The sequence below is a fragment of the Pristiophorus japonicus genome, chromosome 11 (genome assembly GCF_044704955.1).
Source record: "Pristiophorus japonicus isolate sPriJap1 chromosome 11, sPriJap1.hap1, whole genome shotgun sequence".
In the NCBI taxonomy this organism is placed as follows: Eukaryota; Metazoa; Chordata; class Chondrichthyes; family Pristiophoridae; genus Pristiophorus; species Pristiophorus japonicus.
In genome coordinates, this window is record NC_091987.1 from 5,811,028 (window position 1) to 5,955,206 (window position 144,179).

General features: G+C 48.3%; 1 protein-coding gene across 1 annotated transcript; it reads left to right on the forward strand.

The window, feature by feature from the left end:
* The first annotated feature begins 4,588 nt into the window (after positions 1–4,588).
* cyyr1 (cysteine/tyrosine-rich 1) lies at positions 4,589–93,125 on the forward strand. Its single transcript, XM_070892859.1, has 4 exons — positions 4,589–4,652; positions 6,057–6,159; positions 90,809–90,966; positions 92,980–93,125. Exons 1-4 carry the CDS (start codon positions 4,589–4,591, stop codon positions 93,123–93,125), a joined length of 471 nt encoding a protein of 156 aa, XP_070748960.1.
* The last annotated feature ends 51,054 nt before the right edge of the window (positions 93,126–144,179 follow it).

The following is a 144,179-nucleotide window of genomic DNA, read 5'->3' on the forward strand; positions in this document are numbered from 1 at the left end:
GGGCACTTGTATAATTTGTGGTTTTAGTGCCCAAAAAAAACACCAAAGAAAATTTTTAAAAAACAAAAAAATATATATTTTTTAAAAAGGGTACTTGAAAACTATTGGAGTGACCCACCCCCCCCCCTCTCCCCAACCCCCACCACCTTTAATCAGGGGGCACTTGATTTAATTGATTTTGTTTTTGCAACAAAAGAGTTGTAATGTCATTGTCATTGTCATGGCCAAGGGGGCCATCAGCCAGTTCAGGCAATGGGCGGTCGAGGGGGTCGTTCAGCCCGACTGCCTGCCTCTATTCAGCGGTTACATCCGAGCCAGGGTGTCCCTGGAGATGGAGCACGCGGTGTCCACCGGTACGCTCGCGGCCTTCCGCGAGAGGTGGGCGCCGGAGGGACTGGAGTGCACCATCACCCCTCGGCAACCAAATTTTAATTTGATCCGTTTATCATTTTAAAATTTTTATTGGGTAATTTGTCTGTTCTAGTGCCCCTTTAATAAGGGGGCACTTGATTTATTGTTTTGCACTAAAATAGTTGCAATGTTATTGTAAATGAAAATGATACAGAATTATTCTGAATCTTCTTGGTTTCCAGGCAACAAAAAAAATTGTCACATATTTTTGCATGAAGGTATTGCACCTTTAAAGCCTGTACTGGTGAAGTTGCAACTGGAAATTTTTAGGCAGCTGCTGTGCAGTCATTTTGTGGGAAAGATAAACTGTGATCAATGGATAGTCGTTATGGGAGCAAGCTTTGAATTTCTGCCAATTGATATTGTCTAGGTCCCACTTATTACACAAAAAAATATTTATAATTATCAATTATAAGTTAAAAAGCATGAAGGATGTCATCTAATAATTCATGAGGATAGTTGATGTAATTGTTTCTTGCACCATGTAATCTTGGTAAGCCTCACACTGTTTCTAGCAGGAAGGAAAGGCTGCAGCCTTGCTCCCAGACCTCTGCTAATGCCTGCCACAGTCAACTATTCAATACAACAGCAATCCCAGGAGTGACTGCCTAAGGTTTTCCTTCCCTCTGTACATTGAAGTCCCAGTGCACTGGCCTATAAAAACCAAGTATACTGGGACACTTGTATTTCTAGTTGCTAGTTTCAGAGAAGCACTGGCCAGATAACGACCAAACCAAAGGGAAAAAAAAACAACTGAGTATAGAGCGTTATCCAAACAGTGGTGATGTTTTACACGGGCCAGGCTGAAGCTTGGTCAGAGATAAGTTTTAAGGAGGAAAGTGAGGTGAATAATCCCTCCACCGCCTCAGCGTTGTCAGACTGCTTTTCGACATTCAGTGCTGGATGAGCCACAATTTCCTTCAATTAAACATTGGGAAGACCAATGCCATTGTCTTTGGCACAATCTCCATTCTTCCATCCGGCACTAATTCCATCCTTCCCGCAGCCACTGTCTCAGGCTGAACCATTCTGTTCACAACCTCGCTCCTCTCCGCACCTGCCTCAGCTTATATAGCACTCATACATGCTTTTGTTACCTCCAGAATCTCCTGGTTGGCCTCCCATCCTCAACACCAGCAAGAACTAGCATTTATATAGCGCCTTCAACATAATACAACACCCCAAGGCACTTCACAGGAGCAATTATTAAACAATATTTGACACCGAGTCACATCGGGGGAATATTAGGGCAGATGACCAAAGCCTGGTCAAACAGGTAGGTTTTAAGGAGCATCTTAAAGGAGGAAAGAAAGGTAGAGAGGTTTAGGGAGGGAATTCCAGAGTTTAGGGCCTAGGCAGCTAATCGCACGGCCACCAATGGCGGTGCGATTAATATTGGGGATGCGCAAGAAGCTAGAATTGGAGGAGTGCAGATATCTCTGGAGGGTTGTAGGGCTGGAAGAGGTTACGGATAGGGAGGGGCGAGTCTATGGGGGGATTTGAAAACATAATGAGAATTTTTAAATCGAGGCGATGCTTAACCGGGAGCCAATGTAGGTCAGCACCACGGGGTGATGGGTGAACTGGACTTGGTGCGAGTTAGGACACGGGCAGCAGAGGTTTGGATGAGCTTGGAAAATGGGAGGCCGGCCAGGAGTGCGTTAGAATAGTCAAGTTTAGAGGTAACAAAAGTAGCGGATGAGCTGAGGTAGGGGCAGAGTTGGGCGATGTTACGGAGGTGGAAATAGGCAGTCTTAGTGATGGCATGGATATGTGGTTGGAAGCTCATCTCGGGGTCAAATATGACAGCAAGGTTGCGAACAGTCTGGTTCAGCCTCAAGACAGTTGCCAGGGAGAGGGCTGGAGTCGGTGGTTGGGGAATGGAGTTTGTGGGGGGGATCTAAGACAAAGGGCTAGATATTTACTGTATAATATCATAGAAGCATAGAAATGTATGGCACAGAAGGAGGCCATTTGGCCCATCGTATCTGAGCCAGTCGAAAAAGAGTATCCAGCCTAATCCCACTTTCCAGCTCTTGGTCTGTAGCCCTGTACGTTACGGCATTTCAGGTGCACATCCAAGTACTTTATAAATGTGATGAGGGCTTCTGAGTTGACCACCCTTTCGGGCAGTGAGTTCCAGACCCCCATCGCCCTCTGGATAAAAAAACTTCTCCTCAACTCCCATCTAATCTTTTTACCAATTACTTTAAATCTACGGCCCTTGTTTATTGACCCCTCTGCTAAGGGAAATAGGTCCTTCATATCCACTCTATCTAGGCCCCTCATAATTTTACACACCTCAATTAAATCTCCCCTCAGCCTCCTCTGTTCCAAGCAAAACAACCCCAACCTATCCAATCTTTCTTCATAGCTAAAATTCTCCAGTCCAGGCAACATCCTCATAAATCTCCTCTGTACCCTCTCTATGGCAATCACACCTTTCCTGTAATGTGGTGACCAGAACTGCACGCAGTACTCTAGCTGTGGCCTAACCAGTGTTTTATACAGTTCAAACATAACCTCCCTGCTTTTAAAAATCTGTGCCTCAGCTAATAAAGGCAAGCGTTCCGTATGCCTTCTTAACCTCCTTATCTACCTGGTTTGCTACCTTCAGGGATCTGTGAACCTGTACTCCAAAGTCCCTCTGTTCCTCTACATTTCTCACTATCCTACTATTAACTGTATTCCCTTGCCTTGTTAGTCCTCCCCAATTGCATTACCTCACACTTCTCCGGATTTTTGAATTCCATTTGCCACTTTTCTGTCCACCTGACCTGTCCATTGATATCTTCCTGCCATTGACAGCAATCTTCCTATCGGCCATACAGCTAATTTTTGTATCATCTGCAAAATTCTTAATCATGCCCCCTACAGTTATGTCTAAACTTTTAATATATACCACAAAAAGCAGGGAATCTCGTATTGAGCTCTGTGTAACCCCAGTGGAAACAGCCTTCCAGTCACAAAAACACCTGACAACTTTACCCTTGCTTCCTGCCACTGAGCCAATTTTGGATCCAACTTTCCCGTGGATTCCACGGCTTTTACTTTTTTGACAAATTGCCAAGTGAGAGTTTGTCAACGGCCCGTGGTGGGTTGGGGGCAGAGTTTTGGACGCTGGGTTTCCCCACATGCTGTGGAGTTTTGTGGCCCTGACAGGTTCCCTGGCTGGACTCCAGCCTGATTGACAGGCTTGGCTTCCAGTCGGGCATGGAGCACTCTGGAGGGGGGCCAAAGGACCAAGTAGGTCCGACCCCGACTCCTGGGGGGAGGGGGGGGGGAATGCGATCCCAAAGTGGGGTCCGATCCCCAAACTGGAGGCGCTCCTTGACCCCAGTGAGGTGTCCGATTCAGGTGGTCCCTCCATCTCCCTCTCCTGCATTGAGACCCTCCTTAAAACTGACCATTTTGGGCAAGCTTTTGATCTTCGATCTTAATATCACCTGAATTGGCTTGGCGTCAATTTTTGTGATATTACGTTCTTGCGAAGCGCTTTGGGATGTTTTAAAGGCGCGTTATAACTGCAAATTATTGTTGTTGCAGTACCTTGAAAGGTTTAACTACAGGCGCTATGTAAATTGTTGAAACTTGCATAAAGATTGTAACGATTGGGGCGGTGGGGAGAAATGTATGAATAACTTTCTGCACAGCATACATTATAGCTTTTTTCTCTCCTTTACCAGTAATTTGGTTTAAATAAGGGGTTATTGAGCGCCGGCTACACCACCCAGTTTCCTTCTCGCCACCCACAGCGCTGTAATCTGAGAATACAGCGCAGCGTGGAGTTAGCCCAGGACACAGCAACCGCAGGGCTGACAAAGAGTAAAAGCTTTGAGAATTTAGTTTACGGAAATTCGAGCTCAGTACCAGAACTAAGAACAATAAATAAAAGTAACACTTTATTTTTTTTAAAAGTAAGATTCGCAAGCTACCAAGCTCGGAAGGGCGGTCATGGAAGATGGCCACGGAACAGGGATGCTCAAGAGTTAGATCTTGGAAAGGGAAGTCTTTCGATCTGTCTTTCCCTTTCTTTTATCGTGTTGGATCTGAGATCTGATCGCCGGTGAAAACATCTGCTGGGAACGTGCGCCAGGGAGTTACGGCTTGGCTAGCCGGCTCGATAACTTTTCAAACCTGGAATATTAAAAGAGCAGCAGTTTCGAATTGACCGTGGATGGACGTCTTGAGGAATTACAGAATCAGTTACTTACTTGCGTACCTTCTCAGTGTATTTTCAGGTGGGAAACACACAGCAGTTTGAGGAGCTGTGTTGCTTCATTTAGTTACATTTAAGAAATTATGTTGGCCTGAAACTGACAAAAATAGATGGGAAAAGCTGTGAGGAAAGATTGGAGCTTAAATATTTTCAGTGCAGAAAGAGCATTTTTAAAGACTCACAATATTAAATGCTATATGAATAGACCCTGAATAATGCTTTACATTCAGGCAGGAAAGTAGAACTAGCGGTGCTACATTTAAATGACTGAGGGATAGCTGAAAGAACTTTTCTCAGAGGGTGATGTTGCACTCTGCCAGATGAGGTAGAAACAGTAAATATATTTAGCTCAGCTCGATGCTGTAATGTAACTATTTCCACTGGAGCAGAGGAAGCTAAGAGGAGTTTTAATGGACGTTTTTAAAATGATAAAGGGCTTTGATAAGGTTATAGGGAAAGACTATTTTCTCGAGTTGGAGATCCAGTGGTGACGGGTCATTAAGTCCCGCCGCTGGGAAGGTGGGATCCGATCCTAGGTGAAGGTCCTATACCCGACCCCGGGGGAGGGAGGGAGAGGGGCGCGTTGCATGGGGGCTGATGGTGGGGGGACTTGGTGGGGACCAGCTCACAAGGATTGTTCCCGAGGCTCTCCTCGCATCATTGCCGCTGTCGGGAATCCCGAGGCCCGGGATCCCTGGCCGACCAAAGTTAAATCGGCACAGCAAGTTAAATCAGAGCCTCAGTGTAATATCTAATGTGCCAACCCGCCTCCTGGGAGCTGGGTCTCTGCCCAACCCCCCCCGCCCCCCCCCTGGCCCGTCTCTATTAAACCCGGAAGTGGGTGGGTTGAGGTCGGGATTCAAATTTTGAATATTTTAACCTCCCACCCGTTTTTGGCGTTTAAAACTCCTCCCAATGGGCTGAATGGTCTCCTGCTATAATGTTAACCTCTATGGTTCCAATGGGATAGTTGGAGTCACCATAGGCAGTCCCTCGGAATCGAGGAAGACTAGCTTCCACTCTTAAAATGAGTCCTTAGGTGGCTGAACAGTCCAATACGAGAACCACAGTCCCTGTCACAGGTGGGACAGACACTGGTTGAGAGAAAGGGGTGGGTGAGACTGGTTTGCCACACGCTCCTTCCGCTGCCTGAACTTGTTTTCTGCATGCTCTCGGCGATGGGACTCGAGGTGCTCAGCGCCCTCCCGGATGCACTTCCTCCACTTAGGGTGGACTGGTCTTTGGCCAGGGACTCCCAGGTGTCGGTGGGGATGTTGCACTAATGGGATAGTTGGAGTGTGAGACAAATGAACTATGTGCGGCTGAATGGCCTTCTGTGTCCTTTTCTAATGTTCTGAGATGGTAGGAAGCATTAATTTCGATAGCTTCATGTGTTTTACTGAGAAAGTGTTTTTGAATGATTCAGGGTGTCACACTGCACAATGTGAAGACTGCATCGCTTCCTACTGCTGCAGAGGTTCCCGTCCGTACTGCTGCTCTTACTACGCCTACATCGGAAGCGTCTTATCGTAAGTTATGTCCAACCAAATTATTTTGAAAACAGAATGCAGGCTCAAAGGATACCACAGTGATTCTTCCTGTTTTTGTGGGAATGCCCTGCTTAAAGCTAGCTGCAAAGAATGACTAAGAAAGCAATAAAGAAAGGAAAGATAGATGACGAAAGTAAACTTGCGCAAAACATAAAAAAAGATAGTAAAAGCTTTTACCGATATATAAAACGCAAGAGAGTGACTAAAGTAAATGTTGGTCCCTTAGAAGATGAGAAGGGGGATTTAATAATGGGAAATGTGGAAATGGCTAAGACCTTAAACAATTATTTTGCTTCGGTCTTCACAGTGGAAGACACAAAAACCATGCCAAAAATTGCTGGTCACGGGAATGTGGGAAGGGAGGACCTGGAGACAATCACTATCACTAGGGGGGTAGTGCTGGACAGACTAATGGGACTCAAGGTAGACAAGTCTCCTGGTCCTGATGAAATGCATCCCAGGGTATTAAAAGAGATGGCGGAAGTTAAAGCAGATGCATTCGTTATAATCTACCAAAATTCTCTGGACTCTGGGGAGGTACCAGCGGATTGGAAAGCAGCTAATGTAACGCCTCTGTTTTAAAAATGGGATAGACAAAAGGCAGGTAACTATAGGCCGGTTAGTTTAACATCTGTAGTGGGGAAAATGCTTGAAGCTATCATTAAGGAAGAAATAGCGGGACATATAGATAGGAATAGTGCAATCAAGCAGACGCAACATGGATTCATGAAGGGGAAATCATGTTTAACTAATTTACTGGAATTCTTTGAGGATATAACGAGCATGGTGGATAGAGGTGTACCGATGGATGTATTTAGATTTCCAAAAGGCATTCGATAAGGTGCCACACAAAAGGTTACCACAGAAGATAAAGGTTACCGCAGCGGAGTCAGAGGAAATGTATTAGCATGGATAGAGAATTGGCTGGCGAACAGAAAGCAGAGAGTCGGGATAAATGGGTCCTTTTCGGGTTGGAAATTGGTGGTTAATGGTGTGCCACATGGATCGGTGCTGGGACCACAACTGTTTACAATATACATAGATGACCTGGAAGAGGGGACAGAGTGTAGTGTAACAAAATTTGCAGATGACACAAAGATTAGTGGGAAAGCGGGTTGTGTAGAGGACACAGAGAGGCTGCAAAGAGATTTAGATCGGTTAAGCGAATGGGCTAAGGTTTGGCAGATGGAATACAATGTCAGAAAATGTGAGGTCATCCACCTTGGGAAAAAAAACAGTAAAAGGGAATATTATTTGAATGGGGAGAAATTACAACATGCTGCGGTGCAGAGGGACCTGGGGGTCCTTGAATCCCAAAAAGTTAGTTTGCAGGTGCAGCAGGTAATCAGGAAGGCGAATGGAATGTTGGCCTTCATTGCGAGAGTACAAAAGCAGGGAGATCCTGCTGCAACTGTACAGGGTATTGGTGAGGCCGCACCTGGAGTACTGCGTGCAGTTTTGGTCACCTTACTTAAGGAAGGATATACTAGCCTTGGAGGGGGTACAGAGACGATTCACTAGGCTGATTCCGGAGATGAGGGGGCTACCTTATGATGATAGATTGAATAGACTGGGTCTTTACTCGTTGGAGTTCAGAAGGATGAGGGGTGATCTTATAGAAACATTTAAAATCATGAAAGGGATAGACAAGATAGAGGCAGCGAGGTTGTTTCCACTGGTCGGGGAAACTAGAACTAGGGGGCACAGCCTCAAAATTCGGGGGAGCCAATTTAAAACCGAGTTGAGAAGGAATTTCTTCTCGCAGAGGGTTGTGAATCTGTGGAATTCTCTGCCCAAGGAAGCAGTTGAGGCTAGCTCATTGAATGTATTCAAATCACAGGTAGATAGATTTTTAACCAATAAGGGAATTAAGGGTTACGGGGAGCGGGCGGGTAAGTGGAGCTGAGTCCACGACCAGATCAGCCATGATCTTGTTGAATGGCAGAGCAGGCTCGAGGGGCTAGATGGCCTACTCCTGTTCCTAATTCTTATGTACTTATGTTCTTATGCAATAAACCACACTGATACATTGAAGAGGGTTTGGGGAAGATGGGCAAATAATTCCAGGGTTTAGGGCTTTGTTATGAGGTGAGATATGCAGAGCTGATTTCGCTGGGAAATAGAAGATTATGGGGAAATAATCAGGGTCTTTAAAAAGCCAATGTAACTATTTGTACTGCACATTTTTGACTGACAGGCGACAAGCCCCACCCCCTGTGAAGCTCTGCCCCCTCCCGGCCGAATCATTCCATGTGTGTTTGGTGCCGAGAAGCAGGACCTGAGGCTCTGACTCTCCCCCCGCTCCCCACCCCCCCCCCCCCCCCCACCCCCGGCTGCCTGGGCCCAATGGCGAGAGAGAGGCTGGGGTGGGGGAGAGAGAGAGAGGCTGGAGGGGGGAGAGAGAGAGAGGCTGGGGTGGGGGGGGAGAGGTTGTGGGAGAGAGAGAGGTTGGGGGTGAAGAGAGAGGCTGAGGGGGGGCTAGGGGGAGAGAGAGAGGCTGGGGGGGAAGAGAGAGGCTGGGGGGGTGGAAGAGAGAGGCTGGGGGGCGAGAGAGAGAGGCTGGGGGGAGAGAGAGAGAGAGAGAGAGGTTGGGGGAGAGAGAGAGAGAGAGAGAGGCTGGGGGGGTTGAGAGAGAGAGGCTGGGGGGGAGAGAGAGAGGCTGGGGGGGAGAAAGAGAGAGAGAGATAGAGAGGCTGGGGGGGAGAGAGAGAAAGGCTGGGGGGGAGAGAGAGAGAGAGAGACTGAGAGGGGCTGGGGGGGAGAGAAAGAAGTTGGGGGAGAGAGATTGAGAGAGGCTAGGGGGGAGAGGGAGAGAGAGGATGGGGGAAGAGAGAGGTTGGAGGGAGAGAGAAAGAGCGAGAGAGGCGGTGGGCGAGAGAGAGGTGGGGAGAGAGAGAGAGAGAGAGAGGCTGAGGGTCGAGAGAGAGAGAGAGAGACTGGGGGGGCGAGAGAGAGAGGCTGGGGGAGAGAGAGGGGCTGGGGAGAGAGAGAGAGAGGCTGGGGGAGAGAGAGGGGCTGGGGGGAGAGAGAGAGAGAGAGAGAGGCTGAGGGTGGAGAAAGAGAGAGAGAGACTGGGGGGGAGAGAGAGAGAGGCTGGGGGAGAGTGAGGGGCTGGGGAGAGAGAGAGAGAGGCTGGTGGAGAGAGAGGGGCTGGGGGGAGAGAGAGAGAGGCTGGTGGGAGAGGGAGAGGCTAGGGGGGAGAGAGAGAGGTGGGGGGGGGTGGTTGGAGGGGAGAGAGGGAACTCAGCGAAGACGGGTCACATTCTTCCAACCCCATACAAGGGACATCTTTGGAACGGATGATATCCAGAAATCACGACACTGTCACTATTCACTTCATACCCAATAAACCTGTTAACAATCCATACACAATGTCTGCCCCATCTATGGTGTGGCGGGGAGGGATGCACTTGGACTGGGGTAAGGCACTTCGGCTGGGGAAGGCATACACTTGGACTGGGGTAAGGCACTTCGGCTGGGGAAGGCATACACTTGGACTGGGGTAAGGCACTTCGGCTGGGGGAGGCATACACTTGGACTGGGGTAAGGCACTTCGGCTGGGGGAGGCATACACTTGGACTGGGGTAAGGCACTTCGGCTGGGGAAGGCATACACTTGGACTGGGGTAAGGCACTTCGGCTGGGGGAGGCATACACTTGGACTGGGGTAAGGCACTTCGGCTGGGGGAGGATGTACTTGGACTGGGGTAAGGCACTTCGGCTGGGGAAGGCATACACTTGGACTGGGGTAAGGCTCTTTGGCTGGGGGAGGCATACACTTGGACTGGGGTAAGGCACTTCGGCTGGGGAAGGCATACACTTGGACTGGGGTAAGGCACTTCGGCTGGGGGAGGCATACACTTGGACTGGGGTAAGGCACTTCGGCCGGGGGAGGATGTACTGGGACTGGGCTAAGGCACTTCGGCTGGCCCTTGCTGTCTTCTGGGGAGCTCTGTTCTCTGTCGCTTCAGGAAGTCAAAGTGGATCAAGTTACAATTTGCAAAGTCAGTGAGACCTTGGGATGGATGGTTCCAGTTAGACATTCCTGTGAAACTTCAGGGTGTGGCTTATCCTCTAAAAGGACCAATCAGAAACAAAGGGTAGAGCATGGCAGCTCTTTTGGCAATACAAAACGTGTCCTTAAAAAGCTGGGACTTGTAGATGATTTAGATGTAAGTAGGTTACTTGATTTAGACTGAGTTAGTGCCTATTAATTTGATTTACAGTGACAAAAACAAGTTGAGTTCTGCATGTCCCTCCCCATAACTGGAATCTTTCTTTTTCCTCTTCTGTGAAATTGCAGTGTCCAGTTGGCTTAGTTGGTAACACTCTTACATCTAAGTCTGACGTTTGTGAATTCAAGCCCCACGATGGACTTGAGTTTACAATCTAGGCTGGATAGTCAGTGAGTATCAGTATTGAAGCATTGTTTTATTGTTGGAGCTGCTGTGCTGTAGATGAAATGTTCGATGTTAAATATGCTATGGTACTATTTGAAGAAGATTGGGAGGAAATGCTTTGGGATATCTAAATGCAAGTCCTTTCTTTCTCTGAATCCTGTCCAACTTCATTTAAAGATAGTAGGCTGCCCAATTAAATCTCATCAACAATTTTTATACAAAATTAGAATAGCTTGTTTTGATTAAAAGTCAAAATCTCTTCACAAAGTTTCTTGTGTCTGGTATATGTACAAGGGCAAGAACTATCATGGTAAATGTACCAGTCGTTATTATTGAGATATGTAGGACAGGACTCACTGTCAAGGTTTATATAATGTTGATCAACGTTGAGACTTGTTTAACAGGTCAAATTTCAGGATACATATACCATAAATACAGTACTCTCATATCAGAGTCAGCAAATATCTTCAACGCTGCCTTTTCATATATTTATTTTGCTGTTTTATCCTATTAATCTTTTTTTTTTAAGTTCGTTGATGTGGGCAATACTGGTAAGAGCTCATTTATTGCCCATCCCAAAGTCTTCTCTTTGATTAACAATTGCTTTACAGTGGAATGCCTTACTAGGCCACAACAGTGAGGAGGATAGGAGCACGCTTCAGGAGGACATAGACAGACTGGTGAAATGGGCAGACACATGACAAATAAAATTTAATGCAGAGAAATGTGAAGTGATGCATTTTTGGAGGAGGAATAAGGAGAGGCAATATCAACTAAATGGCATAATTTTAAAAGGGTGCAGGAAGAGAGAGTCCTGGGGGTTCACATACACAAGTTGATAAGGCTGCTAAAAAGCTATCCAATCAGTTCTAGTCACCTCCTTTTCCCCCCATAGCTGTGCCAATATTTCCTTTGCAAGTACATATCCATACGGGATGCTTGGCTTTATAAATTAAAGCATAGAATACAAAAGCAAGGAAGTTATCCTAAACGTTTATAAATCACTGGTTAGGCATCAGCTGGAGTAGTGTATCCAAACCTGGGCACCACACGTTAGGAAGGATGTCAAGGCCTGGTGGGCTCGGGGCGGGGTGGCGGATGTGCAGAGGAGATTTACCAGAATTCTGCCCTTAATTATGTGGAGAGACCAGAAAAGCTGGGGATGTTGTCCTTGGAGCAGAGAAGGTAAAGGGGAGATTTAATTATGAGGAATTTTGATCGAGCAAATAAGGAGAAACTATTTTCACAGGTAGGAGGGTCATTAATCAAAAGACACAGATTTAAGATAATTGGCAAAAGAACCAGAAGAGAGATGAGCAGAATTGTTTTTTTTGCACAGGGTGTTATGATCTGGAATGCACTGCCTGATAAAGGTGGTGCAAGCAAAATCAGTAGTAACTTTCAAACGAGAACTGGATATATACTTGCAAAGGAAATACTGGCATGGCTATGGGGGGCGGGGGGGGAGTAGAACTGATTGGAGTGCTCTTTCAAAGAGCTGACACAGGCATGATGAGCTGAATGGCCTCCTTCTGTGCTGTATGATTCTTTTGATTCATACTTCTGTCACCTCAATACTCAATTTCTTCAATGTCCTCCTCACTGGCCTCCCATCTTCCAGCCTCCATAAACTCCAACTTGTTCAAAACTCAGGAGTATTAACTCCCACATTGGCTCCTGTTCACCAATCGACACTGCCCATGCTGGCAGTCTTTAGGTTCTTGTCCTCCAGTACATCAAATTCAAAATCCTCCCACTCAAATTGTCATTCTTCATGTATGTGCATAAACAATAAATATTAACAGGCCAGGGGGGGGCATCACATCCAAGCCCAATTCTGTTCTTCCCCAATGTGTATAGTGTCAACCATGAGCTAGAAGGTTGGGTTCAAGTCCAACTCTCGAGACTCAAGCACGAAATCTAGGCTGACACTCCAGTGCAGCACTGAGGGAGCGCTGCACTGTCGGAGGTGCATCTTTCAGATGGAACATTAAACAGAGGCCCTGTCAGCTCTCTCAGGTGAATGTAAAATATCCCATGGCACTATCATATCTCTGCAACCTCTTCCAAGTTGTTTTTGTTTTGGTGTTTTTGTTTGCTCTCCATCATAATTTTTATTGGATCTTTCTCTTTGCTGTTTCTGTGATTCAGTTTGCTTCTTATTTCTCTACATTGCCTCTGTGTCTTTATCTTTTCCTTCCTTGTCTCAGCTGTCTGTTCAACATTGCTGCCTCTCATTCCTTTGAATGTCCCATCCCATGTCTTGTTTACCCATTGTCTGTATGATTCTTGCAGCTGTCTCTGCCTTATTTGCTGAATTCCTCACCTTAAATCCTGCTTCTCGTTCGCTCTTTGCTTTTCTGTTTCTTTCACTCTTTGATTCTCTGTAATGTTTAGCATGTGCACTGCAGTGAAATGGCAAATGGGCAGCTTAATGTCAATTTGTGTATTTCCCGACTCCTGGAAACCCTGCAAGGTGGGAGTTTCAGAGAAATTCCACCTGCATCCTTGTTTCTTCATCAAGCCTGTCATCCTGATGAAATGTTAGAAATGGCTATTAAGATAACGTACGAAAGATAGAAGTCACAGAATTGCTGGTTCGCCTGTTGGTTCAGTTGTAAATGGCTGGTGTGGTCCTGAGCCATACAAACCAGGTTTGATTCCTCTTTTTTAAGTTAGCTCGTTTCCGCTGTGGTGATATTATAGACATCATAATTGGCCACAATCTCTGTAGGCTGGAAGGGGGGGACATTCAGTCCGGGTTTCCATTCCTGATCTGGTGATTCCTGCCAGAAAGTACATGTGTGTGAAAGAAAGACTTGAATTTATATAGCACCTTTCACCACCTCAGAACATCCCACAGTGCTTTACAGCCAATGAAGTACATTTGAAGTGCAGTCACATAGAAAACATGGCGCACAATTTGCACACAGCATAATCTCACAAACAGCAATGTGATAATGATCAGATAATCAGTTTTTAATGATAATTGAGGGATAAATATTGGCCAGGGCACTGGAGAGAACACCCCTGCTCTTCTTCAAAATAGTGCCATGGGATCTTTTACATTCACCTGAGAGAGCTGACAGGGCCTCTGTTTAATGTTCCATCTGAAAGATGCACCTCCGACAGTGCAGCGCTCCCTCAGTGCTGCACTGGAGTGTCAGCCTAGATTTTGTGCTTGCGTCTCTAGAGTTGGACTTGAACCCAACCTTCTAGCTCAGAGCTGACCCATGGTTGACACTATACACATTGGGGAAGAACAGAATTGGGCTTGGATGTGATGCCCCCCCTGGCCTGTTAATATTTATTGTTTATGCACATACATGAAAAATGACAATTTGAGTGAAATACTGGAGAGCTGCTAGCACCTGTGGAAATGTACCCAGCACAAATCAGCACCTTCAGGTGAGTAAAGGAGAGAAAATAGGAGGAGCAAAGTGTTCAGAAGGACAGGTGTGGAGCTGGGCTTCAGAACGTGTAAGAGTAAATTTGCGAGGGCCTGTGCAGGGTCTCATGTGCAGCCAGCACATTAAGAAAAATTCTGGATCAGTAAAGTGCAGGCTCATAAAACTTACCCTATGCGATAAAGCTAGTTTGTAAATCTGTGTGTTAAGTCTAGTTTTAATTCTGACTGCAGGTTATAGTTATCACATTATTAGTATAAAAGCAGGGAAGTTTTGCTACAGTTATACAGGGTTTTAGTGAGGCCCACACCTGGAATACTGTGTGCAGTTTTGGTTTCCATTTTACGAAAGGATATACTTGCTTTGGAGGCAGTTCAGAGAAGGTTCAAAGGTTGATTCTGGAGATAAGGGGGTTGACTTATGAGAAAAGGTTGAGTAGGTTGGGCCTCTACTCATTGGAATTCAGAAGAATGAGAGGTGATCTTATTGAAATGGGGCTTGACAAGGTGGATGCAGAGAGGATGTTTCCACTGATGGGGGAGACGAGAACTAGAGGGCATGATCTTAGAATAAGGGGCCGTCCATTTAATACTGAGATGAGGAGACATTTCTTCTGTCAGAGGGTTGTAAATCTGGAATTCGCTGCCTCAGAGAGCTGCGGGAGCTGGGACATGAATAAATCTAAGACAGAAATAGACAGTTTCTTAACCGATAAGGGAATAAGGGGTTATGGGGAGCGGGCAGGGAAGTGGACCTGAGTCCATGATCGGATCAGCCATAATCGTATTAAATGGTGGAGCAGGCTCGAGGGGCCATATGGACTATTCCTGCTCCTATTTCTTATGTTCTTATGTTCTTATTATTACACACAAATCACCTTTTAAAGTCAAAATCAGCTTTTGAATTTGATTTTTTTTAAATGTGAGAAAAAAAATCAAATGTAACAGGAAAGGTACCAATCATAGTGCTTCCCATCTATTGAAAATGCAAAAATCTATTTAAATCTTTTGGTCAATCCCACACTCATATTTTTTGAGAATGAACGGGTATTACAACGGACGTTACAGATTAACAAGCACCAGCAGCAATTCACGACCAAATATCCCTGTTGTTGGTTAAGAGGAATTTCAACCAGAGTCTTCTAATCAGTTGCATGGAAATTTTACTGTGTTTCCATGGTGGCTGTCTTGCCTAGCAACCAGAAGTTGACAACCTTGTTCTTTACCTCTTCATGCAATCAAACTGTCAAATGGATGGAGTCGTGTTTCCTTTAGTAGTGCTATCATGTCATGCCATGCTAAACGAGCTTTGATTGCATACAAGTTATACACAGCTCTGTCTTTGTGATTTCAAATCATTGTTTGTCTGAGATAAAAACAGAAAATTCTGGAAACACTGAGCAGGTCAGGCAGCAAATGTGGAGCGAGAAACAGAGTTAACGTTTCAGGTCGATGACATCACGTTAACTGTGTTTCTCTCTCTCCACAGATGCTGCCTGACCTGCTGAGTATTTCCAGCATTTTCTGTCTTTATTTCAGATTTCCAGCACCCGCAGTATTTTGCTTTTGCATTATTGTTTGTTTGAGTGTAGCTGTCTGTATGCATGTGGTTGTGTATGTTGAGCAATTGTGTAATCATGTGGTTAAATGTTAGAAAACTGCATGGTAATTTGACTGAGTGATTTGGTGTGTGTATGTTTGATTTTTGTGTTTGAGTGATTGTATATTTGATGAATCTTCTTCTTAGGCAGTCCCGCGTATCGAGGATGACTTGCTTCCACACCAAAAAGGGATGAGTTCACAGGTGTTTCGATGAAGGACCTGATATTCCGGATCCCGAACTACATGTTGAAGGGTGGAAGATGCCTGTGCGTGGATTTTTTTAACGTGGGGTGGCCGTTACACACCAGCCACCACACGGGCTTGACAGAGCTAGGTCTTGATCCAGTGGCAAGGATTAACCAAGACGACTGGACACCAGCTCTGCTGCACGGACCTAGTGTGCACACATATCGCAGTGTGGGCTGGTCCGTGCTGCCCCTGGGCCTTAGTTTGCAGGTGCAGCAGGTAATCAGGAAGGCGAATGGAATGTTGGCCTTCATTGCGAGAGGGATGGAGTACAAAAGCAGGGAGGTCCTGCTGCAACTGTATAGGGTATTGGTGAGGCCGCACCTGGAGCACTGCGTGCAGTTTTGGTCACCTTACTTAAGGAAGGATATACTAGCTTTGGAGGGGGTACAGAGACGATTCACTAGGCTGATTCCGGAGATGAGGGGGTTACCTTATGATGATAGATTGAGTAGACTGGGTCTTTACTCGTTGGAGTTCAGAAGGATGAGGGGGGATCTTATAGAAACATTTAAAATAATGACAGGGATCGACAAGATAGAGGCAGAGAGGTTGTTTCCACTGGTCGGGGAGACTAGAACTAGGGGGCACAGCCTCAAAATACGGGGGAGCCGATTTAAAACCGAGTTGAGAAGGAATTTCTTCTCCCAGAGGGTTGTGAATCTGTGGAATTCTCTGCCCAAGGAAGCAGTTGAGGCTAGCTCATTGAATGTATTCAAATCACAAATAGATAGATTTTTAACAATAAGGGAATTAAGGGTTACGGGGAGCGGGCGGGTAAGTGGAGCTGAGTCCACGACCAAATCAGCCATGATCTTGTTGAATGGCGGAGCAGGCTCGAGGGGCTAGATGGCCTACTCCTGTTCCTAATTCTTATGTTCTTGTGTTCTTATGTTCTTATGCCTCTTCTAGGCCCTGAACTGTCGCCTCTTCTGGGCCCCGATCATGTCGCTCCTGGGCCCTGATTTCTCCCCGCTCCTCTGCCCTGGTCATTCACCGCACCTCCGCCCTGATCTCTCGCTGCACCTCTGCTGTATCTGGACCCCGCCAAAGTTCCTGCCCACACTCCAATCGGCGACCTGGGTTTTAGTGACGTCACCCAGTCACCCTCCTCGAAGCCATTGCCCTCCTGGAACGGCTCGCACTGTATCTTAACGTGGCATTTGATGAATAGTATGCAATTGAATGGCGGTGTGCTTAAGTGGTTATGTGTTTGAATGTTTCAGATTTGGTTTTGCATTTGTGTGACTAGTGGTTATGCAATTATGCAATTGAGAAGTCTTTATGTGATTAAATGGCAATCTGTTTGTATGATTCAGCTGTGTGTTTCACTGACTGATTTTGGGTTGATTGAGTATTTAGTGGCGGTATGTTTGGCTGAGTTTGGCTTGAGTGTCTGTGTGTTTGAGTGACTTTGGGTAGAATTTTCCACGGGGTTAGCGGGTGGATCGCTGGAGGGTTGGACGGGATAATGTTTTTTTATGACCACTGTCAACCCGCTGCCACGCATCTGTTCCAAATGTCGGGTCTGTCAGCGCTGAGCAGACCTGACACACAGCGGCGACCGAGGCAATTCAGGTCATTATGACCTTGTTAACAGAGGATAAAGAACTATTGACAGCTCACCTTCAGAGTTTACCAGGTCACCCATGCTGCTCGGGGATCACGTCAGGGAAGCAGGGCGGGAGTTGATTGGCCGTGGAATCATCACATTTCTTGACAGCTGCCAATGTGCTATAAAAGCTTCCGTCTCACAGCTGTTCACTTTCCAAGCTCAGAAGCTGTTGATGACAGCATTTGGAAGCTTTATGCAGGTTGCAAATGTTTGGAGCAAACTCTCTATCCAGTGTCACTTCATTGGAGCAACCTCTCTCACCAGTGACAGATCGCTTCTGTCATCTCATGTTCAACTGCCATCTATTACATCAGAATGGGTATGGTTTGTACTCTCACCTTGGTCCTCAGAATCCCACCACGATCAGCTTCAACACCAGCAGCACCAACAACAACACCAGTCTTCTCCGCAATCAACTGATGCTGCACAGGACACAGGGCATCAGCACCCGGCCACATTGCTGCCAGGGATGGCTTCACCATGGCCACATTTACTTCACTTGACCCTGTACACCCTGGCTGCCACATGATGCACCAGGTTGGCACCACCCCACGCCAACAACATAAAACATCTCTACAATGCCCAAGCCTTATCAGCAGGGTTACCTTTATGTCTCACCGTTCACTGCAACTCACCGAGCCACCTCCAAAGGTTCACACAAATCTGTGAAAAAAACAGTGTTGAAAATAAAGATTTCAATGTTTGACAGCACATTAACAGAAACTTCACATGAACATTGGCTAAAACATACAAGTGCCGACTATTGTGTGTTGTTGGTTGGTATGATTACACTAGGATGAGGGTGAGTGTGAGGGATGGCTAGTGAGATGCGGATGTGATAATGTAGATAGAGAGGGATGGGTGGAGGTGCAAGGTAAGTTGGTGTGAGTAAGGATGTGCAGGAGTAGGGTAGGGAAGACAGAGTGATGGGGATGTGATGAGTGGCACAGCAGGATGAGGCTGAGTGTGGCTTTGCAGTAACGTTTCATGATCTACTGAGATCATTGAAAGGTTTGTACCACTGCAGCCTGGTCCTCCTGGCCACATCCCGGCTTGTGTCCTCCTGTGCAATGTGCAACCAGGCTGTGTTGGTGTCCTGGGGAAATCTCTTCTGTCCATTGGAAGAGAAAAGGACCTCCCTGCATGCTGTAAGCCTATGGAGGAGTCATGGGAGAGCCTAAGTGCAGCCATGCACCTCTGTGCAGTGCTTGTCAGTGTTTGCAACACCTCAGTGCTGTAGAACACTGACAGCACAAATGTCAATTAATTTGCGCATGGTCTCTTTAAGGAAACTGGCTGATGATGCGTCATCAAACCCGCTTCCTTCAACCGGCCAGGAAATGCGCTGAGTGGGCATAAGAGGCCCAATCAGAGAAAATTATTTGGGACAGGGGACTGGAGCCAGCAGCATGGCCAAGTCCTGCCACCGACGTCACCCGCCACAGACCCGCCGAGGTTGGTAAAATCCAGTCCTGTGTGCGTGAGTGTCTATGTGTGTGAGTGTGTGTCCGTGAGTGTCTCTGTGTGCGTGAGTGTCTGTGTGTGTGAGTGTGTCTGTGCATGAATGTCTGTGTGCATGAGTGTCTATGTGCATGAGTGTGTGTGTGTGTGTATGTGAATGGCTGTGTGCGTGAGTGGCTGTGTGTGAATGTGTATGTGCGTGAGTGTCTGTGTGCGTGTCTGTGTGCGTGAGTGTGTGCGTGCATGAGTGTGTGCGTGAGTGTGTATGTGCTTGAGTGTGTGTGTATCAGTGTGTGTGTGCGTGAGTGTCTGTGTGTGTGAGTGTGTGTGTGCGTGAGTGTGTTTGAGTGAGTGTGTGTGTCTGTGTGCGTGAGTGTCTGTGTGCGTGAGTGCGTGCGTGCGTGAGTGTGTGCGTACGTGAGTGTGTGCGTGCGTGAGTGTGTGTGTCTGTGTGCTTGAGTGTGTGTGTGCGTGAGAGTGTATGTGTGTGAGTGTATGCGTGAGTGTCTGTGTGCGTGCGTGCGTGAGTGTGTGCGTGCGTGAGTGTGTGGGTGCGTGAGTGTCTGTGTATATCTGTGTGCATGAGTGAGTGTGTGTGAGTGTCTGTGTGCATGAGTTGTGTGTGCGTGAGTTGTGTGTGCGTGAATGTGTGTGCGTGAGTGTGTGTGTGCGTGAGTGTGTGAGTGAGTGTGTGCATGCGTGAGTGTGTGCGTGCGTGAGTGTGTGAGTGTCTGTGTGCGTGAGTGTGTGTGTGCGTCAGAGTGTGTGTGTGTGAGTGTGTGCGTGAGTGTCTGTGTGCGTGCATGTGTGTATTGTGTTCCTAACACAGATGAGTCTGCACACAGGCAGGTTAAAGTAACAGTGACCTCAGTCTTTATTAAGACACTCCAGAGTGAGTAACAGGCCTTAGGGGCCGGCTTATGTATGGTGCTCCCAAGGGATGCTGGGATTGCTTGGGACTTCAGGGGATAGAAACATAGAAAACATAGAAAATAGGTGCAGGAGTAGGCCATTCGGCACTTCGAGCCTGCATCGCCATTCAATAAGATCATGGCTGATCATTCCCTCAGTACCCCTTTCCTGCTTTCTTTCCATACCCCTTGATCCCTTTAGCTGTAAGGGCCATATCTAACTCCCTCTTGAATATATCCAATGAACTGGCATCAACAACTCTCTGCGGTAGGAATTCCACAGGTTCACAATTCTCTGAGTGAAGAAGTTTCTCCTCATCTCAGACCTAAATGGCCTACCTCTTATCCTAAGACTATCCCCTGGTTCTGGACTTCCCCAACATCGGGAACATTCTTCCTGCATCTAACCTGTCCAGTCCCGTCAAAATCTTATACGTTTCTATGAGATCCCCTCTCATCCTTCTAAACTCTAGTTGATCCAGTCTCTCCTCATTTGACAGTCCAGCCATCCCTGGAATCAGTCTGGTGAACCTTCGCTACACTCCCTCAATAGCAAGAACGTCCTTCCTCAGATTAGGAGACCAAAACTGAACACAATATTCCAGGGGAGGCCTCACTAAGGCCCTGTACAACTGCAGTAAGATCTCCCTGCTCCTTTACTCAAATCCCCCAGCTATGAAGGCCAACATACCATTTGCCTTCTTCACTGCCTGCTGTACCTGCATGCCAACTTTCAATGATTGATGAACCATGACATCCAGGTCTCGTTGCACCTCCCCTTTTCCTAATCTGCAGCCATTCAGATAATATTCTGCCTTTGTGTTTTTGCCCCCAAAGTGGATAACCTCACATTTATCCACATTATACTGCATCTGCCATGCATTTGCCCGCTCAATTAACCTGTCCAAGTCACCCTGCAGCCTCTTAGCGTCCTCCTCACAGCTCACACCGCCACCCAGTTTAGTGTCATCTGCAAACTTGGAGATATTACACTCAATTCCTTCTTCTAAATCGTTAATGTATATTGTAAAAAGCTGGGGTCCCAGCACTGAACCCTGCGGCACTTCACTAGTCACTGCCTGCCATTCTGAAAAGGACCCGTTTATCCCAACTCTCTGCTTCCTGTCTGCCAACCAGTTCTCTATCCACATCAGTACATTACCTCCAATACCATGTGCTTTGATTTTGCACATCAATCTCTTTTGTGCGACCTTGTCAAAAGCCTTTTGAAAGTCCAAATACACCACATCCACTGGTTCTCCCTTGTCCACTCTGCTAGTTAAATCCTCAAAAAATTCCAGAAGATTCGTCAAGCATGATTTCCCTTTCATAAATCCATGCTGACTTGGACCGATCCTGTCACTGCTTTCCAAATGCGCTGCTATTTCATCCTTAATGATTGATTCCAACATTTTCCCCACTACTGATGTCAGGCTAGCCTGTCTATAATTACCCATTTTCTCTCCCTCCCTTTTTAAAAAGTGGTGTTACATTCGCTACCCTCCAGTCCAGAGGAACTGATCCCAAGTCGATAGACTGTTGGAAAATGATCACCAATGCATCCACTATTTCTAGGGCCACTTCCTTAAGTATTCTGGGATGCAGACTATCAGGCCCTGGGGATTTATCGGCCTTTAATCCCATCAATTTCCCAAATACAATTTCCCGCCTAATAAGGATATCCTTCAGTTCCTCCTTCTCACTAGACCCACTGTCCCCTAGTACATTCAGAAGGTTATTTGTATCTTCCTTCATGAAGACAGAACCGAAGTATTTGTTCAATTGGTCTGCCATTTCTTTGTTCCCCATTATAAATTCACCTGAATCCGACTGCAAGGGACCTACGTTTGTCTTCACTAATCTTTTTCTCTTCACATATTTATGGAAGCTTTTGCAATCAGTTTTTATGTTCCCTGCAAGCTTCCTCTCATACTCTATTTTCCCCCTCTTAGTCCTCCTCTGTTGAATTCTAAATTTTTCCCAGTCCTCAGGTTTGTTGCTTTTTCTGGCCAATTTATATGCCTCTTCCTTGGTTTTAACACTATCCATAATTTCCTTGTTAGCTACAGTTGAGCCACCTTCCCCGTTTTATTTTTACTCCAGACAGGGATGTACAATTGTTGAAGTTCATCCATGTGATCATTAAATGTTTGCTATTGCTTATCCACAGTCAACCCTTTAAGTATCCTTTGCCAGTCTATTCTAGCCAATTCACGCCTCATACCATCGAAGTTACCTTTCCTTAAATTCAGGACCCTAGTTTCCGAATTATCTGTCACTCTCCATCTTAATAAAGAATTCTACCATATTATGGTCACTCTTCCCCAAGGGGCCTCGCACAACAAGATTGCTAATTAGTCCCTTATCATTACACATCACCCAGTCTAGGATGGCCAGCTCTCTAGTTGGTTCCTCGACATATTGGTCTAGAAAACCATCTCTAATACACTCCAGGAAATCCTCCTCCACCGCATTGCTACTAGTTTGGTTAGTCCAATCAATATGTAGATTAAAGTCGCCCATGATAATTGCTGTACCTTTATTGCACACATCCCTTATTTCTTGTTTGATGCTGTCCAACCTCACGACTACTGTTTGGTGGTCTGTACACAACTCCCACTAGCGTTTTCTGCACTTTGGTATTCCGTAGCTCCACCCATACCGATTCTACATCATCCAAGCTAATGTCCCTCCTTACTGTTGCATTAATTTCCTCTTTAACCAGCAATGCCACCCCGCCTCCTTTTCCTCTCTGCCTATCCTTCCTAAATGTTGAATACCCCTGGAAGTTGATTTCCCAGCCTTGGTCACCCTGGAGCCATGTCTCCGTGATGCCAATTACATAATACCCGTTAACTGCTGTCTGCGCAGTTAATTCGTCCACCTTATTCCGAATACTCCTCGCATTGAGGCACAGAGCCTTCAGTCTTGTCTTTTTAAAATTTTGCTGTAGTGTGGCCCTTTTTGTTTTTTGCCTTGGGTTTCTCTGCCCTCCACTTTTACTTTTCTCCTTTCTATCTTTTGCTTCTGCCTCCATTTTATTTCCCTCTGTCTCCCTGCATAGGTTCCCATCCCTCTGTCATGTTAGTTTAACTCCTCCCTAACTGCACCAGCAAACACTCCCCCTAAGACATTGGTTCCGGTCCTGCCCAGGTGCAGACCGTCCAGTTTGTACTAGTTCCATCTCCCCCAGAACCGGTTCCAATATACCAGGAATTTGAATCCCTCCCTTTTGCACCACTCCTCAAGCCACGTATTCATCTGAGCTATCCTGCGATTCCTACTCTGACTAGCACGTGGCACTGGTAGCAATCCTGAGATTACTACTTTTGAGGTCCTAGTTTTTAATTTAACTCCTAGCTCCCTAAATTCGTCTCGTAACACCTCATCCCGTTTTTTATCTATATCGTTGGTACCTATATGCACCACGACAACTGGCTATTCACCCTCCCTTTTCAGAATGTCCTGCACCCGCTCCGAGACCCTTGCATCAGGGAGGCAACATACCATCCTGGAGTCTCGGTTGCGGCCGCAGAAATGCCTATCTATTCTCCTTACAATCGAATCCCCTATCACTATCGCTCTCCCACTCTTTTTCTGCCCTCCTGTGCAGCAGAGCCACCCACGGTGCCATGAACTTGGCTGCTGCTGCCCTCCCCTGATGAGTCATCCCCCTCAACAGTACCCAAAGCGATGTATCTGTTTTGCAGGGGGATGACCGCAGGGGACTCCTGCACTACCTTCCTTGCACTGCTCTTCCTGTCGGTCACCCATTTACTATCTGGCTGTGTACTCTTTACCCGCGGTGAAACCAACTCGCTAAACGTGCTATTCACGTCATTCTCAGCATCGTGGATGCTCCAGAGTGAATCCACCCGCAGCTCCAGTGCCACAATGCGGTCCGTCAGGAGCTGGAGGTGGACACACTTCCTGCACACGTAGTCGTCGGGGACACCGGAAGCGTCCCTGACTTCCCACATAGTACAGGAGGAACATAACACGTGTTCGAGCTCTCTTGCCAGGTCCTAACCCCGAGATAAACTTAATTTGGCAACAACAGTGCTAAATATTACTTACTGATGAAGAAAAGTAAAAAGAAAAGCTACTTACCAATCACCAGCCAATCACTTACCCCCTTGGCTGTGACGTCACCTTTCAATTTCTTTCTACTTTTTTGCCTTCTCTCCCCGCTGCAGCTGCACCACCTGGGCCTTTATAGGCCTCTTCAACGCCCCAAACTCCCGCCTCTCCGGATGCGCTCCCTGGTGGCGGAACATGGGAGTGCATGCTTCAGATACTCAACATCACTCCCCCCCCCCAAAGTCAAAGTGAAAACTATTTACAAGGTGAGGCGGTCAGGAGCCTTTCTTTCCCTGGTGGACCGCCTCGGTACAAATATCTGTTCTGGTGTGTTGGCTCTGCCCTCGCTGGGCTGGCGTGTTGTTGGCCCTGCAGGGCTTCTGGGTGAGCCTGGCCTTGCTGGGCTGTTGGGCATGATAGGTTCGATTTCCTGGTCCGGGGTGGTGTCGTTGATCCTTTGGGTGTGTGTTGTGGGCTCGAAAAAGGTGGTGTCTGCTGTGGGTTGTTCAGGGCAGTCTGTGAACCGCAGCCTCGTTTGATCCAGGTGCTTTCTGCAAATTTGTCCATTGTCTAGTTTGACTACAAACACCCTACTCCTTTCTTTAGCTATCACTGCGCCCGCGATCCACTTGGGATCCATAGTTTAGCACATACACAGGGTCATTCAGATCAATTTCCCGTGACACAGTGGCGCGACCATCGTTTACATTTTGTTGCTGCCGCCTGCTCTCTACCTGATCATGCAGGTTGGTGTGAACCAGCGAGAGTCTGGTTTTAAGTGTCCTTTTCATGAATAGCTCAGCCGGGGGCACCCCTGTGAGCGAGTGGGGTCTCGTGCGGTAGCTGAGCAGTACTCGGGACAGGCGGGTTTGGAGTGAGCCTTCTGCGACTCGTTTGAGGCTCTGTTTGATTGTTTGTACTGCCCGCTCTGCCTGCCCATTGGAGGCTGGTTTAAACGGGGCCAAGGTGACATGTTTGATCCCATTGTGGGTCATGAATTCTTTAAATTCGGCACTGGTAAAACATGGCCCGTTGTCACTGACCAGTATGTCAGGCAGGCCGTGGGTGGCAAACATGGCCCTCAGGCTTTCAATGGTGGCGGTGGCAGTGCTTCCCAACATTATTTCACATTCAATCCATTTTGAAAAAGCATCCACCATCACCAGGAACATTTTACCGAGAAATGGGCCCACATAGTCGACATGGATCCTCGACCATGGTCTGGAGAGCCAGGACCACAAACTTAGTGGTGCCTCTCTGGGCGCGTTGCTCAACTGAGCACATACGCTGCATTGCCGTACTCAGGACTCGAAGTCAGAGTCGATACCGGGCCACCACACGTGGGATCTGGCTATCGCTTTCATCATTACTATACCCGGGTGTGTGCTGTGGAGATCCGAGATGAACGTCTCCCTGCCGTTTTTTGGATAGCACTACACAGTTATCCCACAACAGGCAGTCTGCCTGAATGGACAGTGTCATGTATCTTACATTATTATATATAACTGTATCCTAACATGCTATACATGGCTGTAATAAGATATGACCTGTAACCACCAGCATACCTTACCACCAGGGGTGCACTTGCAAGAGACAGGTATATAAGGACAGGTCTCAGGCAAGTGCAGCATTCCAGAGCTGTGAAATAAAGGTGCAGGTCCAGAGTGACCTTGACTTCACTCCATGCCTCGTGTGAGTCTGTACTGAGGGGACAGGACTTTACAGTGGCGACGAGTTACGGGATTACAGAATCCACAGAATGGCAAACAACGGATCAGATGAAAAGTACAATGCGGGAGACAATTGGGAGGACTTTATAGAAAGGCTCCAGCAAAGCTTTGTAACCAAAGACTGGTTAGGCGATGATAAGGCAGACAAGAGAAGAGGCCATTTCTTGACCAGCTGTGGCTCGAAAACATACGCTTTAATGAAGGATCTGATGGCACCCGAGAAACCAGCAAGCAAGTCGTTTGAAGAATTGAGCACACTGGTAAGAGACCACCTGAAGCCAGCGAGCAGCCTACACATGGCCAGACACAGGTTCTACAACTACAGACGCTGTGTGGGCCAGAGCATACCCAACTTCGTGGCGGAACTTCTGAGGTTGGCTAGTTTATGTGAGTTGTCCGATGAACTGAGGAGAGAAATGCTGAGAGACTTTTTCATTGAAGGAATAGGCCACGCAGGCATATTCCGAAAGCTCATAGAGACCAAGAACCTGACCTTAGAGGCAGCAGCACTGGTTGCACAGACATTCTTGATCAGGGAAGAAGAAACGAGGTTGATTTACAATGCAGGTATGACAACTAACGAAATATCGGAACAAGAAGTTCACAGCACTAAACAAGCTGCTACCCCCACACACAGACAAAATCGGGAGAACAGGTTCTCAACAGCAGGCAGAAGCCATCAAGGGCCACAGGAACGGCCGTTCACACCTCATCAACCCACAATGCGAGCAATCACTACAAACTGAGAGAGATCAGCCAGACACAGCTCATTCTTTGGGAACACTTTGAACAATGGAACAGGTCTGTGCTGGAGGTGTGGGGGTGGGCACTCGGCAAGGGGATGTCGATTTCAGCAGGCTGTTTGCTGAAATTGTGAAAATACAGGGCATTTGGCCCGCATGTGCAAAAAAATGGCAGCTCAGCTGGTATACGAATCGGATGGGTCGGAAAGCGGACCAGAAGATGGTGGGGACAGTACCCGGGACACCGCTGTACAACGGGTCAACACGATCAATGGCCGCTGCTCCTACAACAGGACGCCTCCTATAATGATGAGGGTCCTACTCAACGGGATAGCTGTCAACATGGAGCTGGATACGGGAGCGAGTCAATCTCTCATGGGCGCTCAACAATTTGAACAACTGTGGCCGCATAAAAGAGACAGACCAAAACTCACAAGGGTCGAAACCAAACTAAGGACCTATACCAAATAAATCCTACCAGTCCCCATCAGCGCCATGCTCTCTGTCACACACAAAGGAACAGTGAACCGACTTCCCCTATGATTGTCCCCGGAGACCCCCCAGCACTGCTGGGGAGAAGCTGGCTGGCAAAACTAAACTGGAAATGGGATGATGTCCATGCCATGTCATTAGAGGTACGGACCTCCTGCTCAACAGTTATAAAGCGATTTGAACATCTCTTTCAGCCAGATGTGGGCACTTTCAAAGGGGCCAAAGTCAAAATCTACATCACACAGGATGCTAGACCGGTCCATCACAAGGCCAGAGCTGTACCCTATGTGATGAGGGAAAAGATTGAACACAAACTAGACAAGCTTCTGCGGGAAGGCATTATATCACCTGTGGAATTTAGCGACTGGGCAAGTCCCATCGTCCCAGTCATGAAGCCTGATGGATCCGTACGAATCTGTGGGGACTACAAATCTACCATAAACAGAGTCTCCCTACAGCACCGGTACCCACTGCCCAGAGCGGAGGACTTATTTGCCACATTGGCTGGAGGTAAACTTTTCTCAAAACTAGACCTCACATCTGCGTATATGACGCAAGAATTGACCGAGGAATCCAAGCTACTCACCACCATCAACACACATCGAGGCCTTTTCATGTACAATCGATGCCCATTCGGCATCAGGTCAGCAGCTGCCATATTCCAGCGCAACATGGAGAGTCTGCTCAAGTCCATTTCATGGACGGTTGTATTTCAAGACGACATACTTATCACGGGCAGGGACACCGACTCCCATCTCCGTAATTTGGAGGAAGTACTAAAGCGGTTGGATCGGGTAAGCCTACGAGTCAAGAAATCCAAATGCCTGTTTCTCGGACCCGAGGTTCAATTTTTGGGCAGAAGGATTGCCGCTGATGGAATCCGCCCAACAGAGTCCAAAACAGAAGCAATTCACCTGGCACCCAGGCCCCGGAATGTCTCAGAACTGCGCGCCTTTCTCGGGCTACTCAATTACTTTGGGAACTTTATGCAGAACTTAAGCACGCTGCTGGAGCCTCTCCACGTGCTACTCAGGAAGGGGTGCGATTGGTTCTGGGGGGACGCCCAGGAATATGCGCCTTCAATAAGGCACGCAACCTTCTGTGCTCCAACAGTGTTTTGACTTTCTTTGATCCAGGTAAAAAGCTAGTTCTCACATGCGATGCGTCAGCGTATGGGGTCGGGTGCGTTTTGCAACATGTCAATAGTGCGGGCAAATTACAACCCATAGCTTATGCCTCCAGGTCACTTTTGCGGGCGGAGCGCGGGTACGGAATGGTAGAGAAGGAGGCGCTCGCGTGCGTGTACGGTGTCAAAAAGATGCACCAATACCTTTTCGGGGCCAAGTTCGCGTTAGAAACCGACCACAAGCCCCTCATGTCCCTTCTATCTGAGAGCAAGGCAATAAACGCCAACGCCTCGGCGCGAATTTAACGGTGGGCACTCATGCTGGCGTCCTACGACTATACCATAAGGTACAGACCATGCCGACGCGCTCAGCAGGCTACCCCTGGCGACCACGGAAGGATCTGACGAACAGGACTGTGAGATAGTCATGGCAATCAATGCCTTTGAGTCCACAGATTCACCCATGACGGCTCGCCAAATCAGAGCCTGGACGGCCAGCGACCCCACGTTACCCTTAGTAAAAAGATGTGTCTTAACCGGTGACTGGGCAGAGGCTCGCGATGCCTGCCCCGAGGAATTAAAACCCTTTCACAGGCGCATGTATGAGCTATCACTACAAGCAGACTGCCTGATGTGGGGCAGCCGAGCAGTCATGCCTCTGCGAGGCAGAGAAGCATTTGTCCGGGAGCTCCACCGCGAGCACCCGGGGATCGTTCTCATGAAGGCCATAGCCAGATCCCACGTCTGGTGGCCTGGTATTGATGCGGACTTGGAGCTCTGCGTCCGAAGGTGCACCATTTGTGCCCAACTCAGCAATGCCCCCAGGGAGGCTCCACTGAGCCCCTGGCCCTGGCCTACCAAACCGTGGTCGCGGGTGCACGTAGACTATGTGGGCCCATTCATGGGCAAAATGTTCCTCGTAGTTGTAGATGCATTTTCAAAGTGGATCGAATGCACCATTTTAAACTCGAGCACAACCTCCACCACTGTGGAGAGCTTCGCACCCATGTTTGCAACGCACGGAATCCCTGACATATTGGTCAGTGACAATGGTCCGTGCTTCACCAGCGCAGAATTCCAAGACTAAATTACGTCAAGACGGCACCGTTCAAGCCAGCCTCCAACGGCCAGGCGGAGAGAGCAGTGCAAATCATTAAACAAGGCATGCTTAAAATCCTGCAGGGTCGCCTGTCGCGACTGCTGCTGGCATACAGATCTCGTCCGCACTCATTGACTGGGATCCCTCCCGCGCAACTGTTGATGAAAAGCACTTTAAAAACAAGGCTCTCATTAATCATCCCAGACATGCACGAAATCGTTGAGGCAAAGCGCCGTAAGCTGACTGAGTACCATGACAGAAATTCGAGGGGGAGATGGAATGAGATAGGGGACAAAGTGTTTGTACTAAGCTCTGGCAGAGGTCTCAAATGGCTTGCAGGGACAGTAATGGGCAAGGAAGGAAACAGGCTACTGGTAGTACAAATGGACAATGGCAAAACCAGCCGGAGGCATGTAGACCAAGTCAAAAGCAGATTTACCAACAACACTGCGGAACCAGAGGCAGACTACAATGTGGAACTCGCACCACACCTGGTGGACAGACAGAGGGAACAACCTGAGGAAAGGGCAATCCCAACAGACAGCCCAGGCGAGTCAACAACAATCACACCAATCGAAACAGGCAGCGCAGGCGAGATACCAGCAACCACACCCAAATAAAACAGACACCAAGGCAAACAACTGAACCACAACTCAGACGCTCCACGCGAGAGGGTAGACCACCTGAGAGACTGAACCTATAAAGACAATAAGACCTTGGGGGAGGGTGATGTCATGTATCTTACATTATTATATATAACTGTATCCTAACATGCTATACATGACTGTAATAAGATATGACCTGTAACCACCAGCATACCTTACCACCAGGGGTGCACTTGCAAGAGACAGGTATATAAGGGCAGGTCTCAGGCAAGTGCAGCATTCCAGAGCTGTGAAATAAAGGAGCAGGTCCAGAGTGACCTTGACTTCACTATATGCCTCGTGTGAGTCTGTACTGAGGGGACAGAACTTTACAGACAGCTCGTCCTTTCGCTGCTGGAACGGCTTGATTAGCTCTTGCATTTCAACGGGGATGCTGGCCTAGCTCCTATGCAGTACACAGTTTTTACTAGGGACAGCAGAGGATCTTGGCTGGTCCATGTCCTAATCTGGCGGGCTGTGACAGGTGATTTATCATTTTCAAACACTTCCATGGCCATCAACAAGTTTGCAGGCTGCACCATTTCCACCCCCGTGGTAGGCAATGGTAGCCGACTGAGAGCATCCACACAGTTCTCGGTGCCTGGCCTTTGGCGGATGGTATAGTTATACATTGATAGCGCGAGTGCCCACCTTTGTATGCGGGCTGAAGCATTAGTATTTATCCCCCGGTTTTCAGGGAACAGGGATGTGAGGAGCTTGTGATCGGTTTCCAGCTCAAATTTGAGGCCAAACAGGTACTGAAGCATTTTCTTTACCCCGAACACACATGCTAATGCCTCTTTCTCAATCATGCTGTAGGCCCTCTCGGCCTTAGACAAGCTCCTGGAAGCATAGGTGACAGGTTGTAACTTCCCCGCAACATTAGTTTGTTGCAATACACACCCGACTCCGTACGACGATGCATCACATGCTAGCACAAGTCTTTTTACACGGGTTATACAATACAAGCAACTTGTTGGAGCATAAAATGTTTCTGGCTTTCTCAAAAGCAATTACTTGTTTTTTTTTCCCATACCCAGTTCTCACCTTTACGCAATAACACCTGTAGGGGCTCTAAGAGGGTACTTAACCCCGGTAAGAAGTTACCAAAATAGTTGAGGAGTCCCAGGAGCGACCGCAGCTCCGTGACGTTCTGTGGCCTGGGCACATTCCTGATAGCCTCTGTCTTGGCGTCTGTGGGCCGAATGCCATCTGCCGCGATCTTTCTCCCCAAAAACTCCACTTCTGTTGCCATGAAGATGCATTTCGACCTCTTCAGCCACAGCCCTACCCGATCCAGTCGCTGGAGGACCTCCTCCAGGTTTTGTAGGTGCTCGACGGTGTCCCGACCCGTGACCAATATGTCGTCCTGAAAACCACCGTGCGTGGTACCGACTTGAGTAGGCTCTCCACGTTTCTCTGGAAGATCGCTGCAGCCGACCGAATTCCAAACGGGCATCTGTTGTAGATGAACAGTCCCTTGTGCGTGTTGATGCAGGTGAGGCCCTTCGAAGACTCCTCCAGCTCCTGCGTCATGTAGGCCGAAGTCAGGTCGAGCTTGGTGAACATCTTGCCTCCTGCCAGCATCGCAAATAGGTCGTCTGCCTTAGGTAGCGGGTATTGGTCCTGTAGCGAGAAACGATTAATAGTTACTTTATAATCGCTGCAAATCCTGACCGTGCCATCACTTTTGAGTACAGGAACAATTGGGCTAGCCCACTCGCTGAATTCCACTGGGGAGATGATGCCCTCGCGTTGCAGCCTGTCCAGCTCAATTTCCACTCTCCCTCATCATGTGAGGTACCGCTCGTGCCTTGTGGTGAATGGGTCATGCCTCTGGGACCAAGTGGATCCGCACCTTCACCCCGGAAAATTTTCCAATGCCTGGCTCAAAAAGGGAAAGAAATTTGTTAAGAACCTGGGTACATGAGGCCTCACCGACATGTGATAGCGCTCGGATGTCATCCCAGTTCCAGCGGATTTTGCCGAGCCAGCTCCTTCCAAGCAGTGTGGGGCCATCGCCCGGGACAATCCAGAGTGGCAGTTCGTGCACTGTGCCCTCTTAGGTGACCTTGACCATGGCGCTGCCCAGGACAGTGATAAGCTCTTTGTTGTACGTTCTCAGTTTCGTGTGGATGGGGCTTAGGGCTGGTCTGAATGCCTTGTTGCACCACAGTCTCTCAAACATCTTTTTACTCATGATTAATTGGCTAGCGCCAGTGTCCAGTTCCATAGCTACGGGTAAGCCATTCAATTTTACGTTTAGCATTATAGGTGGACATTTCATCGAAAATGTGTGCACCCCATGTACTTCAGCATCTGCCTCCTCTCTCTAAGGCTCGAAATTGCTTTGGTCCACCATGGACCGATCTTCCTCTGCCACGTGGTGGTTAGCAGGTTTTGCAGAGCTTGCAGCTCGTCTGCAAGCTCGTTGGAGGTGCCCCATTGCAAACATACCCTTTGAAGCAGCATGAATATGCTGAATGGAAGCCTCCACAACACCACCAAGGTGTGAATTGCCTTGCATTCATCCTTTGTTGGGGACTCTGAGTCATCTGGGTCACCTGAGGCCTGCTGGCAGTTGCAGACTCGTGGTTTCTGCCCTGTACATTTCTGCTCGCAAACACAGTTCCAGTTAATTTATGAACATTGCTAGCACTTGTGTGCTGAAAGATTTGTTTGGTGTTATCACTGGTGGACATAAACGCCTGTGCTATCGCAATGGCCTTACTGAGGGTCGGTGTCTCTACAGTCAAAAGTTTTCGTAGGGTGGTCTCGTGGCCAATGCCCAGTACAAAAAAGTCTCTGGGCATTTGCTCCAGGTAGCCATCAAACTCACATTGTCCTGCAAGTCGCCTTAGCTCGGCGACGTAGCTCGCCACTTCCTGACCTTCAGGTCGCTGGTACGTATAGAACCGATACCTCGCCATCAGCACGCTCCCCCTCAGGTTAAGGTGCTCCAGAATCAGTGTGCATAGCTCCTCATACGACTTATCTGTGGGTTTCACCAGAGCCAGAAGATTCTTCATGAGGCTGTAGGTCGGTGCCCCGCAGACCGTGAGGAGGACCACTCTCCTTTTTGCAGCGCTTCCTTCTCCATCCAGCTCGTTGGCTACAAAGTACTGGTCTAGCCGTTCGACATAGGCTTCCCAGTCCTCACCCTCCGAGAACTTCTCCAGGATGCCCACAGTTTGCTGCATCTTTGCGTTGAATTCATGTACTCGTCGCCAGTTATTGTGTTGCTAACACAGATGAGACTGCACATAGGGAGGTTAAAGTACCAGTGACCTCAGTCTTTATAAAGACACTCCAGAGTGAGTAACAGGCCTTAGGGTCCGGCTTATGTACAGTGCTCCCAAGGGATGCTGGGATCCCTTGGGACTTCAAGGGATGCGCTCCCTGGTGGCGGAACATGGAAGTGCATGCTTTACAGATACACAACAGTGTGTGTGTGTGTGTCTATGTGCGTGAGTGTGTGTGCGTGAGTGTGTGCGTGCATGAGTGTGTGTGTGCATGAGTGTGTGTGTGTGCATGAGAGTGTATGTGCGTGAGTGTGTGTGCATGAGTGTGTGTACGTAAGTGTGTGTGCGTGAGTGTGTGTGCGTGAGTGTGTGAGTGCATGAGTGTGTGTGCATGAGTGTGTGTGTGCATGAGTGTGTGTGTGTGCGTGAGTGTGTGTGCGTGAGTGTGTGTGCATGTGTGTGTGTGTGCGTGAGTGTGTGTGTGCGTGAGTGTGTGTGCATGAGTGTGTGTACGTAAGTTTTGTGTGCGTGAGTGTGTGCATGAGTGTGTGTGTGAGTGTGTGCGTGAGTGTGTGTGCATGACTGTCTGTGTGCGTGAGTGTCTGTGCGTGAGTGTGTGTGCGTGTGTGAGTGTGTGTGTGTGTGTGTGCGTGAGTGTGTCTGTGCGTGAGTGTCTGTGCATGAGTGTGTGTGCGTGAGTGTGTGTGCATGAGTGTGTGTGCGTGAGTGTGTGTGCGTGAGTGTCTGTGCATGAGTGTGTGTACGTAAGTTTTGTGTGCGTGAGTGTGTGCATGAGTGTGTGTGTGGGTGTGTGCATGAGTGTGTGTGTGCATGAGTGTGTGTGCGTGTGTGTGTGTGCGTGAGTGTGTGTATGCATGATTATCTGTGTATGTGCATGAGTGTGTGTGCGTGAGTGTGCGTGCGTGAGTGTCTGTGTAGGTGCGTGAGTGTGTGTGCGTGTGTGTGTGTGTGCGTGAGTGTGTGTATGCATGATTATCTGTGTATGTGCGTGAGTGTGTGTGCATGAGTGTGTGTGTGTGCGTGAGTGTGTGTATGCATGATTATCTGTGTATGTGCGTGAGTGTGCGTGCATGAGTGTGTGTGTGTGCGTGAGTGTGTGTATGCATGATTATCTGTGTATGTGCGTGAGTGTGTGTGCATGAGTGTGTGTGTGTGCGTGAGTGTCTGTGGCTGTGTTTTAGGACAACATCACTGGGCAGCATCAGACAATTCTTTATTGGCTCATCCAACTCCAACTATTTACAATACTTCACGTTCGAGCAAGGTGACCCTTTCTGGCCACGAGCACACACATCCTTACCGGCTCTTTCTCCGTGCTTTCACACCCCTTCCCTGCTCCCACATCTCAGGCCTACTGCTTCTCCTCAAAGTGGTCTTCGTGCCTGCAGCAAGGCTGGTAGAAGAATGTGTTGTCACCGCTGCCACAGCTGATGGCCTCGCAGTACGTCCCGCACCACCTCAGTCCCTGGAAAGCCTGGTTTGAGACTGCCTCACCTCAGTATGGGCGGCAGCACTCTGTGGTGGATGGGTTGCAGAGAGCGGCAGGGGCAAAGGCAGAATGATGTCGCCCTGAGAGAGGACATCACGTTCCAACAGGCCCAGCATGCTGCTACTCCCCCGGGGCAGAGCCTCAGCATCTGAGCACGGATTGCTGCCGTGCTTCACCAACGTTAGTTCCCCGTGCAACTGATGGAGCCCCAGACACGATGGCAGCGGTCAGTGCCCGCGTGGATTCAAGTTGGCTCTGCATCAGGGCAGACTGCGACTGCAGCACACCACGGAGCTGACTGATGCCACCACACATTGACGACATGACAGTCTGCCGGCTTACCATAGCGTCGGCCTGATGCTCAATGGCTACTGCCACGTCAGCCATAGCCTGTGCCACCATGTCTGGGACCCCATGGTCACTTGATGCTTCCAACATCCGTTAGTGTCGTTCAAGAATCGGCTCGACGGGCTGCTGAGACACAAATACAATCGTTGAGACGGCCTCCACCACACACAAAACAAGGGCATGGACACTCTCGGGCACCCTTGATAAAACACCCAGTAGATCGCCGTGCATCCGAAATGACATCTGGTGAGATCCTCGAAGTCGGCCTGATCATCAGAGTGCTGCTGAGCATTACTCAGGCATGCACTCACCCTCTGGGGAACTGGCCCCCGATCTCTCCCTCCCCATGGCGTTGCTGCAGTGGGTCCCGGACCATCACCCACGTCCATCTCCCCGATCACGCCTTCTGACAAAAAGCTGCTGGCCCCGCTCTGTGAGGACGCTGGATCCTTGGTCACGTCCAGAGAGATGTCCCCCGCCTCCTCATCCACTCCACTATCACCCACAGTGGAAGGCTGACGTGCAGGCTCCTGGCCGTCCGAGTCATCACCTGAAAGCACAAACCCAGGGAAGAATGGTTAGCTGCAGGAGCGGGAAAGGCATTGGAGAATGCCAGTCTCATGGAAAGAGCTGAAGGATTGTGGTGTCAGGCCGAAGTGTCCTGGCAGATGCTGCAAAGGAACTCAACATACCGTCACTGTCCCCAGGGGGCATCGGCCTCACCCAGAGCCATGCCACCAACTTTTACGCCCATCAGGGCTGAGACGCGTTCCTCGACCGGAGTCAGGACCTGCAGGTCAGAGTCCCCTTCTCCAGTCCTCAAATACCCCTTGGAATCCAGGTGATGCCACTATGTCTGTGGTGCAGCTCCAAGAGCTGCATAATTCCCGGATGGAGAGCCCGTGCTTAACGGCCCAGTTAGCGCAACATAGCGCATCCAGGTAAGTGTGCAACACCCTGAGCTCAATGTTCCTCAATTATCTGCGCCGTGTTTTTGCCGTCCACCATTTTTTTGAGGAGTAAAGTCAAATCTCCAAGTTTCCGCAAAGTTTCTGTGCTAGCGTAATTCACTTAGGTAGGATATTTTTAGGCTATTTTTTTTACCTCATTGGGGGAGTAACGTGCCACCTGCGCCAATTCTGGCTGGTTAAGCAAGTTTGGCCAGCTCCAATTTACTCCAATTTTTCTTAGGACGGGCGTATATGACCACTCAGAAAAAACCTTCTGGGCTGTGAACAAAATCGCTGCATGTAAGAGAATCAGTGCAGCAGATGCAGTTCCACGGCCTGGACTGCAGCAGCAGCAGAGAGGGGGGGAGAGAGGGGGCGGGGGGTGGGGGGGAAGGCCCTTTGGCCAGGGCTAGCAGTGGTACCGGGGGAATCGGTTTGGGATAGACTTTTGGCATAAACCCTTTCATAATTTAATGCTGCTGCAATGTGCACGGTGCTTGTGCCGGTTGCTGTGAGCTGGCCAGAACGTGTTGTACGTTTCACTTTCCAGCCTCAGCCCGCAGTGTGTCCCTCGTTACCCTGGCAACCCCATCTTTTTGGCGCAGATCTTAGGTTCTAACCCCAAAGCTAAAGGACGAGCTAGGCGGCAGCAAAATCAACAATTCAAAAGGGGAAATTTGCTTGATTTTTTTTTGGCGTAGTTGGGCCCCAAAAAAAACGGCCATAACTCTTCGAGTCGGCCAAAAAATGGCTTTGGGGAAAATTGAGCCCATGATTTTATGCTGCTTTCAATTCTTTAGGCATCAACAGTGAATTTCGCGTTTGGGGAGCGCGCATGAAACGCAGCGTTAAAAATTTCTCTCGTGCAGTGACAATGCCTCAAAAATGACGGCACCAAATTTCAACCCCTATATGTTTGATGCGTTTCTGAGCGCTATGTCTTTGTCTGTGTGTTTATGTAATTGTGCATTTAAATGGTTATGCATTTCAGAAACTGTGTGTGATTGAGTGATTATGTGGGTGTGTGTTTAAGTGATTTGGTATATGTGTGGTTGAATGGTTCACTGGAGGTAGATGATTATCTCTCCTTTAAATCAATAGTCTGTACACTACTTCCAGTGGTATGTGGACGTTAAGTATCCCATGACGCATTTCAAAAAAGAACAGGGAGTTTTGGCCAACATTGCTCCCTGAACCTTTTCTACCAAAAGCAGATTGATTGATCATTTGTCTCATATTTGTGTATGGGATATAACTGTGTCCAAAATGTGGCATTTGTTTAAATATCAATAGTCATTGCACTTCAAAGGTATTAATTGCATGCAAATTGATTTGAAACATTTCTGGGGAAATGAATGAGGCACTGTATAAATGCACGCCTTTTTATTTAATTTTCAAAGGCATTTTATGTATGTGTTATGAACTGGGATTATAGTTTGTTTCAGATGCCTTGTATAATATTTTATTTAGAATTGAAGGTGGCTTATTGACATTTTAAATACAAAAAACTGTCCATTTAATTTGCAGACGCTCAGATCATCTGCAGCTTTCCACAATCTAAACACCCTATGATGTACACAGTAGCTTTGAAGGCACCTTGGCTCATAATGATAAACTGCTGTTCCAATTTGGATTTTACTCTTGGGAGGTTTCTGAGAGAATAAAACATGATAAACACTTTTGCGGTCCACAATATGTAAAGGACAAAGTCAAAGACAGGTCTTGCTCCTGCACATAAATCAGCATCAATCATGCTCATGTTAGTCATGATTCTTCCAATGCATAGTCTCACCAAGCCTGACTGCCTGCATTCTATGGCACAATGCACAATGTTCACTGTAATAAATAATGCAGCACACAAAAGGTCACTGGTCCTTCTGCCTTCACATCATTTATACCCTGGTAATGTCACCTTCTTAAGAACATCGCGGTAGTAACAGAGGCGATGTTATTCAATACGATTGGATAATGGGAATTTGCATATTCTTCCAACACCTTTCTTATACGCCTGCAAAGGATCCAAGAATAATCTTGTTGTCCAACAGACAAATCTTCGCTCACTTCTAGCTTTTAACAATGATTTTTCTCTTTTCAATCTTTGCTTTATGTATATGAGGTCATTACACACCATAAGTTTTTTTTATCTTGTTCCTCCAAATTTCTAAATATCAAATCTATATGGGTAGAGCTGCAGAACACCAAAGGGCAAAAAACGTTAGTGGGAGTTGTGTACAGACCTCCAAACAGTAGTAGTGATGTTGGGGAGGGCATCAAACATGAAATTAGGGGTGCATGCAATAAAGGTGCAGCAGTTATAATGGGTGACTTTAATATGCATATAGATTGGGCTAATCAAACTGGAAGCAATACGGTGGAGGAGGATTTCCTGGAGTGCATAAGGGATGGTTTTCTAGACCAATATGTCGAGGAACCAACTAGGGGGGAGGCCATCTTAGACTGGGTGTTGTGTAATGAGAGAGGATTAATTAGCAATCTCGTTGTGCGAGGCCCCTTGGGGAAGAGTGACCATAATATGGTGGAATTCTACATTAGGATGGAGAATGAAACAGTTAATTCAGAGACCATGGTCCAAAACTTAAAGAAGGGTAACTTTGAAGGTATGAGGCGTGAATTGGCTAGGATAGATTGGCGAATGATACTTAAGGGGTTGACTTTGGATGGGCAATGGCAGACATTTAGAGACCGCATGGATGAACTACAACAATTGTACATCCCTGTCTGGCGTAAAAATAAAAAAGGGAAGGTGGCTCAACCGTGGCTATCAAGGGAAATCAGGGATAGTATTAAAGCCAAGGAAGTGGCATATAAATTGGCCAGAAATAGCAGCGAACCCGGGGACAGGGAGAAATTTAGAACTCAGCAGAGGAGGACAAAGGGTTTGATTAGGGAAGTGAAAATAGAGTACGAGAGGAAGCTTGCAGGGAACATTAAGACAGACTGCCTATGGAGTGGAGGGTAGCCAATGTAACCCCACTTTTTAAAAAAGGAGAGAGAGAGAAAACAGAGAATTATAGACCGGTCAGCCTGACATCGGTAGTGGGTAAAATGTTGGAATCAATTATTAAGGATGTCATAGCAGCGCATTTGGAAAGAGGTGACATGATAGGTCCAAGTCAACATGGATTTGTGAAAGAGAAATCATGCTTGACAACTCTTCTGGAATTTTTTGAGGATGTTTCCAGTAGAGTGGACAAGGAATAACCAGTTGATGTGATATATTTGGACTTTCAGAAGGCTTTCGAAAAGGTCCCACACAAGAGATTAATGTGCAAAGTTAAAGCACATGAGATTGGGGATAGTGTGCTGACGTGGATTGAGAACTGGTTGGCAGACAAGAAGCAAAGAGTAGGAGTAAATGGGTACTTTTCAGAATGACAGGCAGTGACTAGTGGGGTACCGCAAGGTTCTGTGCTGGGGCCCCAGCTGTTTACATTGTACATTAATGATTTAGACGAGGGGATTAAATGTAGTATCTCCAAATTTGCGGCTGACACTAAGTTGGGTGGCAGTGTGAGCTGCGAGGCGGATGCTATGAGGCTGCAGAGTGACTTGGATAGGTTAGGTGAGTGGGCAAATGCATGGCAGATGAAGTATAATGTGGATAAATGTGAGGTTATCCACTTTGGTGGTAAAAACAGAGAGACAGACTATTATTTGAATGGTGATAGATTAGGAAAAGGGGAGGTGCAACGAGACCTGGGTGTCATGGTACATCAGTCATTGAAGGTTGGCATGCAGGTGCAGCAGGCGGTTAAGAAAGCAAATGGCATGTTGGCCTTCATAGCGAGGGGATTTGAGTACATGGGCAGGGAGGTGTTACTACAGTTGTACAGGGCCTTGGTGAGGCCACACCTGGAGTATTGTGTACAGTTCTGGTCTCCTAACTTGAGGAAGGACATTCTTGCTATTGAGGGAGTGCAGCGAAGGTTCACCAGACTGATTCCCGGGATGGCCAGACTGACATATCAAGAAAGACTGGATCAACTGGGCTTGTAGTGACTGGAGTTCAGAAGAATGAGAGGGGATCTCATAGAAACGTTTAAAATTCTGACGGGTTTAGACAGGTTAGATGCAGGAAGAATGTTCCCAATGTTGGGGAAGTCCAGAATCAGGGGTCATAATCTAAGGATAAGGGGTAAGCCATTTAGGACCGAGATGAGGAGAAACTTCTTCACCCAGAGAGTGGTGAACCTGTGGAATTCTCTGAGGCCAATTCACTAAATATATTCAAAAAGGAGTTAGATGTAGTTAGATGTAGTCCTTACTACTCGGGGGGGTCAAGTGGTATGGCAAGAAAGCAGGAAGGGGGTACTGAAGTTGCATGTTCAGCCATGAACTCATTGAATGGCGGTGCAGGCTAGAAGGGCTGAATGGCCTACTTTCTATGTTTCTATGCTATTCCTTCTCTCCAAATCCTCATTATGTAGAAATTAAGATTCAATAACATAAGATAAGTATATGACATAAGAATTAGGAGCAGGAGTAGGCCTTTTTGCCCCTCATGGCTGATCTTTACATTGGAGATGGCAGGACAGGCGGTGTGTTTCTGCTACAACATGTGCGAGCTGGTTGACCCCATTGAGGTCCACGATGACCACATCTTCAGCAAGTGTCTGCAGCTCGAGGAACTTCGGCTCCGAGTTGATGAGCTGGAATTCGAGCTGCAGACACTGCAACACATCAGGGAGGGGGAAAGTTACCTGGACACTGCGATCCAGGAGCTAGTCACACCAGTTAGAGTAATTAATTCAAATTTGGTCCGTGGTCAGGGACAGGATCAGTGACTACAAGCGAGGCAGGTATGGGGAGTCAGGATGGAGTGATGGAGGAGCCTCGGCCCTTGCATTTGTCCAACAGGTTTGAAGCTCTTACTCCCTGTGTGGATGAGAGCAGAGACTGCAGGGAGGATGAACAAACTGACCACAGCACTGTGGTACAGGGTGGAGGGAGTAAAAAGAAAGTGGTAGCAGAAAGAATCACTACGTGGATAGATACGATTCTCTGCAGCCGAGAGCGCGAGTCCTGAAGGCTGCCTGGTCGTTGCCAGGGTTAAGGACATCTCCTCAGGGCTGCAGAGGAACTTGGAGCGGGAGGGGGAAGATCCAGTTGTCGTGGTCCGCGTGGGTACCAACGACATAGATTGGACAAAGAAAGAGGATCTGCTAAGGGAGTATGAGAAGCTAGGGGCCAAATTAAAAAGCAGAACCACAAAGGTAATAATCTCTGGATTACTACCCGAGCCACGAGCAAATTTGTAAATAAGATCAGAGAGTTAAACACGTGGCTCAAAGACTGGTGTGGGAGAAATGAGTTTTGTTTCGTGGGACACTGGCCCCAGTACTGGGGTAAGAGGAAGCTGTTCCGTTGGGACGGGCTCCACTGAGACCATGCTGGGACGAGTGTCCTGGCGAATCAAATAACTAGGATTGTAGAGAGGGCTTTAAACTAATTAGTGGGCGGGAGGAGGATTCAGGTGAATGAAAATGTAAAAAGTCAAAGAACAAGGAGAAGGCAATACAGCAGGGTAGCACTGGGGGAAATGAAAACCAGAGCATGCCAGGAAGATGTATAAACATAAAGGTGAATCAGAAAGTGGGGTCAAAACAGATGGTAAAAAAACAAATTTAAAAGCTCTTTATCTGAATGCACGTAGCATTCGTAACAAAATAGATGAGTTGACGGCACAAATAGATACAAATGGGTATGATCTGATAGCCATTACAGAGACATGGTTGCAAGATGAACAGGACTGGGAACTAAATATTCAGGAGTATTTGACAATTCAGAAATACAGATAGAAAGGAAAAGGAGGTGGGGTAGCACTGTTAATAAAGGATGAGTTCAGTGCGTTAGTGAGAAACGATATTGGCTCAGGATCAAGATGTTGAATCAGTTTGGGTGGAGATAAGGAATAATAAGGAGAAAAAGTCATTGGTGAATGTGGTCTATAGGCCCCCTAACAGTAGCTACACTGTTGGACGGAGTATAAATCAAGAAATAATGCAGGCTTGCAATAAAGGAACGGCAATAATCATGGGCGATTTAAACTTTCCTATTGATTGGACAAAGCAAATTGGCCAGAGTAGCCTTGAGGAAGAGTTCATAGAGTGTATCTGGGACAGTTTCTTTGAACAGTACGTTGCGGAACCAACCAGGGTGCAGGCTATCTTAGATCTAGTACTGTGTAATGAGACAGGATTAATAAATGATCTCCTACTAAAGGATCCTCTAGGAATGAGTGAGCATAACATGGTTGAACTTCAAATTCAGTTGGAGGGTGAGAAAGTTGGTTCTCAAACCAATGTTCTAAGCTTCAATAAAGGGGACTACAAAGGTGGCTAAAGTGGACTGGGAAAATAGACTAAAGTATGGGACAGTTGATGAGCAGTGGCAGACATTTGAGGAGACATTTCATAACTCGTAACAAAACTATATCCCATTGAGAAGGAAAGACTGTAAGAGAAGGGATAACCATCTGTGGCTAACTAGCAAAATAAGGGATAGTATCAAATTGAAAACAAAGGCATACAATGTGGCCAAGACCAGTGGGAGACCAGAGGATTGGGAAACTTTTAAAAGCCAGCAAAGAACAAGTAAAAAAAATGAAAAAGAGAGGGAAGATAGATTATGGGCTCAATTTTGGCCACTAGAGATTTCTGGCGCACTTACCGGAGGTGCAGCAGTTTTCCATGCACGGAAGTGCGCCAAAAATCTACAGGCCGATTTTGGCCGCTGTCCCGGATCTTCTAGCTGCTGGCATGGCGTGGCAACTGGGTCTATGGGTGGAGCCAGCTGGAAACCGTGCCGGGACGCTGGACATGCGCAGTAGGATGGGGATTGCCGTGATCGCGCATGCGCAGTGGAAAACATAGAAACATAGAAACATAGAAAATAGGTGCAGGAGCAGGCCATTCAGCCCTTCTAGCCTGCACCGCCATTCAATGAGTTCATGGCTGAACATGAAACTTCAGTACCCCCTTCCTGCTTTCTCGCCATAACCCTTGATCCCCCGAGTAGTAAGGACTTCATCTAACTCCCTTTTGAATATATTTAGTGAATTGGCCTCAACTACTTTCTGTGGTAGAGAATTCCACAGGTTCACCACTCTCTGGGTGAAGAAGTTTCTCCTCATCTCGGTCCTAAATGGCTTACCCCTTATCCTCAGACTGTGACCCCTGGTTCTGGACTTCCCCAACATTGGGAACATTCTTTCTGCATCTAACCTGTCTAAACCCGTCAGAATTTTAAACGTTTCTATGAGGTCCCCTCTCATTCTTCTGAACTCCAGTGAATACAAGCCCAATTGATCCAATCTTTCTTGATAGGTCAGTCGGGTGAGTGAGAGAGCATCAGTTCCAACTGACCACGCATGCGCAGTAGAATTGGCTGTCGCTAAATGGAGAAGTTAGGAAAATCAATAAAGCACAACAACAATTGCTGCCCACAGACCCCCCCCCCCGCCTCTCGCCCGCAGTCAGAATCAAAAAGCAACATTGCAGCTTATTGTTTATCAGATCCAGCGGATCTTCTATTTTGTATTAGAGAATTGAGTCGTTCCCCCTTCAGCCTCCCGATACTTTGACACGTTTCTGCCAAGCCCAGCCAGCCCAGCCCAGTCTCTCCTCCCCCCTCCCCCACCCCCCCATCCCTTCAGCCTCCCGATGCGTTTTTGCTGGCCGTCCCTTTCCCAGGCCGAATGGCCTCCCTTACAGGCCGGCCCGCTGCATTCCCTGGCCGAGTTCAATTCAATGTAGGATTTACTGAATTGTTTATCTGAGTTCTTTATTTTTATTGAGTAATTTCAACTTTCATTTGCAATGTTTAGTGCTGGGTGCAGGTCCTTACTTACTTGCCTGCGCCGATTTCTTAACTGCCCACAAGGTTTTTCAGAGCTGACCACATACGCTGACCTAAGTGGATTTGGAGTAACTTTTAGCTGGCCAGAATTGCCTAAATGGCCAAAACTGGCGTAAGTGGTTGGGAACGCCCCCTTTTGAAAAAAAAACCTGAACTAAAAAAAATCGTACCGAACTGAGTTACTCTGGAAATGGCGTTTTTTAACTTATGCCAGAAAAACTAACTTACTGCAAAAAAATTAGAGCAAGTCATGGCCAAAATTGAGCCCAATGAAAGTAAACTAACATGAAATATAAAAACAGATAGTACGAGTTTCTACAGGTACATAAAAAGGAAAAGAATGGCTAAAGTAAATGTTGGTTCCCTGGAGGATGAGACTGGTGAATTAATAATGGAGAACAGGGAAATAGCAGAGACATTGAACAAATATTTTGTATCGATCTTCACGTTAGAAGACACTAAAATCTTCCCAATAGTGGATAATCAGGGGGCTATAGGGAGGGAGGAACTTAATACAATCATTATCATTAATGAAGTAGTATTCAGCAAAATAATGGAACTAAAGGCAGACAAGTCCCCTGGACCTGATTGCTTACACATCCTAGAGTCTTGAGAGAGGTGGCTGTAGAGATAGTGGCTGCATTGGTGTAATCTACCAAAATTCCATGGATTCTGGGGCAGTTCCAGCAGATTGGAAAATCGCAAATGTAACGGCCTTATTTAAAAAAGGAGGCAGACAAAAAGCAGGAAACTATAGACCAGTTAGCCTAACATCCGTCATTGGGAAAATGCTGGAATCCATTATTAAGGAAGCAGTTGCGGGACATTTGGAAAAGCATAATTCAATGAAGCAGAGTCAGCATGGTTTTATGAAAGGGAACTCATGTTTGACAAATTTGCTGGAGTTCTTTGAGGATGTAACAAGCAGGGTGGACAAGGAGGAACCAGTGGATGTGGTGTATTTGGATTTCCAGAAGGCATTCGATAAGGTGCCAGATAAAAGGTTACTGCACAAGTTCACGGGGTTGGGGGTAATATTTTAGCATGGATAGTGGATTGGCTATCTAACAAAAAACAGAGTCGGGATAAATGGGTCATTTTCCGGTTGGCAAACACTGACAAGGGATCGGTGCTGGGGACTCAACTATTTACAATCTATATTAATGACTTGGATGAAGGGACCGAGTGTCATGTAGCCAAGTTTGCTGATGATATAAAGATGAGTGGGAAAGTAAATTGAGAGGAGGACACACAAAATCTGCAAAGGGTTATAGACAGGTCATGTGAGTGGGCAAAAAATTGGCAGATGGAGAATAATGTGGCAAAATGTGAGGTTATCTATTTTGGCAGAAAAAATAAAAAAGCAAATTATAATTTAAATGGAGAAAAATTGCAAAGTGCTGCAATGCAGAGGGACCTGGGGGTCCTTGTGCATGAAACACAAAAAGTTAGTATGCAGGAAGGCAAATGGAATGTTGGCCTTTATTGCAAGGGGGATAGAGTTTAAAAGCAGAGAAGTCCGGCTACAACTGTACAGGGTTTGGTGAGGCCACACCTCGAGATCTCCGTATTTAAGGAAGGATATACTTGCATTGGAGGCTGTTCAGAGAAGGTTCACTAGGTTGATTCTGGCGATGAGGGGGTTGACTTATCAAGATAGGTTGAGTAGGTTGGGCCTCTACTCATTGGAGTTCAGGAGAGGTGATCGTATCGAAACATATAAGATAATGAGGGGGCTCAACAAGGTGGATGCAGAGAGGATATTTCCACTCATAAGGGAAATTAAAACTATGGACATAGTCTCAGAATAAAGGGCCACCCATTTAAAACTGAGACGAGGAAGAATTTCTTCTCTGAGAGGGTTAAATCTATGGAATTCTCTGCCCCATAGAGCTGTGGAGGCTGGGTCATTGAATATATTTAAGGTGGAGAAAGACAGATTTTTTAGCGATAAGGGAATAACGGGGTTATGGGGAGTGGGCTGGGAAGTGGAGCTGAGTCCATGATCAGATCAGCCATGATCTTATTGAATGGCAGAGCAGGTTCAAGGGGCCAGGTGGCCTATTTCTTATGGTCTAGCTCAACTCCACTTTCCTGCACTATTCCCATATGCCTTGATTCCCTTAATATTCAAAAATCTGTCGATCTCTGACTTGACTATACTCAACGACTGAGCCTCCACAGCTCTCTGGGGTAGAGAATTCCAAAGATTCCCAAACCGTTGAGTGAAGAAATTTCTCCTCATCTCAATCCTAAATGGCCAACCCCTTATCCTGAGACTGTGTGACCCCTGGTTCTAGACTCCCCAGCCCGGGGGAAACATCCTCCCTGCATCTACTCTGTCAACCCTGTAAGAATTTTGTATGTTTCAATGAGATCACCTCTCATTCTTCTAAACTCTACAGAATATAGGCCTAGTCTACTCAATCTCTCCTCATAGGACAATCCCCCCATCCCAGGAATCAGTCTGGTGAACCTCTGTTGTACTCCCTCAATGGAAAGTATATCCTTCCTTAGGTAAGGAGACCAAAACTGTACACAATACTCCAGGTGCGGTCTCACCAGGGCCCGATATAATTGCAGTAAGATCCTCTTGTAATAAAGGCCAACATTCCATTTGCTTTCTTAATTGCTTGCTGCACCTACATGTTAACTTTCAGTGATTGGTGTACAAGGACACCCAGGTCCCTCTGAACACCAACATTTCCCAATCTCTCACCATTTAAAAAATACTCTGCTTTCTATTTTTCCTACCAAAGTGGATACTTCACATTTCTCCACATTATATTCCATTTGCCATATTCTTGCCCACTCACTTAAGCTGTCTATCTCGAAACATAGGAAATAGGTGCAGAGCAGACCATTCGGCCTTTCGAGCCTGCACCACCATTCAATAAGATCATGGCTGATCATTGCTTCAGTACCCCTTTCCTGCTTTCTCTCCATACCCCTTGATCCCTTTAGCCGTAAGGGCCATATCTAACTCCTTCTTCAATATATCCAATGAATTGGCATCAACAACTCTCTGCGGCAGGGAATTCCACAGGTTAACAACTCTCTGTGTGAAGAAGTTTCTCCTCATCTCAGTCCTAAATGGCCTACCCCTTATCCTAAGACTGTGTGCCCTGGTTCTGGATATCCCCAACTTTGGGAACAATCTACCCGCATATAACCTGTCCCGTCCCATCAGAATCTTGTACGTTTCTATGAGATCTTCTCTCATCCTTCTAAACTCCAATGTATAAAGACCCAGTTGATCCAGTCTCTCGTCATATGTCAGTCGGCCATCCCGGGAATCTGTCTGGTGAACCTTCGCTGCACTCCCTCAATAGCAAGAACATACTTCCTCAGATTAGGAGATCAAAATTGAACACAATATTTCAGGTGAGGCCTCACCAAGACCCTGTAAACTGCAGTAAGACCTCCCTGCTCCTATACTCAAATCCCCTAGCTATGGCCAACATACCATTTGCCTTCTTCACCGCCTGCTGCACCTGCATGCCAACTTTCAATGACTGATGAACCATGACACTCAGGTCTCGTTGCACCTCCCTTTTCCTAATCTGTCACCATTCAGATAATATTCTGTCTTCGTGTTTTTGCCCCCAAAGTGGATAACCTCACATTTATCCACATTATACTGAATCTGCCATGCATTTGCCCACTCACCTAATCTGTCTAAGTCACCCTGCAGCCTCTTAGCATCCTCCTCACAGCTCACACCGCCACCCAGTTTAGTGTCATCTGCAAACTTGGAGATATTACACTCAATTCCTTCATCCAAATCATTGATGTATATTGTAAATAGCTGGGGTCCCAGCACTGAGCCCTGCGGCACTCCACTGGTCACTGCCTGCCATTCTGAAAAGGACCCGTTTATCCCAACTCTCTGCTTCCTGTCTGCCAACCAGTTCTCTATCCACGTCAGTATATTACCCCCAATACCATGTGCTTTGATTTTGCACACCAATCTCTTGTGTGGGACCTTGTCAAAAGCCTTTTGAAAGTCCAAATACACCACATCCACTGGTTCTCCCTTGTCCACTCTACTAGTTACATCCTCAAAAAATTCCAGAAGATTTGTCAAGCATCATTTTCCCTTCATAAATCCATGCTGACTTGGACCGATCCTGTCACTGCTTTCCAAATGCGCTGCTATTTCATCCTTAATAATTGATTCCAACATTTTCCCCACTACTGATGTCAGGCTAACCAGTCTATAATTACCCGTTTTCTCTCCCTCCTTTTTAAAAAAGTGGTGTTACATTAGCTACCCTCCAGTCCATAGGAACTGATCCAGAGCCGATAGACTGTTGGAAAATGATCACCAATGCATCCACTATTTCCAGGGCCACTTCCTTAAGTACTCTGGGATGCAGACTATCAGGCCCAGGGGATTTATCGGCCTTCAATCCCATCAATTTCCCGAACACAATTTCCCGCCTAATAAGGATATCCTTCAGTTCCTCCTTCTCACTCGACCCTCGGTCCCCTAGTACTTTCGGAAGGTTATTTGTGTCTTCCTTTGTGAATACAGAACCAAAGTATTTGTTCAATTGGTCTGCCATTTCTTTGTTCCCCATTATAAATTCACCTGAATCCAACTGCAAGGGACCTACGTTTGTCTTCAGTAATCTTTTTCTTTTCACATATCTACAGAAGCTTTTGCAGTCAGTTTTTATGTTCCCGGCAAGCTTCCTCTCATACTCTAATTTCCCCCTCCGAATTAAACCCTTTGTCCTCTTCTGCTGAATTCTAAATTTCTCCCAATCCTCAGGTTTGCTGCTTTTTCCGGCCAATTTATATGCCTCTTCTTTGGATTTAACACTATCCTTAATTTCCCTTGTTAGCCACGGTTGAGCCACCTTCCCCGTTTTGTTTTTACTCCAGACAGGGATGTACAATTGTTGAAGTTCATCCATGTGATCGTTAAATGTTTGCCATTGCCTATCCACCGTCAACCCTTTAAGTATCATTTGCCAGTCTACTCTAGCCAATTCATGCCTCAAACCATCAAAGTTTTAAGTTCAGGACCCTAGTTTCTGAATTAACTGTGTCACTCTCCATCCTAATAAAGAATTCTACCATGTTCTGGTCACTCTTCCCCAAGGGGTCTCGCACAACAAGATTGCTAATTAGTCCTTTCTCATTACACATCACCCAGTGTAGGATGGCCAGCTCCCTGGTTGGCTCCTCGACATATTGGTCTAGAAAACCATCCCTAATACACTCCAGGAAATCCTCCTCCACTGCATTGCTACCAGTTTGGTTAGCCCAATCAATATGTAGATTAAAATCACCCATGATAACTGCTGTACTTTTATTGCATGCATCCCTTATTTCTTGTTTGATGCTGTCCCCAACCTCACTACTACTGTTTGGTGGTCTGTACACAACACCCACTAGCATTTTCTGCCCCTTGGTATTCCGCAGCTCCACCCATACCGATTCCACATCATCCAAGCTAATGTCCTTTCTTACCATTGCATTAATTTCCTCTTTAACCAGCAATGCCACCCCGCCTCCTTTTCCTTGCTGTCTATCCTTCCTAAGTGTTGAATACCCCTAGATGTTGAGTTCCCAGCCTTGGTCACCTTGGAGCCATGTCTCCGTGATACCAATTACATCATACCCGTTAACTGCTATCTGCGCAGTTAATTCGTCCACCTTATTCCGAATACTCCTCGCATTGAGGCACAGAGCCTTCAGGCTTGTCTTTGTAACACACTTTGCCCCTTTAGCATTTCGCTGTAATGTGGCCCTTTTTTCATTTTGCCTTAGGTTTCTCTGCCCTCCACTTTTACTTTTCTTCTTTCTATCTTTTGCTTCTCCCGCCATTCTACTTCCCTCTGTCTTCCTGCATAGGTTCCCATCCCCCTGCCATGTTAGTTTAACCCTTTCCCAACAGCACTAGCAAACACTCCCCCTTGGACATTGGTTCCGGTCCTGCCCAGGTGCAGACCGTCCGGTTTGTACTGGTCCCACCTCCCCCAGAACCGGTTCCAATGCCCCAGGAATTTGAATCCCTCCCTGCTGCACCACTGCTCAAGCCACGTATTCATCTGCGCTATCCTGCGATTCCTACTCTGACTATCACGTGGCACTGGTAGCAATCCCGAGATTACTACTTTTGAGGTCCTACTTTTTAATTTAGCTCCTAGCTCCCTTAATTCATCTTGTAGGACCTCATCCCTTTTTTTACCTATATCGTTGGTACCTATATGCACCACGACAACTGGCTGTTCACCCTCCCTTTTCAGAATGCCCTGTACCCGCTCCGAGACATACTTGACCCTTGCACCAGGGAGGCAACTACCATTCTGGAGTCTCAGTTGCAGCCGCAGAAACGCCTATCTGTTGCCCTTACAATTGAATCCCCTATCACTAAAGCTCTCCTACTCTTTTTCCTGCCCTCCTGTGCAACAGAGCCACCCACAGTGCCATGAACTTGGCTGCTGCTGCCCTCCCCTGGTGAGTCATCCCCCTCAACAGCACTCAAAGCAGTGTATCTGTTTTTCAGGGGGTTGACCGCAGGGGATCCCTGCACTACCTTCCTTGCACTGCTCTTCCTGTTGGTCTCCCATCCCCTATCTGGCTCTGTACTATTTTCCTGCGGTAAGACCAACTCAACTAAACGTGCTATTCACGTCGTTCTCAGCATTGTACATGCTCCAGAGTGAATCCACCCGCAGTTCCAGCGCCTCAATGCGGTCCATCTCTCTCTTTGCATCCTCCTCACAACTTACATTCCCACCTAGCTTTATATCATCAGCAAACTTGGATATATTACATTTGGTCTCCTCATCCAAATCATTGATATAGATTGTGAATAGCTGGGGCCCAAGCACTGATCCTTGTGGTACCCCCACTAATTACAATCTGCCAATCCGAAAAGGACCCGTGTATTTCTCCTCTCTGTTTTCTGTCCTTTAACCAATACTCAATCCAATCGCGTATATTACCCCCAATCCCATGAGCCCTAATTTTGTTTAATATCCTCTTGTGTGGCACCTTATCGAAAGCCTTCTGAAAATCTAAATATACCACATCCACTGGTTCCCCCTTATCTAGTCTGCTAGTTATAATCTCAAAAAACTCTCACAGATTTAACATCTAACAATGCAGCATTTCCTCCTAATTCTGTCCCTTTGCCTTGATAGCGCCGAATGACTACTTCGAGATTTACTCTGTTTCCTCTTCAACCTATCTGGCCCTGGACTATAGGTGTTGGACCATTACCCAGATTTTTCAGGGGGGAAATAACACTGACTCTCAAACTGCATATCGGAGTCAATTAGAGACCCTCAGTACTATCCCAGAGATGATGTGGGTTGACCAGAGCCTGGGACACTTGGAATGGAGGTGGATCTGGTTAATTGGCTATTGGTTTCAGGATTGCCTGGACTGACCACAGTGAAGGGTGGTGAAAGGTCTGGATGTCTGTGAAGCAATGGGTGGCCTCAGCATGGGAAACAGGAGCAATATGGAGAGCAGTCAATACTAATGATTCCAGTCCTATACAAAACAACTGAGATTGCCCTATAAGCTCTTGTCAATCAGTATTCTGGAGCTTCCCATGCTCTGTCTGCATTGTGCCATCACTACCACCACCATGGAGGCACCTATTTTATTAGTGACAAATAGGCAGGTTTGTTATTCGTTACTATAGAAACTATACACAAAGCACCTAATTGGTACCCACTGAAAAGGGACAAGCCACATGGGATGAATGGCTTTTTTTCTTGTCTCTGCTCTCATGTTCTGCTAATTAAATATGACCTTTATTCCATTGTTCGTCCTATAAGGACTATTACTCATTATGTGAAAGGTCTAAAAATATTGCCCACTGGGAGGGGTATAATTGGGATAATAGTGTGTTATTTTCAGTCAGTGCTCAGTTTACTACCTTTCACTGAACTTAGCAGCAAGCACTCCTGCGTCACTTAAGTTATCCTGAGCTGCATTCTGGAAGTTTACTGATTTAAAAGCTAAAGTAGAAGATGCCTTTCAACTCTAATATCTGGCCTTAGAGATTGCTGTGTGCCAAGGTAAAGTGACAGTCGGACTTTTGGGAGCCTGCCTTCGAAGTCTTTCTTTCGGTGGAGTCCTGGTTCTGAGTTTGGATAACGTTCTTGTCAGTTTTCTGTCATTGGAATAGAACGCAGGTGAATGAACCAAACTGATTGAAACACTCTTAAAGAAGAGGGCCATTTAGGGGAAGAGTGTCACTGAATTAATGCCATCTTTGATAGGTGCTTACACACCTATCTCAAATGAATTTTTTTAGTTTTTGCTTCTAATTATCTTCATTTGCAAGTTCCTGACAGTGATAATTTCTATTTGGATTTAACTCTAAAAAAAGGAAGAGTTGGACTTGTATAGTGTCATGTTGTCTCTCAGAATGTGTGTCACTTACAATTAATTACTTTCAAATGAAATTACTATTATTATGTGATGACTGGTGAGTATGAATTGGTTAACTAATTAACCAGATCCACTCCATTCCAAGTATCCCAGTCTCTGGTCAAACCACGTCTTCTCTGGGATTGTACTGAGGGTCTCTAATTGGCTCCTATATGCAGTTTGAGAGTCAGTGTTATTACCCTCCTGAAAAATCTGGGTAATGGTCCAACACCTATAGTCCAAGGCCAGATAGGTTGAAGAGGAAACAGAGTAAATCTAGAAGTAGTCATTAGGTGATACCAAAGCAAAGGGACAGATGAATTAGGAGGAAATGGTGCACTGAATCTTAATTTCTTCATAATGGGGATTTGGAGAGAAGGAATAGCATGCTTGATATTTAGAAATTTGGAGGAGCAAGATAAGAAAATCCAGGTGTGTAATAGCCTCATGTATACGTACAGCAAAGATTGAAAAGAGAGAAATCATTGTTGTAGATAAAGGTTGGAGGCTCTCCCCTTCCCCCTCCCCCTTCGCAAACCGATTGATCTGTAAATGCAGTTTACTGGAGCTATGTTGCTAATTATGTACTGCACAGTTTAGCCACCAGAGGGTGGTGCAGAGTACAAATTGAATCAAGTCAATTCTCCCAATAAGTATTAGTGATAACAGAACACTTTTCAGAACATGAATATAATCAGATCATTTTAATCAAATAAATTCAGGACAAAGGGGTATGACAGTGTGCAGAGGAAATGATACGGATGAGATATAGAAGATATATGGGAAGGGAAATGAGAGTGCTAGAAGAATAGAGGGAAGGAGCAGAGATATGGAAAGGGAGAAAATATTGTTGTGGACATGGGAGAGTGCAAGGGAGTACTGCAAACAATTGGAGAAGGAGTTTGGAAAAGAGAGATGGAGAAGGGGGAAGAGGAAGAGCTGAGCAGAAAGGTGGAGTGGGGAAGAGGAGGATATCCATCGCTGCTTGTCCCTAAGATCCCTGAGATAAACTCTTTAACTGCTATTAAAAAGTTCTGGTCTGGTCTAAGAAACAATAGAGGTGTCATTACACTACAAAGTGTATGCTATAGGCCGCCAACTAGTGGGAAGAGTATAGAGGAGCATATTTTCAGGGAAATTACAGAGAGGTGCAAGAACTATGGACGTGCTTACTTGTACTGCAAAAATGGCCACCCTTTGTCTATGATTGGTCCCCTTGGAGGATAAGTCACACCCTGAAGTTTCACAGGAATGTGTAACTGGAACTGCCCAGCCCAAGGTCTCACTGCAAATTATAACTCGATCCACTTTGACATCCTGAAGTCACAGAGGATAGAGCTCCCCAGAAGACAGCAAGGGCCAGCCGAAGTGCCTTACCCTAGTGCGAGTGCATGCCTCCCCCAGCCGAAGTGCCTTACCCTAGTGCGAGTGCATGCCTCCCCCAGCCGAAGTGCCTTACCCTAGTGCAAGTGCATGCCTCCCTCAGCCGAAGTGCCTTACCCTAGTGCAAGTGCATGCCTCCCTCAGCCGAAGTGCCTTACCCTAGTGCAAGTGCATGCCTCCCTCAGCCGAAGTGCCTTACCCTAGTGCAAGTGCATCCTTCCCCCCGCCCCCCCCCCCCCCGCCACCACCACCATAGATGGGGCAGACATTGTGTACGGATTGTTAACAGGTTTATTGGGTATGAACTGAATAGTGACAGTGTTGTGACTTTTGGATTTCAAGCACTCCAACGATGTCCCTTGTAGGGAGTTGGAAGAACATGATCCGTCTTCCCTGAGTTCCCTCTCTCCCCTCCGATTTCCCCCCCCTCCCCCCCCCCCCCCCAACTCGTGACTTTCTCTCTCTCCCGGTCTCTCTCTCTCTCTGCTCTGCCCCTCTCTCTCTTCTCTTTCACCCTCTCTCCCAATTTCTCTCTCCCCCAGTCTCTCTCTCTCCCACTCCCCCAGTGTCTCACTCTCTCTTCCAATCCCTTCTCAGCCCCCCCGCTGCCTCGCTTCCCACTCGTCCCCCCGCCCGCTGCTCTCGGCTGCCCGCTGCTACTCCCGGTCCCCGAAGAGTGGTCAGGGTCGGAGCGGGAGGAAGAAAGTCAGGGGGAGAGAGTCGGGGCCTGAGCGGGCCAAGAAAGTTGAGGGGGTAGGGGGGAGAAGTGAGTTGGGGAGTGGGGTGGGGGGAAGAGAATCAGGGGGGCAAGAGTTGGGGCCGGGGCCTGAGTGGGCGAAGAGAGTCGGGGGGGAAGGGACCTGAAGGATCGGGGCCAGAGCCTGAGCAGGTGAAGAGAGTCCCGGGAGGGGTGGAGGGGGAGGGCGGGAAGAGTCGGGGCCTGAGCGAGTGAAAAGAGTCAGGGGGCGAGGGCGGGAAGGGGGGGGACAAGAGTCAGGGCCCGGGCCTGAGCGGGCAAAGAGAGTCGGAGGGGAGAGAGAGTCATGGGGGTGGGGGGGTTGCCGGAAAGGTCGATGCCAGAACCTGAGCAGGTGAAGAGAGTCCCGGGAGGGGGGGGGTGTCGAGAGAGTCGGGGCCCGGGCCTGAGCAGGTGAAGAGAGTCCCGGGAGGGGGGGGGGGGTGTCGAGAGAGTCGGGGCCCGGGCCTGAGTAGGCAAAGAGAGTTGGGGCCTCAGCAAATTCTCGGGCCTTAGGTCCTGTTTCTCGGCACTATGTGGAGGGAATGATTTGGGGCCCGGGAGGGGGGGTGCGGAAATTGACAGGGGGGGGCGGGGGGCGAGGCCGGACAGATGCAGCATGAGGGGCAGGGCTTGACAGAAGCATATCTGTCAAAAAAAGTGCAGTACAATAGTTACCCTGAAGAATTATAGAGTAGTGATATTGATGGACTTCAACTATCCTAATATAGACAGGGATAGTAATGGTGTAAAGGGCAGAGAGGGGGAAGAATTTCTCATTTGTTCAGGAGAACTTTCTTGATCAGTATGTTTCTAGCCAAACAAGGAAGGAGGCATTGCTGGATCTGGTTCTGAGGAATGAGGGTAGGTTCTGTGGAGCAAGTGTCAGTAGATGAACATTTAGGGAATAGTGATCATAGTATCATAAGGTTTAGACTAGCTATGGAAAAGGACAGGGAGCAATCTGGAGTAAAAATACTTGATTGGAGAAAAGGCAAACTTCAGTGGGTTGAGAATGGATCCGGGCCATGTAAATTGGAAACAAAGACTGGCAGGCAAAAATGTAATGGAACAATGGGCTGACTTTAAAGAGCAGATGGTTTGGGTAAAGTCGAGGTCCATTCCCACACGGGGGAAAGGTAGGGTAACTAAAGCCAGAGCTCCCTGGATGACGAAAGAGATAGTGAGTAAGATGAAGCAGAAAAAGAGCGCTTATGACAGATGTCAGGTTGAGAATACAAGTGAGAACCAGGTTGAATATCGAAAGAACAGAGGGGAAGTGAAAAAGGAAATAATAGGGGCAAAGAGAGAGTATGAGAATAGATTGACAACAAATATAAAAGGGAATCCAAAACTCTTCGACAGCCATATAGAAATATAGAAACAGGTGGTGCAGGTGTAGGCCATTCGGCCCTTCAAACCTGCACCACCATTCAATAAGATCATGGCTGATCATTCACCTCAGTACCCCTTTCCTGCTTTTTCTCCGTACCCCTTGATCCCTTTAGCTGTAAGGACCATATCTAACTCCCGCTTGAATATATAAATGGGCAGTAAGAGCAGGGGTGGGGCGGATTAGGGACCAAAATGGAGACCTACACATGGAGGAGGCGGGCATGGTTGAGCTACTAAGAACATAAGAACATAAGAATTAGGAACAGGAGTAGGCCATCTAGCCCCTCGAGCCTTCTCCACCATTCAAAAAGATCATGGCTGATCTGGCCGTGGACTCAGCTCCACTTACCTGCCCGCTCCCCATAACCCTTAATTCCCTTATTGGTTAAAAATCTATCTATCTGTGATTTGAATACATTCAATGAGCTAGCCTCAACTGCTTCCTTGGGCAGAGAATTCCATAGATTCACAACCCTCTGGGAGAAGAAATTCCTTCTCAACTCGGGTTTTAAATTGGCTCCCCCGTATTTTGAGGCTGTGCCCCCTAGTTCTAGTCTCCCCGACCAGTGGAAACAACCTCTCTGCTTCTATCTTGTCTAGCCCTTTCATTATTTTAAATGTTTCAATAAGATCACCCCTCATCCTTCTGAACTCCAACGAGTAAAGACCCAGTCTACTCAATCTATCATCATAAGGTAACCCCCTCATCTCCGGAATCAGCTCAGTGAATCGTCTCTGTACCCCCTCCAAGGCTAGTATATCCTTCCTTAAGTAAGGTGACCAAAACTGCACGCAGTACTCCAGGTGCAGCCTCACCAATACCCAATAGAGTTGCAGCAGGACCTCCCTGCTTTTGTACTCCATCTCTCTCACAGTGAAGGCCAACATTCCATTCGCCTTCCTGATTACCTGCTGCACCTGCAAACTAACTTTTTGGGATTCATGCACAAGGACCCCCAGGTCCCTCTGCACCGCAGCATGTTGTAATTTATCCCCATTCAAATAATATTTCCTTTTACTGTTTCTTTTCCCAAGGTGGATGACCTCACACTTTCCGACATTGTATTCCATCTGCCAAACCTTAGCCCATTCGCTTAACCTATCTAAATCTCTTTGCAGCCTCTCTGTGTCCTCTGCACAACCCGCTTTCCCACTAATCTTTGTGTCATCTGCAAATTTTGTTACACTACACTCTGTCTCCTCTTCCAGGTCATCTATGTATATTGTAAACAGTTGTGGTCCCAGCACCGATCCCTGTGGCACACCAATCTAACCTCCGATTTCCAACCCGAAAAGGACCCATTTATTCCGACTCTCTGCTTTCTGTTCGCTAGCCAATTCTCTATCCATGCTAATACATTTCCTCTGACTCCGCGTACCTTTATCTTCTGCAGTAACCTTTTGTGTGGCACTTATCAAATGCCTTTTGGAAATCTAAATACACCACATCCATCGGTACACCTCTATCCACCATGCTCGTTATATCCTCAAAGAATTCCAGTAAATTAGTTGAACATGATTTCCCCTTCATGAATCCATGTTGCGGCTGCTTGATTGCACTATTCCTATCTAGATGTCCCGCTATTTTCCTTAATGATAGCTTCAAGCATTTTCCCCACAACTGATGTTAAACTAACCGGCCTATAGTTGCCTGCCTTTTGTCTGTCCCCTTTTTTAAACAGAGGCTTTACATTAGCTGCTTTCCAATCCGCTGGTATCTCCTCAGAGTCCAGAGAATTTTGGTAGATTATAACGAATGCATCTGCTATAACTTCCGCCATCTCTTTTAATACCCTGGGATGCATTTCATCAGGACCAGGGGACTTGTCTACCTTGAGTCCCATTAGCCTGTCCAGCACTACCTCCCTAGTGATAGTGGTTGTCTCAAGGTCCTCCCTTCCCACATTCCCATGACCAGCAATTTTTGGCATGGTTTTTGTGTCTTCCACTGTGAAGACCGAAGCAAAACAATTGTTTAAGGTCTCAGCCATTTCCACATTTCCCATTATTAAATCCCCTTTCTCATCTTCTAAGGGACCAACATTTACTTTAGTCACTCTCTTCCGTTTTATATATCGGTAAAAGCTTTTACTATCTGTTTTTATGTTTTGCGCAAGTTTACTTTCATAATCTATCTTTCCTTTCTTTATTGCTTTCTTAATCATTCTTTGCTGTCGTTTAAAATTTTCCCAATCTTCTAGTTTCCCACTAACCTTGGCCACCTTATACGCATTGGTTTTTAATTTGATACTCTCCTTTATTTCCTTGGTTATCCACGGCTGGTTATCCCTTCTCTTACCGCCCTTCTTTTTCACTGGAATATATTTTTGTTGAGCACTATGAAAGAGCTCCTTAAAAGTCCTCCACTGTTCCTCAATTGTGCCACCGTTTAGTCTGTGTTCCCAGTCTACTTTAGCCAACTCTGCCCTCATCCCACTGTAGTCCCCTTTGTTTAAGCATAGTACCCTCGTTTGAGACACTACTTCCTCATCCTCAATCTCTATTACAAATTCAACCATACTGTGATCACTCATTCCGAGAGGATCTTTTACTTGGAGATCGTTTATTATTCCTGTCTCATTACACAGGACCAGATCTAAGATAGCTTGCTCCCTTGTAGGTTCTGTAACATACTGTTCTAAGAAACAATCCCGTATGCATTCTCTGAATTCCTCCTCCAGGCTACCCTGTGCGATTTGATTTGACCAATCGATATGTAGGTTAAAATCCCCCATGATTACTGCCGTTCCTTTTTCACATGCCTCTATTATTCCCTTGATTATTGTCCGCCCCACCGTGAAGTTATTATTTGGGGGCCTATAAACTACGCCCACCAGTGACTTTTTCCACTTACTGTCTCTAATCTCCACCCACAATGATTCAACATTTTGTTCATTAGAGCCAATATCATCTCTCACAACTTCCCTGATATCATCCTTTATTAACAGAGCTGCCCCACCTCCTTTCCTTTCTTGTCTATCTTTCCGAATTGTCAGATACCCCTGTATGTTTAATTCCCAGTCTTGGCCACCCTGCAACCACGCTTCTGTAATGGGCACCAAATCATACCCATTTGTAATGATTTGTGCCGTCAACTCATTTACTTTATTTCGAAGGATGCGTGCGTTTAGGTAGAGTGTTTTAATACTAGTTTTTAAACCATGATTTTTAGTTTTGACCCCTCCTGCAGCCCCTTTATATTCATACATATTGTCCCTTCCTGTCACCTTGTGGTTTACACTTACCCCAGTTCTATTCTGCTCTGTTGCCTCCTGCCTTTTGCATTCTTTCTTGTGGTCCTGTTCATCTGAGCTCTCACCCACTCTAACTAGCTCAGAGCCCTCTCCTGGGTTCTGAATACTCCTCGCATTGAGGCACCGAGCTTTCAGGCTTGCCTTTTTATTACACTTTGACCCTTTAGAATTTTGCTGTACATTGGCCCTTTTTGTTTTTTGCTGTGGGTTTCTCTGCCCTCCACTTTTACTCATCTCCTTTCTGTATTTTGCTTCTGTCTCCTTTTTGTTTCGCTCAGTCTCCCTGCATTGGTTCCCATCCCCCTGCCATGTTAGTTTAACTCCTCCCCAACAGTACTAGCAAACACTCCCCCTCGGACATTGGTTCCAGTCCTGCCCAGGTGCAGACCGTCCGGTTTGTACTGGTCCCACCTCTCCCAGAACCGGTTCTAATGCCCCAGGAATTTGAATCCCTCCCTGCTGCACCACTGCTCAAGCCACGTATTCATCTGCGCTATCCTGCGATTCCTACTCTGACTAGCACGTGGCACTGGTAGCAATCCCGAGATTACTAATTTTGAGGTCCTACTTTTTAATTTAGCTCCTAGCTCCTTAAATACGTTTCGTAGGACCTCATCCCTTTTTTTACCTATGTCGTTGGTACCAATGTGCACCACGACAACTGGCTGTTCTCCCTCCCATTTCAGAATGTCCTGCACCCGCTCCGAGACATCCTTGACCCTTGCACCAGGGAGGCAACATACCATCCTGGAGTCTCGGTTGCGGCCGCAGAAACTCCTATCTATTCCCCTTACAATTGAATCCCCTATCACTATCGCTCTCCCACTCTTTTTCCTGCCCTCCTGTGCAGCAGAGCCAGCCACAGTGCCATGAACTTGGCTGCTGCTGCCCTCCCCTGATGAGTCATCCCCATCAACAGTACTCAAAGCGGTGTATCTGTTTTGCAAAGGGATGACCGCAGGGGACGCCTGCACTACCTTCCTTGCACTGCTCTTCCTGCTGGTCTTCCATTCCCTAGCTGGCTGTGGACCCTTCACCTGCGATAAGACCAACTCGCTACACGTGCTACTCACGTCATTCTCAGCATCATGGATGCTCCAGAGTGAATCCACCCTCAGCTCCAATTCCGCAACGCGGACCGTCAGGAGCTGGAGGCGGATACACTTCCCGCACACGTAGCGCCCAGGGACACCGGAAGTGTAATTGGCAACAACAATGTTAACAGGTTACTTACTGATATAAAAAAGAGAAAGAAAATCTACTCACCAATCACCAGCCAATCACTTAACCCTTTGGCTGTGACGTCACCTTTTGATTTCTTCCCACTTCTTTTTTGATTTTTCTCCTGGCTGGAGCTGCACAAGCCACGCCTCTTATAGGCCTCACCACGCACCCCGGACTCGCCCTGCTCGAACTGCTGCTCCTCCTCCGACGTTGGGCCTCTTATAGGCCTCACCACGCACCCCGGACTCGCGCTGCTCGAACTGCCGCTCCTCCTCCGACGTTGGGCCTCTTATAGGCCTCACCACGCACCCCGGACTCGCGCTGCTCGAACTGCTGCTCCTCCTCCGACGTTGGGCCTCTTATAGGCCTCACCACGCACCCCGGACTCGCCCTGCTCGAACTGCCGCTCCTCCTCCGATGTTGGGCCTCTTATAGGCCTCACCACGCACCCCGGACTCGCGCTGCTCGAACTGCTGCTCCTCCTCCGACTAAATGAATACTTTGTATCTGTATTTACCAAGGAAGAGGATGCTGCCAAAGTCATAGTGAAAGAGGAGCTAGTTGAGCTGCTGGATGGGATAAAAATTGATAAAGAGGTGGTATTAGAAAGGCTGACTGTACTTAAAGTAGATAAGTCACCAGGACCGGATGGGATGCATCCCAGGATGCTAAGGGAAGTAAAGGTGGAAATTGCAGAGGTACTGACCACAATCTTCCAATTCTCCTTAGATATAGAAGTGGTGCCAGAGGACTGGAGAATTGCAAATGTTACACCATTGTTCAAAAAAGGATGTAAAGATAAACCCAGCAACTACAGGCCAGTCAGTTTAACCTCAGTAGTGGAGAAGCTTTTAGAAACGATAATCCGGAACAAAATTATCAGTCATTTGGACAAGTATGAATTAATTAAGGAAAGCCAGCACGGATTTGTTAAAGACAAATCATGTTGCACTAACTTAATTGAGTTTTTTGATGAGGTAACAATGAGGGCTGATGAGGGCAGTGCGGTTGATGTGTACATGGACTTCCAAAAGGCGTTTGACAAAGTGCCACATAACAGGCTTGCCAGCAAAGTTGAAGCCCATGGAATAAAAGGGACAGTGGCAACATGGATACGGGATTGTCTCAGTGACAGGAAACAGATAGTAGTGGTGAACGGTTGTTTCTCGGACTGGAGGAAGGTATACAGTGGTGTTCCCCAGGGTCGGTACTAGGACCACTGCTTTTCTTGATATATATTAATGACTTGGACTTGGGTGTACAGGGCACATTTCAAAATTTGCAGATGACACAAAACTCGGAAGTATAGTGAACAGTGAGGAGGATAGTGATAGACTTCAAGAGAACATAGACAGGCTGGTGGAATCGGCAGACACGTGACAGATGAAATTTAATGCAGAAAAATGCAGTGATTCATTTTGGTTGGAAGAACAGGGAGAGGCAATATAAACTAAAGCTTGCAATTCTAAAGGGGATGCAGGAACAGAGAGACCTGGGGGTATATGTGCACAAATCATTGAAGATGGCAGGGCAGGTTGAGAAAGTGGATAAAAAAGCATCATCATCATCATCGGCAGTCCCTCGGAATCGAGGAAGACTTGCTTCCACTGAGTTCTTAGGTGGCTGAACAGTCCAATATGAAAACCACAGTTTCTGTCACAGGTGGGACAGATAGTCGTTGAGGGAAGGGATGGGTGGGAGTGGTTTGCCGCACGCTCTTTCCGCTGCCTGCGCTTGGTTTCTGCATGCTCTCAGCGACGAGACTCGAGGTGCTCAGCGCCCTCCCGGATGCACTTCCTCCACTTAGGGCGGTCTTTGGCCAGGGTCTCCCAGGTGTCAGTGGGGATGTCGCACTTTATCAGGGAGGCTTTGAGGGTATCCTTGTAACGTTTCCACTGCCCACCTTTGGCTCGTTTGCCGTGAAGGAGTTCCGAGTAGAGCGCTTGCTTTGGGAGTCTCGTGTCTGGCATGCGAACTGTGTGGCCTGCCCAGCGGAGCTGATCAAGTGCGGTCAGTGCTTCGATGCTGGAGATGTTGGCCTGGTCGAGGACGCTAACGTTGGTGCGTCTGTCCTCCCAAGAGATTTGTAGGATCTTGCGGAGACATCGTTGGTGGTATTTCTCCAGCGACTTGAGGTGTCTACTGTACATGGTCCATGTCTCTGAGCCATACAGGAGGGCGGGTATCACTACAGCCCTGTAGACCATGAGCTTGATGGCAGTTTTGAGGGCCTGGTCTTCAAACACTCTTTTCCCCAGACGGCCGAAGGCTGCACTGGCGCACTGGAGGCGGTGTTGGATCTTGTCGTCAATGCCTGCTCTTGTTGATAGGAGGCTCCCGTGATAAGGGAAGTGGTCCACGTTGCCCAGGGCCTGCATGTCATTGTGGAGCAGGCGGAGGATGGTGACGTACTTTTGGGGGCATCTGAAACGGAGGAGGACGCTCCATAGACCCTCGCGATTGACAGTGTCAAAGGCCTTTGTAAGGCCGAAAAAGGCCATGTATAAGCTGGCACTGTTCCCTGCATTTTTCCTGCAGCTGTCGTGCTGCAAAAATCATGTCCGTTGTGCCCTGAATGGGACGAAATCCGCACTGCGAAAAGCACACGGGATCCTGGGCTTCATGAATAGAGACATAGAGTGTAAAAGCTTGGGTATTATGCTGAACCTTTATAAAACACTGGTTCAGCTGCAACTGGAGTATTGTGTCCAATTCTGGGCACCGTACTTTAGGAAGGATGTGAAGGCCTTAGAGAGGGTTCAGAAAAGATTTACAAGAATGGTTCCAGGGATGAGGGACTTCAGTTGTGTGGATAGACTGGAGAAGCTGGGGTTGTTCTCCTTAGAGCAGAGAAGTTTGAGAAGAGATTTTATAGAGGTGTTCAAACTCATGAGGGGTCTGGACAGAGTAGAGAGAGAGAAACTGTTCCCATTGGCGGAAGGGTCGAGAACCAGAGGACACAGATTTAAGGTGATTGGCGACATGAGGAAAAACTTTTTTATGCAACAAGAGGTTAGGTTCTGGAATGCACGGCCTGAAAGGGTGGTGGAGGCAGATTCTGTTACGTATGTAAACTTTATAATAGTGTAAGACTTGCCACCAGGGGGCGCACCTGTTGGAGACCCAAGGGTCACCTGCACACCTCGAGCAAGCAAGTATAAAAGGTTGTCTGCCATGCTGCTTCAGCACTCTGGAGTTTGATTAAAGAGACTAAGGTCACACCAGTTTGAGCTTACAGCATACAGTCTTGTGGAGTTATTCTGAACATAACAGATTCAATCTCAGCTTTCAAAGAGGAATTGGATAAGTACCTGAAGGAAAAACATTTGCAGGGCTACGGGGAAAGGGCGGGGGAGTGGGACTAGCTGAAACGCTCTTGCAGCAATCCGGCACGGGCTCGAATAGCCAAATGGCCTTCTTTTGTGCTGGAACCATTCTATGATTCTGTGTGAATAATTCAGGAGAACCGAATAGACAGTCACCTTACAAAATACGAAATACAGACAGAAAAAGACCAGCTCGTCCAATGCGTCTGTCTCATTCAATCTTGTTACTTAGTTGCAACACGGCCTCCAATAATCCCCATCCACCAGCAGCCATGTAATCTGGGAGTGGCCAATACATATATTTATAAATATCTCAGGTCAATTCCTCCCTGACCCCCAAAGGTCATCAAAACAAGTTCCAGGAGATAATAAATGACCACGGGGTGCATTGTCCAACATCCCACCTACATTTTGTACGCAGCTTTTTTAACCTCCTCCAGGAACTTGTCAAGCTCCCAATTGAACATTTTCCGCAAATTTGCATCCACTGCACTAACAAGCATAAGAATATAAGAAATAGGAGCTGGAGTTTGCCATTCGGCCCCTCGAGCTCCACCATTCAACAAGATCATGGCTGATCTTCTATCTCAACTCCCCCTTCCCACATATCCCCATATCCTTTAGTTCCCAAAAGTTTATTGGTCTCTGTCTTGAATATACTCAATGACTGAGCATCCACAGCTCTCTGGGGTAGAGAATTCCAAAGATTCACAACCTTTTAAGTGAAGAAATTTCTCCTCATCTCAGTCCTAAATGTCCAACCCCTTATTCTGAGAATTTAATCCTGTGTTCTAGATTCTCCAGCCAGGGGAAACATTTTCTCAGCATTAACCCTGTCAAGCCCCTTAAGAATTGTATATGTTTCAATTAGATCACTTCTCTCCTAAACTCGAGGGAATATAGGACTAGTCAACTCTCCTCATAGGTCAATGCCCTCATCCCAGGAACCAGTTTAGTGAACCTTGGTTGCACTCCCTCTAAGGCAAGTATGTCTTTCCTTAGGTAAAGAGACCAGAACTGTACACAGTACTCCAGGTGTGGCCAGACGAGTTTTGATAGAGGTGTTCGAAATCATGACGTGTCTAGACAGAGTAATTGTAGAGACGGTTCTCAATGCCCTGTATAATTTTAGTAAGACTTCTTTACTCTTATACTCTAATCCCTTTGAAACAAAAGCTAAAATACAATTTTTTTTCCTAATTGCTTGCTGTACCCATAAGAACATAAGAAATAGGAGCAGGAAGGAGTAGGCCATTTGGCCCCTCGAGCCTGCTCCTCCATTTAATAAGATCATGGCTGATCTGATCATGGACTCAGCTCCACTTCCCTGCCTGCTACCCATAACCCTTATCGCTCAAAAATCTGTCTATCTCCGCCTTAAATATATTAAACGACACAGCCTCCACAGCTCTCTGGGGCAGAGAATTCCACAGATTTACAACCTTCTGAGAGAAAAAATTTCTCTTCATCTCCATTTTAACTGGGCGGCCCCTTATTCTAAGACGATGAGCTAGAACTTCCACCTTTATGCTTATCGCCCAAAAATGGGCGTTATTTCCGGCGTGGGCAGTAAAAAAGGGTTTTCAGATCGCCGGCTTCTCGCCCATTCTCAAAACACCGAGTTTACATTTTTGAAAATGGGCGTTACCACGAGTGATATCAAATACGCGGTAGCGTTAAATTTTTTTGACCTTCTGCTGTAAAGTGTGGCCGTGCTTAGCAACGGCAAGGCAACGCTCGATTCCTGCGATTCAGGAGGTCAAGGGTCACCATGACATGCTCAGAAGAGGAGACAGAGAGGGAGCTCAGAGGGACTGAAGGTGTGTCTGAATGTGGTGTGGCTGCTTTGGGAGGAAGGAGGGAGAGTTTAGAGCTTCACAGCAAATAGGCAAACAAAAAGTAGCTGTTACCAGCCACATATTTGACCGAATTTGCCCAAAAATGGAGGGAGAGGAGGAGGCATCACAGCACGCTGTGGGGACTGACACTGGAGAGATCAGTGAGGTGGGAGAGGAATACATTGGAGGGCGCAAAAGAGCCAGGAGGTTCTCGGACGAGGCAAATGCCTCCCTCCTGCAGGAGGTTGAGTTACGCTGGGGTGATTTGACACAGGGAGGGCGTGGGAAGCCCACCCCAAAGGCCTACCAGAGGATATGGACCGAGATAGCAGAGGTGGTCTCGTCAGCGACCAACGAGGTTCGTGAGGGCAACCAATGCCGCAAACGATGGAACGACCTTGTGAGATCCGCAAGAGTAAGTATTACATTGATTTACATGTACTTCTGTATTTATATAATTTGATTTGTAACAGTCATGAGTGACTATCAGCAGATGTGAGGTCTTCCACTTTTACCGGGAATGTTTTACTTAAAGCCTGCGGTCACGGTGCACGTCTTTAGGTGAGGAATGATAATTATCAGAATAATCATGATTACATCTGTCGGTTATGTGTTGTATCAGTCTCTGTGACAGTACCTAGCAATGATATCACGCAATGATCTCATGGTATGTCACCCTGTCACCTTTTACAGAAGAAGCTATCGACGATGAGGTCCGTGTAGAGGCGAACGGTTGGGGGGGTCCACCAGTCCCCAGCGACATCACTGAGATGGAGGACTCGTGGGGAAGCAGCCACGGACAGCCACGGACGCACCTGCAGACCTTGAAGTGATGCCACGTGACTAAAGCTTACACCATTGAGTGATGTAAAGTCAATAGATGCTACACCCACTCATATCCGAACAGTCATATATGATAGATGATTTCTAAAAGTGTCATAGAAATAATGCTGGCCTAATTCAAATCATTGCAATGCACAATGTGTTGATGGTCATGAAATGTGATGTCTGTGATGATTTTGAGAGCGGTGGTGCTTTTGTCGTGCATATGCTGTGTGTAGCGTTGGACTCACCTTGTGACCCGAGCACCCTCTTCTCCTCTAATAACCTCATTTGTGTTTTGCAGCTCAGCCAGCAGCGCGGCCCCAGGCAAGGTCACAGAGGCCAGAAGGTGGGGGCACGGGGCAGGAGTCGCGGGAAAACCCTACTACATCTGGTGCTGAGGGGCCCCCGATTGTCGCCCGTCAATCTGCTGGGTCTGTTTTCGACGGATGAGAGTGCAGACTTCGAAGAACCTGCATCGCCACACTCCAGAAGCCATTCCACCCCAAGGCCATCTAGTGGTCCTCCGGTTCATTCCCACCTCCACTCTGGAGGTACCGGCCCCAAGCACCTCACCACAGGGCACCCCATTTGTCCCCAGGACAGCGCTGACCCCGCGGAGGCCTCGTGGACGCGGCAGGTCTGTTCCACGAGCGCGACATGAGAGCGGAGAGATGGTACAGTTGTTCAGGAAGACTGTAGACATTGGTGACCAGCTCATCGAAGCATTGGGGGGCATATCCCGATACCTGGCCACCATGTCCGAGTACATTCCATGCATGGCGGAGTCCCTAGATGCGATAGCCAGGAACACTGCTGCCACAGGCCTCCCAGTGGTCCCCGAGCACGGCACTCCACCCCTAGGTTCCGCACCACCACTGCGAACGACAGATGAGAGCAAGGACCAAGATCCTGCTGCTGCATCAGAGAATGTTTCCCCCTTGTCACCCCCTACTCCCGTATCCGTGCAACAACCGGCTCTGCCTTCATCCCCCACAATGAGGCACCGCCTGAGGAGCTCCTCGGCCAGGCGGAATGGAGCGAGGAGGGGAAGGGGTAGAGGTGGGGAGAAGAAGGAGAGGGAGGAAGGAAAGTGAGGTGCATGTGAGCAGGTGATGGCTGTGTTCTATCTCCATCTGGGTGTATGCAATTTGTTGCAATGTATGGGGGCTGGGGACCACGCTCCTGCTTTGCCTTTGTATTCTGTGTTGCTCGACATGTTGAACATGTGATTGATGGTGGAAAAAGTGGGGTGTGGGCGGGGATTGGGTGTTATTGGCTGTGATACTTCTGATTTCAGACCAATGTTCGTAAACTTTTGTTATTGAACATAACCTTGTTGTGCATTGTCTCATTGTCTCATTGTCTCATAGCTGGACTGTTACACGCTGGTGACTCCTTACCATGAAAAGGTTAAATACAACTTAACATCAATCAATGTAAACTTTAACTGGCACCAAGCTGATGGGCACCATTGATGTCTGAGCTGCACACACACAGCAGTGTGTCAGCGTTGTCACTCACATCAGCGCCTTTTCAGGCAAATCTTTCTGATATCAGCTCCTCACGTAAGAGTGGGATTTAACAAATACCAGCCACACCGCTGGCGTTCTTTCCGGTTCGTTCCACTTTTTGTAGGCGTTTTTTTGAGCGAGCGATATTATGGCGATATGTGTGCGAGGTGGTGAAATTTAAGATGGGCGATCTCCATGGTTGCTAGTTTGGGTAAATATGCTCTTTACGACAAAATACAGTGGATGGGCATTCATATTGAATCTCGCCGTTAATTCCGTGTGGAAAGTAACGCTGGGCAATATGATGGGCATTGATTTCGCCCATTCTGCTGATTCCGCCCAAAGAAAGTGGGCAGGCAGTGATATTTTTTCTCGGCATTAAGCCCATTCGGAAAATAACGCTCGGCGATAAATCTCCTAAAAAAGCCCGTCAGTTTCCATTTTGTGCCAAAATGGGCGATATATGGGCGTTATACGTCATTTCAGCGGTAAAATGGGCATTAGTGGGCATTAAGCATGCAAAGTATAGGAGCAGTGAGGTCTTACTGCAGTTGAACAGGGCCTTGGTGAGGGCTCACCTGGAATATTGGGTTCAGTTTTGGTCTCCTAATCTGAGGAAGGACATTCTTGCTGTTGAGGGAGTGCAGCAAAGGTTCACCAGACTGATTCCAGGGATGGCAGGACTGACATATGAGGAGAGACTGGATCAACTGGGCCTTTATACATTGGAGTTTAGAAGAATGAGAGGGGATCTCATCGAAACATATAAGATTCTGATGGGACGGGACAGGTTAGATGCGGGTAAAATGTTCCCGATGTTGGGGAAGTCCAGAACCAGGGCACACAGTCTTAGGATAAGGGGTAGGCCATTTAGGACTGAGATGAGGAGAAACTTCTTCACTCAGAGAGTTGTTAACCTGTGGAATTCCCTGCCGCAGAGAGTTGTTGAGGCCAGTTCGTTGGATAAATAAAGAGGGAGTTAGATATGGCCCTTACGGCTAAGGGGATCAAGGGGTATGGAGAGAAAGCAGGAAAGGGGTACTGAGGGAATGATCAGCCATGATCTTATTGAATGGTGGTGCAGGCTCGAAGGGCCGAATGGCCTACTCCTGCACCTATTTTCTATGTTTTCTATGTTAAAAAAAGTGGCGGTCCTAGCCCATAGGACCTGAAATTCATCGACATACCGCACACTACCATCCGCTGACCGCCGGCTCTCCAACCTAAAAATGCAAGTTTGGTCATAAAACATACCGGCGATATACCGCTCGGCGGAACATTCATCATTGACATACCGCCGAGCGGTATGCACACCGTCCGCCATGTAGAACCGTCCGCATACCACCCAAAAAATGCAATTTTCATGACATATCACCGACATAGCACCAGAGCTGCATACCGTCCTGGAGAAGGTGTTTTTACTCGATCTTAAGTGGGCGGGAATGGGCGGTAGTGCTCGGAGCCGCCATTTTGAAATCGGGAACAGTCAGCTAAAGCAGCCCCTCACTGTTTCTGAGGTGAACAGTGACTTTACAGTGCGATTTACAGTGGGAAAGGTATTTTTATTGCTACTGAGTAAATTATTAAGATCAAAGGCATTTCAGTTATATTTTTTTGTCATTGAAAAATATTCTGGAGATTTAAAAAGAATGGGGCCTGTACTATCTTATCCTGTATTGCTAACTACCTGTCTAATAGAAACATAGAAAATAGGTGCAGGAGTAAGCCATTCGGCCCTTCTAGCCTGCACCGCCATTCAATGAGTTCATGGCTGAACATGCAACTTCAGTACCCCATTCCTGCTTTCTCGCCATACCCCTTGATCCCCCTAGTAGTAAGGACTTCATCTAACTCCTTTTTGAATATATTTAGTGAATTGGCCTCAACAACTTTCTGTGGTAGAGAATTCCACAGGTTCACCACTCTCTGGGTGAAGAAATTCCTCCTCATCTCGGTCCTAAATGGCTTACCCCTTATCCTTAGAGTGTGTCCCCTGGTTCTGGACTTCCCCAACATTGGGAACATTCTTCCTGCACCTAACCTGTCTAACCCCGTCAGAATTTTAAACGTTTCTATGAGGTCCCCTCTCATTCTTCTGAACTCCAGTGAATACAAGCCCAGTTGATCCAGTCTTTCTTGCAGGATCCGGATGGGAGAAGGTTTATTGAGCAGAGTTATCAGGGTAATGGAGGAGGTTGCAGACTGGTGAGGAGGAGGAGGCTTTACTCCCAAAGCATTTTCAGGGAGAAGCGTTCATACTTGGACCTGATCGATCGATAGTGCGTTCGAAGAATGCGCTTCCAAAAAGAGGTGATCAATGAGATTTGCCAGCTCATTAAGGCAGACCTGCAGCCCAGTACCACCAACATTACCGCACTCTCTGTCGAGGTGAAGGTGACTGCGGCACTTTCCTTTCAGGCATCACCTGGGGGCATGTGCTGTATTTCTCAGTACGCTACTCATCGCTGCATTCGACAGGTAACTGAAGCACTGTATGCACGCTGGATGGAATTTATAAACTTCCCAATGACTAAGGAGGCACAGAGTAAGAGGGTTTGGGATTTGCACACATTGCAGGCTTCCCCAAGGTGCAGGGTGCTGTTGACTGTACCCATATTGCCCTGTGAGCACCATTACAGGAGGTGGAGGTGTACCGAAACTAAATGGGATTGCATGTCCTCAATGGCAGCTCGTATGCGACCAGACACAGCGCATAATGACAGTGAATGCCTACTTTCCAGGGAGCATCCATGATGCGCACATCTTGCGTGAGAGCACTGTGTGTGACCTGTTGAAATCTGAGCCACAAGGTAAATGCTGGAAGCTGGGGGACAAAGGGTACGGCCTCACCACCTGGCTCTTGACCCACCCCCCCCCCCACTGTGGAACCCTCAGACAGAAGCTAAGCAACAATATGATCATCATCATAGGCAGTTCCTCGAAAGAGGGTGACTTGCTTCTACGCCGACAAGGGATGAATTCACAGGTGTTTCAATAAAGGACCTAATATTCCCGGTCCTGAACTACATCCTGAAGGGTGGACGATGCCTGTGCGTGGATTTTTTTTAACGTGTGGTGGCCGTTACACACCAGCCACCACACGGGCTCGACAGAGCTAGGCCTTGGTCCAGTGGCAAGGGTTAACCAGTGACTGGAGACCAGCTCTGCTGCACGGACCCAGTGCGCGCACATATCGCAGTGTGGGCTGGGCCCGTGCTGACCCTGGACCCTTGCCTCTTCTGGGCCCCGAACTCACGGCTCTCCTGGGCCCCCGATCACATCCCTCGACGAACGCTTGCCGCTCCTTCGCCCTGACCTCACCGATCCTGCTGTACCTGCCCGCACTACAGTCAGCCGTCGCCCTCCTGCAGCAGCACACCATCGCACACTTGTCCCTCCAATGGCCCCAGCCTGCTGATGGTCTTGCAGGCCGGGACCGTGCCGATTTCCGGTATAACGATATAATATAGACACACGTAATATTATTGAAAAGACAATTGGACAATTCTGGAGGCAGGCTGCAATACCACCCTGAGCAGGTTGCTCAGTTCACAGCGGTGTGCTGCATGTTGCATCATTTAGCAATCGTGCGGGGACAGGAATTGCCACGGGACTGCGGGACCACCTGAGGAGAGAATGCTGGAGACAGAGGAGGAAGAAGAGGAAAATGAAGGGAAGGAGGATGAGGAGTGTTGTGTCCTTACACTCGACTGTAAATCAGCACGAGGCACATACTGCAGACAAGGTCACTCTGTGTCCTGTATCTTTATTCACAGGACCAAGGAATGATGACCCTGCGTGGGACCTCCCTTTATATACCTGGATGACCAGGTGAGGAGTGTCTCCACAAGTTCACCCCCTGTGGTCAAGGTGTGCATTTCTGAGGTGTATACAGTGTTGTTAAATGAAGGTTACAGTTACATGAAGATTACATACATGACATCACCTCCCCCCCAACATCTTTGGGTCAAAGATTGAGTCTTTCAGGTGGTCGACGCTCTCTCGTGGAGCGCCGCAGTTGGGGCTCTGGTTGTTGAGCCTTGGCATGCGTCTCTGTCACCTGTGGTGATTCCGGCCTGTCCGGGCTGGCCGCAGGGACTGTGCATGCTGCTGAATGTTCTTGTTGCTCGTTCACTGGCGGTGGTGTGGGCAACATCTCATGATCTTCCTCAGGTTCCTCAGTGTCCATGCTGAACCTTTTTTTTACTTGCTTGCGGCATATCTGTCCATTGTTGAGTCTGACCACTATGACCCTATTCCCCTCTTTACCAATCACAGTACCCTCAAGCCACTTGGGCCCCAAAGCGTGATTAAGAACAAATACAGGGTCATCGATTTCTATCCATCTCCCCTTTGAGTTACGGTCATGGCACTCATTTTGTGACTGGCGCTTGCCCTCAACAATGTCTGACAGGACTGGATGAATGAGGGACAGCCGAGTTTTAAGTGTACGTTTCATGAGTAGTTCCGCTGGTGGGACTCCCGTGAGCGAATGCGGGCGGGACCTATAGGCCAGCAGGAGGCGCGATAGGTGGTACTGAAGGGAGGGTCCTTGAATCCGGAGCATGCCCTGTTTTATGATTTGGACCGCACATTCCGCCTGGCCATTGGACGCCTGCTTGAACGGTGCTGTCCTGACATGTTTGATGCCATTACCCGACATGAACTCCCGGAATTCATAGTTAGTGAAACATGGGCCGTTGTCGCTAACCAGGATGTCCGGCAAGCCGTGGGTCGCAAAGACCGCACGCAGACTCTCCACAGTGGTGGATGTCGTGCACGAATTCAATATGATGCACTCGATCCATTTCGAGTATGCATCAACAACACTGAGGAACATTTTTCCCATGAACGGGCCCACGTAGTCTACGTGAATACATGACCATGGCTTGGTGGGCCAGGGCCACGGGCTGAATGGGGCCTCCCTGGAGGCATTGCCCAGCTGGGCACACGTCGTTCACCTGCGAGCACAGTGCTCCAGGTCTGCATCAATTCCCGGCCACCATACATGTGACCGGGCAATGGCCTTCATTAGCACAATGCCTGGGTGCTCGCTGTGGAGCTCCCTGATGAATGCCTCCCTAGCCTTCTGGGGCATAACTACCCGGCTGCCCCATAGAAGGCAGTCAGCTTGGATGGAGAGTTCATCCATCCGTCTGTGAAACGGTCTGACCTCCTCGGGGCATGCTACATGTGCGGGCGCCCAATCCCCAGTCAGGACACATTTCTTAATCAAAGATAGGAGGGGATCTCTGTTGGTCCAGATTTTGATCTGGCGGGCTGTGATGGGGGAGCCTGCGCTGTCAAAGGCTTCAACAGCCATGACCAGCTCAGCGCTTTGCTCCGCTGCCCCCTCAGTGGTGGCCAGTGGAAGCCTGCTGAGCACGTCAGCGCAATTTTCGGTGCCTGGCCGGTGCCGTATGGTGTAGTCATACGCAGCCAGCGTGAGAGCCCATCACTGTATGCGAGCTGACGCATTGGCATTTACAGCTTTGCTGTCTGACAACAGGGATGTTAACGGCTTGTGGTCTGTTTCTAACTCGAACCTTCTGCCAAAAAGGTACTGGTGCATCTTTTTCACCCCGTAGACACATGCGAGTGCTTCCTTTTCAATCATCCCATATCCCCGTTCTGCTTGGGAGAGCGACCGGGAGGCATAAGCCACAGGTTGGAGTTGGCCCTCATCATTACTCTGCTGCAACACGCACCCAACCCCATAGGATGATGCATCACATGTCAGAACCAATTTCATACAGGGGTCGTACAGGGTCAACAGCTTATTAGAACAAAGCAGGTTCCGTGCCCGATTGAAAGCCCGTTCCTGACAGACCCCCCAAAACCAATCGCAACCCTTACGCAGGAGCACGTGTAGCAGCTCTAACAATGTGCTTAAGTTCGGCAGAAAGTTCCCGAAATAGTCCCAGAAATGAACACAACTCCGATGTGTTGTCGGGCCTGGGCGCACGACGGATCACTTCCGTTTTGGATTCGGTCGGCCGGATCCCGTCTGCAGCAACTCTCCTGCCCAAAAACTTAGAACTCTGGGGCAAAAAACACACACTTGGACTTCTTTAGTCGCAGGCCTACCTAGTCCAGTCGGCGTAGCACCTCCTCCAGGTTGTCGAGGTGTTCCTCGGTGTCTCGACCCGTGATAAGGATGTCATCCTGAAATACGATTGTTCCGGGGATGGATTGAGCAGGTTTTCCATGTTCCTTTGAAAGATAGCGGCCGCTGACCGAATGCCAAACGGACACCTGTTGTAGACAAACAGCCCCTTGTGCGCGGTGATGGTGGTCAGTAGCTTGGATTCTTCGGCCAGTGCCTGGGTCATGTATGTAATGTGTGTAGCACTCAAATCACTGACTCCACACAGTCTGGTGTTGTGGTAACTGCTGTGACCTTAGTCCTTTATTGTGTAACTCCAGAGTGCCCCTCAGGTGTGGTGGGCAGCCTTTTATACTCTGTCTCGCAGGTACTTTCAGGTCTCCCACCACAGTGCCCCTTGTGGTGCACCATTGTACTTATACATTTAATGTACCTGGACAATACATAACATTTCACTCCCACCCCACCACCCAGTTCCAAAAGCCATTGCCGGTAACCTTGGCCTTGTTCGTCCTGGTTGGTTTGTGAGTGTGAGTCCCTGACCATTCTATTCCCTCTTCCCCCCCCCCCCATGTAGAGATTATGCTTATACATGGGTGATGAAGTACACGAGTATAACCTCCAACAGAAACATAGACAGTACATTTGTATGGTACGTATGATATATGGTACAGATGTTATGTCAAAAGGTTGCAGGTGGACTGAACAGTTATTTAATCCCAGCTCCACTGGGTGAGGTACGATGGCAGTGTACTGCCCCTTTTTGCCCGAGGTGATGGGCTGTGCTGAGACAGGATATCGCAACTAGTGCGTTGCCTCTGTTCTCAGTAGTCGCCTTAGCGGCTCATCTGCAGCCGCTGAACCCTTGCATGAATCACATAAATTCGAAAATCGCATTGGCCCCTTAGGCATGTTAGTCACGGACCCATTAACCCTTTTACTTGTACCTCGTGGTATTAACTCTTCGTAAATCATTCATATCCATCATTTTAAACACAGTAACCATTCAGCATCAAAATATCAACTCTTATCCTAAATCACTACATCACACAAATCACATTACACATTTAGACTCGCTCTTGCCTCACAAAAGTCTTTTTGTGGGGACCGCCAACGGTGTAAGGCCCTTTTAAGGCTCCCGGGTGCATTTCCCTTTTAAGGCGCCACCTTGTGGTTCCCACGAGGCTTCCCTTGGGCGCCGCCATTTTAGTTGTACTGCTTGCTTTTGTTCTTTGCAGCCACGAGGCTCGCCACCATCTTGAGCTCGCTGGCCTGACGTTTTGCTGCAGTTAAGAAGGGATAGAGGGGATAAAGAAGAGAGAAAAAAAAAGAAAAACGACCAAGAACAAGTCGCGGCCCTGACTGATGCTGCAGCCGCTGGAACGGCTCCTCCTGCTGCCGTCGCTCAAACCGAGGCTCCCAGCAAGAAGAGGAATGTGATGAATGGCTCCCTGAAGCAGATCAAGGGCACGGGCGCCTCGGACTCCTTCAAAATCGCTACGACGGATCCCCAGGGGAAGGAAGGTGAAGAAGCCGGCAGCCAAGAAAGCAGCAGCCAAGAAATCTCCAGCGACAAAAGCAGCAGCCAAGAACAATTCGATCATTGTCCCTGTGGCCTCCGCAACTGCCATAACTGCTGCTGTATCCGCCGCTCTGGCTCTTATGCCTACTCGAGTAGCTGTCGCGTTCTCCCGAGTTATGCCAGCCGCCTCCATAGCCTCCTCTGCCTCCATAGCCTCCTCTGCCTCCATAGCCTCCTCTGCCTCCGTGGCCTCCTCTGCCTCCGTGGCCTCCTCTGCCTCCGTGGCCTCCTCTGCCACTGTGGCCTCCTCTGCCTCCGTGGCCTCCTCTGCCTCCGTGGCCTCCTCTGCCTCCGTGGCCTCCTCTGCCTCCGTGGCCTCCTCTGCCTCCGTGGCCTCCTCTGCCACCGTGGCCTCCTCTGCCTCCGTGGCCTCCTCTGCCTCCGTGGCCTCCTCTGCCTCCGTGGCCTCCTCTGCCTCCGCGGCCTCCTCTGCCTCCGTGGCCTCCTCTGCCTCCGTGGCCTCCTCTGCCTCCGTGGCCTCCTCTGCCTCCGCGGCCTCCTCTGCCTCCGTGACCTCCTCTGCCACTGTGGCCTCCTCTGCCTCCGTGGCCTCCTCTGCCTCCGCGGCCTCCTCTGCCTCCGTGGCCTCCTCTGCCTCCGCGGCCTCCTCTGCCTCCGTGACCTCCTCTGCCTCCGTGGCCTCCTCTGCCTCCGTGACCTCCTCTGCCTCCGTGACCTCCTCTGCCACTGTGGCCTCCTCTGCCTCCGCGGCCTCCTCTGCCTCCGCGGCCTCCTCTGCCTCCGTGACCTCCTCTGCCACTGTTGTCCCAGTAACTGCCGCCTCTCCTGCGGCCGCCGTAGCCGCCACCATCGTCGCCCGACTTTTTCTCCGCCCCCCCCCCCCCCGATTTGTCGGCCATCGATGGGTTTGCCGTTCAACGCCTGCTCTCCCAGGGTCTGCTCGTCTGTGCGTGGCTTCTTTCTCCTCCAGCTCGGTCGGCACTGCTCTTTGGGAACCCGGGGGACAGCGGTCTGTGGAGGAATGAAGTCTTCCCAGCTCCCACGGACCTTCCCCATCCACCTCCTGCAGAGTAACGTCGGCCCATCGCCTGCAATGACCCACAAAGGTAAACCGTGCATCTCGCCCCCGTGAGATACCTGCACATCCGCTCTGCCAAGAACAGGTATCAGTTCCCTGGTGTAGGTACGCAGCTTTGCCGTGACCGGGACCAGCTTGGGTCGTGCAGTTGGGTTGATCCACAGTGTATCAAAAGTTCTCTGACTCATCAACGACTGACCCGATCCAGTGTCCACTTCCATACTCACTGGGACTCCGTTAATCTTGACTTCCATACTCACTGGGGCTGAATCGTCGGTACACGTGTACAGTCCAAACACCTCATCTTCTTCTGCCTGCTCCTCGCTGGATAGTGGATCATCCCCCATCTCCTCAGCCACACGGTGAGTCAGGTTTATTTTGCACATACGCTGAAGGTGGCCTTTCGTGTGGCAGGTATTGCACGTGTACTCCGCAAACCTGCACCGGTGAGCCCCATGGCTTCCTCCGCAACGCCAGCATGGTGCTACTCGATTAGCCCCCCTCGGCGGACTCTGAATTCCCAGACCCCGAGGTCCATGATCCCTGCCCTGGGCAGAGCCACGTTCTGCAGTTTTGTCCATGGTGGGCGCTATCCTGTGGACAGTGCCTGCCGGGTTCAAGACCATGTGGATCATCTGCTTGGTGCTGCAAGTCGAGGTCATATGTGCCCGGCTGATGTTGATGGCTTGCTTCAGGATGACTGTAGGTTCTGTGGATTGCAGCCTGTGAAGGAGACCCTCATGGCCAATCCCCAAAACAAAAACATCCCGCAACGCCTCATCAAGGTGTGTGCCAAAATCACATGGCGCCGCGAGTCTCCTGAGGTCCGCAGCATATTTGGTGACATCCTGGCCCTCAGGTGTGCAGTGGTGGTAGAATTTGTGCCGGGCCGTGAGGATGCTCTCCTTCGGTTTCCGTTGGTTACGAATGAGTGCAATCAGCTCCTCATATGACTTGTCCTTGGCGCTCGCGGGTGCCAGCAAATCCCTGACGAGACAGTAAACCTCATCGCCACAACTGGAAAGCAATATCACCTTAAGCTTATCTCTCAGTGCGTCTGTGTTCCCCGTCAGGTCGTTTGCTGTGAAGTAGTACTCGAGCCTTTCCGTGAAGGCCTCCCAATCATTGCCCACCGTAAAATCCTTTAACGAGCCCAGAGTAGCCATGGTTGCGTGAAGTTCGTCCGTGTCCTCGTCGCCAATGCAATGTATGTAGCACTCAAATCACTGACTCCACACGGACTCGTGTTGTAGTAACTGCTGTGACCTTAGTCCTTTATTGTGCAGCTCCAGAGTGCCCCTCAGGTGTGGTGGGCAGCCTTTTATACTCTGTCTTGCAGGTACTTTCAGGTCTCCCACCACAGTGCCCTCTGTGGTGCACCATTGTACTTATACATTTAATGTACATGGACAATACATAACAATGTAGGCTGAAGTGAGGTCCAACTTGGTGAACAGCTTGCCGCCTGCCAGTGTGGCAAAAAGATCCTTTGCTCTCGGAAGCGGGTATTGTTCTTGTAGTGACACTTGATTGATGGTGGCCTTGTAGTCGCCACAGATCCTGACCGAGCCATCCGTTTTTAGGACAGTGACGATGGAGCTTGCCCAGTCGCTGAATTCAATGGGCGAAATTATGCCCTCTCTTAGCAACCTGTCCAACTCACTCTCAATTTTCTCCCGCATCACATACGGCACAGCTCTGGCTTTATGGTGCACTGGTCTGGCATTCGGAATGATGCGTATCACTATCTTGGTACCTTTGAAAGTACCGACACCAGGTTGAAATAGTGACTCAAACTTTTGTAGGACCTGTGAGCATGAACTTCACTCCACAGATGAAATGGCGTGCACATCACCCCATTTCCAGTTCATCTCGGCTAGCCAGCTCCTCCCCAAAAGCGCGGGACCATTTCCCGGGACAATCCAGAATGGCAGCCGGTTCTCTGATCCATTATGTGTGACCACCAACATTGCACTGCCTAACACTAGGATGATCTCTTTGGTGTACGTCCGTAATTGCATGTCAATACGTTCTAGTTTGGGTCTGCTAGCTCTGAGTGGCCATAGTTTCTCAGATTGTTGGACACTCATAAGTGACTGGCTGGCTCCTGTGTCCAGCTCCATGCGTACCGGGATGCTGTTTAACAGTACTCTCATCATCATAGGTGGGGTTTTTGTGTATGAGCTGTGGATGTTTGCCACCTGAACCCGCTGAACTTCAGCGTCCATTGCTGTGTCCCAGGCATACCCCTGCCTTGCAGACCCCTCTTGTGGTTCATCCGCTTCGTAAACCAGCCTCGCTGCGGGCTTCCTGCACATTCTGGCCAAATGTCCACTCAAGTTACAATTTCTGCAGATGAATTGTTGAAACCTGCAGGTTTTCGCAGCATGTCTGCCACCGCATCTTGAGCATGAGCTGAGATTGTTGTGAACAAAAGGGCTGTTACCAGGCATTCCTCTCTGATTGCCTCTTTGATTACTCTTGAGCACTCTGTTAGTGGGTGTCAATGGCCCCATCCCGGGACGTATTGTCCCTTGTGATGGTGTAAATGTCCGTTCAACCTGCCATTGTCTCTGTTGAGGACCCACCCTATAGTCTGTTACTGCCTGGTTGGTGTTAAATTGCCCTTGCCTGCCTGCGGGGTTCTGAGTCGCGTTTACCATGTTAACTCCCTGCTCCATCGCCACGTTGGGAGCAGAGTTGCGTACGTATATGATCTTGGTTTCCTCCTCCCCCGCCATGAAGGTTTGAACCATCAACGCCGCTGCTTCCAAGGTCAAGTCCTTGGTCTCAATTAGCTTCCTAAAAATCCCAGCATGACCTATGCCCTCAATGAAGAAATCCCATAACATCTCCCCCCTGCAGGCGTCTGTGAACTTACAGAGGCTGGCCAAGCGCCGGAGGTCCGCAACAAAGTCCGGTATGCTCTGCCCGCCTCAACGTCGGTGCGTATAGAATCGATGTCGGGCCATGTGTATACTACTCGCCGGTTTGAGATGTTCACTGATCAGTTTGCTGAGCACCTCAAAGGTCTTGTCCGCCGGCTTCTCGGGTGCAAGCAGGTCTTTCATCAGCGCGTACGCCTTAGGTCCACAGCTGGTCAGTAGATGCGCCCTTCACTTGTCAGCTGCAGCCGCTCCCAGCCAGTCCTTCGTGACAAAGCTCTGCTGGAGCCTCTCAACAAAATCGTCCCAGTCCTCACCAACACAGTACCGTTCCTCTGTGCTACCGGTGGCCATTCTCGTGAGTCGTTGATTCCCGTTTCTCGTCGCCAAACGTTGTGTCCTTACACTCTACTGTAAATCAACACGAGGCACATCCTGGAGACAAGGTCACTATGTGACCTGTTCCTTTATTCACAGGACCAAGGAATGATGACCCTGCGTGGGACTTCCCTTTATATACCTGGATGACCAGTGAGGAGTGTCTCCCACAAGTTCACCCCCTATGGTCAAGGTGTGCATTTCTTATGTGTATACAGTGTACAGTGTTGTTACATGAAGGTTACATACATCACAAGGAGAGGCTTCCAGATGAACCCCATGGCACCACCGTTCCCTGTCGCCCCCCCCCCCCCCACCCACCCCCAACACCATAGCGACGGGCACGCAAAATTGTTACATCAGCAGCTCATAAATGAACGCTTTGCTTGAATGTGGAGAGCTGTGTTTTGAGACCCGGATGACTGTTACCCCAAAAGTTCGACACTGTACAAGAGTGCTTAAATTCAATTCAAACGTTTATGTAAAAACGTAAAAAAATATACATTTTTAAAACTTTGTAAAACTTTGTATACCTTTGATGTGGAAGGCACGGCTCCAGGGCTGGAAGCTGCTGGCAGCTCCCCACCCTCAGGTGCTGTCGACCCGACTGCTATGGCACAGAAGGATTCCGCGTCATATCCTGATCCCATCGATTGCCGTTCTGATAGAGCCGCCATGTTTCCGGCTATTGCAGCCATGGCCTTGAGCGGTTCTCGACCGATGTCGACGCTGGCCTGTGACAGATGCACCATGTCCTGGTACGCGCCTATCTGTCTTGCAGCAACCGACCTTTTCTGCACCAACCTCAGTCGCTGTGGCAAAGGCACTGCAACGCTGGGGGTGCGTTGCTGCGCACGGCTTGGTCCCACAGAATCAGAGGAGGCATGGGGGAATCCCCCGAATATAGACTCGGTGGTGGAGGATGTTCCAGCTGGCCCACATGGAACTGTGTATCCTCCTCCGTCTCCAGCCCCCAGCTCGACTGGCTCCAGGATCAGCGGCTCGACCTCTTCCTCTTCCTCTTCCTCTTCCTCTTCCTCTTCGTCTTCATCATCTCTGGCAGGAGTGAAGTCGGGAGAGGGCTGGGTGATGCCAGAGGTGGAGGCAGTGGGTCTGTCGTCTGGTCTCTCTGCGGAAGTCTGGTTTGAATCGCCCGAGTCTGGAAGTACAAAAGAACATTTAAAAATGCTTGGCACCAGGAGAGGGGTCAGGGTTACATGAGTACATGGGTACAGTGATGTAGCGCAGTCTTACTTAAATGTCCACCGCTGCTGCATTACTGCATTACATATCGCAGACAGACAATACATATATGCATTGTGTTACATGTCCCCAACATTGCAGTACATCACATGATGCCTACATTACAGTTACAGTCACATTACATGACATTACACGACCGCAACACAGACTGGGTATTGTATTGAACTGACCTGCTGTGTGAGTGAGTCAGTTCCAACACCGGTGGTGGCACGGATGCTATCCCCGACCAACGACAGGGCACTGATCTCTATCTCCATCAATGGCTCTTGCGTTGTGGGTCCTCTCCCCGTACGCCGCTGACTGGCTGCTATTGCAGATGTCTTCTTCTGCAGCAAGTGGAGTAAATGAAAGTAAAAATCTTCAATCCATTTAACATCGCAGACACACACACACACACACACACACACACACATAGGGCCACACACAGGGTCACACACACACACACACATAGGGCCACACACAGGGTCACACACACACACACACATAGGGCCAAACACAGGGTCACACACACACACACACATAGGGCCACACACAGGGTCACACACACACACACACATAGGGCCACACACAGGGTCACACACACACACACACAAAGGACCACACACAGGGTCACACACACACATGCATCAAAACACTACATTGATCCTTCTTGTCATTGCCTGAAAGCACAAATACATCGCCGTAACCTTAAGATAAATAATATTCGGTGTGACACTGAACCTACATTTACATGGTACATGGCACATGGGGGGGGGGGCATAAATAAAATCATTACTTACTCTTGCTCCCCTCACCAGGTCGTTCCACCCCTCACGATACCTTTCCCCGGTGTGTACCATGGTACTTGTGGAGGTCACAGCCTCCCCGATCTCGTCCCATATTCTGTTGTACTCCTTTGGTGGGGGGCTTTCCTCGACCACCCTTTGTTAGGTCAGAGTATCTCTCTGTAATATTCTCCAGCAGGGCAGGTAGCTCCGTCTCATCGAGGCGGGCGCCCTCAACCTCCCATCCTTCTCGATGTTCCTGTGCTTTTGAGGATTTCCATTATATTTATATTTTTAAAAAAATCTGCGCATGCGCAGTGCAGTGCCACACTGTCCATCGACAAGAAAGTCGATCTGGATCGACTATAATGCGACATACCGCCTGCTGCACACTGCTCGCATACCGCCATAAAAAATCCACCAAAATTGTGCTCTTCGGTCTTGGCGGTTTGAAACGACGCACCGCTGGCATCCCGCCGAGAAATGGGTGGACCTTATGTCCTGATCAATTTCGGGCACATAGATACAATACAACAGAGAAAATCCCCTTTTGTAGCATCTAGTCTGTAAAGTTTCCATGAGATAGTTAAGGAAGGATGATGGTTGATATGGTGATGCCATTAATGCAATAACACAACACTGATAAGTTGGAGATGTGTACAAGACCACTCAGTTCACAGTGCTTTTGGGGTGAATGCAAAATGAAACAATGAAAGCACTTCACAAACTGATGAATATGACTGTGATTCTTCCAATTCAGCAGGACTGTAAAGAGAATGGCACAGTGCAAACAGCTGCTCCCCATTCCCATCACATTCATCTGTCAACATTACTTCTGTATTGTGTAAACAGGAAGGAACCCTGTGTAGTGTATGGGGAAAGAGTCAGACTGAACACTGTGAGCTCAAAGTAAAGTGTGACCTTAGTCATTTATTGCAGGTCTCCAGAGTGCCTCTCCAACCTGTGAAGCCTCCTTAAATACCTCTGCTCCCAAGGGATTATGGGATCCCTTGGGACTCTAGGGGATGAGCCCTCTGGTGGCTGTACAGAGTAAATGCAAGTTTACATCTATAACAATACTCCCCCCACCCCCCGCCAAAGTCAATAGTGTAACTATTTACAATGTGAGTCGATCTGGGGCCCTTCTTGCCCTGGTTGATCGTCTCGGTGTGAAAGCTGGTGTTGTTGAATCATTTGTTGGGCCCTCGCAGGGCTGCTGTGCAGCTGGCGTTGCTGGGCTGCCTGTTGTGTTGGGCCCTGCTGGGCTGCCTTGGATGATGGGTTCTGCTTCGTGGTCAACCGTGGTGTCGGTTGCCACTGATGTGTATGTTGGGGGATCAAAAAAGGTAGGGTCCAAGGTGGGTTGCTCAGGAATCTGAGTTTGATTTGGTCCAAGTGTTTCCATTTGAAAGTTTGACCCGAAATACCCTGCTCCCTTCTTTGGCCACGACAGTGCCGGGAATACAAATACAAGATCATTGATTTCAATCTCGTGTGACACATTTGCGCTATCATGGTATGTACTTTGTTGAAGCCGCCTGTTCATGTAGATCAGGGCGAACTAACGAGAGCCTTGTCTTAAATGCTCTTTTCATGAGCAGTTCAGCAAGTGGGATCCCAGTGAGTGAGTGAGGTCTCGTGCGGTAGCTAAGCAGGACTCGGGATAGGCGAGTCTGCAGTGAGCCTTCAGTTACCCTCTTCAAGCCTTGCTTGATGGTTTGCACTGCTCTCTCTGCCTGACCATTAGACGCTAGTTTAAACGTGGCAGATGTGACATGTTTGATCCCGTTATGGGTCATGAATTCTTTGAACTCAGCACTGGTAAAACATGGCCCGTTGTCGCTCACCAGGACATCGGGTAAGCCGTGATTGGCAAACATGGCCCGCAGGCTTTCAGTAGTGGCAGCGGACGTGCTAGCCGACATTATCTCACATTCAATCCACTTGGAGTACGCGTCGACAACCACAAGGAATATTTTACCCAAGAACGGGCCTGCATAGTCGACGTGTACCCTAGACCACGGTTTGGAGGGCCAAGACCATAAACTTAGTGGCGCCTCCCTGGATGCATTGCTTAACTGCGAGCATGTATTACATCTGTGAACGCAGGACTCTAAGTCCGCATCGATACCGGGCTATCGCTTTCATCATTATGATGCCTGGGTGAGTACTGTGGAGGTCACTGATGAAGGTGTCTCTGCCCTTCTTGGGGGCTACTACTTGATTGCCCCACAGAAGGCAGTCTGCCTGTATAGACATCTTTGCGCCGCTGGAACGGCTTTATCTCTTCCTGCATTTCCACTGGGACACTGGACCAGCTCCCGTGAAGCACACAGATTTTGACTAGAGACAATAAGGGGTCCTGGCCGGGCAGTGAAGGGTGATTGCTCACTCTCAATTGCTTCCATAACCATGGCTAGATCTGCGGGCTGCACCATTACCGCCCCCGTGGTGGGCAATGGCAGCCTACTGAGAGCATCGGGGCAGTTTTCTGTGCCTGGCCTGTGGCAGATGGCGTAGTTGTATGCGGACAACGTGAGCGCCCATCTCTGGATGCGAGCCGATACATTGGTATTTATCCCTTTACTCTCTGAGAACAGGGATATTAAGTGGCTTATGGTCAGTTTCCAATTCGAATTTTAGCCCAAACATGTATTGATGCATTTTCTTTACCCCATAGACACACGATAACGCTTCTTTCTCAATCATGCTGTAGGCTCTCTCAGCTTTAGACAGACTCCTGGATGCATAAGCAACCGGTTGCAGTTTCCCGAAATCATTGGCTTGTTGCAATACACAACCAACGCCATATGACGACGCATCACATGCTAGTACCAAACGCTTACATGGATCATACAACACAAGCAATTTGTTTGAGCATAACAATTTTCTTGCTTTTATAAAGGCATTTCCTTGGCGTTTGCCCCCAAACCCATTCACCCCCTTTTCGTAGTAAGACATGCAGTGGTTCTAGCAATGTGCTGAGACCTGGTGAGAAGTTACCAAAGTAGTTCAAGAGTCCCAGAAACGACTGCAGCTCCGTCACGTTCTGTGGCCTCGGTGCGTTCTCGATTGTCTCCGTCTTCACGTTGGTGGGCCTGATGCTGTCCGCCGCAATCCTCCTTCCCAAGAACTCCATTTCAGGCGCCAGGAAAACGCACTTCGAGCGTTTTAACCTGAGCCCCATGCGGTTGAGTCGACTAACAACCTCCTGCAGGTTCTGCAGATGCTCGACTGTGTTCCGACCTGTGACCAAGATGTTGTCCTGGAAGACCACGGTGTGCGGGACTGACTTCAGTAAACTTTCTATGTTTCTCTGGAATATCGCTGCTGATCGGATTCTAAACGGGCATCTGTTATAAACAAAAAGACCTTTGTGCGTGTTGATGTAGTTGAGGGCCTTCGATGATTCCTCCAGTTCCTGCGTCATGTAGGCTGAAGTCAGTTCCAGCTTCGTGAACGTCTTTCCTCCCGCCAGCATCGCAAAGAGGCCGCAGCCTCTGTAGTGGGTATTGGTCCTGCAGGGAGAAACGATTGATAGTTACTTTGTAATCACCACAGATTCTGATGGTGCTGCCTCCCTTGAGGACTGGGACGATAGAACTGGCCCACTCGTTGAACTCGATCGGTGAAATGATGCCCTCTCTTTGCAGCTGGTCTAGCTCGATCTCTACCCTTTCTCTCATCATGTACGGTACTGCTCTCGCCTTGTGATGGATGGGTCGCGCCCCCGGAATTAGGTCGTTCTGCAATTTTGCTCCTTGGAATTTCCCGATGTCTGGTTCAAACAGCGAAGGAAATTTGTTTAAGACCTGGGCACACAAAGTGTCATCAGTGGGCGATAGCACTCGGATGTAATCCCAATTCCAGCGTATCTTTCCCAGCCAGCTCCTGCCGAGCAGCGTGGGACCATCGCGCGGTAGCTTGTGCACCGCTCCATCGTAGGAGACCTTTACGGTTGCACTGCCGATTACAGGAATCAGTTCTTTCATGTAAGTTCTTAGTTTCATGTGAACTGGAGTTAAGACTGGCCTTGAGGCCTTGTTGCACCACAACCTTTCGAAAGTCTTTTTGCCCATGATGGACTGGCTCACACCCGTGTCCAGCTCCATTGACACCGGGAGTCCATTTAGTTCAACATTCAGCATTATCGGGGGACAATTTGTGGTGAATATGTGCACCCCATGTACCTCTGCCTCCTCGACCTGAGGCTCTGGTTCATCGTAATTCTCCGTGGAGCTGTCCTCCTCTGCAACATGGTGGTTTGCAGATTTAACAGGCTTTGCAGCACACCTGAACATTCGTTGGGGGTGTCCCATTGTTCCACAGCCCTTGCAAAAGTATTCTTTGAATCAGCATGAATGGAAACGATGATCACCCCCGCAGCGCCAACAAGGTGTTAATGGCCTTGCATTCATCACCCTTGATGGTGGACTCTGAGACATCTGCGGACGTGTAGCTGCAGGTATGCATGACCTGCCCTGTACGTTATGATTCAAAAACAATATCACTTTGTTCACAGTACTTGTAGCAGCACTTGTGTGCTGAGAGATTTGCTTCGTAGTGTCACGGGTGGCAATGAACGCCTGGGCTATCGCTATGGCCTTACTCAAGTTTGGGGTCTCTACAGTCAAAATTTTGCGAGGTATGGTTTCATGGCCAATGCCAAGTACGAAAAAGTCTCTGAGTATGTGCTCCAAATGTCCTTCAAATTCGCAATGTCCTGCAAGGCATCTTAGCTCGGTGACATAACTCGCCACTTCCTGGCCTTCAGACCTTTTGTCGGTGTAGAACCGGTACCTCGCCATCAGAACGCTTCCCTTTGGGTTCAAATGCTCTCGGACCAGTGTGCACAAATCGTCGTACGATTTCTCCGTGGGTTTTGCTGGAGTGAGCAGATTCTTCATGAGGCTATACGTTGGTGCCCCACAGACGGTGAGGAGGATCACCCTTCGTTTGGCAGCACTCTCTTCCCCATCTAGCTCGTTGGCCACGAAGTATTGGTCGAGTCGCTCCACAAAAGTTTCCCAATCTTTTCCCTCCGAAGATTTCTCCAGGATGCCCACTGTTCTCTGCACCTTTTAGGTTCGCTATCTGTATCTCGTCGCCAGTTGTAGTGTATGGAGAAAGAGTCAGACTGAACACTTTGAGTTTAAAGTAAAGTGTGACCTTAGTCTTTTATTGCAGGTCTCCAGAATGCCTCTCCAACCTGTGAAGCCTCCTTAAATACCTGTGCTCGCAAGGGATTATGGGATCACTTGGGACTCCAGGGGATGAGCCCTCTGGTGGCTGTACAGAGTAAATACAAGTTTACATATATAAAATCATGTGTGTGGGTTTCCCAAAGAGTCTCAGAGTAAATACGCTCACTTTACACGGGGTGCAACTGAAAATGCTCATCTGATCTGTTGTGTAAGGCAATGGTTTGTGTTTGTGAGAGAAATGATAACCTGGTACTAGGCCTCCTATATTGGTAAGACATGACCTTTTCCAGAAGCTATGTTGCATGTCTCTAATTATCAGTGTACTATTATACAGTGTCAGTTGTGGCTCTGTACTCGTCTCCGAGTCAGAAGGCTGAGAGATTAAGTCCCACTCCTGAAACCTGAACACAAAATCTAGGCTGACGCTCCAGTGCAGTACAAGGGAGTGTTGCACTGTTGGAAGTGCCGTCTTTTGGATAAACTGTGGCCCCGTCTGCCCTCAAGTGTATGTAAAAGGTCCCTTGGCACTATTTCGAAGCAGAACAGGTTAGTTCTTCCTGGTGTCCTAGCCAATATTTATCAGAGTAACTATTTGTACTAAGTCTCCCTTCTGCAGCCCCGAGCTCGGAGCAGCCCCACAACACCACGGTGCCTCCACTGCAGCTCCGAAGCCCGGGCAGCGGCGAGCCTCCGATGCATCTGGCCCCAAGAAGGCCGGCGGGCAGCCGGGAGCGGGACTGTGGTGGGGGTGGGGGGGTGGGGGAGGGGAGACTGTGGGGAGGAGAGAAAGAGCGAGACTGTAGGGGAGGGGGAAGAGAGAGACTGGGTGGGGGGAGAGAGAGAGAGAGAGACTGGGGGCGCGGTGGGGGGGGAAGAGAGACTGGAGCGGGGGGAGAGAGAAAGAGACTGAGGCAGGGGGACAGAGAGAGCGACTGTGGGGGGGATGGTGAAGAGAGAGAGACTTGGGGGGGGGGGGCGCGGAACTCGGGGGGAGGGGAGAGAGAGAGACGTGGGGGGGAAGAGAGAGAGGGTGATACTGGGGGAGAGAGAGAGAGAGAGACTGGGGGGCGGGAGAGAGAGAGAGAGGGAGAGACTGGGGGGCGGGAGAGAGAGAGAGAGCGAGAGACTGGGGGGCGGGAGAGAGAGAGAGAGGGAGAGACTGGGGGGGCGGGAGAGAGAGAGGGAGAGACTGGGGGGGCGGGAGAGAGAGAGAGGGAGAGACTGGGGGGGCAGGAGAGAGAGAGAGAGGGAGAGACTGGGGGGGCGGGAGAGAGAGAGAGGGAGAGACTGGGGGGGCGGGAGAGAGAGAGAGAGGGAGAGACTGGGGGGGCGGGAGAGAGAGAGAGAGGGAGAGACTGGGGGGGGCGGGAGAGAGAGAGAGAGCGAGAGACTGGGGGGCGGGAGAGAGAGAGAGAGGGAGAGACTGGGGGGCGGGAGAGAGAGAGGGAGAGAGAGAGACTGGGGCTGTCGCGGGGGGGGAAGAGAGAAACTGGGAATAGAGAGACTGGAGGGGGAGGGAGAGAGACTGGGGGAGAGAGAGAATGAACTGGGACGGGGGTGGGGGGAAGAGAGAGACTGGGGGAGAGGAAGAGCGAGCCTGGCCCGGGGGGGGGGAGGGGTGCGGCAGGGGGGAGTGAGAAACACGGGTCGGGGGCGGTGAAGATCGGAGGGGAGAGAGGGAACTCAGGGAAGAGGGATCACATTCTTACAACCCCTTATAAGGGACATCATTGGAGTGGATGAAATCCAGAATTCACAACACTGTTACTATTCACTTCATACCTAATAAACCTGTTAACAATCTGTACACAATGGCCCATCTATGGTGGTGTGGGGGGGGCGGGGGGGCTGGGGGAAGTAAGGTCATGCACTTGTGCTAGGATATGGCACTTTGGCTGGGGGAGGGATATGTCCTTTCTGACTTCTGAAGTCAAAATGAATCGTATTACAATGTGCAAAGTTAGGCTGGGAGGTTCCATTCACACGTTTCAGAGAAACTTCAAGGTGTGACTTATCCTCCAAGGGGACCCATCAGCAATAGGCCATGTGATAATAGAGAGCCAATCGGAGAAATGGCTGCAATTCAGTTAGTACAAGTAGATGCATCTAATATTTATCCCTCAACCAACATAATCAAAACTGATTATCTGGTCATTATCACATTGCTTTATGTAGGCAAATTGGCTGCGGGGTTTCCTAGATTACAACAGTAACGACACTTCAAAAGGCTGTAAAGCGCCTCGGGATATTCTGAAGTCGTGAAAGGTGCTATTTAAATGAAAGTGTCTTTTTCTTTCTTCTTTGCCAATTATCCCTTCTAACAACTTTCCTACAACTGATGTCAAGCAAAATACTGTCACCATCTATCAATTCTGATTAAGATCAAACCTTTTAGTTGGTGTGTGGTTAGTGTCTGGTCAAAATCCAGTCATTTTAAAGTTGGGGACAGGAGCTAAAGCACTGTGTGCAGTTCTGGTCACCGTATTATAGGAAGGACGTGATTGCATTAGAGAGGGTGCAGAGGAGATTTACTAGGGAGCTGCCTGGAATGGAGAATCTTAGTTATGAGGACAGATTGAATAGGCTGGGTTTGTTCTCATTAGAACAGAGGAGGTTGAGAGGAGACTTCATTAAGGTGTACAAAATATTGAGGGGCCTGGACATAGTGGATAGAAAGGGCCTATTTCCATTGCTGGAGGAGTCTATAACGAGGGGGCATATTTTTAAGGTGGTTGGTGGAAGGTTTAGAGGGGATTTGAGGTGGGTCTTCTTTATGCAGAGGGTTGTGGGGATCTGGAACTCGTTGCCTGGATGCAGAAACCCTCACCACTTTTAAGAGATGATTGGATGGGCACTTAAAGTGCAGTCACCTGCAGGGTTACAGACTGAGAGCTGGTAATTGGGATTAGACTGGATGACCTTTTGTTCGATGGCGCATATGTAATGGTAAGTACTGCAGGGAATAGAATACGGCCAGGGTGATCTCCTGGACTAGTGTCGATCGCCTGGATGGGTCAGAGAGGAATTTTCCCAGATTTTTTTCTCCCTAAATTGGCCTGAGTTTTTGACTGGTTTTTGCCTCTCCCAGGAGATCCCATGGCTCCAGTTGGGGTGGAGTGTGGAATGTTTCGGTATGAGGGGTGTTGCAGTTGTGTGAGGCGGACTGGTTGGGCTGGGTACTCTTTGCCTTTCCGTCATAGTTCATGGGTTTGTGTGTGGCCTTTAGGGCTGCTGACCGGGGGTCGTGCGGCTCTTTGTCGTCCAGCGCGGACGCGGTGGGCCGAGATGGCCTCCTTCTGCGTTGTAAATTTCTATGTTTCTAAACATGTTTAAGACTTAGTTAGTGAAAACAAGTTGACCTGGACAGAGAGTCCATATATTAACCTTTTACTGGTAAACTGTAGCAATTTCCTTACTACCTCAACAGATGGTCAAAGGTCCTTTTACTCAGGAAGAGTAGGATTGAAACTGGCACAAATTATTTTTTCTCTTTGATATTTTTCCCTATTCTCTCTTCTTGTTGCTGGTAGGATACAGTTCCATAGGGTGTAGCAGTCAAGGTGGTCATACTTTAACTTTGAGCTGGTCAATGTTATTCAACCATGTAAGGCATTGCAGTCCTCTCCTTGTCCACCTCCACACATGCACTCTGCAGCAGAAGGTCATGAGATAGTAATCAGGGGTGAGGATTTTAACTGATTTTAGCCTTTCTAGATTAGGAGCACTTGACATCTATAGTAGCACTCCTGCTACAGCCCCAGCTGAGATCAACTAATTTGGCACAAACTAGGAATCTTCTGATTCCATATAATTTAGTACTACACCTCACAGTGCAATTGCCCAATAAGCTGTTGGGGGAACTTTTGAATGAATTTTAACAAGCTAGCCAAATGAGGAAATTTGTAAAACTGTATTAGAACAAAAATATTAACCAATATTTTTGTTAAAGATCCAACAGTTTGATATTTATTGATGCAAATGAGTTTACAATTATGTCTCCATATTATGGTAACTACTCTTTCTTTTACAGAGGCACAGCAATAGCAGGTGTCGTATTTGGGATTGTCTTTCTCATGGGAGTAGTTGCTGGAATAGCCATTTGTATCTGCATGTGTATCAAAAACAGTGGGAGCACACGTGTGGGCGTGATACAGGCATCTCATATTAATACCATCAGTCGATTCACTGGTAAGAAACAAAGCAGAAGTAGAGCTTGGCTTGAACAGTCAGTTATTGGGCCTGAGCTCTTTATCAATCCAACTCTTTCTGAATTACTGCCTTTCTGTCTCTCCATATTACACCACCACTCCCTTTATATTTAACCTCTCTTCATCTATCCTTTTCTATTTGGAATTTAGTCATTACTTGGTGAAAATAGAGCAGGACCATCTAGTTTGCCTTCTACCATCCTAACAGTCACATGATTCAACAATAATGAAGTTGTTGACTAATCAATCTCTTATCAGTTAGTCTGCAACAGACCCAGAGGAAAACCCTAGTGATGGAGAGCTTTAGAGGTCCTAAGTCACTTTTCCTCCCAACCATTTACCAAATGTTATGCCCCAAATTACTCATATACTGTATCCCAAAATATTACTTTGTGAAAGAAATATATCTAATTTACCTCTCAATGTCTAGATCCCCATCTCGCTAGTCATCTCTCATTTGTCCATCCTTCTATTTTGTCTTCTATTACAGTATCTCTTCATTTATTCATGTTGAATTTCTAACCTAACAAATCTTATGAGTGATATGTGTGATCAATAAGAATGACACAGAGTATAAACCTATTTAAATATGTGATGCTGAGTTTATCATTAAGAGTGATATATATCAAAATAGAATAAATATTTTAACAAAAATAAGCCGACTGTAACTTACAGACAGGGATATTCAAGTAGACCGGTATATCTATGGCTCACCCCTAGGGAGAGGCCAGATTGGTAAGAAAAGGATAGAACAGCAGAAAATGGCTGGCTTTCTTTTAATTTTTAAATACTTTTGACACTGAAATATGACTTTTGATCTATGACAGATGCACACGAGACATGAAACTTTTTTGCAAGGTTTAAAAATGAGTTTTTATTTGGTTTTTTTAATAGGTTTTCCTATTTGTCCCTAAGAGATCAGATGACCTGCTCTTAGGCTTGAACCACAAATGTTATGTAACCAGCTCCTTCCTGGGTTGACTACTCCTCCAATTGCCCTCTCCAATGTCTCTACTTCCAGGAAGCATTTGGCCGCAAAAGTAGTGGCCTCCAACAGTAGCCCAGCTATTCCCGAGTGGGGAATTGTGGACCCAAACCCTCATCCTATCATTCTGTGCCATAGCACGTTAATGTTCTGATGCACCTTACTACCCCAAATCAGCTTTATTATTTCCATTCCTCTTCTGAAGGTGATGACATGCTCAAGTCTGGTTCCATGGACATCAGACACATCTGGGAGCCCTCCCAGGTGGCCAATCTATGTGTAAGCCTAGACAGTGAAAGTCGGGAGCATATTTGATCATAGGGGGGGAAATCACAGCTAAGGATGATCCTGTACTTAATTGACACCCACACACCTGTACTTTCCAGCAGGGATGGCGATCAGGAGGAAAAACCCTAAATGATTTTCACCCTCTCTTGTGTCCAAGGGTGCTAAAGCTAATTGTAGCAACCCTTTTGCAGTATCAGCTGAGGTCAGCTATGTTAGTACAGGCCAGGGATTGAACCGGGGACGATACCTTATTTATTTATAGGTAATTATCCCCGTTTCATGTGGACAATGCATGGCCATGTAGCTGAGACACTGTCCTGTAGCACGTGTGGCAGAAACATAGATGTCATTATAAGCTCAAGAATAAGCACAGCTTTCAATTGTCAACTAAGTAATATAATTCTATGAAACCTTCATTCCTTCTTGCCATCTGGATAACTGTGGAACTGTCAGCAACAAAAAATTCTCTCACATCAGGAATGCATGAAAAATCATGTCCTAGTTATTCAATTATAGTAATTCTGCTGGCTATCGGTGAGAAGGTGAGATAAAACGTTGTGTGTGGGTGGGTGCTATCTAATGATTTATTAATTCATTTTTTTTGCTGTAGACAATGTTTGAGAGTAGACTGACTTATGTTTCAATATTCCTGCCGCCTCCTGTGAATTTCGATGGCTGCCTCTTCAGTTCATTTGTTTTATTTCTCATTTTTCTTTTCAGTCCCTCCTCCTCCTCCTCCTCTGCCTTACAGCTACGACTATGAGATGGATTGTCCTGCAGAACCCCCACCCCCTTACACACCCACGCCTCAAGCTTCCTTGCAGAATACACCACCCCCACCTTACCCGGGCTGCTCAAGAAAATAAATTCTCACTCCATGTTATTAAATGCAAAAAATTGGGATACTGATTGTAACTACATTTCTCTAATAATAAATGAGAGCGGACAGTGCCCCAGGCTGCAATAAGAAAAGCACCATCGTCCCTCTGATTTATTCTGTGCTCCGACAGTAATTACATCCTCAGCTCTTTAGGCAATTTTCTTCCCTGTGATGCTATCGACTAGAAAGAATGGAATCATTTTGTTTTTTTAGATAAGTTATTAGAATTAATGCTGTACACATACAACAGTGAATTATGGATCTGCTGATTTCTTCAACAACATCCAGACTTTTAACTGACAGATCCCAGCGACCATAAGGGAGAGGAACTACTGAGAATCAGTATGTGAAACGAGATGAAGGGACTCATTTCCACAAATGTAAAGATGAACAGGATGTTGGACTAAAATAAAACAGACTGATATTTATAAAAGGTTTTGAGTAAATCGGTTTACTTTTTTACACGTTTATTGTCTTTATCAACAAAGCTGCAAGAAAAAAAATTTAAATATTATCCTAGAACAACAACAAAGCTCATATACAGAAAAACTTAAATATGATCCCACGATAACAATTGGGCCTATGTACATAGAAACATGAATATTATCAAATGATAGTAATAGGGCCTATTTACAGAGAAACAAAAGTATTATCCCAGGACAGTAACAAAGCCTGTGCAGATAGGAACATGAATATTATCCCATGATATGTTGGGATCCACCCACAGTGAAATATGATTAATGCAGAATACTAATGGGTATTGCATATAAAGTAACAGACATTATCTGCATGAAACATGAATATTAGGGAATGTCAATTAATTGTTAATAACGTCGCCATTAATAATTCATTAATGATTAATTTTCAACACATATTAATTGGGTTTCAAAAATATTACCAAGGAACTAACATGTTCATTGTTTTCTAACTTTGCTCTTGGAACAGTATAACACCACATGAATGATTCCCACCTAACCTTTATCTTGTCTTTTCAAATTTACCTGACATTGAACCTGACTGTGGTGCCTTTCCTTGTCACTACTGCTGCCCAACCATTCAACTCTTGGTGGCTGGGCAGCAGGTGCCAAGAAAAAAATGATGTCAACCTAGAAGGGAGTAATAGCACATGCCACATGATGTTGGGTGGCTGAGGAGGGGGGAGCGTTCCTGGTCAGGTGGTCAGAAAGATGCCAGGTTAGGGTTGGGATGGGTAGGGCAGAGAGTCATCTCTGAAAAAGAGAAGAGCTAAAAATAAAATTAAAAAACTTGCATTTCTATACTAACGTTTCATGACCTCAGGTTGTTCCAAAGCACTTTACAGCCACTGAAGTACTGTTGTAATGTAGGAAATATGGCAGCCAATTTTCACACCACAAACAACAGTGAAATAAATAACCAGATCATCTGTTTTAGGTGTTGGTTGAGGGATAAATGTTGACCAGGACACCAGGCAAACACTCCTTCGCCTCTTCTTTGAATAGTGCTGAGGGATATTTTACTTTCACCTGAGAGGGTGGTCAGCGTCTCAGTCAATGTCTCATCCAAATAACGGCACCTGTGACAGTGCAGCACTCCCTCAATACTGCACAGAAATTCCAGCCTAGATTATGTGCTCAAGTCTCGGGAATGGGGCTTAAACCCACAATCTTCTGAATCAGAGGTGAGCATGCTACCACTGAGCCAAGGTTGACACTTGTAAATAAAAAACAAAAATAGAAAATGAAAAAAATGAACACCTTAAGTGGCTTTGTGTGATTTGATTGGTCTGTGGCATCATGTGGCTAATGTGGACCAATATTCAAACAGAAAGCAATCGAAAAAAAGGAAAGGTTAAGCATCATGGAGCAAAGCACTAAAAGTGAAGGCCTTGTAAATAGGAATTTTACTTTTTAACCTTCTGATAGTTCATTAGATAGAAAAACGATTACGTATATATGGTACAATATCACAGAAGTACATCTAGTCTGCTGTACCACCTGCATGTTAAACATGCCTTCACATCTGAAAATAACATTTCTGGCAGTTCTTTGCTGCAGGCAACAACAATACAACAAATGAAACCCATCAGTTTTGACAGAGTATTCATTTAGAAATTCAAGATCGCTGAAAGTCCATGAATCAAGCAAAGCACGAGAAAAAAGCCAATGCTATTTCAAAATGGATAGCTACTGACTGCAGACCTATTAACATTCCACGTGATTATAGGACTTAGAGATGTAACATCTTCCAATCAATCGTATACCTTGCCTTCCGGAGGAACCATCATGTCACATAGAGACGATATATATAACAAAAAAACGACATAGTCGATCCTACAGAAGAACACGTCAGCCATGCCTTTGACTGGTGATTACTGGACAGAACTGAGCAATCATGGTTGTCTTGGAATCACTGCATACCTGATTGATGCTTGGGCACTCTTCCACTGACAGTAAAGCATACCGAGACACTATGCTGAAGCATTTGCAGAGTGTTTCTTGGATGTTGCGAAAGAGTAGGATACACAAGATAAGGTAACAACAATTGATACTGATAAAACACACAATAACATAACACCAGCCAATCTTTTGCCCTTTTAGCACATGCGATGTAGCGATCAATCACATTCACGTTTAATGATGTCGGGTTCGTTATTATGATTAAGAGGTTACTGACAAAATGTCGGAAACTAGTGGGCTATTTCAAGCATAGTCCAGCTGATAGTGCAGCACTAGAAGCACAACAGGCTGTGGAATGGACAGAAACAAGAATCTCTTCTACAAGATGTCTCAACTAGATGGAACTCCATACTGCAGATGGTTCAGCGGTTGCAGATTCGCTATCACCGCCACGTTAGTTCTTCAGAAGCACAATCTAGCAGTACCCACTGCTGCTGAATTTGACAAAAATCAAAACGTTGTAAGCCCTACTAAAGCTCAGCAGGTCAAGCTCCTTGGGGTGGAAAGATGTGTGTTTCCTGCTCTCAGCCGATGACCCAGTGTATGTTGTTCAGTTTACGAACTCACTGCAGACTTAACTAAACACAAAGTGACAATCTCACGTGGCTAAAGATAGCGACGCAAGGCTTAAAAATCTGAACAGCCTTCCAAAAATCTGAGACGGCTGAGGTGTGGAAGTTGATTCTTACCTTACTATTGTCTTATGTCTCACAAGATCAGTCCTGGTGCACAAACTACAGAAGCTGAATTACTGAAAAAGAAAATGAATCTCTTCTAAGGATCTTAGAATCTAATTCAAAGGATGGAAACAAAGGAGAAAGTTATCCACATTGGATCGTTACTCAGCATGAAAGATTGTACTCTGGGGTGATGGTCGAAACATGTTGAAAGTTTAGCAAAGCTGGCACGTAATTGCTTAGCAACGCCAGCGATAACTGTGCCATGTGAACAACCTTTCTCACTTTCAGATCAGATTGCAAGTAAGAAGCGAACAGCATTAACTAGCAAAAACATAAACAAACTTATCTCTCTAAACAATTGGTTAAATGGCAGCAAGCAATAGGACTGAAGTTTTTTAGACTCATGACCTGCGTTGCATTTTTTTCTTACGATTAACTATGTAAATAAAGTCTACCAATGTTCACATTAAATTTGCACTTTCAGAGATGATGACTAAGGTTTTTGATGTTCAGTTATGAACGGTTTTGATAGTTCAGTTTATGAACATTTCTATATAATTCTGTGTTAATAAATATGAAACTTTAAAGACAGACCAACTGTATAAATCCAGAAATAGGGAAATAATGTTTCTGCTGATTTGTTTTTTGGGTGATAATAATAGCATCAGTAATAAAAACAAATTTGAAATGTATGAGTAATTGTATCAATTAAATACGCAATTAAAAGTAAGATTAACTGAGATTAAACATTTTAATTCTGAGTTTTTTTTAATCGCTTGACAGCCCTAATATTATCTCATGATAGTAAGTGGGCCTGTGACAGCAGAGCATGAATATTATCCCAGTATCTGTGCAAAAATAAACATGTGTATTACCCTAAGTTAGTAACAAAGACTGTGCACACAGAGAAGCATGAATGTTATTCCAGGCTAGTAGCAGCACCAGTGTACAGAGAAACATGAATGTTATCCAAGGATAGTAATAAGGCCTGTGTTCGCAGAAATGTGGATATTATTCAGGATAATACACAGAAATATGAATATTATTCTTGATAGTAACAGGACCTGTGTAATGAGAAAGAAAAGCCTGATAATAACAGAGCTAAATATCACCACACCCGTCATTGTCCTAAACCTTTTTCCGATACTAAGGTTAAGGGGAGTATTATTTTGAAGTACACTTAATTATTCATGTCCTGGATGTTTAATGACTTAACCAAGTGCTGTTTATGGTCAAACTCCCTCCAGATATATATAATTCACACTATTAAACACGTGTTTTAGAATTGGAAGCATGTTATTTCAATCATTTATCATTTTATGTGGAAGCACTAGTTGTGTGCATTGTATTCATCTTTGGTAAATCTTTAATCGCATGAAGATAGGTGACACCAGTTGGGGAAAAGGCAATTTTCTCCACTCTTTGCTTTCAGTGCTCGGGATAAGATATTCAGAGGCAGAGTAAAGCACCCCTTGTCTGCATTAAGAATACACCTTCACCCTCAATTTAGAAGAGTACGTGCACTTTGTGACCGTTACACTTTAATTTCCCGTGTCAACCATCCTTCTGGCCTCTCATTTAGAGAGGCTGCTAATTTAATGTTAACAATAAAAACTTGTATTTATATAATGCCTTTAATGTAGTAAAATGTCCCAAGGCATTTCAGAGGAGCGTTTTAAAATAAAATTTGACACCGAGCCACATAGGGAGATGTTAAGGCAGAAAGAGGTAGGTTTTAAGGAGCATCTTAAAGGAGGAAAGAGAGGTAGAAAGGCGGAGAGGTTTAGGCAGGGAGTTCCAGAGCTTAGGGCCCAGGCAGCTGAAGGCACAGCAAATAATGGTGGAGCGATGGAAATTGGCACAAGAGGCCAGAATTAGAGGAGCGCAGATATCTCAGCGGGTTGTGGGGATGGAGGAGATTAAAGAGATAGGGAGGGGTGATACCATGGAGGGATTTGAAAACAAGGATGAGAATTTTTTAATCGAGGCATTGCTTAACCAGGAGCCAAGGTAGATCAGCGAGCACAGGGGTGATGGGTGAGTTAGGGCACAAGCTGCAGAGTTTTGAATGACCTCATGTTTACTGAGGATAGAATGTGGGAGGCCAGCCAGGAGTGCATTGGATCAGTCAAGTCCAGAGGTAACAAAGGCATGGATAAGGATTTCAACAGCAGGTGAGCTAAGGCAGGTGATAACTGGATAGTTTTATGGTGTGAATTTAAACCCATGTGAACTAGACTGAAATTAACCAAAAATATATTCCATTTAGGATGCTTACAGCCAGCAAAGAGAGAGAAACTTTGATCCCATCAATTTGAGCCACGTTCAAACTATTTTTTAAATGTGTTCTTGGGACATGGGTGAAACAAATAAGGCTGCATTCATTGCCTATCCCGAGTTGCCCTGAGAAGGTGCTGGTGGGTTTTCTCCTCGAACTGCTGCAGTCATTGTAGTGATGGTTCTACCAAAATTGGTAGGGAGGAAATGTCAGTACTCTTTCTCGTCTCAAATCATTCAATGAGCTTTAAACTTTTCATTTATACCCCACTGTAAATGCTTGTGGTTTATTTGAACCACTCTCAAGAACTGCAGCATATGTAAAGCTTTATTCAAAATGTATGCTTCCTTCTCTGAGCTCCTGATGTATATGTATCCATCCCAATTCTGACTACACTTTACACACATCATTTCAATCCTTACTAGCGGGCACAATACTTACGAGCATTGATGCATTGCTGTAGGCAAACCAGAGCACCTAGTGAATCAGGAAGTCAGCAAGTACTAATCAGTGATTTGACTAAAGACCAAGTGGGGAATTTTAAGCCCCAACCTCTTGCTGGAAAGCCATCAACGTTTACGAATGTAATTGACACTTCTGGACAGGCGGCTAAGCTGATGGCCTAAAGCCAATGTGATTCTAATTTAAATATGCTAATCGTGCTCTGTGACATAATTGGGCCCTGACAACGATTTCAACTTTAGCCTGAGTGTGGAAGCTGGCACATGAAGGCCAGCATGGAGAAAGGTCCTCCAGGTAAGTTAATTTATTTTCTTTTTTCGGACATTGGGGAGCATAAGGAATGATAAAAGCTCCACGGGAAAAGTGATCCATCTGAGTGTCATGGTACATCAGTCATTGAAAGGTGGCATGCAGGTACAGCAGGCGGTGAAGATGGCAAACGGTATGTTGGCCTTCATAGCTAAAGGATTTGAGTATAGGAGTAGGGATGTCTTACTGCAGTTGTACAGGGCCTTGGTGAGGCCTCACCTGGAATATTGTGTTCAATTTTGGTCTCCTAATCTGAGGAAGGACGTTCTTGCTATTGAGGGAGTGCAGCGAAGGTTCACCAGACTGATTCCCGGGATGGCAGAACTGACATATGAGGAGAGACTGGATCGACTGGGCCTGTATTCACTGGAGTTTAGAAGGATGAGAAGGGATCTCATAGAAACATATAAAATTCTGACGGGACTGGACAGGTTAGATGCAGGAAGAATGTTCCCGATGTTGGGGAAGTCCAGAACCAGGGTACACAGTCTAAGGATAAGGGGTAAGCCATTTAGGACTGAGATGAGGAGAAATTCTTCACTCAGAAAGTTGTTAACCTGTGGAATTCCCTACTGCAGAGAGTTGTTGATGCCAGTTCGTTGGATATATTCAAGAGGGAGTTAGATACGGCCCTTATGGCTAAAGGGATCAAAGGGTATGGAGAGAAAGCAGGAAAGGGATACTGAGATGAATGATCAGCCATGATCATATTGAATAGTGGTGCAGGCTCGAAGGGCCAAATGGCCTACTCCTGCACCTATTTTCTATGTTTCTATCTAAAGAGATTAAGGATAGCATCAGATTAAAAGAAGAGCTTTAGAAACCAGCAAAGGATGACCAAAAAACTGATTAAAAGGGAGAAAATAGAAATTGAGGGTAAACTAGCAAGAAATATAAAAACAGACTGTAAGAGCTTCTACAAGTATGTAAAAAGGAAGAGAGTAGCTAAAGTATGTGTTGGTTCCGTAGAGGCTGAGGCAGGTGAAATTATAATGGGGAATAAGGAAATGGCAGAAACTTTAAACAAATATTTTGTATCTATCTTCACAGTAGAAGACGCAAAAAGCATACCAAAAATAATGGGGCACCAAGGGGCTAATAAGAGTGAGCATCGGGGGGGAGAAACCCACCAAGGGGAAGGTGTGTGAGATCCACACCGGCTCTGAGAAGAGAGAGTGGAGGCAAGAAAGGAATTGGCAGGCAGCCAGAGAGGTGGTTTGCTTCAGGTGTGGGAAGACAGGGCACATGAGGAGGGAATGCCGGGCTCCGAGGCAGGAAAAGAGAGGTCCACAGGCCCCAACCTCAGCCCCAGTCCCCGCGGCCGCAAGCCCTCCCAAACTAGCTGTGCCCAGCCCTGCCGCCCCACTCGAGGGTCTCCTCGCGGCTCTGCAGGCACTCCTTACCCCGACTGGGAAGATCTCAGCCCTGACCGGGGGAGAAGTCCCTCAGGCCCAGACCAACACCCCCCCAATGACTAGACCCCGAGGAACCCGTGTACCTCTGCCCGGTCACCTATGATGCGTAGAACAGACCACGTGTCATGATGGGGGTTGAGGGGGTCCGTGGGGAGTATCTGCTGGACACAGGGGCTTCGTGCACCCTGGTTCATGTAGATGACCCGACCACCTCACCCCTATCCAGTGAGATCCCCGACTGCCTAACCAGCTTCACTGGAGAAGAACGCGAGGGTTTCTTCTCCAAACCACTGCAGATACACATAGGCACTCTCCACACCATGTGGAAGTGTGTCCTTCTGCCGTGGGAGGGAGTGGGTAAAGGCACCCTAGGGGCAGATTTCCTCAGCGGCCAGAAAATTCTGGTCGACCTGAGGAACCACTGTCTGTGGGGCACAGCTGACACCGGGGAGGGGGAAGGTACAACAGTCATCCAGGGGAAGCAGGGGAAGGGTTCCCTCTGCACTGTAAAGCCGAAGGAGGGATAAGACCTTGGCGCTCTGATAGACGGCACCCCGATGACCTATCAGGCCTTTGTGTGGGCCAACCTGGCGGCATTTGCCAGGCATAAGCACGACTGTGGACGGGTAAGTGGGGTCGAGGTCAGAGTAGATGGGGACCCCATGTCTAAGCCCCAGAAGCAGTATAATTTTCACAGGGAGGTTGAGGCAGACCTAGAGGTCGCATTGGGATCTCTAGTCAGACAGGGAGTGTTGAGACCAATAGCCACACATGTGAACTCTCCACTTTGGCTGGTTAGGAAAACGTACAATTCTTGGAGGGCCACAGTGGACTACCGAGTCCTCAATAAAAATATCCCTGCCTGTGTGCCCACAGGGGCAGCCGTAGCCGACCTAGTCACAGCTATCCCCGCGTCCACAGCCGTCTTTACGGTGCTGGACATCTCGAATGGGTTCTGGTCCATCCCGCTGTGGTGGGAGGACCAGTACAAATTCGCCTTTACATTCAAAGGACAGCAGTATACCTGGAACTGTCTTCCCCAGGGCTTCCACAACAGTCCGAGCGTTTGTCATCAGTGTATGGCCAACTGCCTGAAAGAGTTGAGCAGACCCAGACAGCTAGTCCAGTATGTGGACCACCTGCTGCTATTCTCCGATTCGGAGGAAGAGCACGGTCCCCTGCTGGCAGAGCTGTTGGGACTGCTGCACGAGGAGGGTTTTAAAGTAAACCCTAAGAAGGCACAGATCGGCCAGACAAAGGTAAAATTCCTGGGGCTGACTGTGCGGGCAGGGGAGAGAGCCATCGCTGAGGCGAAGAGGAGGGCAGTTCAGGAGTTACTGGCTCCGACTACAGTTACAGGGGTGAGGTCGTTCCAGGGTCTGACCGGTTACTGCAGGGACTTCATTGAGGATTACGCAGCCATTGCAGCCCCCCTACTCCGGCTCCTGCACAAAGGCGTGGAGTGGGAGTGGGATGAGGACTGTGATGCAGCGTTTACCCGTCTCAAGGGAGCCCTGCAGAAAGCCCCAGCCCTGGGAGCGGTAGATGAGGGCGAGGAATTTTTCCTGGAGGTAGCAGCCAGTGGGGATAGCTTAAGTGCTGTGCTGATGTAACAGTGGCACGGCCAGCTGAGGCCGGTGGTCTACTCCTCCAGGGTCCTCACTGAGGGTGAGAGGGGTTACTCAAACTGTGAAAGGCATCTGCTGGCCACCCACTGGGCTGTGAAGTGGTCACAGATGTTTACAGGAGTGTCCCCAATCACCCTCCTCACTCATCACACCCCCACTCAGATGCTGCTGGATGGGAGAATTAAGGATGGGACAGTGAGCAGCGCACGCATTGCTCGCTGGACCCTCCTGCTCTCACAGATGGATTTGAGAGTAAAAGGGATGTGTGAGCCCCGACTGGCAGCTAACATGCTGTACCCCGGGAAAGCCCACCGTTGCTCCCTTGAGGGGGTCTGGGACGTGGACATAGGGCTCCGGGCGGGGATCCATCCCCACGGCCGGGAGATCTATGTTGACGGGTCCAGCACAGTGGTGGCGGGGGAAAGGCTCACAGGGTGCGGGATTTATGATCCCCGGGCAGGCATTGCCAGGGCCACAAAGCTCCCAGCCACCATGAGCGCCCAGCATGTTGAACTGTCGACAGTCATGTAGGTAGTCACCCACCCCGACGAATTCCCACGGCCCTTTACCATCTGTTCAGATAGTATGCTCACCTGCAATGCCTGCACGGAGTACCTAGCCATCTGGTCCCGTCGCGGGTATACATCTGCAGACGGTAAGCCCCTGGCCATAAAACCCCTCCTGCAGCACATCATGCAGGCAGTAGGGGCCGGGGCAGATATTTGCATTCACAAAGTAAAGGCCCATTACAAACATGAGCCCAGGGCTGCAGGGAACCAAAAGGCAGATCAACTTGCCAAAGAGGGAGCGCGAACGGGAACCAAGTGGAACCTGCTCGAGGCAGGCCGCATAGCAGCTATCCGAGGTGGACAGGGGACACAAGGGAGCGCAGGGGTGGCTTTGGCCCGGGACCTCCAGCAGGTACAGGCGCGAGATCCCGTCCTCAAGTCTGTCATGGACAAGCTGACTGCGGGAGAAAAGGTCGAAGGACCGTACGGAGGCACAGGCCTCCATGTTAGGGAGAAGATGTTGTTTAAAGGAGAGCAGTGGATAGTGCCCCAGCAGCACCAGAGGGAGTTCCTTCAGCTGGCCCACGCAGGCCCTGGAGCGGGACACCCCGGACCGGAGGTCACCTGGCAACGGGTGGAACAGGTCGCGTGGTGGCCCCAGCTCCGGGAAGACACTCGTGAATTTTGCGCGAACTGTCTCGTCTGTGCAACCAATAATTCAGATCCCCAGAAAAGAAAGGTGTCTCGAGGACACGCAAGGAGGGTAGAGGGACCATGGTAATCGATACAAATCGATTACATAGGGGCTCTACCTGTGGCTAAGGGAGGGTACCGGTACTGCCTGGTTTTGGTGGACACGTTCACAAAGTGGGTTGAAGCCTTCCCTTGCCGAACAGCCACAGCAGCGGGGACTGGAGGTGTTCTCCAGGTGGGGACTTCCACAGTACGTGGAGTCCGACCGGGGGAGCCACTTCACGGGACAGGTCATGCAGGCAACCCTGAAGGTGCTGGGGATTGAGGGGAAGTGGCTCATCGCCTACAACCCCCAGTCCTCGGGGCTAGTGGAGCGTATGAATAGGACCTTGAAAGAAAAACTCAGGAAGGAGACTGGGGACTCCCCGCAGAGGTGGGTGGAGAGGTTGCCCCTGGTTTTGATGGGGATCCGGGCCAGCCAGTCGAAAAGCACGGGGTATTCCCCATCCGAGCTCATGTCTGGAAGAGCCATGCGAACCCCCACCCATGTACTTGCCCCGGTCCTGACGGAAGCTCAGGTAATCGAGGTGAATAGGGACCGCTTTACCAAGAGTCTGTGGGAGCACCTCAAGCAGATTCACTGGCAGGCGGCCACTAACATGGGGAAGCAACATCAGACCAACCGATTGCTGCTGGAACCGAGCAAACACCACGAGTGGCAGGTGGGGAACCAGGTCATGGTCCGCAACTTTGCCAGGGTGGGAGTCTTTGAGCCACTATACATGGGGCCTTACAGCATTGTCGACAAGGCAAGCCCCATGGTATACGCGGTCAAGGTGCCCCGCCGGGTTAAATGGTTTCACATTAACCAATGTAAACTGTTTAACCCCAACAAGGCAAAACCTCGTGGGAAAGGGCAGCCCGGAGGGATAATCCCGACGGGAAGCCCAGGCCCCCAGCCCACCACTGCTGCCCCATCGATCCCACCACAAGGAGCAGTGAGTTGCTTCACAGGTACAAACTACCCACAGATTTGGGACCCACAGGCAGGGGGATTCCCACCTTACATATGGGGGGAGGACTCACCTCCACCCGTTAGGAGATCCGCTCGGACTCCGCAGCCAAGGGTGCCTCCATCCCTAGCAGCCTGTTTTACTTTCCCGAGCGGTACGAGGGGAAAAGGGCCGCGCAGGGCAGGCAGCCAGTCACTGGACGTGACCTCGCAGCCAAGGTCTCCTGACGGGGAAGGGGCTGTACCGGAGACAGGGGCCGAACACAGTGAGGAGCCTGTCGGGGATAGCCTAGCTTTTGGTGCAGACAGCCCAGAGCCTGCAGGAGAGAGGGTGACAGCGGGTCCCAGTAGTGAGTGGTCCCTGGAAGAACTGAAGAAACGCTGTGAGAGTATCAGCTGCGAGTGGTTTCGGGTGGAACCCTTGTACAACCCAAAGCCCCCAGAGGATACGGGAGTCCCCGGCAGTGAGGAGCCTGCCGGGGGAATTTTCGTTGCTCCCGAGGGCAGTGAGCCATCCCTGGAGGGGGTGAGGGGCTGTACCAGCTCGGGGGACACCTTGGCAGGGGAGACAGAGGGGCCGCGGAGGTCGGTCCGGCCCAAGAGGCCAAAGGAGAGGTGGTCTCCCCCCTACATTCCCCCGCATAAAAGGAAAACCAAGGAGCGTCCCAGGGATTAGCACAGCCACCCGGGAAGGGTGGCAAGCCGGTTATAGGAGAGCAGTAGGTGTGTACAGATATATATAAAGTTTTCTCTAGTGTAGTGGGGCTCAGGTGGCCTCTGCAATACAGGGAGTATAACAGTGAGGCTTTTGAACCAATAGGATAGGGAGCCTGGATTTATTTTTTTCTCGCTCACTTCCTCTTTTGTGTAAGGTTTGTTTGTTGTTTCAAGTGTTTATTAGTTGAAACCCCTTGACTTCCACAGTAAAATTGCAGTTTGCGGTCAGACCGATAGGCACACACAGTTTAAGCCCGTGCAGGGGTACTGTGAGGTGTAGACAGAGTGGGAAATGGGGGAGGAATGAGCCAGGGGGCTCAGAGTTTTTGAACCAAATGAGGTTTTGTCTTTCAGAAGAGGAACCAGAGATGAGGAAAATCCTACTCCTGTGCACTTACATCAGAATGTGCATCGGCTACTGGGGAGAGACTGAAGAAGCCATTATTTTTGGATGTTCAGGGGGGGCAGGCATCGACTGTCACCACAGGAGAAGGGACACCAGGGGTAGAGGGGACCACAATATATACCCACAGGGGAAGGTGGCCAGGGTGGCTGGGGTCCAATTCCACTAGATACTCCAGCCACCCCGGGGTCACGAATGGGGTAGCATCAGTCTCCTGCCCCAGCATTGAGGTGACCACATCCCGGGTTAGGGTAGTGCTTGGGAAGAGGGTTCGCCTGACCTGTAAGGGGCACATCCCGGTGGGAAGGTGGTGGTGGCTCAGGAAGCTGAGCAAGGACATGGGAAACCCGACAGCAGATTGGGAGAGACTGGACAACAGCACCTACCGGACCATCACGGGCACCCAGGGGGGATTGAGTGTGTGTTGGGATAAATGGTGGGAGGCGGAGTTAGGAGTGTGTGTGTGCATGTGGGGATCAGAGAAGATATACCCGGCAGGCATCTCCATAGTGTTCTCCCGACAGTGGCGGGATGAAGGGGAGGGGATGGGATGGGACGGAAGCATGGTCGCATGCATAGTAAGCCACCCCAGCTCCATCCACGCCACCGAGTTAAGCGCACATCCCAGACAGTCCCTGCCCACAGCCCCGACCGAACCAACTGACACGGACAGATGCCTTACCACCACCCAGGGACCAGAGAACGGTTTGGTTTTGGTTCCCAAGGACAAGCTGCTATACCAGGGGGTCCACTACACCGTGGCCTCCGTCATCCTAAACCTTACCGAGGTTCACCTACCTGAGTGGTGCCCAAAAGAGACAGAACGCCTCTACCAGGCTCTCCTTCGAGAAATGTTCAGGACATTCTACGAGCTCGATTTTGGCTATTTGAATACGACTTTGCTGTACTGTCTACAACCCAAAGACAACATCAAAGCGAAAAGACACAGAAGAGGGATCTGGAATGATGTTTTTACCGGTTTCAACACCGGGGCATCAATGATTAATAGCATGGACAATTATGTAGCACATTTTGGATACCACATTCCATTTTTACCAGAGCACCTGACAGATCTGTTCAAAGCAGCACAAAAATCCCAGAAACATTATTTCACCATACAACAAAAAAAACAGTAAAATTGGGAGCCCAGATAGCTGACTTAAATCCAAGGCCCTGGTGGGATTGGGGGTTGGACGTAGAGGTCCCGGCCTGGGACTGCATCCTCTCTCACGCCCTGGTCGTGGCACAGCTGATCACCGGAGCCGATTTACTGGCGATCCGCTGCCAGCTTCGGAGAAAGGGCCGTCGTTTAAAAATTGAGAAAGCTGTGCGGGAGGCCAAGTCAAAGGCCGAACGAAAAGGGAGGGCGAGCAAAGCCTATGCAGTATGACGGGACTGATTGTACGAGCCGAATGTATTGCACTGTAAAGAAAAGTCTGTATCTTGTAAAAGGTCCGTACCTCCCTATCTGTAATACTATGATGTGTGATACTATGTACTATTATGATTTTGGTGAAGGGTATTGGTTGAGAAGCATTTTTACATTTTCAGTATTGTATTGATTCCAAATGTTTGAATACCATTGGCGTATTTTAATGTTTTATCGTGGGTTTAGGTAAGATTTGGGGGAGATTGGCTCTGTGAGAGGGAAGTGCTTCACATTTTGAAAACATCCTGAGACTGAGTGTTTTAATGGAGGGAGGAGTGTAAGGTTCGAAAATCCACGGCTGCATTTTATTGGAACATCCTAAGGACAAGAAAACTACCATGGGATCATTCTATTCATTTTAAATGAACATTTTTGGCCAAGTAAAATCCTCAGACCAGGCAGGCTGGGAAGTGTGTGGCCGGATACAGACATTGTGGAGCCTGGCTCACAAGCGAGACAGAGGAACTGGCCAATGGGGGAAAGGTGCATTCTGGCCGGCCAATCAGGGGTCGAGTCGGGCCTGAAGCGGGGAAATCCTCAACCAATGGGGACTGCCCGGCCCAGTTTGAAAATATGACTTACCCCTAATGAATGTGGACCATCATCGACCTAATGGCCCATCAAAGGGGAGGCCCAAATCAATTGACTCCCAGGACTGTTACAATGGACCAGCAGACTTTGAAGCACCAATGTGCACTGAAACAATACCCCTGTCCTCACACCTACCTGTACCTGTGACATCTTCTGATTAAATATTCAAAGCTATCTCCCCGCCCAAACTTACACAATGGACCACCAACTGAGTTTGAGCGCGAAAAGGCCAGAACTAAATTGGATACAAAGATAGGAGCAACAGAACCAGCAGTGGGGGGGAACAGCTGGGGCAGTAGGAGAAGGAGTCGAGGAGCAGTAGCAGTCACAGAGCGATAGATACCGAGAGGCAAATACAGTTTTGGCGCGAAGATGAACTGACTATAAGGAAAGCTGCAGAAACACACGGTGGGGAAGGAGTTGGAGTCAGCTTTTGGAAGCAGTGGGAGTCAGCTTGTGGAGGTTGGAGTCAGCTTGTGGGAGTTGAGTCAGTTTTTCACAGGGCCCTCGCTCTGGGGAAGGTGTGCTTAACTCCAGCAGCTTTTTGCTTAGGAGCCAACCGAGAGACAAATAGAAGAAACCGACGCAACATCGAGGAGGAAAACCGAACCGACCAACAACGTAAAACCCACTCCAGAGGGACCCCGAGCTGAAATAAGTGCCCCCAGAACCCCGGAGTTGATAGGATTGTGAGTGTAGCCCAAACCCCCTCACAGACTCAATTTAGGACAGGAATTGGTAAGAAGGGTGGAAGTGGGAGGTGTGGTTCTGTGTGGGTGGAATGTTTCAACCTCTTATTTTCCCCTTCCATGTTGCAAGATTTTTAGTGTTATTGAGTGAGATTGTGCCATTACTGCTATTTATGACCTCTTCCTATGCCCTCTATCTTTGTGTTTACTATTCTAAATAAACAACATGAGCCATTTTGCACTCTTACCCACTGTGTCTGGTGCCTCGTTACTCACCCATCCTCATAAATCGCACGTACAGAACCCCAGGGGAGTGTGGATTCGAACCCACACCCCAGGCTCCCATTACACACCGAGTATGAGTTCGGGCGGGGCCTGCCACCAGCCAGATGTTTGGGCAGGGCCCCGCCGCCGGGGAGGTGTTCTGGCGGGGCCACGCCGGCGAGGAGCTGGTCGGCCAGGCCCCACCGCCGGGGAACAGTTTGTGTGGGGCCCCGCCAAGGAGGAGCTGGTCGGATGGGTCCCGCCGAGGAGGAGCTGGTCGGACGTGTCCCGCCGAGGAGGAGCTGGTCGGACGTGTCCCGCCGAGGAGGAACTGGTCGGGCGGGCCCCACCGAGGAGGAGCTGGTCGGACGGGCCCCACCGAGGAGGAGCTGGTCGGGCAGGCCCCACCGAGGAGGAGCTGGTCGGGCAGACCCCACCGAGGAGGAGCTGGTCGGACGGGCCCCGCCGAGGAGGAGCTGGTCGGACGGGCCCCGCCGAGGAGGAGCTGGTCGGACGTGTCCCGCCGAGGAGGAGCTGGTCGGACGTGTCCCACCGAGGAGGAGCTGGTCGGACGTGTCCCACCGAGGAGGAGCTGGTCGGACGTGTCCCACCGAGGAGGAGCTGGTTGGGCAGGCCCCGCCGAGGAGGAGCTGGTCGGACGTGTCCCACCGAGGAGGAGCTGGTTGGGCAGGCCCCGCCGAGGAGGAGCTGGTCGGACGTGTCCCACCGAGGAGGAGCTGATCGGACGTGTCCCACCGAGGAGGAGCTGGTCGGGCAGGCCCCACCGAGGAGGAGCTGGTCGGACGTGTCCCACCGAGGAGGAGCTGGTCGGGCAGGCCCCACCGAGGAGGAGCTGGTCGGACGTGTCCCACCGAGGAGGAGCTGGTCGGGCAGGCCCCACCGAGGAGGAGCTGGTCGGGCGTGTCCCACCGAGGAGGAGCTGGTCGAGCAGGCCCCGCCGAGGAGGAGCTGGTCGGACGTGTCCCACCGAGGAGGAGCTGGTCGAGCAGGCCCCGCCGAGGAGGAGCTGGTCGGACGTGTCCCACCGAGGAGGAGCTGGTCGGGCAGGCCCCACCGAGGAGGAGCTGGTCGGACGTGTCCCACCGAGGAGGAGCCGGTCGGGCAGGCCCCACCGAGGAGGAGCTGGTCGGGCAGGCCCCACCGAGGAGGAGCTGGTCGGGCAGGCCCCACCGAGGAGGAGCTGGTCGAGCAGGCCCCGCCGAGGAGGAGCTGGTCGGACGTGTCCCACCGAGGAGGAGCTGGTCGGACGTGTCCCACCGAGGAGGAGCTGGTCGGACGTGTCCCACCGAGGAGGAGCTGGTCGGGCAGGCCCCACCGAGGAGGAGCTGGTCGGACGTGTCCCACCGAGGAGGAGCTGGTCGGACGTGTCCCACCGGGGAGGAGCTGGTCGGGCAGGCCCCACCGAGGAGGAGCTGGTCGGACGGGCCCCGCCGAGGAGGAGCTGGTCGGACGTGTCCCGCCGAGGAGGAGCTGGTCGGACGGGCCCCGCCGAGGAGGAGCTGGTCGGACGTGTCCCACCGAGGAGGAGCTGGTCGGACGTGTCCCACCGAGGAGGAGCTGGTCGGACGTGTCCCACCGAGGAGGAGCTGGTCGGACGTGTCCCACCGGGGAGGAGCTGGTCGGGCAGGCCCCACCGAGGAGGAGCTGGTCGGACGGGCCCCGCCGAGGAGGAGCTGGTCGGACGTGTCCCGCCGAGGAGGAGCTGGTCGGACGGGCCCCGCCGAGGAGGAGCTGGTCGGACGTGTCCCACCGAGGAGGAGCTGGTCGGACGTGTCCCACCGAGGAGGAGCTGGTCGGACGTGTCCCACCGAGGAGGAGCTGGTCGGGCAGGCCCCACCGAGGAGGAGCTGGTCGGCCAGGCCTCACCGAGGAGGAGCTGGTTGGGCGGGCCCCACCGAGGAGGAGCTGGTCGGGCGTGTCCCACCGAGGAGGAGCTGGTCGGCCAGGCCTCACCGAGGAGGAGCTGGTTGGGCGGGCCCCACCGAGGAGGAGCTGGTCGGGCGTGTCCCACCGAGGAGGAGATAGTCGGGCAGGCCCCACCGAGGAGGAGCTGGTTGGGCGGGTCCCGCCGAGGAGGAGCTGGTCGAGCAGGCCCCACCGAGGAGGAGCTGGTCGGGCAGGCCCCACCGAGGAGGAGCTGGTCGGACGGGCCCCGCCGAGGAGGAGCTGGTCGGACGGGCCCCGCCGAGGAGGAGCTGGTCGGACGTGTCCCACCGAGGAGGAGCTGGTCGGACGTGTCCCACCGAGGAGGAGCTGGTCGGGCAGGCCCCACCGAGGAGGAGCTGGTCGGACGGGCCCCGCCGAGGAGGAGCTGGTCGGACGTGTCCCACCGAGGAGGAGCTGGTCGGGCGTGTCCCACCGAGGAGGAGCCGGTCGGGCAGGCCCCACCGAGGAGGAGCTAGTCGGACGTGTCCCACCGAGGAGGAGCTGGTCGGACAGGCCCCACCGAGGACGAGCTAATTGGGCAGGCCCTACCGAGAAGGAGCTGCTCGGGCGGCTCCATCGTGGAGGAGGTGTTCAGGCGGGCCGGCGAGGAGGCCTCGAGGTAAGGGCAGTGGTGGCGAGGTGAGGCCCGAGTTCGGGCAGCGGCGAGGGGCAGTGAGGCGAGGCCCGAGGTCGGGTAGCGCCAGGACCTCAAGGTTGGCAGGTGAGGCGAGTCTGGATTCTGGAACATTTTACGGATTCTGGTCGACCCTGCCACCAATCAATCCGGAGTCCAGATTCCGGAACATTCCAGATTCCGGAACTCTGGAATTTGAACGCTCAACCTGCAGTATATTTGGATTTCCAAAAGGCATTCGACAATGTGCTAAACAAACAGTTGTTATCAAGATAAGGGCTCATGGGGCTGGGGTAATATATTAGCATGAATAGGGGATTGGTTAACGGATAGAAAACAGAGAGTTGGGATAAATGGGTCATTTTTCTGTTGGCAGGCTAGTTACTAGTGGAGTGTTGCAATGATTAGTACTTGGGCCTCAGCTATTTACAATCTATATTAATGACTTAGATGAAGGGATTGAGTGCAATGAATCCAAGTTTGCTGATGATACAAAGCTAGGTGGGTGGCTCTGCTGCACAGGAGGGCAGGAAAAAGAGTGGGAGAGCTATAGTGATAGGGGATTCTATTCTAAGGGGAATAGATAGACATTTCTGTGGTCGCAATCGAGATTTCAGGATGGTATGATGCCTCCCTGGTGCAAGGGTCAAGGATGTCTCGGAGCGGTTGCAGGACATTTTGGAGGGGAGGGTGAACAGCCAGTTGTCATGGTGCATATAGGTACCAATGATATAGGTAAAAAACGGGATGAGGTCCTATAAGGTGAATTTAGGGAGCAAGGAGTTAAATTAAAAAGCAGGACCTCAAAGGTAGTAATCTCAGGATTGCTACCAGTGTCACGTGCTAGTCAGAGTAGGAATCGCAGAATAGCTCAGATGAATACGTGGCTTGAGCAGTGGTGCAGAAGGGAGGGATTCAAATTCCTGGGACATTCCTGGGGGAGATGGGACCAGTACAAACCGGATGGTCTACATCTGGGCACGACCGGAACCAATGTCCGAGGGGGAGTGTTTGTTAGTGCTTTTGGGGAGGGGTTAAACTAATATGGCAGGGGGATGGGAACCTATGCAGGGAGACAGAGGGATGTCGAATGGAGGCAGAAGCAAAAGATAGAAAGAAGAAAAGTAAAAGTGGAGGACAGAGAAACCCAAGGCAAAAATCAAAAAGGGCCACATTACAGCAAAATTCTAAAGGGGCAAAGTGTGTTAAAAAAAACAAGCCTGAAGGCTCTGTGCCTCAATGTGAGGAGTATTCATAATAAAGAGGATGAATTAACTGCACGGGCAGCAATTAATGAATATGATATAATTGGCATCACGGAGACATGACTACAGGGTGACTAAGGCTGGGAACTCAACATACAGGGGTATTCAACATTCAAGAAGGATGGACAGAAAGGAAAAGGAGGTTGGGTAGCGTTCCTGATTAAAGAGGAAATTAACGCAATAGTAAGGAAGGACATTAGCTTGGATGATGTGGAATCTGTATGGGTGGAGCTGCGGAATACCAAAGGGCAGAAAACGCTAGTGGGAGTTGTGTACAGACCACCAAACAGTAGTAGTGAGGTTGGGGACAGTATCAAACAAGAAATTAGGGATGCAGGCAATAAAGGTACATCAGTTATCATGGGTGACATTAATCTACATATAGATTGGGCTAACCAAACTGGAGGAGAATTTCCTGGAGTGTATTAGGGATGGTTTTCTAGACCAATATGTCGAGGAACCAACTAGAGAGCTGGCCATCCTAGACTGGGTGATGTGTAATGAGAAAGGACTAATTAGCAATCTTTTTGTGCGAGGCCCCTTGGGGAAAAGTGACCATAATATGGTAGAATTCTTTATTAAGATGGAGAGTGACACAATTAATTCAGAGACTAAGGTCGTTAACTTAAGGAAAGGTAACTTCGATGGTATGAGACGTGAATTAACTGGAATAGACTGGCAAATGATACTTAAAGGGTTGACAGTGGATAGGCAATGGCAGACATTTATAGATTACATGGATGAACTTCAACAATTGTACATCCCTGTCTGGAGTAAAAATAAAATGGGGAAGGTGGCTCAACCGTGGCTAATGGAAATTAAGGATTGTGTTAAATCCAAGGAAGAGGCATATAAAGCAGCAATTCTGGAGACGGGGAGAAATTTAGAATTCAGCAGAGGATGACAAAGGGTTTAATTAGGAGGGGAAAATAGAGTATGAGAGGAAGCTTGCCGGGAACATAAAAACTGACTGCAAAAGCTTCTATAGATATGTGAAGAGAAAAAGATTAGTGAAGACAAACGTAGGTCCCTTGCAGTCAGATTCAGGTGAATTTATAATGGGGAACAAAGAAATGGCAGACTAGTTGAACAAATACTTTGGTTCTGTCTTCACGAAGGAAGACACAAATAACCTTCCGAAAATACTCGGGAACCGAGGGTCTCGTGAGAAGGAGGAACTGAAGGAAATCCTTATTAGGTGGGAAATTGTGTTAGGGAAGTTGATGGGATTGAAGGGCGATAAATCCCCGGGGCCTAACAGTCTGCATCCCAGAGTACTTAAGGAAGTGGCCCTAGAAATAGTGGATGCATTGGTGATCATTTTCCAACAGTCTATCGACTCGGGATCAGTTACTATGGACTGGAGGGCAGCGAATGTAACATCACTTTTTAAAAAAGGGAGGGAGAGAGAAAACGGGTAATTATAGACCGGTTAGCCTGACATCAATAGTGGGGAAAATGTTGGAATCAATTATTAAAGATGAAATAGCAGTGCATTTGGAAAGCAGTGACAGGATCGGTCCAAGTCAGCATGGATTTATGAAAGGAAAATCATGCTTGACAAATCTTCTGGAATTTTTTGAGGATGTAATTTGTAGAATGGACAAGGGAGAACCAGTGGATGTGGTGTATTTGGACTTTCAAAAGGCTTTTGACAAGGTCCCACACAAGAGATTGGTGTGCAAAATCAAAGCACATGGTATTGGGGGTAATGTACTGACGTGCATAAAGAACTGGTTGGCAGACAGGAAGCAGAGAGTCGGGATAAACGGGTCCTTTTCAGGATGGCAGGCGGTGACTAGTGGCTTGCCGCAGGGCTCAGTGCTGGGACCCTAGCTCTTTAAAATATACATTAATGATTTAGATGAAGGAATTGAGTGTCATATCTCCAAGTTTGCAGATGACACTAAGCTGGGTGGCGGTGTGAGCTGTGAGGAGGATGCTAAGAGGCTGCAGGGTGACTTGGACAGGTTAGGTGAGTGGGCAAATGCATGGCAGATGCAGTATAATGTGGATAAATGTGAGGTTATCCACTTTGGGGGCAAAAACACGAAGGCAGAATATTATCTGAATGGTGGCAGATTAGGAAAAGGGAGGTGCAACGAGACCTGGGTGTCATGGTACATCAGTCATTGAAAGTTGGCATGCAGGTACAGCAGGCAGTGAAGAAGGCTAATGGTATGTTGGCCTTCATAGCTAGGGGATTTGAGTATAGGAGCAAGGAGGTCTTACTGCAGTTGTACAGGACCTTGATGAGGCCTTACCTGGAATATTGTGTTCAGTTTTGGTCTCCTAATCTGAGGAAGGACGCTCTTGCTATTGAGGGAGTGCAGCGAAGGTTCACCAGACTGATTCCCAGGATGGCAGGACTGACATCTGAGGAGAGACTGGATCGACTGGGCCTTTATACACTGGAGTTTAGAAGGATGAGAGGGGATCTCATAGAAACATATAAAATTCTGACGGGACTGGACAGGTTAAATGCAGGAAGAATGTTCCCGATGTTGTGGAAGTCCAGAACCAGAGGACACAGTCTAAGGATAAGGGATAAGCCATTGAGGACTGAGATGAGGAGAAACTTCTTCACTCAGAGAGTTGTTAACCTGTGGAATTCCCTACCGCAGAGAGTTGTTGATGCCAGTTCATTGGATATATTCAAGAGGGAGTTAGATATGGCCCTTATGGCGAAAGGGATCAAGGGGTATGGAGAGAAAGCAGGAAAGGGATACTGAGGTGAATGATCAGCCATGATCTTATTGAATGGCAGTGCAGGCTCGGAGGGCCGAATGGCCTACTCCTGCACCTATTTTCTATGTTTCTAAGTTTCTATATTTTGAGAAGGCCACAAAAGGCTAGATTTTCCACTTCACATCGCCCATCTATGGCCCATCTAAGGCCCAATACAGACCTCTATCTCCCATTTTGAGCTAAAAGTGGAAACGAGGCCCAAAAAATCGCCGGAGAAATAGGCCCCCAAGTTTCCACTTTGATCGCTGAGATGATCGCCCAAATGATCGTCCACACAAGGCCCATCCCAAGTTTCAGCACTTAGCATGCACTTCGCTGGGCCGATGCAAGGCCCAAAAGAGTGCTCAAAAATAGTTGCTTTTTCAGGGCCTTAGAGAGGGAAATGGGCACTACGGACGCCATTTTTAGCTTCTGAGGAAGGGTGGAGAATTGTTCCAAGTTATTTAGAGAGTAAAATTGAAGCAAATTGTACTCAGAAATTTGGGACAGGGAATATAAATATGTATTATCACCTTATTTATGCTAAATAGATCTCACATATCGGAATTATTTATTAAATAGCTTTTACGTAGTGAAGTTATTTAATGATATTCCGTGGGGAAACAGAATAAACAAACAAATCTGCGTGAAGAACTGTACGTTGTAAAACTTATGTAAATAAGAGAGAAGGTACAAAAGTTGTAGAAATTTTTTTTTTATTAACAAACAAATTTTTTTTAAGAACTAATGAACAACACCCTCCCTCCAACCCCCCATCCCCCGCACCAACCCACCCTTCCCTCAAAATCCCCAAAACGTTAGAAGAAGAAGAAGTGACCATTTCAGAAAGAATGAAAAGTGAACAGTTAAGTAATGATAAAAGTGAACAAGTGAACATTTAACTATTGAATACAATTGGCCAATTTAGTAACAATAACAATAACAAGAGTATAATAAATTGATAATAACAAGTGAACTATAGAGAAGCACTCCCCCCTTCCTACCTGCGGCCACATTTCCCTTCAGATCCTGTCCCACCCCGTGTTCGCACCCCACCCGCCCGTTTTGGTCTACGCAGACCGACACCAAGACCTCGTGCAGAGTGGAATATCAAGACTTCCTGCCGTGGTGGAGGTGACGGAGAGGAAGGGGAAGCCTGAGGCTCCACTTCCGAGTCCAGAGGAACTGTGCCCTCTGTACTCGCTTGTGTGCTCAGGGTGTCACTGCGAGCAGACACGACACCTTGGGGTGCAGTGCTGTCTCCTGCCAGCAACGCATGCCATAGGGCATTGGTTGCGGCTGTCTGCTGCCGAACAGCCTCAATGTCTGTGACTGCTCAGAAGACCAGTTGGAGAAGTTATTCCAGGATGCTGGAAACTGGCTCCAGTTCGCAGAAAATCCCGCGAACCTCTGGATAAGGTCGCGACCAATCGCGCCCGTCTCCCTGCACAGGGAAATCAAGCTCTCTGTCTGGCCTTCCAAGGCAGGCGATTTCTCGCCACGCTGACCGGACCTCCGTGGGGTCAGCGTTTGCAATATGATGCCCCTTGGCGTCGCCACCTGCATACCGCTTGGTCCCGGTGCTTCTTCCATCTCATCCGAGATGGCCGCAGGTTGTTCCAACCGCCCCCCCACAAAAAAAATCTCTTCTTCTTCCATCTCCTCCTCAATCTCCTCCTCCGCAGCAGGAGTCTGTAGTGGCTCCTCTTCTTCATCATCCTCCTGCGATGTTGGAGATGGTTCAGTGATAGTGGACCTCACTGACTCAACGACCACTTGACCTTTAATTTGATAAACAACGTTTAACAATTCAAATCATTGCATTACAATTTTTCTCGAACTCAAAACATTGCAATGCTTTCCATTACCCCATATGCACAAGTGATCACAAGGTTTAACATGACCTAACATGACCTCATTCGAAGATCTATAGTACATCACAATTATATATCAGATTATATTATAATTGCATAACATTACATGCGTAACTACGATATTTTCAGTATTTACGAATGATTCACACATTGAACAATGCACATTTCTCATTACTCACATGTCTCAAGGCTGGGTTCGGCCACACCACGGGATGTGACCGAACGGCTTTCTGGCCCCACCAAGGCCACCGCGAGCTCCTCATAAGCACAAACTGTGCATCATGGCAGAGCCCCGCCCGTCCTGCGTTGCTCCCGATTATTGATCGAGATCTTCTTCTGTAAATGATACGATAACATTGCACGGCATAAGCAAATGGATCAGGCAATTGAAGACATTGAAGACATTTAATAATGACAGATTTAAATGTTCTATTACAAATTAGCATTACGTTGCATATTTCACACTGCAACATTTAATTTTGTGCTGGGTTGCATAAATTATTCATAATTTAGTTATGTTTAAATGTAGCCAAATAACATTGTAGATTCTAGTTCCTATTTAGATCATTAAATAATACATAAACATAAATATATACTCTCGCAGCTGCCAGTAGGCTGTTCCACTGTTTGTGGCACTGGTCCGGTGTGCGTGTTTCATTAGAGGCCGACGTGACCACGTCGATAATGTCGGACCAAATCCTCAGATATGCACGGGGTGGAGGTTTCCCATGCCCACCCTGTGTCAGATCCTCCCACCTGGAGCTGACAGCATTCACGAGGGCCTCATTGGCCTCCGCCTCTCAACTGATCCCTCCATGTCGATTAATATCAGATAAATCAGACCACAAAATGCTTTCTCCTCTCTCTCTCACCCCGACCCTCACAAAGCTTCTGAGCATGTGTGATGACCCCTGATCTCCCAAAACGCGGGAAGGAGCATCAACCTGAAAAAAAAAATCAAGCTACACATGCGCAGTATAGCGTTGCTATGGAAGCTTTTTTTTTCATTCACTTCCATTTTCTTTGGGCGAGTGTGAGATCGCCGAGAAATCACATCACCCATTTGACATCGCCGGGGTAAGGCCGAGTGGAAAATCACAAAAAAAAAATGGGCCTTGAGCCAGCGATCAGCACGGGCGATAGGTCCCGCATCGCTGGAATAAGGCCCATTTTTTTCAGCCTTAGCCACAAAGTGGAAAGTCTAGCCCAAAGTGCCTGCAAAGGGATATAGACAGGTTAAGTGAGTGGGCAATAAGGTGCCAGATGGAGTATAATCTGGGAAAATGTGAGGTTATTCACTTTGGTAGGAATAGAAAAGCAGAATATCTTTTAAATGGTGAGAAACTATTAAATATTGGTGTTCAGAGAGATTTAGGTGTCCTCCTATAGGAAACACAGAAAGTTAGCATGTAGGTGCAGCTGATAAATTAGGAAGGCAAATGGCATGTTGGTCTTTATTGCAAGGGGGTTGGAGTACAAGAGTAAGGAAATCTTACTACAATTATACAGGACTTTGGTGAGACCTCACCTGGAGTACTGTGCACAGTTTTGGTCTCCTTATCTGAGAAAGGACATACTTGCCTTCGAGGTGGTGCAACAAAATTTCACTAGATTGACCCCTGGGAATGAAAGGATTGTCCCATATGGAGAGATTGAGCAGATTGGGCCGATACTCTCTGGAGTTTAGAAGAATGAGAGGTGATCTCATTGAAACATATAAGATACTAAGGGGGATTGTTTTCCCTGCTTGGAGAGACTAGAACTAGGGGGGGCATTGTCTCAGGATAAGGGGTCGACCATTTAAGACTGAGATGGGGAGGAATTTCTTCACTCACAGGGTTGTGAATCTTTGGAATTCTCTTCACCAAAGGGCTGTGGGTGTTGAGCTAGGCTGAGATATATTGGGCTAGACTTTTGGCACATCATCGCCCATTTACCATCCATAAAAGTTGTGAGATTCAGGCTATCGCTGATATTTAATGAAAAATGGAAACTAGCGCCCGATTATCGCCCATTTATCGCCGGCGCAACTTTTAACATACGGGAATGAGCTGCATCGCCCGGCCTATTTTTAAAAAATGATGTCATCCTCGTGCAAGGCCAAGAATACTGTTTATAATGGAAACTAGCGCCCAATTATTGCCAACATTCGACATTTCGCCCATAATTTGCCCAAATGATCGCTGGCCCAAAAAGACACTCAAGAAAAGCTCCAATCACCTAACCTTAACTTGGGACTACGGACGCCATTTAGTGATTTGTGAATGATTTTAAGGACGTTTTTGACTTGCCAATCATCTAATCACATTTGTATTTGTTGAGGACAAATTAAGAAGAGCGATTAAGGGCATTTATAGTGATTTATAGTGATGGGGCCTCTAATTTCTCAACCAGTATTGATGACTAATCACATGCTGCAGAATAGAGATGGAGAAGGTTTATTGAAGAGCATTAAATGGCCAATCAAAGAGGTGGCAGACTGCTCATGAGGAGGAGATGTTACACCCAACGCATTTACAGGGATAAGCGATCATACCTGGACTTGTCCGATAATGCATGCGTTAGAAGGCTGCGATTCCGAAAGGAGGTCATCTAATTAAGGGGAATCTGCCAGCTAATTAAGGGAGATCTGCAGCCTACTAGCACCATCAGGACCATACTGCCCATTGAGGTTAAGGTCATTGCGGCACTTTCCTTCTATGCATCGGGCTCCTTTCAGGCCTCAGCTGGCGACATTTGCCATATCTCTCAGCAGGCCACACATTACTGCATTCGACAGGTGACTGAAGCCCTTTACGCTCGCAGGATGGACTTTATAAACTTTCCTATGACCAGGAAGGCACAGAGTGAGAGGGCTTTGGGTTTCTCGAGACTAGAAAACTTCCCCAAGGTGCAGGGAGCAATAGACTATAGGCACATCACCCTGAGAGCATCTTTACAGGATGCAGAGGTGTTTCGGAACCGAAAGGGATTCCACTCCCTGAATGTGTCAACCACAAGCAAATAATCATGGCAATAAATGCAAATTTTCCAGGGAGCATCCAGGATGCGCACATCTTGTGTGAGAGCACTGTCTCTGACCTGTTTAACAGTCAGCAACAAGGTCACGGTTGGATGCTGGGGGATAAAGGATATGGGGCTAGATTTTCCACGTTTTTTGCATGCTTAATGCCCGCTTAACGTCAATTTTACCGCTGAAATGACGTATAACGCTCATATATTGCCCATTTAACCACAAAATGTAAATTGATGAGCATTTTTCGGAAACTTATCGCTGAGCGTTACTTTCTCCATGTGCGTAACGCCAGGAAAAAATACCGCCCGCCCACTTTTTTGGGGCAGAATCATCAGAAAGGGCGAAATCAATGCCCATAATATCGCCCTGCGTTAGTTTCTGCACGGAATTAACGCCGAGATTCAATAATACTGACCGCCCATTTTTTTGTGTCGTAAAGATCACATTTGCTGAAACTTACGCCCAGGAGATCGCCCAGCGTCACTTTCACCACCTTGCACACATATCGCCCACAATATCGCTCGCCCAAAAAAACGCCCGGAAAAAATGGAACTAAAGCCAACGGTGTCGGTGCCATTTTTAAAATCGCAGGTCGTTTCATTCAAAAGGGTGCTTCAACTTCGGGGGTGTTTGGATTGACTCTGGAGTTCTTCTCGGGTGAAGTGACCATCTCAACAGACATATTTTCATACCTCTAGGGGGTTTACTCTAGGTGTATTTTAGTGAGGAAATTATTGCTTCTGATCAATCGCTATTATACGTTCATTGCAATGGGGCCAGCCATTTCTCAGCCTGCATCGATTAATACGCAGATGCTGCAGAGTGCAGATGGCTCAATGTGTGATGCACATCATTATGTGCCCAATTTAAGACATGCAAGAATGAGGAGGAGGGCCAGACCATACACACCCCGCACGTACAGGGAAAAGAGGTCTTACCTGGACGTGATCGAGCACACCTACCTTCGGAGACTGCGCTTCCACAAGGTGGTGATCAATGAAATAAGTGAGCTCATCAGGCCACATATGCAGCCTGCCATCAGGACATCAGTGTAGGTCGAGGTCAAGGTCACCGCGGCACTGTCTTTCTACATGTCTGGTTCCTTTCGGGCCTCCGTGGTCGAGATTTCCCCTCTGTCTCACCATGCCACCCATAGCTGCATTAGACAAGTCACGGAGGCCCTGTACGCGCGAAGGATGGACGTTATCAGCTTCCCCGTGACCACGGAGGTCAGACTGACAGGGCTGGAGCATTCTACCGCATTGCTAAACTCCCCAGGATGCAGGGAGCACTTACATCGCCATGCGGGCACCTTCTCAGGACCCAGAGCTTTTTCGTAACAGAAAAGGATTTCACTCCCTGAAGGTCCAACTAGTTGTCAACCACAACCAGATCATAATGGCAGTGAATGCCAAATGTCCGGGCAGCTTCGATGAGGCTCACATCCTGTGTGTGAGCGCTATCTCTGACATGTTTAACAGTCAGCAACAAGGACAATGCTGGATGCTTGGTGATAACCAATATGGTTTAGCCATCTGGCTGATGACCCCCCCCTATGTGACACCCACACCGAGGCCGAGAAGCGATACAACCAGAGCCACAGAGACATAGGCAATGTGGTCCAGAAAACAATAACTGCGCTTCAGATGCCTGGACCACTCAGGAGGGGAGCTACAATACAACTCTGAGCAAGTAGCTAAATTCATGGTCGTGTGCTCCATGCTGCACAACCCTGGCTATCAGGAGGGGACAAGAATTGCCAGAAGGGACTGATGCTCCACCTCAGGAGAGAGAGGAAGAGGATGACGAGGGGCTGGACGCTGACCTAGGACCAGACAATCAGGCTGGCTAGGCAACCATGCCCACGACCCCCTCCAGACCGCAGGAAAGGGCCCGTGGTGGCTACATAGCTGCTTACATGAGGAGTTGATATCTGAACGAGTTTCCTGAAAGAATGTTGCTGTGAGTGACAATGCTGACACACTGCTATATGTGTGCAGCTCAGACATCAATGGTGGCCATTACCTTGGTGCCAGTTAAAGTTTACGTTGATTGAAGTTAAGTTTTATTTAACACTTTCATGTTAAGGAATCACCAGTGTGTAACGATCCTGTTGCCCAAAACTCACTGTTGGTTTGTAGACAGTTTACGTAGTAGGTAATTAGTCACTACAGTCGCAACAATTTGGTGGGACTTCGACTATTGAAAGAAAGTCGTCGACAAACGTTATGTTTCAGCTAAACAAACTTTATTTCCCAAAGTAGAATTAAAGTTCAAATGATTTCGCAAAGTAGAAATAAAGTACAAAACATGTATAAAATAGCACATAAGCCTCACTACTTGTGCTGGTATTACCCGTTAACAGAGGTGATCAGTCTCCGCCACTGGTGTCCTGCTTTCAAGCCCCTGCTTAAAGGTCCAACCTGCTTTGAGCCCCTGGCCTAAGGTTCCAGCTTCTCGAGTGTGGCTCCTAGGTTCTCGCTGATTCTGTGGAGTTTCTCTTCCTGGTTTATACTCTGCTCGAATCTGTTCCATCCCTTTGACTACACATTTGTCTGTGCCCTGGTGATTGGGTTATTCCAGTTACAATCTGTCCCATTTCCTTGATTACGTTTTGTCTGTATCCTTATGATTTCGCAAAGTACCTCTGTTAACGGGTAATACCAGCACAAGTAGTGAGGCTTATGTGCTATTTTATACATGTTTTGTACTTTATTTCTACTTTGCGAAATCATTTGATACTCTAGTTAAGGAAGCATGACTAATCAAATTTCAATTGGTAATTCATTTTATCTTCAAGGCACCTTAACCTTACTCTCAGGGGTCTTTCCATTTTATGCTGCTATAGCCTGCATATTTCTACAGTCCTGCTATCTGAGACAATGCACATCAAGGTTATGTTCAATAAAAACAAATTTATACTAACATTCGTCTGAAATCATAAGGCAAAAACATCCAACCCCCGCCCACAACCCACTTTTTCCACCACTGACATCAACATGTCCAGCAACGCAGAATACAAAGGCAAAGCAGAAGGGTGGTTCCCTCCCCCATACATTACAACAAATTGCATGCACCCAGATGCAGATATAACACAGCACTCACCTGCGGACATGCACCTCCCTTTCCTTCTTCTCCCCACCTCTACCCATTCCCCTCCTCGCTCCACGGCGCCTGGCTGAAGAGCTCCTGAGGCGGTGCCTCATTGGGGGGTATGAAGGCAGAGGCGGTGGTTACATGGGTACGGGAGCGGAGGGTGTCGAGGGGGGAACATTCTCTGATGCAGAAGCAGGGTCTTAGTCCTGCCTCTCATCTGTCGTTCACAGTGGTGGTGCGGAACCTAGGGGAGGAGTGCCGCCCTCCGGGACCACTGGGAGGCCTGTGCCAGCAGTGTTCCTGGCTATCGCCTCCAGGGCCTCCGCCATCCGCAGAATGTACTCGGTCATGGTGGCCAGTGTCGGGATATGCCCGCCAATGCTTCGAGGAGCTGGTCACCAATGTCTACAGTCCTCCTGTACCATCTCTCCGTTCTCATGTGGCGCTCGTGGACCAGACCTGTCGCGTCCACGAAACCTCCGCGGGGTCGGCGCCGTTCCGGGGACAAATGGGGTGCCCTGTGGCGAGGTGCTTGGGGCTGGTACCTCCAGCATGGAGGCAGAAATGACCGTAGGAGCACTAGATGGCCTTGAGGTGAAATGGCTTCTGGAGCGTGGCGATGCAGGTTCCTCGAAGTTGGCGCTCTCATCTGCAGAGAATAGACCCAGCGGATTGACGGGCGAGAATCGGAGCTCCTCAGCAGATGTAGGATCGTCTGGAGAGTCCGGCCCCGCGCCCCCACCTTCTGACCTCTGTGGTCTTGCCTGTGGCATCGCTTCTGGCTGAGCTGCAAAACACAAATGAGGTTTGTTATATCTTTAGATGCTCTGATAATGACTCCACGAGGCAAGGTATTGCACTTGAACTGTAGTGACCTTAGTCCATTTAATATAACTCCTGAGTGAGGAACACACATGGTGGCCTGCCTTTTATACTAGGCCTGGCCCACCTGTACCGGTAATCTACAAGTCTCCCACTGCAGTGCCCTCTGGTGGCACACCTTAGTGACCATACAGCTGGTGTACAAGTTTCCCATAGTAGTGCCCTCTGGTGGAGTAAACATGTCTGGATACATGACATCACTCTTCCCCCAAGTCCTTAGTGCCAATCGCCTTCATACATTGACAGTGCTCTGGGCTTCAGCTCTATCTGGTTGACCCTTGGAGGGTCGTTTCCATCTTGGGTGAGTGGGTGGTGTTTCGTTAGCAATAGAGGTGCTGGAGGTTTCTGTTTGAGAGTCCATGACCAGTCCATTCTCTTCCCCGCCACCCCCCCACATATAGATTATGCCAGTGGATCATTACATTCATATACATTCAAGTCCAGAAAAAAAATTTGCATTTATATCATTACAGTTGTGAGGCAATTACATTTGACTGATGAGATACATTCTTGATACATACTTGGAGTCAGTGCTGGGGTCAGCAGCGGTGCCTGAGGACAAACTAGTTCCAGAACTGCTGGATGGTGCCCAGGTAGTCTGGTGGCGGCGCGGTGCCCGGTGCTGGCAGTGGGAACCCGGTTGGCTCAAGTTGCCTGCTCTCGGGGCCTTTGCCGTTGCTCCTAGCGTCGGGCAGGTTCACAGATGCCTGTGACCTCCCTGTCCTCTCCTTGTGCCCTGAGTCGCTGCTGCTCCCTGAGGGGCAGTCGTCTAGCAGTGCGCAGGGAACTGCTGACTCGCTTGCCTGGCCGTTATTTGGTTTGGGATCCTGGCTGGTCCCGGTCCCATTTGGGAGAACCGTATCGGGTGACCCTTCGTTCCCAGGTGTAGCCTTAGTGGCGATAGGGTCTGGGGGCTGGGCCTTAGCGCGGTTTGCTCTTTCAGGCTCGTGGCGGTTGGTGCCATCGGGTGCCTGAGAGGTGGAGCCGATCAGGGGCAGGGTATAGATACAGGTGCAGTTGCCCTCCTGAGATCGCTTGCTCTGCAGCTTGTCTATATTAGCTGCTTGTGGCCACACTCCGTGTTGTATCACTCTGGTCCCAGGGATGCAGGTTACAGCATTGAGTAGCCTGCTGGACCGGTGCGCTCCCGATGGGTGTTTGCCCACTACATTATCTGAATACAGTTAAAATCCTGCATCGCACAAAGTTTCATTACTCATTGTAGATAAACTGTAGCTCCAATCGCAGTTGCATGACTTTTCTTTGCTTATTACATGTATAAAACTCTGATCATCAATTACAAGCTTTACATTTAACTCGCAGTTGCTGTTACATTGATTGAGAATGTGGAACTGTCCCTTTAAGTGTGGTACATTGCTAACCTCCTTTAAGAGAGCCTTGCTATCTTTACCCCAATCCGCTTCTCCGTTTGGTACCACGTGTTGCTCCATCAGCGCTGCTCCTCGTGGTCTGGCCGCCGCCATCTTTTTCCTCAGCGCCTCACCTCGTGTTTTGGGGCCATCTTTCTTTCATCCACGATGTCGACTGCGGTGATCCTCTTCTCCCCGGGTTCTGCCGCCGAAGCTGGGAAGTCGTCTTTGGATCCAAGTTTCTTCCTCCAGAGTCCTGCCACTGGAGCCTGGAAAGTGCGTTCGGGTTGTCTCAGCTGGATCATCTCCACGCAGTCGTGCTGAGCGGTCTGTACCTCGGGTGCTGTGCTGGTCTGCTCTCTGGTGCCGGATCCAACCTCAGGTGGGGGTTTGCTTTGCCTCTGAGCATGGAGGACGTTGATCGCTGGAGGGATGTAATCTTCCCAGCTCCAATGGATCTTCTCCATCCACCTTCTTCCGAGTAGCGTTGGTCCATCACCTGCAATAATCCACAGTGGTAACTTGTGCACTGCACCATCATGGAGTACCTTTACATCCGCACTACCAACGACTGGGATAAGTTCATTGGTGTAGGTGCACAGCTTTGCCTGAACAGGGACCAACTTGGATCATTCAGCTTGATTGTCCCATAGCCTCTCAAAGGCTGCTTGATTCATTACTGACTGGCTTGCCCACATGTCCACCTCCATGAAGACTGGAGTGCCGTTTAGCTCAACTTCCATTCTCAACGGGGAGCATTTTGTGATGCAGGTAAACATTCTGTACACCTCATCGTGGGGCTGAGTTGCCTCTCCGACCACTTCTTCATAATCCACACTGGATTCATGGCCCTCTGCAGACTCTTCAACACGGTGAGTCATATTTCTTTTACACATTCGCTGGAGGTGACCCTTTGTGCTGCACCCTTTGCACACATAGTCCTTGAAATGGTATTGGTGAGCCTGGTGATTTCCTCCGTAACGCCAGCATGGTGCTAACTGATTAGTCCCCCTCGGCGGACTCAGATTTAAATGACTCGGGGACCTGTTCTCTCTCCCCTGGGGAGATTCACGTTCTACAGTCCAGCCTCTAAAAGGTGCCAGTCTGTGTATAGTACTTGCCGGTTTTGAGTGTTGAGGATGAGTCATCCACCTAGAGCTGCAGGTCGAGGTCATGAATGCCTGACTCACGGTGATGGCCTTCTGCAGTGTGACTGTGGTATCCGCAGATAGTAGCTCGTGAAGAAGGCCCTCGTGGCCGATTCTGATGACAAAGATATCCCGCAGCACTTCGGTGAGGTGTTCGCTGAAACCACACGGTGCCACCAGCCTCCTGAGGTCAGCTGTGCGATCATGGTACCCTTGCTGACTTTGTCTTCTATATTCAACATGATTATTCAAGTCAGGGTGTACAAGAGATAGCTTAGTCTTAAGACCTCTCTTCATCATTAGGCAGGTGAGACCCCGGTAAGCGTGTGTGGTCTTGTCCTGTAACTAAGCAGTATGCATGACAGGCGGGTCTGCAGTGACCCTTGGGTTACTTGCTTCATATTCTGCTTTATGATTTGGACAGCATGCTCTGCTTGCCCATTGGATGCAGGTTTGAACGGTGCTGATTTTACATGTTTGATACCATTGAGTTTCATGAACTCTTGAAACTCCTGACTGGTGAAGCACAATCCGTTGTCGCTAACAACGATGTCAGGCAGACCATGTGTCACGAAAATGACACTGAGATTCTCAATGGTAGCTGTGGGTGTATTGGATGACATGATTATACACTCTATCCACTTCGAATATGCATCCACCACAACTAAAAACATCTTCCCCAGGAAGGGACTTGCAAAGTCTATGTGGATCCTGGACCATGGTTTAGATGGCCACGACCACAGACTCAGCGGCGATTCCACTGGTGCTTTGCTGAGCTGCATGCAAGTGTTGCACTGATGTACACATGATTCCAGCTCAGAGTCAATTCCCGGCCACCATACATGAGACCTGGAGATGGCTTTCATCATTACAATGCTATGTAGCTCACGTATAAATTTCTCTCTCCCTTTCTTGGGCATAACAACACGATTGCCCCACAGTATACAATCCAACTGAATAGGCAGTTCGTCTTTGCGACGAATGTAAGGATTGGTCTCCTCGCACATTTACCTGGGTATTGCAGACCAATCACCTTTGAGGATGCACCACCAATAAAATTGGGTCCTGGCTGGTCCAGGTCTTAACTTGTTGAGCCATGACAGGGGTTCCTTCATTCTCAAAAGCATCCATAACTAACAATAGGTCCGCCGGTTGTGGCATTTCCACCACCGGTGAGGGCAATGCCAGACGGCTCAAAGCATCGGCACAATTCTCAGTGCCAGGTCTATGGCGAATGACATTATCATAAGTGGAAAATGTTAGCGCCCACCTCTGGATGTGGGATGAAGCATTGGTATGGATACCTTTGTTTTCGGAGAACAGCGAAATGAGCGACTTGTGATCTGTCTCCAGTTCAAACCAAAGACAAAACAGGTACTGATGCATCTTTTTAACCCCATACACACAGGCTAGTGCTTCTTTCCCTACCATGCTGTAGGCTCTTTCCGCTTTAGAAAAGCTTTTTGAAGTATACGCGACTGGTTGAAGTTTACTCGACTCATTAGCTTGTTGGAGTACGCAACCAATTCCATATGATGAAGCATCACAGGCCAATTCTGAACATTTACATGGGTCATAATGTACCAGCAGCTTGTTAGAGCAAAGCAGATTAGTGGCTTTCTCAAAAAGCTCTGTCTTGAGACGCACCCCAAACCTAATTGTCGCCTTTTCTTCGCAGCATGTGCAGTGGTTCTAATAAGGTGCTCAATTTAAGTGGGAAGTTACCGAAGTAGTTGAGTAGACCCAGGAATGAACGCAGCTCCGTCACATTCTGCGGCTTGGGTGCATTCTTGATGGCCTGGTTTTCGCATCTGTGGGCCTGATGCCGTCAGCAGCAATTTTCCTCCCCAGGAATTCGACCTCTGGTGCCAAGAAGACGCACTTCGAGCATTTCAGTCTGAGTCCCAATTTGCCCAGACGATGTAGAACCTCTTCCAGGTTGTTCAGATGTTCCTCGAAGTCACATCAGGATGTCATCTTGGAACACGACGGTTCTGGGAACGGACTTCAGTAGACTCTCCATGTTCCTCTGAAATTTTGCTGCAGCCGAGCGAATTCCAAAAGGGCACCTGTGATAAATAAACAGTCCTTTATGTGTGTTAATGTACGTTAGTCTCTTCAACGTCTCGACCAGCTCCTGTGTCATGTAGGCCATGTCAAGTCCAGTTTGGTGAACGACTTCCCCCCGGCTAGTATTACAAACAAGTCATCAGCCTTCGGTAACGGGTACTGATCCTGTTTCGAAACCCTGTTGATCGTAGCCTTGTAGTCTCCGCAGATTCTGACTGTGCCATCACTTTTCAGCACAGGAACAATGGGGCTGGCCCATTCATTAAATTCAACCGGTGATATGATCCCTTCACGCTGGAGTCTGTCCAGTTTGATTTCGACCTTCTCCCTCATCATATACGGAACTGCCCGAGCTTTATGATGGACGGGTCTTGCATCTGAGTCCACGTGGATCTGCACCTTGGCTCCCGTGAAGTTGCCGATGCCTGGTTCTAACAGCGAGGGGAACTTGCTCAATACTTGGGCACATGTATCTTCCTCCTACGACAACGCTTTGATGTCATTCCAGTCGGATCTTATTTTTTCAAGTCAGTTTCTACCGAACAGCGTTAGGCCATTAACATAAGAACATAAGAACATTGTCTGGGACAATCCATAACAGTAATTCGTGAACCGCATCATCATACGACAGTTTAATTGTGGCACTGCCAATCACCGTTGAGTATGTGCGCAACTTGGCATTGACTGGACTCAGCCTGGGCCTCACAGCCTTAGTATCCCACAGCTTGTTGAATGCCCTCTGGCTCATTATCGACTGACTCACCCATGTCCAGTTCCATCAATACCGGCACCTCATTAAATTTCACGTTGATCATTATCGGTTTGCTCTTAGTGAGGAACGAGTACAGTCCATACACTTCCTCCTCTGGTATCTCGGATTGCGTATCCGGATCCGCGCTAGTCTGACCATCGTCCTCCACGTGGTGTGTCGCAGCACGCTTGCTCATCTGCGGACACTTGCGCTGGGGATGCCCCACTCTCAGACAGCCTTTGCAACTCTATTGCTTAAATCGGCACTGCTGGTGCCGGTGATTTCCCCCACAACACCAACACGGAGAAATCAGATTCATTCCCGCTGGTGGACTTTCAGCAGCTACTTTTTAGCACAGGAACAATGGGGCTGGCCCATTCATTAAATTCAACCGGTGATATGATCCCTTCACGCTGGAGTCTGTCCAGTTCGATTTCGATCTTCTCCCTCATCATATACGGCACTGCCCGAGCTTTATGATGGACGGGTCTTGCATCTGAGTCCAGGTGGATCTGCACCTTGGCTCCCGTGAAGTTGCCGATGCCCGGTTCGAACAGCGAGGAGAATTTGCTCAGTACTTGGGCACATGCATCTTCCTCCGACGACAACGCCTTGATGTCGTTCCAGTCGGATCTGATTTTTTCAAGTCAATTTCTACCGAACAGCATACGCAGTCGGGTAGGCCGTGCCGTGTGCCGCTCTGCCGAACGCCGAATCAATCACATTTACAGTACTTGCCGAGTTTCGATTTTTCATTGATATCTGCTTTAGACTTCCATCCGTCATCATGCATGACTGAGCGATCGTGCTGGCCCTGTTCAAGTCCAACGTCTCCACTGCCAGTAGCTTTTGCAGGATTACCTTGTGGTTGATGCCGATTACAAAGAAGTCCCGCAGCATGTCTGCGAACACAGCCCCGAACTTACACGATCCCGCTCGACGTCTCAGATCGGCAACGAATTCCACCGCATTCTGGCCCTCTGAGTGAACGTGCGTGTAAAATCTGTATCTTGAGATGATGATGCCTTAGTCTGGCTTAAGGTGGTCCTGTACCAGTGTACACAATTCTTCATACGTCTTCTCTGTTGGACTCATAGGCAGGAGTAGATTCTTTATTAGACCAGAAATTTTTGGACCGCAAACCGTGAGGAATACTGCCCGGCACCGATCTGTGTCGCCAACCTCCTCCATTTTGTTGGCCATGAAGAACTGGCTCAAATGGCTCACAAAGTCTGCCCAATCTTCTCCTTCCACAAATCGCTCCAGGAATCGAATTGTGCTCATTTTTGCATGCAAAGGTTCTTGTTGCCTCGTCGCCAAATGTTGTGTGTGTAATAACTGTTAGACTGAGTACTGTTTAACTCCAAGAGGTATAATCTTGGCTCTGCTTTATTAAGACACAAAGTGACTAATATACAAAATGGCTGGTCTTTTATACTTGGGCTGCACACACATGCGTGCAGCCCAATCGTCTCCAACAGTGACGCCATCTAGTGGCTAGTGATCCAAAAAGTACATACATGACACTCTCCCAGCTCACTGCTCTCTCCAGCGTCAGTCTCCACAGCATGCTGTGTCGCCTCCTCCTCTCCCTCCATTATAGGCCAAATTCGGGCAAATATGTGGCTGGTAACAGCTAATTTTTGTTTCCCCATTTGCTCTAAAGCTCTAAACTCTGCTTCCTTCCTCCCAAAGCAGCCATACCACACCCACACACACCTTCAGTCCCTCTCAGCTCCCTCTCTCTCTGTCTCCTCTTCTGCGCATGTCATGATGACCCTTGACCTCCTGAATCGCGGGAATCAAGCGTTGCCATGCCATTGCTAAAGACAGCGACACTTTACGGCAGAAGGTCAGAGAGATTTAACGCTACCATCCATTTCATATCACTCGCCCAATTTCAAAAATGGAGACTAGGTGCTTTGAGAATGGGCAAGAAGCCGGCATTCTGAAAACCCATTTTTACCGCCCACGCCAGAAATAACACCCATTTTTGGGCGATCTGCACAAAAGTGTAAAATCTAGCTCATGGCCTTGCCAGCTGGCTCATGGCCCCCCTGCATAAGCCCCAGACAGAAGCCAAGAAGCGCTACAACGAAAGCCATATAGCTACACGCAATATCACGAAAAGACAATTGGAGCTCTGAAGCAGCGCTTCAGATGCCTGGACCACTCAGGTGGCAACGTACACTATCACCCTGAGCAGGTCGCTGAGTTCATTGTGGTGTGCTGCATTTTGCATTACCTAGCTATCAGGAAAGGTCAACAATTGCCAGATGGGATCGCTGGTCCATCTCAGGAGAGAGCGAAGGCGGAAGAGGAGGATGAGGACTTCGAGGAGGACAATCAGCCTGGCGATGAACCCATACCCCCATGCCCCCCCCCCACACCAATGGAAAAGCCCCATGGTAGTTACGCAGCTGCAAAAATCTTGCGTCAGTAGCTCATAAATGAATACTTTGCGTGAAGTTACATTGGTGACAGTTACAGTTGCGTTACATTTCATCCTTGCTTGGCCTGGCCATGAACATTGATTGCAACCTTTGTATTGATATTTTAACTTACATTATTAGAAGACACTTCACAACAAATGTAAACTTAAATACATTTTTTAAATAATTTAATAGCTACTTAAAAAAAATATTTAACAAACATATATAACACAACCCTCCCTCCTCCCCCCGCAACCTCCAATAGTGAACAATATTTTTAATACAACAATATAATAAGAACACCCTCCCACCATGCACAACAGTCAACATTCAACCATTTTTTTGTAATAACAAAACAATTATATACTCCCCCCCCGCCCCCCCCCCCCCCACCCACCCACGGCCACACTTCCCTTCTCTAACTTGACCCCGGCTTGTAACGCCCCATTTCCCACGTAATCCCTGAGTAACAGGACCAAGACATCTTGCAGCAGAGCACCTCAAGGGCTGCTGCTGTGGGGGTGTGACGTCGGCAGAATGGCCTCAGTGGATCGAGGAATAGACGTTTACGAAGAAACATCTTGCGAGTCAGAAGGAAGTTTTTCCTCCTGTCTCCCATCTGGTTGGTGATACGGCATCTTGGGTGCACTGTCGTATTCCGAAACTAACGCGTGCCGCAAGACATCGACAGAGTTGGTCGTTCGCCCCATTGCCACAACTATCTGCTCCATGCCCTCTGTTATTCTGGCAGACAGTGTGGCAATGTTGTCAAGTCAACCCACCAAACGCTCTCGACCCATATCGACGCTTGCCCTCGACAGTGACAGTGACACCATCTGCCCGCCGCGGGGTCGGCGTGGGCACTGGACCACTTGGAGTGGCCTGCTGAAAGCCGCTTGGCCCCGCTACTTCATCCGTTGAGGATGACGTGGCCGCAGGTACCGCAGATGACACATCAGGCTCAGAATCATCCCTCTCCTCCTCGGTTCGCTGTTCATCACCTGTGGTGATCACGACCTGCAGCAGTACAGGTGATGCTGCAGGGGCCTCCCGTTGCACCTGGGGAGTCTGGGGAGCTGGAAAATATAATTGAGGTTATTAGAAGAGAAGGGGAGACATGAGAATGCTTGTACAAGGAGCAACACTACTGCAATAAATGAGAGCAAGAGATGTTACATATGATTAACATGAGAGTACAGAAGAATACAGAAACCGCATGCATAACATTACATCATTCATATATTATAATCAAATGCCATTAAATTACTTTAAATTACCATTGGTTTACCACTGCTTTACACATTACTCACATGACACAACAATGGGATCTGTACCACCACGGGTGGCAGAATGATTATGGGTGCCCACTAATGCTTCGACATGTTCCTCCAGATCGGTTACAGGATGCAGCTCAGCGGGCTGTCCTCCTGTCTGCCTCTGCTCTGCTCTGCATGATTCTTAGAAATCTTCTTCTGCAAACGTGACAAGAGCATGGCATAAGCTAATTGACTAAGTACTATTACGAAACACAACGGATATTGTAATCCACAATTAGTCACCCCACATGTTATTTATTGTGTCTGTAAGCTCTCTAGTAATGACTCCATGAGGTAAGGTATTGTACTTGAACTATGATGACTTTAGTCCATTTATTGCAGCTCCTGAGTGAGCGTACATCATGGTGAGCTCCCTTTTATACTTGGTTACCTGTCGTGTACAGGTGACCCCTAGGTCTCCACCAGTTGCACCCTCTGGTGATACAAGCATAGTGTATACAGTGTGAAGATACATCCAGTGGTCTTATGTAACTGTACATTGAGTGTACAGGGAGTATACTTATGTTATACATACACAACATCACTCTCCCTTAAATCTTGTGCCACTGGCCTTTGCATTGTGTGCTCTGGTCCTAGACTCGAGTGCCCAAAAACCTTGCACGTTGTCTATACTTTAGCTTGGCTCTCTCCATGTTGACCCCCAAGTCCTTATTGCCACAACATTGAGAAATGGTCAGCAGGGGACAGTTGAGGTTGCAGGAGGGTTGAGTGGGTTCTGGGTGTGATCCATGTGTGTTCATGGCTACATACATCCATTCCCGCTCCCCCCCCCCCCGCCTGCCACATACATAGACCATGTGTGTGGCTCAACACCTGCATGTGCATACATGTACAGAAAGAAAGAACAAAAACAGTTTGGGTTCTGCAGTAGTGAAACAAGTACATTTTACTGGTAAGATACATCGTGGTATCACAGTCTTGCCCCTGGGTTGTGCAGGTACAGGTGGGTGAGGACCCTAGTTCCAGAGTGCCCGGACTGTGTCCAGGTTGTCTGATGGCGGCGCTGTGCCCCCTGCCAGCTGGGTGGCCTCAGATCGCTCACCTGGCTGAGTCTCAGGGCCTTTGTCATTGCCTAGTGGTGGGCAGAGCCACAGGAATGTCTGACCTCCCTTGAGGGCTGCGGTGTCTCCCTGCTGCCCTTCAGCGATAGTGGGAGCCTGGTTATCCCAGGTCCTATTGGGAGAGCTGGAGTGTACTAGCCTCTTGCTCCCGGTACTGCGCCTAGTGGCCAGAGAGGTAGAACCGATCATAGAAACATAGAAACATAGAAAATAGGTGCAGGAGTAGGCCATTCGGCCCTTCTAGCCTGCACCGCCATTCAATGAGTTCATGGCTGAACATGCAACTTCAGTACCCCATACCGGTAGTGGTGCCTATGCCGTACGCTGATCGCTGGCCTTGCAGCTGGTATGCTCCCTCTGTGTGTGGCCACGCTCCCTGGGGCATCACATTGGTCCCGGAGGTGCAGGCTACATGGTCAGGTAGCCCGCTGGACCTGGGTGCTTCCAATGGGAGGTTGCCCTTGGTTTTGTCAGCATGCATGTAGAACCTGGCATCACATATCATCACTTCATTTACTCTCACAATACATTGGTTCCGACTGCAATCGCCCAACTTATCATGGTTAGTTACATTTACAAACTTGAATTTGTCAATTAAATCTCTTGCATATGTATTACCGGCATTGCTGTATAAAGAGTGGAACTGTCCCTTTAATTGTGCTGGGTTGCCGGTCTCCTTTAAGAGGGCCTTGCAATCTTTACCCCAATCCGGTTCGCTGCTCGGCATCACATGTCGCTCCATCCACGCTGCCCCTCGTGGTCTGGCCGACGCCATCTTTACTTCAGGTGCTTCACCTCGTGGTTTGGGCGCGATCTTCTTTCTCTCCACGAGGTAGGATGCGGTGATCCTTTTCTCCCCAGGTTCTGCCATGGAAGCAGGGAAGTTGCCTTCTGCGCCGATTTTCTTCCTCCGGAGTCCTGCCGCTGGAGCCTGGAAGGTGAGCTCGGGACGTTTGGGCTGGATCATCTCGCAGTCGGGTTGAGCGGTCTGGGTCATCTCCACACAGTCGAGTTGCGCGGCTGGTTTTTCAGGTGCTGTGCTGGATCGAACTTCGGGGCCGTGGAGGACGTCGGTCGGCGGAGGCTGGAGGTTTTCCCAGCTCCAAGGGATCTTTTTCATCCATCTTCTTCCTAATAGTGTTAGACCATCACCAGCAATGATCCACAAAGGTAACTTGTGCATCGCGCCGTCATGGGACACCTGGACATCCACGCTGCCAACGACTGGGATGATGTCATTTGTGTAGGTGAGTAGCTTCATTTGGATCGGGATTATTTTAAGTTGTTCGACCGGATTGTCCTAGCGTTTCTCAAAGGCCACCTGATTCAAAAGTGACTGGTTCGCCCCTGTGTCCACCTCCATTGTGACTGGAACGCCGTTGATTTCGACTTCCATTTTCAACAGGGAACTCTCGGTGGTGCAGGTCAACACTCCGTACACCTCATCATGGGGCTGAGCTGCCTCATGGACTCTCTCTTCATCGTCGCTGGAGTCCGGGTGATTGGCCAACTCTTCATCGACTCAGTGAGTACAATTTCTCTTGCACATTCTCTGGAGGTGGCCCTTCATGTTACAGCCTTTGCATGTGTAGTCTTTATAGCGGCACTGGTGGGCCATGTGATTTCCTCCACAGCGCCAGTATGGGGTTAGCCGGTTGGCCCCATGTGGCGGACTCAGGTTTGCGGGACTCAGGGTTCTGTTCTCTCGTCCCTGAGAGAGACCGCTTGCAGCAGCCCTGCCTCTAAAAGTCGCCAGTCGGTTCACAGTACTTACATAACAGAAGAACATAAGAATTAGGAACAGGAGTAGGCCATCTAGCCCCTCGAGCCTGCTCCGCCATTCAATAAGATCATGGCTGATCTGGACGTGGACTCAGCTCCACTTACCCGCCCGCTCCCCGTAACCCTTAATTCCCTTATTGGTTAAAAATCTATCTATCTGTGACTTGAATACATTCAATGAGCTAGCCTCAACTGCTTCCTTGGGCAGAGAATTGCACAGATTCACAACCCTCTGGGAGAAGAAATTCCTTCTCAACTCGGTTTTAAATTGGCTTCCCCGTATTTTGAGGCTGTGCCCCCTAGTTCTAGCCTCCCCGACCAGTGGAAACAACCTCTCTGCCTCTATCTTGTCTATCCCTTTCATGATTTTAAATCTTTCTATAAGATCACCCCTCATCCTTCTGAACTCCAACGAGTAAAGACCCAGTCTGCTCAATCTATCATCATAAGGTAACCCCCTCATCTCCGGAATCAGCCTAGTGAATTGTCTCTGTACCCCCTCCAAAGCCAGTATATCCTTCCTTAAGTAAGGTGACCAAAACTGCACGCAGTACTCCAGGTGCGGCCTTACCAATACCCAATACAGTTGCAGCAGGACCTCCCTGCTTTTGTACTCCATCCCTCTCGCAATGAAGGCCAACATTCCATTCGCCTTCCTGATTACCTGCTGCACCTGCAAACTAACTTTTTGCGATTCATGCACAAGGACCCCCAGGTTCCTCTGCATCTCAGCATATTATAATTTCTCCCCAATCAAATAATATTCCCTTTTACTGTTTTTTTTCCCCAAGGTGGATGACCTCACACTTTCCGACATTGTATTCCATCTGCCAAACCTTCGCCCATTCGCTTAACCTATCCAAATCTCTTTGCAGCCTCTCTGTGTCCTCTACACAACCCGCTTTCCCACTAATCTTAGTGTCATCTGCAAATTTTGTTACACTACACTCTGTCCCCTCTTCCAGGTCATCTATGTAAATTGTAAACAGTTGTGGTTCCAGCACCGATCCCTGTGGCACACCACTAACCACCGATTTCCAACCCGAAAAGGACCCATTTATCCCGACTCTCTGCTTTCTGTTCACCAGCCAATTCTCTATCCATGCTAATACATTTCCTCTGACTCCGCGTACCTCTATCTTCTGCAGTAACCTTTTGTGTGGCACCTTATCGAATGCCTTTTGAAAATCTAAATACACCACATCCATCGGTACACCTCTATCCACCATGCTCGTTATATCCTCAAAGAATTCTAGTAAATTAGTTAAACATGATTTCCCCTTCATGAATCCATGCTGCATCTGCTTGATTGCACTATTCCTATCTAGATGTCCCGCTATTTCTTCCTTAATGATAGTTTCTTGCATTTACAGCACTACAGATGTTAAACTAACCGGCGTATAGTTACCTGCCTTTTGTCCGCCCCCTTTTTTAAACAGTGGCTTTACATTAGCTGCTTTCCAATCCGCTGGTACCTCCCCAGAGTCCAGAGAATTTTGGTAGATTATAACGAATGCATCTGCTATAACCTCCGTCATCTTTTTTAATACCCTGGGATGCATTTCATCAGGACCAGGGGACTTGTCTACCTTGAGTCCCATTAGCCTGTCCAGCACTACCCCCCTTGTGATAGTGATTGTCTCAAGGTCCTCCCTTCCCACATTCCTGTGACCAGCAATTTTTGGCATGGTTTTTGTGTCTTCCACTGTGAAGACCGAAGCAAAATAATTGTTTAAGGTCTCAGCCATTTCCACATTTCCCATTATTAAATCCCCCTTCTCATCTTCTAAGGGAACAACATTTACTTTAGTCACTCTTTTCCGTTTTATATATCTGTAAAAGCTTTCACGATCTGTTTTTATGTTTTGCGCAAGTTTACCTTCGAAATCTATCTTTCCTTTCTTTATTGCTTTCTTAATCATTCTTTGCTGTTGTTTAAAATTTTCCCAATCCTCTAGTTTCCCACTAACCTTGGCCACCTTATACACATTGGTCTTTGATTTGATACTCTCCTTTATTTCCTTGGTTATCCACGGCTGGTTATCTCTTCTCTTACCGCCCTTCTTTTTCACTAGAATATATTTTTGTTGTGCACTATGAAAGAGCTCCTTAAAAGTCCTCCACTGTTCCTCAATTGTGCCACCGTTTTGTCTGTGTTTCCAGTCTACTTTAGCCAACTCTGCCCTCATCCCACTGTAGTCCCCTTTGTTTAAGCATAGTACGCTCATTTCTGACACAACTTCCTCACCCTCAATCTGTATTACAAATTCAACCATACTGTGATCACTCATTCCGAGAGGATCCTTTACTAGGAGATCGTTTATTTTTCCTGTCTCATTACACAGGACCAGATCTAAGATAGCTTGCTCCCTTGTAGGTTCTGTAACATACTGTTCTAAGAAACAATCCCGTATGCATTCTATGAATTCCTCCTCAAGGTTACCCTGTGCGATTTGAGTTGGCCAATCGATATGTAGGTTAAAATCCCCCATGACTACTGCCGTTCCTTTTTCACATGCCTCCATTATTCCCTTGATTATTGCCCGCCCCACCGTGAAGTTATTATTTGGGGGCCTATAAACTATGCCCACCAGTGACTTTTTCCCCTTACTATCTCTAATCTCCACCCACAATGATTCAACATTTTGTTCCTTCGAGCCAATATCGTCTCTCACAACTGCCCTGATATCATCCTTTATTAACAGAGCTACCCCACCTCCTTTCCCTTCTTGTCTATCTTTCCGAATCGTCAGAAATCCCTGTATGTTTAATTCCCAGTCTTGGCCACCCTGCAACCATGTTTCTGTAATGGCCACCAAATCATACTCATTTGTAATGATTTGTGCCGTCAACTCATTTACTTTATTTCGAATGCTGCGTGCATTTAGGTCGAGTGTTTTAATTCTAGTTTTTAAACCATGATTTTTAGTTTTGACCCCTCCAGCAGCCCCTTTATATTCAGTGGCTCTTTTTGTTTTTTGCCTTGGGTTTCTCTGCCCTCCACTTTTACTCATCTCCTTTCTGTCTTTTGCTTTTGTCTCCTTTTTGTTTCCTACTGTCTCCCTGCATTGGTTCCCATCCCCCTGCCATATTAGTTTAACTCCTCCCCAACAGCACTAGCAAACACTCCCCCTCGGACATTGGTTCCGGTCCTGCCCAGGTTCTTGCTGGGTTGGAGTCCTCGGGGTGAGTATCCACTTGGAATCGTAGGCCGAGATCATGAACGTCTGGCTGACTTTAAATGCCTTCTGCAGGGTGACCGTGGTGTTCGCAGAGAGCAGCTTGTGGAGAAGGCCCTCGCGGCCGATTCCAATAACGAAAATGCCCCGCAGTGCTTCAGTGAGGTGGTCGCCAAAATCACACGGTGCAGCCAATCGTCTGAGGTCTGCAGCATATTTTGCGATTTCTTGGCCTCCGGGCCGTCGGTGGGTGTCGAACCGGTGTCTGGCTGTGAGGATGCTCTTTAGGGTTGAGTTGTTCCTGTATCATCATTACGAGCTCCACATATGTTTTGGTCATTGTCTTCTCTCGGGCTAGCAAGTCCCTGACGACCATAGACAGTGGGTCCACAACTGCTGAGCAGGATAGCTCTGCGCTTATCAGCTAGCGAGGTTGGGTTGTCAGGTCGTTTGCAATAAAGAAGTGTTCGAGCCTTTCCACAAAGGCCTCCCAATCTTCCCCATCGGCGAATAGTTGCAACGTGCCAAGGTTAGCCATTTTCGCATGGAAATTCGTAATCTCGTCGCCAGTTATTGTGTCTGTAAGCGCTCTAGTAATGACTCCACGAGGTAAGGTATTGTTCTTGAACTGTGGTGACCTTAGTCCATTTATTACAGCTCCTGAGTGAGGGTACAGCACGGTGAGCTCCTTTTTATACCTGGTTACCTGTCGTGTGCAGGTGACCCCTAGGTCTCCACCAGTTGCACCCTCTGGTGGTACAAGCATAGTGTATACAGTGTGAAGATACATCCAGTATTCCTATGTAACTGTTCATTGAGTGTACAGGGAATATACTTATGTTATACATACACAACACTATTCATCTTTTAATGTTACATGTTAATACGGTTTGTATCCAGTGGATGCATGGTTATACCATCTATTTTCAGAGAAAATATTTAATAAGATCGTGTTTATGAACTATTGCTTGACACCAAACATCTTGCGTACAATCTCCAGGGAAGGCCCCAACCACGGGCCGTGCCATTCGGCGCCTGAGGAAGTAGGTGGTTTATTTGAATCATTGCAGGTAGCCGGGGGCGGGGGGGTGGGGAGGGGGGAAATCAGGACCACTGGTGAGCTCGGCAGTGACAGGACTATAATGGGAGGGGGCACCGGGTCCATGGGCTGTGCTCGGAGACCTCTGTGTGGCCGGAGCTAATGTCCCAAAGTGTCCTCGGGCAGACAGTGAGCCAGGGCAGCTCTCCCTCAGACCAGGCAGGTTCACTGTGTGACTGACAGCAGCTGGAGAGACTCACACAGTCTGGGTAAAGCTGACCGGACCCCTCACTGCTTAGTCGTGTCCCATCCACCAACCTAACCAAAAAGGAGACAGTGCCCAAGTTCATCATAAGAACATAAGAAATAGGAACAGGAGTAGGTCATTTGGCCCATCGAGCCTGCTCCACCATTCAATAAGATCATGGCTGATCTGATCATGGACTCAGCTCCACTTCCCCGCCCACTCCCCATAACCCCTTATCGTTCAGGAAACTGTCTATTTCTGTCTTAAATTTATTCAATGTCTCAACTTCCACAGTTCTCTGAGGCAGCGAATTCCGCAAATTTACAACCCTCTGAGAGAAGAAATTTCTCCTCATCTCAGTTTTAAATGGGCGGCCCCTTAGTCTAAGATCATGCCCTTTAGTTCTAGTTTCTCCCATCAGTGGAAACATCCTCTCTGCATCTATCTTGTCAAGACCCCTCATAATCTCATACGTTTTGATAAGATCACCTCTCATTCTTCTGAATTCCAATGAGTAGAGGCCCAACCTACTCAACCTTTCCTCATAAGTCAAACCCCTCATCTGCGGAATCAACCTAGTGAACCTTCTCTGAACTGCCTCCAAAGCAAGTATATCCTTTCGTAAATATGGAAACCAAAATTGTACGCAGTATTCCAGGTGTGGCCTCACCAATACCCTATATAACTGTAGCAAGACTTCCCTGCTTTTATACTCCATCCCCTTTGCAATAAAGGCCAAGATTCCATTGGCCTTCCTGATCACTTGCTGTACCTGCATACTATCTGTTGTGTATGCAACCCCAGGCAACCTGTATAATACTGCCACCAGAGGGCTTACCTGTTGGAGTTCCAAGGGATCCCAGCATCCCTTGGGAGCACTGTATATAAGCAGGTCTCCCACGTTGTACCAGCACTCTGGAGTCTGAATAAAGGAACTAAGGTCACACTTATTCATTGTCTACAGTACTCAATTGCATTACTTTATTATGAGCATAACACAATCCTTTTCTGTTTCGTGCACAAGTACCCCCAGGTCCCGCTGTACTGCAGCACTTTGCAATCTTTCTCCATTTAAATAATAACTTGCTCTTTGACTTTTTATGCCAAAGTGCATGACCTCACACTTTCCAACATTATATTCCATCTGCTAAATTTTTGCCCACTCACTTAGCCTGTCTATGTCCTTTTGCAGATTTTTTGTGTCCCCCTCACACATTGGTTTTCCTCCCATCTTTGTATCGTCAGCAAATTTGGCTGCATTACACTCAGTCCCTTCTTCCAAGTCGTTAATATAGATTGCAAATAGTTGGGGTCCCAGGACTGATCCCTGCGGCACCCCACTAGTTACTGGTTGCGAACCAGAGAATGAACCATTTATCCCAACTCTCTGTTTTCTGTTAGTTAGCCAATCCTCTATCCATGCTAATATATTACCCCGAACCCCGTGAACTTTTATCTTGTAACCTTTTTTGTGTCACCTTGTCAAATGCCTTCTGGAAGTCCAAATACACCACATCCACTGGTTCCCCTTCATCTACCCTGTTCGTTACATCCTCAAAGAATTCCAGCAAATTTGTCAAACATGACTTCCCCTTCATAAATCCATGCTGACTCTGCCTGACCAAATTTTGCTTTTCCACATGTCCTGCTACTGCTTCTTTAATAATGGACTCCTCAATATTTTCCCAACCACAGATGTTAGGCTAACTGGTCTATAGTTTCTTGCTTTTTGTCTGCCTCCTTTTTTAAATAGGGGCGTTACATTTGCAGTTTTCCAATCTGCTGGGACCTCCCCAGAATCCAGGAAATTTTGGTAAATTGCAACCAACTCATCCACAATTCCTGCCGCTACTTCTCTTAAGACCCTAGGATGCAAGCCATCAGGTCCAGGGGATTTATCTACCTTTAGTCCCATTATCTTACTGAGTACCACCTCCTTAGTGATTGTGATTGTGTTAAGTTCCTACCCCCCCCCCCCACCCGCCCCCTGCCCCATTGCCCCTTGACTATCCACTGTTGGAATATTGTTAGTGTCCTCTACCGTAAAGACTGACACAAAATATTTGTTCAGTGTTTCTGCCATCTCCATGTTCCATATTACTACATCGTAGACAGTCCCTCAGAATCGAGGAAGACTTGTTTCCACTCTAAAAATGAGTCCTTAGGTGGCTGAACAGTCAATATGAGAACCACAGTCCCTGTCACAGGTGGGACAGATAGTCGTTGAGAGGGTGAGTGGGACTGGTTTGCCGCTGCCTGCACTTGATTTCTGCATGCTCTCGGCGATGAGGCTCAAGGTACTCAGCGCCTTCCCGATGCACTTCCTCCACTTAAGGCGGTCTTTGGCCAGGGACTCCCAGGTGTCGGTGGGGATGTTGCACTTTATCAGGAAGTCTTTGAGGATGTCTTTGTATCGTTTCCTCTGCCCACCTTTGGCTCGCTTGCCGTGAAGGAGTTCCGAGTAGAGCGCTTGCTTTGGGAGTCTCGTGTCTGGCATGTGAACAATGTGACCTGCCCAGCGGAGCTGATCGAGTGTGGTCAGTGCTTCAATGCTGGGGATGTTGGCCTTCTCGAGGACGCTAACGTCGGTGCGTCTTTCCTCCCAAGGGATTTATAGGATCTTGCGGAGACATCGTTGGTGATATTTCTCCAGCGACTTGAGGTGCCTACTGTACATGGTCCATATCTCTGAGCCATACAGGAGGGCGAGTATTACTACAGCCCTGTAGACCATGAGCTTGGTGACAGTTTTGAGCGCCTGGTCTTCAAACACTCTTTTCCTCAGGTGGTCGAAGGCTGCACTGACGCACTGGAGGCGAAGTTGAGTCTCGTCGTCATGTCTACTCTTGTTGATAAGAGGTTCCCGAGGTATGGAAAATGGTCCTCATTGTCTAGGGGCCGCGTCATAGATTTTGATGACTGGGGGGACGGGGCAGGGCGGGGGGGGGAGTGCTGTGCGGCCAGGACTGGTTGGTGGAGGACCTTTGTCTTACAGATGTTTAGCGTAAGGCCCATGTTTTCATATGCCTCAGTAAATATGTTGACTATGACTTGGAGTTAAGCCTCTGTATGTGCGCAGATGCAGGCGTCGTCCACATATTGTAGCTCGACGACAGACATTGGGTTAGTCTAGGACCTGGCCTGGTGTCGACGAAGGTGGAACAGGTTCCCACTGGTTCTGTAATTTAGTTCCACTCCTGCGGGGAGCTTGTTGACTGTGAGGTGGAGTGTCAGCAAGGAAGATTGAGAAGAAGGTTGGGGCGATGACACAGCCCTGTTTGACTCCGGTCCGGACGAGGATTGGGTCTGTAATGGATCCATTGGTAAGGATCATGGCCTGCATATCGTCATGGAGCAGGTGGAGGATGGTGACAAACTTTTGGGGGCATCCCAAATGGAGGAGGAACTTACGTAAGCAACTATGTAAGAAATGCCGAATGTTTGCGGTCTGTCTGTTTCCAGTCATTCCTTCGGCCACAATTTTTGATCAAAGCCTTTAAATAATAATTAATACTGTTGATTAAATTTAAGGCATTTCAGCAAAATTAGAGTCGAGCAGCGGGAGTCCAGGGTCGGAGAGGCCTATAAAAGGCTAGTTGAGGAGGAGTTCAGGCAGTCGAGCAGCGGGAGTCCGGGGTCGGAGATGATATGTCCTTACTATACAGT

Excerpts from the sequence above, each read along its gene's own strand:
- cyyr1 (XM_070892859.1), top strand. The coding sequence starts at position 4,589 with ATGGACGTCTTGAGGAATTACAGAATCAGTTACTTACTTGCGTACCTT. Across the intron at positions 6,160-90,808 it reads TACATCGGAAGCGTCTTATC|AGGCACAGCAATAGCAGGTG; the intron begins GTAAGTTATGTC and ends TTTCTTTTACAG. Across the intron at positions 90,967-92,979 it reads TACCATCAGTCGATTCACTG|TCCCTCCTCCTCCTCCTCCT; the intron begins GTAAGAAACAAA and ends TTTTCTTTTCAG.